The 116,571-nt window shown below is 35.0% G+C and overlaps 11 protein-coding genes, 3 long non-coding RNA genes and 6 pseudogenes across 24 annotated transcripts; 6 read left to right on the top strand and 14 right to left on the bottom strand.

The window, feature by feature from the left end:
• Positions 1–5,234: 5,234 nt before the first annotated feature.
• Positions 5,235–7,230, bottom strand: LOC110725537 (annotated as a pseudogene).
• Positions 7,231–7,430: 200 nt separating this feature from the next.
• LOC110725535 (codeine O-demethylase-like) lies at positions 7,431–9,809 on the bottom strand. 3 transcript variants are annotated; one of them, XR_002512178.1, is made up of 5 exons: positions 9,309–9,807; positions 8,952–9,193; positions 8,484–8,817; positions 8,052–8,262; positions 7,838–7,964 (listed from the first exon to the last, which is right to left on the bottom strand). XR_002512178.1 is itself a non-coding variant. In XM_021904997.1 (4 exons), exons 1-4 carry the CDS (start codon positions 9,684–9,686, stop codon positions 7,725–7,727), a joined length of 1,194 nt encoding a protein of 397 aa, XP_021760689.1. In that variant the 5' UTR covers positions 9,687–9,809; the 3' UTR covers positions 7,431–7,724. The 3 variants fall into 3 exon arrangements, 2 of the variants coding, with proteins under 2 accessions (XP_021760689.1, XP_021760690.1); XM_021904997.1 differs by lacking the exon at positions 8,052–8,262 and having other exon boundaries at positions 7,431–7,964; positions 9,309–9,809; XM_021904998.1 differs by having other exon boundaries at positions 7,846–8,262.
• Positions 9,810–9,952: 143 nt separating this feature from the next.
• Positions 9,953–13,848, bottom strand: LOC110725534 (probable 2-oxoglutarate-dependent dioxygenase ANS). Its single transcript, XM_021904996.1, has 4 exons — positions 12,059–13,848; positions 11,701–11,945; positions 11,133–11,466; positions 9,953–10,404 (listed from the first exon to the last, which is right to left on the bottom strand). The coding sequence occupies exons 1-4, from the start codon at positions 12,449–12,451 to the stop codon at positions 10,165–10,167; spliced, it is 1,212 nt and encodes a 403-aa protein (XP_021760688.1). The 5' UTR covers positions 12,452–13,848; the 3' UTR covers positions 9,953–10,164.
• A 653-nt stretch (positions 13,849–14,501) lies between these two features.
• On the bottom strand, positions 14,502–16,852 carry LOC110725539 (codeine O-demethylase-like). Its single transcript, XM_021905000.1, has 4 exons — positions 16,527–16,852; positions 16,029–16,303; positions 15,294–15,615; positions 14,502–14,979 (listed from the first exon to the last, which is right to left on the bottom strand). Exons 1-4 carry the CDS (start codon positions 16,746–16,748, stop codon positions 14,737–14,739), a joined length of 1,062 nt encoding a protein of 353 aa, XP_021760692.1. The 5' UTR covers positions 16,749–16,852; the 3' UTR covers positions 14,502–14,736.
• Positions 16,853–25,218: 8,366 nt separating this feature from the next.
• On the top strand, positions 25,219–26,589 carry LOC110725549. The gene is made up of 4 exons (XR_002512188.1): positions 25,219–25,650; positions 25,736–25,837; positions 25,926–25,997; positions 26,126–26,589. It is a non-coding gene; the product is annotated as an uncharacterized LOC110725549 (long non-coding RNA).
• Positions 26,590–30,033: 3,444 nt separating this feature from the next.
• Positions 30,034–55,428, top strand: LOC110725547. Of its 9 annotated transcripts, XR_002512184.1 has the most exons (12): positions 30,034–30,162; positions 31,425–31,598; positions 33,719–33,891; positions 36,744–36,912; positions 40,133–40,333; positions 44,034–44,213; positions 46,795–46,995; positions 48,040–48,101; positions 49,139–49,331; positions 51,875–52,075; positions 54,690–54,949; positions 55,134–55,428. It is a non-coding gene; the product is annotated as an uncharacterized LOC110725547 (long non-coding RNA). The 9 variants fall into 9 exon arrangements; XR_002512186.1 differs by lacking the exon at positions 55,134–55,428 and having other exon boundaries at positions 33,731–33,891; XR_002512183.1 differs by lacking the exon at positions 55,134–55,428 and having other exon boundaries at positions 44,158–44,213; positions 46,799–46,995.
• Positions 32,054–34,148, bottom strand: LOC110725540 (protein SRG1-like). Its single transcript, XM_021905001.1, has 4 exons — positions 33,748–34,148; positions 33,061–33,308; positions 32,619–32,946; positions 32,054–32,485 (listed from the first exon to the last, which is right to left on the bottom strand). Exons 1-4 carry the CDS (start codon positions 33,982–33,984, stop codon positions 32,243–32,245), a joined length of 1,056 nt encoding a protein of 351 aa, XP_021760693.1. The 5' UTR covers positions 33,985–34,148; the 3' UTR covers positions 32,054–32,242.
• Positions 38,512–40,496, bottom strand: LOC110725536 (probable 2-oxoglutarate-dependent dioxygenase ANS). The gene is made up of 4 exons (XM_021904999.1): positions 40,176–40,496; positions 39,654–39,901; positions 39,259–39,574; positions 38,512–39,137 (listed from the first exon to the last, which is right to left on the bottom strand). The coding sequence occupies exons 1-4, from the start codon at positions 40,473–40,475 to the stop codon at positions 38,898–38,900; spliced, it is 1,104 nt and encodes a 367-aa protein (XP_021760691.1). The 5' UTR covers positions 40,476–40,496; the 3' UTR covers positions 38,512–38,897.
• LOC110725541 (probable 2-oxoglutarate-dependent dioxygenase ANS) lies at positions 44,122–47,655 on the bottom strand. The gene is made up of 4 exons (XM_021905002.1): positions 46,838–47,655; positions 46,289–46,536; positions 45,896–46,211; positions 44,122–45,773 (listed from the first exon to the last, which is right to left on the bottom strand). Exons 1-4 carry the CDS (start codon positions 47,081–47,083, stop codon positions 45,534–45,536), a joined length of 1,050 nt encoding a protein of 349 aa, XP_021760694.1. The 5' UTR covers positions 47,084–47,655; the 3' UTR covers positions 44,122–45,533.
• LOC110725542 lies at positions 50,438–53,616 on the bottom strand (annotated as a pseudogene).
• On the bottom strand, positions 53,733–56,219 carry LOC110725546 (annotated as a pseudogene).
• A 7,206-nt stretch (positions 56,220–63,425) lies between these two features.
• LOC110725544 lies at positions 63,426–66,448 on the top strand (annotated as a pseudogene).
• Positions 66,449–66,514: 66 nt separating this feature from the next.
• Positions 66,515–68,495, top strand: LOC110725543 (annotated as a pseudogene).
• A 104-nt stretch (positions 68,496–68,599) lies between these two features.
• Positions 68,600–71,104, top strand: LOC110725545 (annotated as a pseudogene).
• A 270-nt stretch (positions 71,105–71,374) lies between these two features.
• Positions 71,375–72,583, bottom strand: LOC110725373 (uncharacterized mitochondrial protein AtMg00810-like). Its single transcript, XM_021904860.1, has one exon. It carries the CDS (start codon positions 72,581–72,583, stop codon positions 71,375–71,377), a length of 1,209 nt encoding a protein of 402 aa, XP_021760552.1.
• Positions 72,584–73,974: 1,391 nt separating this feature from the next.
• On the bottom strand, positions 73,975–75,285 carry LOC110725371. Its single transcript, XM_021904859.1, has one exon. The coding sequence runs from the start codon at positions 75,283–75,285 to the stop codon at positions 73,975–73,977; it is 1,311 nt and encodes a 436-aa protein (XP_021760551.1).
• A 1,527-nt stretch (positions 75,286–76,812) lies between these two features.
• Positions 76,813–80,175, bottom strand: LOC110725370. Its single transcript, XM_021904858.1, has 5 exons — positions 79,370–80,175; positions 79,049–79,263; positions 78,928–79,006; positions 78,587–78,866; positions 76,813–78,450 (listed from the first exon to the last, which is right to left on the bottom strand). Exons 1-5 carry the CDS (start codon positions 80,173–80,175, stop codon positions 76,813–76,815), a joined length of 3,018 nt encoding a protein of 1,005 aa, XP_021760550.1.
• Positions 80,176–85,456: 5,281 nt separating this feature from the next.
• Positions 85,457–96,667, bottom strand: LOC110725533 (probable anion transporter 6, chloroplastic). Its single transcript, XM_021904995.1, has 15 exons — positions 96,036–96,667; positions 95,322–95,467; positions 92,938–93,037; positions 92,702–92,754; positions 91,881–91,955; positions 91,237–91,317; positions 90,435–90,496; positions 89,622–89,689; positions 88,305–88,420; positions 87,955–87,991; positions 87,381–87,476; positions 86,533–86,674; positions 86,371–86,423; positions 85,948–86,034; positions 85,457–85,861 (listed from the first exon to the last, which is right to left on the bottom strand). Exons 1-15 carry the CDS (start codon positions 96,426–96,428, stop codon positions 85,760–85,762), a joined length of 1,611 nt encoding a protein of 536 aa, XP_021760687.1. The 5' UTR covers positions 96,429–96,667; the 3' UTR covers positions 85,457–85,759.
• Positions 96,668–99,730: 3,063 nt separating this feature from the next.
• On the top strand, positions 99,731–100,948 carry LOC110725532. The gene is made up of 3 exons (XR_002512177.1): positions 99,731–99,770; positions 99,973–100,054; positions 100,128–100,948. It is a non-coding gene; the product is annotated as an uncharacterized LOC110725532 (long non-coding RNA).
• Positions 100,949–101,056: 108 nt separating this feature from the next.
• On the bottom strand, positions 101,057–104,524 carry LOC110725531 (heparanase-like protein 3). The gene is made up of 9 exons (XM_021904994.1): positions 103,915–104,524; positions 103,503–103,539; positions 103,040–103,223; positions 102,769–102,917; positions 102,432–102,662; positions 102,149–102,338; positions 101,927–102,052; positions 101,733–101,832; positions 101,057–101,628 (listed from the first exon to the last, which is right to left on the bottom strand). Exons 1-9 carry the CDS (start codon positions 104,158–104,160, stop codon positions 101,266–101,268), a joined length of 1,626 nt encoding a protein of 541 aa, XP_021760686.1. The 5' UTR covers positions 104,161–104,524; the 3' UTR covers positions 101,057–101,265.
• Positions 104,525–116,571: the final 12,047 nt, after the last annotated feature.

Genomic DNA, 116,571 nt, shown 5'->3' with positions numbered 1-116,571 from the left:
GGGATATATAATTAGATATGTGCTTCAAAATTTAGGAAATTTATTCTATTTTCTGGATTTTTTTGTCCTATTAAAAATAATCTTTTTATATTTTATTAGAATGATGATTATATTGTGTCATATTTTATTATACCATAATCCGTATAAATCAATCACATAATAAATCCTTATAAATTAATCACATAAATTCTTATATAGGTTTCGACTTAATTAACATGACATAAATTATATTAAAATTATTTATGTATTAACAAATTATTAACAAATCCGCAAATAATTTAATATCATGAGTGGATTAATTTATTAGCCATTCAACATCAACCGTATAATTATAGCGCTCTTCAATGTTAGAATATATTTGGTTAACTTTGTATATAATTAGTTTGGTAACTATGTATATCCTAGCATTATTTGTATCTAGTTAGTTTACTTAGATGACTCTTGTACATGTATATTTATACTCAAGATCAATGAATGCAAAGGCAACGATCAATATCTTTCATGGTATCAGATTAGGGTTCCGATCCTAGTTCATTTTCTCCCTAACAATTCACTCAAGTCCTATTCTTCCTCTCCTTCTTTTTCTGATCTTCTTCCGCTGCACCATAACCATGGCCGAATCCAAATATCACCCTGTCTTGACAATTACCAACGTCAAATCCCTTATTCCGATCACTTTAGATGCCAACCATGGAATGTACCACTCTTAACATCATTATCATCTTATAGAATTTGGGAACGAGTTTCAATACAGAGACAATAAGAGTAGTATGCGCATGTTCTTGAATAATTAATAAATAATCAGAAATTTTTTATGAAAATACATTCATATAGTTACAAACAAAAATAAAAAAGTAATTCCAATCTGTTTTCTTCCTTTAACTCCGATCATAACACCTTTGTACGGATGAACAACATATGAAAAATACAACTTCATTGACATGTTGGGGATTTCAATGTTTGATGAAGATGTCTCTGCCATTTTTCTGGAATAGTGAGAAATATTAAGAGAGCCTAAATATTGAATTTAACTATACGAAATAACAAAATGGTGACTTGGAATGAATAGATCTCGAGTAAGGGGATTGGACAGAGGTATGAGTCACGGTTAGGGATGGCAACGGGTCGGATCTGACCCGGTCCAGATCCTTTTTGTAACTAGGATCCAGGTCCGACCGGATTCGTCGTGTCTGGGAAATGGAGACTCGAATCCAGATTCGATGGGTCCAACGGATCCAGATCCAAAATGGGTCCAATATATCTTGCCTAATTTTTTTGCAATAAATGTAATGTTTGGGTCAAAATTTGCATTTCAAACTTTCGTCAACCTAAATTAAAGTTATACAACTAATTTATAAACACAAAGTAAATAACCAACTAATAGACTTATATTTTAAAATAAAAATTATAAACAACGAAAAAAGTACGATGTTACTAATGAGCAAGTGAAAAAAACAACGATGATGTATCCGATATAAGCATCCAAAATTCATCTCTTAAAGGGCTAATTTTTATCACTACTAACATCATCAACATTTTTAATAAAGAAACAAACAATTTTAGTTTTTTTAAATAGGAAAATTAAAAGGTAAACGAATCTGGGTCTGGGTCTAGGGGCTAGACCCGGATCCAGATCCTTTTTTTACAACAAGACCCGAATCCGACAGGTCTAAAATTTGAAGACCCAGATTCGTGCAAAACACATCAGATTTGAATCCACGGATCCGGGTCGGGTCTGGATCCACTACCATCCCTAGTCACAGCGAGTCGGCGACCATGGTGCTTCGGGTTGGTGGAGGACAGACTAGGGTACAGACCAATCAATCATATCGATCATATTCTTGAATTGGTTAACAATAAAGCTAGCCCCAAAAGTTAGGTGGATTTTCGGCAGCAGGTTGACACGAACCCCCGCTTCACTTCTTTCTTCGAGAATGCCAATTACTTTAAAAGAAGTTCAAGGGTTGGCAGCAGGTTGACAAGTTCAAGTGTTCAATTAAAAGAAGTAGCTTACGAAAGAAGATGAATGACAACTTGATTAGAAAGTTGGTGAAATGTTTTAGCTGGTTTTACCCTACATTTATCCCAATTACTTTTTACAAATTATCAAAAATAATATTATCTTTGGTCGGTTCTTTTTTAATAATACAACCTTTGAATTATTTTGTAATAATATAACCTTAGGGATATTTATTTTCAACAAGACAAAATCGCATTTCGGTGAATTTGAGGTTAGGAAAGAGGATGAGTTTTTGGTGGTGGGGATGGGGAAGGGGGGAATATCCTCTTCCCTTCTCCCACCACAAAACCAACCAAAAATTCGATTATGTCATGTTTAAAATGAACACCTCCTAAATGTTTTATTATTACAAAATAATCAAAAGATTGTATTATTAAAAAAGAATAGGTCAAAGGTTGTATTATTTTGACAATTTTTCCTTTACATCATTCATTTTTAAAAAACTAAACAATATATTTAGGGTTCTAAGGCCCCGTTCTTTAGAGCTGATTTGCTCTGCTCTGCTCTGCTGAAATCTGCTTTGCTGAAATCTGCTCTGCTCTGCTCTGCTCTGCCCTGCTCTGCTCTACTTAAAATTAATACTTAATATTAAATTATTATAATAATAATAATTAATATTTAATAATAATAAATACTTAATATTTAATATTCAATAATAATAATAATTAATATTTTATAATAATAATAATCATAAATAAATAATATTTAATAATAATAAATAATTAATATTTAATTATAATAATAATTAATACTTAATAATAATAATAACAATAATTAATTATTGATATTTAATAAAAAAAATAAAAAAAATAATAAATAATTATTAATATTTAATAATAATAATAATAATAAATTATTAATAATTATTAATAAAAATAATAATAGTAATAACAATAATAATTAATATTTAATAATAATAATAATAGTAATAATAGTAATTATACTAACAGTAATAATAATATTTGTAACTAATAATATTAATTATAATAACAATAATTGATTTTTATAATAGCAATTAATATTAAGATAATGACTAATATTTAAAGATATTACTAATTATTAATTTTTAATAATAATAATTAAATAATATTTAATAATAATTATAATTAATATAATAATAATAAATATTTAACTTTAAAAATTTAATGATTATAAGTAGCAGCAGCAGCAGGAGTAGTAGTAGTAGTAGTAGTAGTAGTAGTAGTAGTAGTAGTAATAGTAGTAATAATGATAATAATGATAATAATAATAAAATCTGCTCTCTGCTCTGCTGAAATCTGTTTTGCTTTGCTTTGCTCTGCTGAAATTTGCTCTGCTCTGTCCAGAAGCTCAAAAGAACAGGGCCTAAATGAGGTAATAGTATCTATATCCTATACTAAAGTGAGATTATTTTTTGAGGGTATTTTCCCTCCTAAACCCCCCCCCCCTTTTTTTTTTTTTTTTTTTTTTTTTGAAAATCATAAATTATCTACAAATCTATACCTATGATCTATCTATATTCTATACTAAAGTGAGATTTTTTTTTTGGGGGAATTTTCCATTATAAACTCTACATTTTTTATTTGAAAAATCATTATATTATCTACAAATCTATATATAATTTGTCTATCTTTATTTTAATTACTAATTTGTATTCATTTTAAAACCCGAGTATGGCTCAGGCATTATCTAGTTCAGTGGCGTAACCAAAGGGGTGGAGTGGGCCATGACCTTCCCCTTGGTTTTGTTCATCTATTAAATATTGTAAAAATTTATGTTAAATGTACAATAGTTAAGTTGGCCATGACCAATCAAAATGCATGGTCTCTCTTCATCATTTAAATATATATTTTGTTAACTTTTACTCCCTCCGTCCCAAATTACTTGCAACGGTTTGACTTTTTGCACTATTCACACATCTCCCTTTGACCATCTTTTTTATCTATTATATGAAAGTCAATGTCATCATGTAAGATGTTGTTGGGTCTATTTTAATGTATAGTTATTTAATATAAACTTTTTATAACTTATATAAATATATAATAAAAGATATCAACGGTCAAACATGTGCATCGGCAAGCGTGTCCAGTCAAAATGTTGCAAGTAAATTAGGATAGATGGAGTATATTGTTGTATTAAAAAAAAGTCCAAGAAGATTCCACTGTGGTCCTCGAAAAATATTCAGGGTCGCAGCAAGGGCAAGTCTGCTGAGGCAACCGCCCTGGCCCCCAACTTGAGAAGCCCAAATTCACTTAACGGAAGGCCCCACCCCCCCCCCCCAAAAAAAAAAAAAAAAAAAAAAAAAAAAAAAAAAAAAAAAAAAAAAACATATCAGGCGTAAAGTCAGAGAATATGAAAAGAATATAAAAACCCAATTTTGGTTCTTCCTCCCTGATTTTCCGTCTAAACACTTCACTTTCCAAAGTGAATAATTTGATTCACCCCTTAAACGAACAATCATTAAATTATAATCCCCTTCTCATGGTAGTTTAATTTTTCAAAAATTTATGTTTTTCCAATTTCTATTCAAATTTAAATTGAAGTTGAAAATTTTCAACAACGATCATTTCACTATATGATTTCAACTGGCATTAATCTAATTGTATATAATTCTCATTGTATATAATTCTCATTGCATGTCCTCCATCACTCATTAAATTCTCTTATTTCCATTAATTTTTCATTAATCTGTATAAATGATCTCGATAATTTCACAAATTTTACAGCTCGAATCTTCTTTTCGGATTCATTCAATGATGGGTAAATTAGGGTAATTTTAGCCAACTTCTTTGATGAATTCATCTTTAGTTCTTCTAATTGTACGCAACTTTTCAAGAAAAAGAAAGGGAAAAATATTAAGGCAAAAAGAATTGGAAGGAAATGACCTCAATAAATGATAAGCTTATATAAAAAATTAGTTCTTATATTTTAGGAAATTTAGGTCAAAATGATAGATGCTTGTTTGTTATGCAATATGTATTGTAATGGAATATGGGTGAGTCAAAGTTTAGGAATTTTATTCCTTTTTCTAGATATCTTTCCCCTAAGAAAATAATCTTTTCATTTTTTTATGGTGCCCCCCAACATATATTTATATCATAAACTTGTTCTTGCAATATTTGATTTGTGTGTATGTGTATATCCAAGTTAATATCAAACTTTATTTGAACTTACCTCAACATATTGCTATTTCGTGACAAAATGTGTGAATAAAGAACGAAATCAAAAGGTCTAATATCCATAAACTTAAGTCACTTATCTTATTATAAGTTTACCTTACATAAATTAAAGCTGAGAGACTTAACACGACTGCCCACAAGCATACAGATATTGCAAAGGAAACCATGTTTCCTTTAAAAACTACTTAGAGTACATGATTACATCAACAACAACCATCCATTATTTAGAGACGTTTGGATGTACACAACCTTGATGTTAACTACTCACTGGCCTGGTTTTTCGATAACAATTTAGCCACAGGTTCAGATTTTCATTGCAGGGATTGCTATTTCTCCTTTTGAGTAGTATTGGAAGAAAAAACTCACATAATTCTAGATCTTCTTGTACAATTGCGGCCTATTCTCATCAATTAGCTCGCTTAATGGTCCAATCTCTTTGTCGAAGTGTGGAGTACTAACTGTAGCCACAGAAATCCGTTCTTTCTCCTTATCTATCACAACCTTGTGCACTGTACTCTTCAGTATGCCACTGCTCATTATCTGCATACAACACATTTTCTTAATCAGTAATCATAATTGTCTTAACTTGCCAATAGGCTACAATTGTCTTTATATACTTGTATATCAGTATATGATAAATTTTATATACTTGTAAATCAGTATATGATAAAATAAATTCAAAACTTAATGGTTATCATTTGCTGAAAAAAATGGATACATATGTACTATTTGGTAGTGTACGTGTTTGTGCTTGCGCTTGTGCTCGTGGTTGTACACTTTGGCCTAGTACCGAGGCCTTCCCTATCCACCGTTCTGAGAGGGTTCAATCTTACCCTCTTTAAGTTCGATGCCCCTATAATTTGATCATGTATAGTCATGAATAGAGCTAAATAAAGTTAGCAATTTGTAACTTGGTCAAAAACAGAACAAAAGCACAAAAGGTCTATCTATTATTGCAGTAATAGAAGTAAACTTCTTGTCAAATTACCTCCAATTGGTCACCAATGTTGATAAAAGGGCATTCGGAATAATGGGAACTTTAAACCACTGATCATCTTTCTGAACTTGAAGGCCTTCGACTTGTTTGTCTTGCAGGAGAATGGTTATTAATGTACCATCAGAATGTGGCCTAAGGCCGACAACTTGTGCTGGTGTTGAACATGGCGGATAATAATTGAATCTTGTGAACATGTTTATGGCTTCCTCTCCTCCAGACTCCCTCATAAAGCTGTTTTTGTCTAACTTGAGTGATTTTTCAAATTGCGTTTAGGATGGTTTTTGTCACTCTCCTCACTTCCATGGCGTACTCCTCCAGTGTTACCCTGCAATATGCTCATATTTATCAACTTTCGTGTAAAATAAAACAGAATTATATTTTTGAGGTTCATCATATAGTATATGATTGTATGCAGAAAATTATAACCTGAAATTTGGTATATATTCAGGCCAAAACTTGAAATTTCTCTGATCAAGAGGATGAATTCTGAGATGCAGTCTCATTCCAGTTGTAATTCTGACCCTCAGAAACTGTATCACCTCCATAACCCTCAAACCATTCCAATGTTCTGCTATGCTTCTGTTTTTCTTCTAATGGCAGAGCAAAGAAATCCTTCCCGAGTTCACGGATATTATCAAGTAACGAGCTCGATAACCCATGATTAATAACCTGAAAAAACATCAGCAAAGTTGCAAAACTATCAGTCTAATGATATATCAGCAAGCACTTCAGAAATATATATTATGGCAAAAAGTGCTTAAAACAAACCTGTAAGCAACCCCAGGAATCAAGAACAGATCTTAGTTTTCGTAGTTCTTCTTCGTGTAGGCTTGATGATGCAGCTGAAAGTAGGCCAAGATCAATTACTGGACTGTCCATATATTGAATCTCAGAGTGATTATCATCTGATATGTTTGGAAGTTGGACTCTATATTTTTCCGGGACCTCTTTGACAGTAGATTTGATCAATTCTTGAACAGATTTTGATGGGAGTTCAAGATTCATAGCAGGAAAAGATAATACAGCCATTTACTTGATGATTCTTAGATGAAGATAGTGAAAAAAGACAGAATAGATAAGATGTAACTTAGATACAGTATGTTGTTTATATAGAAGCTTTCACATAAATGATACAGATGAAAGGCTAACAAGTAACAACCAACTAATGTACTCTGTAGTTAGTTACTGATACCTATCTCTCATTTATTAGTTGATCCCTCCTACTCAAATAACGTGTTACAAGAAAGACATAGTAGACATATAAGATCGACCAATACATAGATTTTTATTAAATCACGCAATCAAAAGGTATTTAAGGTTTAGTTATACCTTAAATTCTGCAAAAATGTTTGTGGCAATAAGTCCGAAACGTGTAGTCTATTTATTTTCGTAACTTCTACAAGTAACATGTAAATGTAGTAGTATCATTAATTACTACTATGACTCTACGAGTACTCGATGAGTAGGTTGTATCTAGGGATCAGAGTTAAGTCCCTGGCAGTAGGGCATAACACAATGATCAAATTGCAACTTATTGTAGTAGGATAGCTTAGATTTTCATTGCATTGATGCCTATTTCTCCTTTATTGATAATGCTGGAAGAACAAAGCTGGATATAATTCTTGACCCTTTTGTACACCTGCGGCATTTCCTCGTTGACAAGCTCACTAAGCGGTCCGATTTCTTTGTTTGGGTGTGGAGCACATATCATAACCACAGATGTCCGTTCTTTCTCCTTATCTACCACTGCCTTGTGCATTACACTCTTCAATATGCCATTACTCATTATCTGCATACATACATAATTTCCTTCATCAGTTCATGATCAACCCCTCTTTTTGTCACACAAAATCAAATATCTTATGAATTACTTAACTGCAGATTGCAGATAAACAGCACACCGTTGAATTGCAAGTACATTTGTGCATATCATCTGCATCTATATGGTCCAAATTCATATCCTGTATTCTGTAAAATCTCTCTTATTTGGTAGCATACGTGTGTGCACGTGTGTGTATATATACAAGGGTTTCACATAATGAATGAGGCCACTCCTTTCCACCCGTGAGAGGGTTCGATTTACATCTCTGCACATGAGATACCCCTAGATCAAATAGTAATATTTTTGCGAATTTATCTTTAATGATTTGAGTAACATATGGTCATCAGCCAGTACAGGAAGTCACAAAAATTGTGAGACAAAAAAAAAAAAAAAAAAAAAAAAAAAAAAAAAAAAAAAAAAAGAGGAAAAAAAGAGAGGAAAAAAGGCCTATAATTGCAATAATAGGAACTTTAAAAAGGGCATTACCTCCAATTGGTCACCAACATTGACAAAAAGGGCATTAGAAGCAATAGGAACTTTAAACCATTGGCCATCTTTCTCAACTTGAAGGCCTTCAACTTCTTTGTCTTGTAGAAGAATGGTAATTGCTGTAAGATCAGAATGTGGTTTAAAACCTAAAACTTCATCTGAGGATGAACATGGCTTATAATAGTTGAATCTTGTAAACATATCAATTGCTTCTGCTCCTCCACACTCTTTCAAGAAGATGTCTTCTTCTAAATTAAGCAATTTTGCAATCGCTTTCAAGATAATTTCTAGTACTCTTCTCACTTCCATAGTGTACTCCTCCAATGTTTCCCTACAATAATATGCTTCAATTCATCAACTCTGGTGTAATTTAGTTGACAAATAATGAAATAATGTAAAAGTGAGGTTTTGAGGAGTATTGTGTAATACATGATTCTCTTATTGTATTATGTACATAGTTATTACCTAAATTTTGGTAAAATTTCAGGCCAAAGCTTGAAATTTCGGTGATCAAGAGGATAAACTTTGAGGCGAAGTCTGTCATTCCAGTCATAGCCCTGACCCTCTGAAACTTGATCAACTCCATAACCTTCAAGCCAAACCAATGTCTTGTATTGCTGTTTTACGTCTAGAGGCAGAGCAAAGAATCCCTTGCTAGTTTCATGCACTTGGTCAAGCAACGAGCTCGATAAACCATGATTTACAAGCTGAAAACATGAATGAATTTGCAAAACAAACATCCTGATCTGATGATCTAAGACAACAAGTACTCTTGGGGGGGGAAAAAAACTGTTCAAAAGCTTAAAGGCTTCCAAAACAAACCTGTAAGCAACCCCAGGAACTGAGAACAGATTTAAGTTTTCGTAATTCTTCTTTGTGTTGACATGACAACAAAGCTGAAAGGAGGCTAAGATCAATCATTGGGCTGTCCATATATTCAATATCAGTCTGGTCAACTGGTTTGCTCGAAAGCTGGTATGTACATCTTTCTGGGACCTCTTCGCCAGTGGTTTTGATCAGTTCTTGAACTGGTTTGTAAGAAGATCCAAGCTTCATAGGAGGAATAAATGATACAGCCATCTTACTTGGTGATTCTAACCTGATAAGGATTAGAAAAGTAGAGAGATGCAAGTACAAATTATTAAATCTAACACTTGCCAAAACAATGAGATTACCTTCCTTAAATGACAAAATAGTCATAACTTCTGAACTGTCCTATATGATGTCATAAAATATAGATATACACTTTATATAGAAAGATTTAAGTAATCTCTCACCCACTTTGTTTCAAATTATCTACTGAGGTGATTAAGTGTAGCAACCCTTATTAAATTATGTATGCTGGTGTGTATGCGCGTTTGCTTAAACTGATCATTTGATTAAATGATACTATTATTTAATCAACCTTTCCAATTGCATAATTTCTTGAACACACTTGAGTAACACTTATTCGTTCAAATGTAATCTTGAGGTTTTAACACCAAAGCTTAAATTGCATATCTGAAGTACAAGATACAAAGCAGAGACAGACAACCCAAAAAACAATTACAGCTGCTCATCCTCATTAAGCAAAGCAAAGCCTAATGTACACTATCTTATTTTCGATGAATTATGTACGTTATTAAAATACACAATTACTTGTTTCTGACACAACATATAAACTTGGATCGTTCCATTTTTAGAGTTTCACAGTAGATATGGATCTTTCTCCTTTCGGATAGTACTGAAAGAATAAATCACCAAAATAATTTTTGACAGTATTGTATAATTGGGGTCTTTCCTTGTCAATAAGCTCACAGAGTGGTCCTATGTCTTTGTCTGGGTGTGGAGCACAAAACATAGCCACCGACGTCCTTCCTCTTTCCTTATCTATCACCACTTTGTGCACTACACTCTTTAATATACCATTACTCGTTATCTGTATACATCCAAATAGTTCTCCATCAGTTTTCAAAGCCCCATTTATAAGAAATAACTCTACCACGTTATATAACGAATCAACTCTTAAGTATAATTAATTAACTTCAAATATTGAATCAACAACACAATAATATACTTCCCAATATCAAATTAAATAAAGGCCAAATAAGCTAATTTTAACAGAGTTGAAGGCTAATAAGTTTAGTTCTTAAAGGTCAAAAGTTCAATATGTGGAATTTAGGAGAAGAGAAAGCTATATGTAAGTAACAACTATTCACAAATTTATGCAAACTATACATCAAATATTATGTACATCGGTAACATGACCTAATCTTATTTGTTGTCAAAATATCAACTTTTTTTTTCTTTGAGATCGCAAGCAATCAATTGTAGCAAATGAATATGGACCAAGAAAACATTAAATATTTGGCCTTTTAGAGTCAAATACTAACAAAGTAACAAGTTTGACCACTATATGAAAGTTATCTTTCGTATATTGAAAAGGAATAGCAAATTTTAATCAAGATATCAGTGAATATAGTTTGTCAAGTCGCAAACACTTGTACACAATAAATATAATGTCTTCGTATACAATGAGCTTAGTCACCCAAATCATGCAAAACCAAATTCGCAAAGATGACTTGTGGAATTTGGAGTGACAAAGCCCAATGAATACAGAGACACCCACTCAATTATCGAATACAGAGTCTGCTGACATCAAATTACCTCCAACTGATCACCAATATTGATGAAGAGGGCATCAGGAACAATGGGAACTTTGAACCATTGATTATCTTTCTCAACTTGAAGACCTTCGACTTCACTGTCTTGTAGAAGAATGGTAACTGCTGAACCATCAGAATGTGGTTTGATACCTAAAACATGTTCTGGGGAATGGCATGGAGGATAAAAGTTGAATCTTGTGAACATATGTATACCGTCTTTTCCTCCACATGCATTCAAGAAGCTGCTTTCCTCTAAATTTAGCGATTTTGCAGTAGCTTTCAGAATCACTTCTAATACTCTTGTTACCTCCATGGTGTACCCCTCCAATGTTTCCCTACATACATATCCACAAATTATCAGCATTAGCTTACACAAATATAAGATCAAAGACTACGACTGTCAAGAACTCGAGATGCCTTGAAACTTTGGGTTTTTTTACAGTCAACCCTTCTTATTATGAGCCTATACTACATGCTACTACTGCCAACGTATAACTATAACAGGTGAACCTTGAAAATATCACATCAAATTAGTACTCTATACATCGTTTTATGCATTAAAATATCACCTGAAAGTTGGTAAGAATTCAGGCCAAATTTTGTAATTACGCTGATGAAGAGGGTGAACCTTGAAACGCAGTCTATCATTCCAATTATACCTTTGATCCTCAGAAACTTTATCACCTCCATAGCCCTCATACCAATCCAGTGTTCTGCAATGTTTCTGCTTCACTTCAAGAGGAAGAGCAATAAATTCCTTCCAAATTTCACGGATTTGGTGTAGCAAGGAGCTTGATACACCATGATTTATAAGCTGAAACAAACATTAACAAATCACAAATCAGTCAACTACCTGATGATCTAAAAACAGAACAGCAAGTATGATCATGTCTAAACTCTGAACTCTGAAGGAGTGCCAAAAACAACCTGAAAACCTCCCCATGAAGCAAGAACGGATCGGAGTTTTTGCAATTCTAGTTCATGCAAGTTTGATGATGAATCATTAAGGAGGCTAAGATCAATTATGTTACTATCCATATATTGAATATCAGAATAATCATCAGCTTCTTTGTTTGGAAGCTGATAAATAAATCTTTCAGGAATTTCTTTGCTTGTAGCCGTAATTAGCTCTTGAACAGGTTTTGGTGGTAATTCTAGTTCCATACGAGGAACAGATGATACAACCATCTTATGTAGTAACCTAAGTTTAAAATTGTGAGATAAGGGATATTTGGTATGAAATGCATACATCTGCTGACTGCTGTATTTATAATAGATAAAATGAAAGGCTAACAAAAGTAACAACCAATCAAAATGCATGGTCTCTCTTCTTCATTTAAATATATATTTTGTTAACTTTTATATTGTTGTATTTAAAAAAGTCCAAGGTGGTCCTAGAAGAATATTTGGTGGTGGTTGTCAAGAATCAAACATATTCTCTCAAGAACATTCCAGCAGCTAATATTAAGGAATTGTAGATTAAATTCTTGATAGTTATGAGTTATGACAATCATGCTAAAATAGTAAATTTTATTTCAATTTTTCAAAGAATCTTGACTAACAAACCAAATTACAATTAATTGGTACAAATAACATGAGCAACAAACCAGATTAAATTTAATTGGTAAAATTGGAGTGAAGAGCATCAGCATAAACATGAGCATAATCAATCAGTTAAACTTGCGATTAAAAGAGACTTACTGTCACTTGATGACCTGGTAGCTTTCATCTCTAACAGATTCTGATGAAAGTCATGAAACACTAACCATTTTTTAATGTTGACTGAGAAGACTTATTAGACTTGAAAAATAAAATCATTCAGAAAAGCAATAAAACCAAGGTTAGGTGTTAATGATGTCTCATGTCCAAAAAAAAAAAAATAATGTACGCAAATAAGATACAACCAAACAATAGTAATATCAACACCTTGAAATTTTATTTTAATCTTTTGATCTCTTTACTGTATTTTGACTTGCTGTTTATATCAATATCAGCTGTTATGAACTCCCTCCCGCTCAGAGAAAAAGCAAGATAGTTGGCATTTAAACTCTTGAGTGAAAGTTAGATCCATTCGTTCCTAGAGGCGGAGCAAAGAAGGCCTAATATACTTCTTACAAAGCTCCTACGCATTAAAACGGTACTCTAGATTATTAAAGACATTGGACTTCAAACATTAGTTATCACTATATATAGCAAAAGTTATGTGAATCTCTACTCAAACAAGATACTCTAAGTCTCTAACCCAAGACTAATGCATCAATTCGCGGCAAATTTGCAGAAATCATCACCTTTCCTACTCTCTTCCAATGAATACAATGCATAGAGCCATTTACTAGATAATCGTAGCGATTGAAGCGAGAAAGGAGACCTTAGTCATCAGTTTAACTAAGCTTTCACCCCATAATTCCTACATAATGCTAACATTATAGGCTTCAAGCTTCACCCCAACTCAATGTTATTGAATTCAAACAAATCCCAGATTCTATATTTCCTCTTTATGAATATATAGGAATTTTAATTTAAATTCTTGATAGTTTATGGCAATCAAGCCAAAATTGTAGATTTCATTCCAATTTTTCAAAGAATCATAGACCAACAAACCAAATTACATCAAATTGAAATAATTGGTACGAATAACATGAACAACAAACAACATTAAATTGAATTGGTAAAATTACAATCAATTATAGTAGAAGAACATCAGCATAAACATGAACATAATCAATCAATTAAAAGGGACTTACTGAATAATTGAAACTTTTATAATTGAGAAATGCTACGATGGGACCCACTGCCGCCGAAGTAGTTCGTCGGCGCTGCTGGTGGACTTGTAAGCTGGACCGCCAGGGTTTAAGAGAAATTGGTGAATAAAATACTCCATATAATTAGAAAAAGTTGTTGATTTTCTCGTCAAAAAAATGTTGTTGATTTTTTTTTTTTTTTTTGGGTGAATGAGTAGGATGGGTGGATGAATAAAAAAATTATAAAAAGTAGTTGAGAGAATTGGAGGGGAGAGAATATAAATTTAATAAAATATGAATTAAGTTGGATCCGGACTTTAATTAAATATTATAAAAACTTTTTAAAAAAAAAGGAAATGGATCAAATATTTAAAAACGGCCGGAAATAAAAAGTAGAACAAATACAGTGTTTACTATTTGGATTAAATATAGTAAAATACTCCGTATTTGTTTGTGCCAAATGGAGAGATTTGATCCAAAATATTATTGAATAAATTGGATTTTTATTTTGATAAACATTTTAACCAAATAGATACACGATACATATTAATAAATATATAGGTATACATATAGATTACTTTATATAAATTTAGACTAATCGCAACAATTTGACTTAATAAACCCCTAAAATAGAGAGGGTCCATATTCTCTTTAAGCAAAAGCTCGAATTTTGCCGTAATTTTATAGTTGATAAATGATCCAATTCAACCATTTATCAAAACATTTATATGTGCATAATATAAACGTTTCTTTTATTTAAACACGGTCACAAGAACTACTTTTTATTTATGTGTCATTCAAAAAAAAAAATTTGCATGTTTAGAATTAAAATTAAGTTCATAATACAAGTACATAAGCAAAAAATTAAACTTTAAAATCATTGATTGGTCTCTTCCCTGATTGATAGTAATTCAAAAATGTATAGATATATTCTTTGAGTGAAACCCTTTGGTAAATTTGAGGACGATCTTCTGTAATAAGTTCATCTAACGGTCCAATTTCTTTATTTCTATCGCTGTCCCAAAATGCAACAACTGATAGTCTCTCTTTTTCTGTATTTGTCACCACTCTATGCACCGCACTCTTGAAGATACCATTGCTCATTATCTGCTTCAGCATACAAAAATTACATTATGTTCGTTACTAAACAACATTATAATAAATCGCTAAAAAAGTGTAAATCAAATTAAAAGGCAATTATGATTTTTTTCTAATACAATCATGACTTATTTTTTTCTAATTCGATCATGTTTGGTTTTGTTATAATTTTGAATTTTTTATATGGTAAGATACGGGGTGGATGTCGTGGGTCCCCCACCCTATTACAGGAATAAGAGGGTTGGGTGAGAAATCGAACCCTCAACCACTTGTGGGGGTGGGGGTGGGGGGATGGAGGGACTCATTAGGTTTCGAGTAATTACCTCGAGTGGATCACCAAGGTTAAGAAATAGAGCATTAGGAATGACGGGAACCATGAACCATTGTTCATCTTTTAGGACTTGAAGTCCTTCCTCATCTTGTAAGAGCAATGTCATTGTTGAGAAATCTGCGTGTGGCTTCAACCCAAGAACTTGTTTTAGGCCCTCACATTTTGGGTAGAAATTCAATCTTAAGTTTGTTTCTCTATTTTTATCATATTGTTTTGCAAATCTCTCTTCATCCACGTTCAACGATTGAACTACCAACTTGAAGAGGGCATCAAATATGGTTTCTAACCTTGCCGCGTATTCACGGAACACATCCCTAATTCAAATCACATTTGATCATTAGAATTTAAAGCATGTTAAAATTAAATGATAGATGATTAAATTCAACTATAGACACACATGTACATGTGATGAATAACACCAAACTTTAATTTTATAAGGGGTTTACTAATGTGACAACATATGAATTGAATCATGCATGACATTGTTTATAAGAGATTAGCACAAGTTTGCTAAGACACAACTTTTTCTTGATCAGTTTCAGTGAAAACCCCATTGAGCACGAGACCCACCACTATGGACCGTGCCTAGACTTAAATCTAAGTAAATAAATAGTTACCTTTATGCATAAGGCATACAAAAAACATGTGCCACTAACTAGAAGCTATGTACGGCAGTAGACAATAATACAAGTAAAACTAAAGAAGATTAGTTAGGTGAACAAATTACTTGAAATTAGGAGGAAAATCAGGCCAAAACTCCGGTTTACGTCGATGTTCCGGAAAAAGCGCGAGACTAAACCCTTCATTCCAATCAAGAACCTTGTTGGTAGCACTACTAGGACTAGTAACGTGACTAACGTTCCCAACTTGGTAGCCGTGCCCACTTGTATCATTTGGTAACATTGCATATTTCTGTTTCTCCTCCATTGGAAGACCAAAAAATTGCCTTGAAACTTTTTTTGTCTCATCAAGTAATTTTGTTGGTATTCCATGGTTTATGAGCTGATAGATTTCACAAAAAATAAGGTAAAAATAAAATCAATTAATTAGTGTTAATATATAATCGCTCAAATTAGTCGGTGAGGCTTAAACTCGTAACCTCATCAAAATCACTAGGTGAAGTCTCCGTCAACTCCAGGTATATGAGTTGTATATGCATAATAAAGGATGCCTGAATTGAATAAAAATATACACAAAGTATAAACATAGAAATAAGAAAGCTAACCTGAAAGCAACCCCAAGAAGAAAGAGCTGATTTGAACTTATGAAGCTCATCGTTAGCTTCTTGTGATGAAGTGAGGATAGAGTAATCAATAAGAGTTGGTTCCATATAAGTAACACACTTATCAACTGGTTGATAATAACTATCTTTACAAATTATATATTTTTCTCCCATCATTTCTTCACTCTTTTGTTCATCATCTTTAAGGAATTCTTCCTTAGCCATTATTGGAGAAATAGCAGCTTCAATTTTATTGTTTACACAAACTTTTGATTTTTAGACTATTTTCTATCTAGAACAAGAAAACATCAATTATTTATATTTTGTACTGACGTTAATAATTTACTAAAATGATATGACCCAAAACAAAATTGTGAATATATCGAACACGTATGCAAATTGCTATCCATTCAATTCCATAAAAAATGTGGGACGTCTAACCTTGTACGTGTCCCCAATCCAAGCTTATTAAGCTTCTATGTTGATGTTGATACTTTCATTAATTGCGGAGTATATACTTGTTAAATGACCAACTCAACCAAAAACTTAATCTGATGGTTGAGGCCCGGAAATATGTTATATAAACTATCACTCCCCCTTACATGAAAGGTTTTTTGGGCTTGAAATGTGAATGCAACACAAGCCCACCTATACTTGTGCGAATTAATTCCACTTTGAAGGAGAGGCGGATGAGATTCGAACCCATGACCTTTCTGTCACGCTGGCTCCGATACTATATTAAATACGGGTCTTGGCCGCACCCGTCACGGGAGAGTGCAAGTCCACCACTTCACAAGACCAAAGAGGTTCCACCTCAAAACCATATGGCAATGAGGGGAGAAGCCCCTTAGCCTTATATTGTGGTGGTAACTCTTGAATTCTTTTAATGTGAGATTTCATTACCACTATACTACCTCTTTTTATTGAATTAGTGTGGGACAAGAGAATGCTCACATGTGGGTTGTTCTTGGGCTAAACACTCCCCCTCACATGTGAGTTATCCATAATTTTTTGCCTTGTATAGTTTAGCCATTAAGGTCTCAATCATAGATCGTGGACCTGGCTCTGATACCATGTTAAATGACATACTTAACCAAAATCAAAAATTTAGCCATTAAGCTTTTGGTTGAGTTGATCCTTTAACAATACTTTTACATACACGTATATTTTATTATTGTCTTATCGATCTATCTCTACTCTGATTATTACGATAAATTGACAAATACAGCAGGAAGCCAAGTATAAAGTAATTCATAAATTAAACCTAACAACACGAGCATATATAAATTTAAACCTAATTTGAATTTGACTTGAAACTCGAAAAAGTAAACAATGACATAACCCTAAACGAATATGACCTAACTCAAACTTGAACTTGGCTTTAAGGCTAGTCTTGCTTACATAACATGACCTAACATAACTTGACTCGAATTTGACCCAAAAAGTCAAAATTTCACTTGATTTGAGAAATTTCGGATGTTTCGAGACCTGGTGTCGAAAAGTTTTGAGATCTTATGGGATACATATCAAGTCATATAATACCGTTTGGAACCATGTATGATCATTATATGTTGTCATAAATGTTCATAGTAGGCTTAAGTTAATTAAATCGGTGCAAGTTGTAAATCGGTAAATTGGCCGTTTAAAGGCAAATAGGATGGTTTCACCCACCCAATTGGACTCGCGGAGGGTATTAGGGACCATGGTAAACATTTCGGCAATTTTTATTTTCGGGCGAAAAAAAGTAAAAAAATTCCAAAATTGAAGTCTAATATCCACGCTTTTTGAGAAATTTTGGAGGATTTGGGGCCCGGTGTCGAAAAGCCTTTAGATTATAGAGGATACATCTCGGGTTCATATAATGTCGTTTGAAACATATATGATCATTATATACTGTCATAAATGTTTGTGGTAGACTTGAGTTAATGAAATCGGCACAAGTTGTAAACCGGTAAATTGATCGTTTGAATGCAAATTGGATGGTTCCACCCACCCATTTGGACTCCTGGAGGGTATTAGAGACCATGGTAAACATTTCGGCAATTTTTATTTTCGGGCAAAAAAAAAATTCATATATTGAAGGCTATATCCACGCTTTTTGAGAATTTTTGGAGTCTTTGGGGCCAGGTGTCCACTACAAGAAAATAACCTTTTCGTAGCGATTATTTTAACATTTAGTATCGATTGTAATTACAACAAAAAGCTTTCCCAACGAATGGTCATTCGATACAATATCCCCCGTTGCCTTAGCCTTTAGTAATGGTTTTCAATATCGCTGGGGTTGGCCTCACTAATTGATACGAAAAACTACATCCAATCGTGGTAATTATTTTAGCGATTACAATCGCTATAAATGTTTAACTCATTTTCTTCAAAAAAAAAAACATGCGTATGATCTTTACAAGATTCGAACATGCAACCTCAAACTCTTATACTACCTTCGTTAATTGTTATCTGCAACTTTGGAATATTTTATATCTCTCAAATAATACCCCAAAGTTGCAGATAACAATTAACGGAGGTAGTATTAAATATTTCACCAATTAATAAGCTATGACATATTTTATGTACTCTTTGTCAAACAATATTTATATATCTAGTGTTGAAAAGGCTTTTCGTATCGATTTTTGGGATTTAGTGGCGATTGTAAATGATACGATTTCTCAAAACTATATAAATGTGTAAAAATAGTGTGGATATGTGTTATTATGTTTTCCGTATCGATTTTATATGGGAAAACCATGACGATTGTAAAAATGATACGACATCCTTAGTTATTTCACAAACATACTTGCATATTGTAGCTAATGTACAATCGCTACGAAATAATAGCTACGAAAAGCGATTTTTCTTGTAGTGGTCGAAAAGTCTTGAAATTATAGGGAATACATCTTGGGGTCATATAATATCTTTTGGAACCATATATGATCATTATTTGTTGTCATAAATGTTCGTGGTAGGCTTGAATTAATGAAATCAATGCGAGTTGTAAACCGGTAAATTGGCCGTTTAAAGGCAAATAGGATGGTTCCACCCACCCAATTGGACTCCCAGAGGTTATTAGGGACCATGGTAAATATTTCGAAAACTTTTATTTTCGGGCGAAAAAAATTAAAAAAATACTCCAAAATTGAAGGCTAATATCCACGCTTTTAAGAAATTTTGGAGGTTTCGGAACTCGGTGCCGAAAAGCCTTTAGATTATAGGGGATATATCTCGGGATCATATAATGTCGTTTAGAACCATATATGTTGTCATAAATGTTTGTGGTAGACTTGAGTTAATGAAATCGGCGCAAGTTGTAAACTGGTAAATTGACTGTTTAAAGGCAAATTGGATGGTTCCACCTACCCATCCAATTGGACTCCCGGAGGGTATTAGAGACCATGGTAAACATTTCGGCAATTCTTATTTCCGGGCCAAAAAAGTCAATAAATTCATAAATTAAAGGCTATATCCACGCTTTTTGAGAATTTTTGGAGTCTTCGGGGCCCGATGTCGAAAAGTCTTGAAATTATTGGGAATACATCTCGAGGTCATATAATGTCGTTTGGAACCATATATGATCATTATTTGTTGTCAATAATGTTCATGGTAGGATTGAATTAATGAAATCGGTGCAAGTTGTAAACTGCCTAGTAAATTGGTCATTTAAAGGCAAGTTGGATGGTTCCACCCACCCAATTGGACTCCCGAAGGATATTAGGGACCATGGTTAAAATTTATGCAATTTTTATATCCACTCAAAAAAAGTCAAAAAATTTCAAAATTGAAGGCTAATATCCACGCTTTTTGAGAAATTTCGAATGTTTGGAGGCCCGGTGTTGAAAAGCATTGAGATTTTAGGGGATACATCTTGGGATCATATAATGCCGTTTGGAACCATATATGATCATTATATGTTGTCATAAATGTTCGTGGTAGGCTTGTGTTAATGAAATCGATGCAAGTTGTAAAACGGTGAATTGGTCGTTTAAAGGGAAAGTGGACAGTTTCACCCAACCAATTGGACTCCCGGAGGGTATTAAGGACCATGGTAAACATTTCGGCAATTTTTATTTCCGGGTGAAAAAAGTCAAAAAATTTCAAAATTGAAGACTAATATCCATGCTTTTTGATAAATTTTGGAGGTTTCGGGTAGAGCTGTCAATTCGAGAAACGGGTCTGGTTTTGGTTGGTAAGAGTGAGTCTGGTCAACTCGGGTCGGGTCAATTCAGATTAATTCCATAAACTATGCGGGTTGGGTCATGCTTTACTCGGGTCACGTCGGGTCATACTTCTTATTGGGTTTGGGTCGAGTTAATAACAGGTCGGGTTACATTCGGTTCGGGTGAACAATAGGTCAGGTTTAATTCGGGTTTTCATGGGTTAAAACGGGTTTGGGTAATTTTGGGGTTCTAGTCGGCTTCAGTTCAAGTCAATAATTTGTGGGTTATAATCAGGTCGGGTCATTCTCGGGTTTGAGTCGGGTTCGGTTCAAGTTTATAATTTGCAGGTTATAATCAGGTCGGGTCATTTTCAAGTCGGTTCATTCTCGGATTCAAGTCAGGTTCGGTTCAAGTCAATAATAATTTGCGGGTTATAATCAGGTTGGGTCATTTTCAAGTTGGGCCATTCTCGGATTCAAGTTGGGTTATGCTCAAGTCAATAATTTGCATGTTACAATCAGGTCGGGTCATTTCCAAGTGAGGTCATATTCGGATTCAACTAACTATAAATAGATAATTATTATTTGGAAAAATTGCAAATAATAATACAACCTTTGGCCGAATCTTTTTTAATAATTCAACCTTTTGATTATTTATTAATATTACAACCTTTGGGGGTGTTGAATTTTAACAGGCAAAATAACTCGTAACCGGTTGGATAAGTTACCATGACACGTGTTGTCATGTAATTGGTTTAAAATTAAAAAAAAAACAAATTTTTAATTTTTAATTTTTAATTAAAATTGTTTAATTAACTTTTAAGTTTTAATAAAATAATTTCAATTTAAAAAAAATCAACCCTCCAGCCACCACCACCCTTGCCCCTCCCCTGTTTTCTCCACCACCACCTCTCCACCTCCCCTGTTTTCTTCACTCCCCTGCCATCACCATGCGCCCAACCAACAACAGCAGCAACGACCACCCCTTATCACCCTTTGCTGCTCCCAAACGCACCACCACAACAGCCACAATCATCACCACACAGGATTTTCTTGATTTAATGGATTTTTAATAGTTTTAGGTGAGGGAATAGGGTTCATCGTGGCCGGAAAACAGGGGATGGGGTGGTTTCTGGGCTGCGATGGTCAGTTCGTGGTGGAATCGGGGCTGCAGTGGTGTTGGTTTTCGCGGGCGCGACGGGTAAGGGAGGTGGAGGTAACATGGAGTGGGTTGCCGGCGGTGTGAGAGCTAGACGCCGGTCGTCCGGTTTCTTGGCTGGGGAAAGTGGAGCTGCGTGAAGGCGGGGGGGGGGGGGGGGGAATGGTGGTGAAGGTGGTGGCAGGGGTGGTGGGGTTTTTTATTAAAAATAATAAAAGTAATTTTATTATTAATTTTTAAAAATTAAAACAAATTGACAAAGTCAATAAAACAACGACACGTGTCATGGTAACCTGTAAAAAAGGTTACCAACCGATTTTTGCCTGTTAAAATTCAACACCCCCAAAGGTTGTAATATTAAGAAATAATCGAAAGGTCGTATTATTAAAAAAGAACCGGCCAAAGGTTGTATTATTATTTACAATTTTTCCTTATTATTTTTATCAAGCTAATTGTTTCCTTTGACTATAATATATGTGGCAATATACTAGGGGTCTATAGTCTATAATTTAGGAAGATAGTTATCTCCTTTGACCATACAACAAATATATATTATATTTAACTCTTAAATTTGAGGATGATGTTCCTTTCTTTTGCTGGCCTGAACCGACTTGGTCTCCCTGGACAAAATGCTTTGTTCAACAATAATAAGGTGGTCTAAATTGCATTTAAGGTGATTTGAAATCGGGTCAGGAACAATTTGGGTGGAATTTAGGTCAAGTTAATAACAAAGTCATATTGATTTCGAGTCGGGTTAGTGACAGATTATGTTGAATTTTTGGGTCAAATTAGTAATAGGTTGGTAAAATTCGGGTCGATAACAAGTCGGGTTGAATTTGGGTCAGGTCAATAACAAGTCGAGTTGACTTCGGGTCGAGTTTGTAATAGGTTGGGTTAAATTCGGGTCGGGTTAGGAACGGGTCAGGTTAAATTCTGGTCAGGTTAGTAACAAGTCGTGTTAAATTCGGGTTTTGACGGGTTAAAACGGGTTTGGGTCAATTTCGGTTCAAGTCGGGTTTGGTTCAGGTCAATAATTTATGGGTTACATTCGGGTCGGGTCATCTCCAAGATAGTTTATGTTTGGGTTTGGATCTCACATACTCGGGTCTAGGGTTGGTTTCAGTTGGGTTTGAGTCACCATTTTTTCGGGTTTAGATGGATCGGTTAATAATCGGGTTTGAGTCGGTATTTCGGGTCGGGTCAACTTTTGATAGCTCTAGTCATTAATGTAATTAAGCCGTCACCCTATATTCCTATCCGTACGTGATAATGCATAAATGCATTGTTGAGAAGATTAGCCTAATCTAAATTTAAAGATCAGTTTTAGATGGTTAGGCTTTAATCTTCTCCCAATTGTTGGTATTGGAGGATCAAACACGTTATCCTCCATACCAACCCAATTACTATTATACCAACAGGATATAGTTATTATTATCTTCTTGATCTATCCCTACTTAATAATTGGTACGTGCTAATTAAAATATGTTGTGGGTGCATTAGGAACTCAAATGCCATGTACCTATACTTATAATTATCACAATTAAGAACTACAATATGAATGAACTATTTTTGCAATTGTGGCAGTTTTATTTGTTCTGTATGTTATTAAAAAGCATGGTGGGCAGGGTGTCGTGCCTCGATGGTGGTGGCTTGTGTCGGGCCATGTCGTGCCTACAATTTGGCGGTCCGTGTCGTGCTGGACTGCTAGCCATCATTTGGCACACCCAAGCCCACGACATGGCCCAAGTGCCTGGAGTGTCATGCCGGGCCGGGCAGCAGGCCGCTAAGAAGTTTTAACTTTTTAGTTTTATTGTTTTAAAAATCCATATTTTTTTTGAACAACTTTTAAAATGAGTGTTTAAATATACCTCTCGATTTTCGTGAAATACGCAAAACGAGGCATTTTTGATTCATTTTTTTTTGTCAATTCTGACCTCAAATTGGACCATAAAACCCACCATGCTTAAAAGGTCCTTAAACTATTTTTGTCAATTTTGCCAATTAAAAAGGTCCTTAATCAAACTATTTTTGTCAAGCCAGCCTTGAAGTCCCTAAACTATTCTCTTAATCAATTAATTTGATAAGTCCCTAACTATTGTAATAAAATAATAATTAAAATTTACCAAATAATTTAAAATGGTTCTTGGACTATTGATAACTAGGCAAGGTCCTAAACTATTTGACCATAAATAGTACTTCTTGGTGGCTAAGGGACTAAATAGTTAAGGGACTAAAATTCTACAAATACAACGATAATTTATGCACCGTATTTGACCTTAACTCAGCTTAGAGCAACTCATAATTTGCGGAATTTTGGTACATTTAGGTATTTTTGCTTAGCGGACATAGCCTCATAGCCCTCACCCCACTTAATGCATGGTTCGTGCAGGCGGATGCACGATCCGCATGGTGCATCCCTTAAAAAAAAAGTGGAAAGAACATTGTATAGAAATATAAGAACATTTAGTTTAAGTGAAAAGAACATATTATAGTATTGTAAAGAACATTCAATTAGAGTGAAAAGAACATGTTACTCGTATTAAATTGTAAAGAACATAACATGTTGTTAAATAATGTTCTTTATCTTCATGTTCTTTGATTGTCAGTGTAATGTACTTTTATTTGTAACATAATGTTAATTGTTTATTTTGAAATGACCTTTGAATTTTGCCTTTAGATTATGGTGGTTAAATATAATGTTCATTACATTAAATTATTATTAGAGGTGATAAAAAATTCGAGTCGGGCCGGACCTTAACATAATATCTCGTGTCCAACCCTTAACATAGTATCTTGTGCCCAAACCCGAAAAACATAGCGGGCTTTTCAGGCTTTTTCGGGCCGGATTTGGATTTTTAACTAAAAATATATTTTTAGGCTTGTCCAAACCCGCCCTATTTTTGGGCCGGGCCAAAAGAGATCACTTCTTATTATCATGTTCTTTAATAATATTACGGATGTTCTTTAGATATATATAAAGAACATAAAGTTGGATGTCTTTTTACAAAATAACTTTATGTTCTTTACAAAATAGCTATATGTTCATTACAATACATCTATATGTAATGTTCTTTATGAAATAGATATATGATTTCTTTATGAAATAGATATATGGTTTTTACAAAACAGCTGTATGTTCTTTACTGAACAACGAAATATTCATTCCGCCTTTTTTAAAAGAAAACGGATACATGGAGCTTCGTGTATCCGCCTCCATGTAAAAAATTTCACAGCCCACTTGGGTCACAAGTCAAAAAGACCAAATCAGGAAAGCCCATATATTGTTTTCATTTAAGGAAAACCCATACGTTTAAGGTTTTTTTTTTTTTTCGAAACACATACGTAAGGGTTTTTTTTAATCCCCTTTTTGTAAATTTATTTAGTTCTGATTGTTCAAAAAAAAAAAAAATTATTTAGTTCTGAAACCCAGAAAAAATAATCTTATGGAGAAAGCGGGGTCAGAACGGATGGAGAAGAAGGAAGAGGAGTTGAAGAGAGAGACAGAACCCCTGAGATGATTAACAAACAAGGGTTTGGTTTTATTTTTGTCATGATAAATTTACTCGGAATTGTTTTAATAATTCTGAATTTTAATATTTGTTCTATAACAGTTATACTAATACTACGTAAATTATTTTAATTTAATTGAATTGGGATTTTCCCAGTGCAATCATCGACTACGGCGGGGATTCTTCTTCTGATTATGATTCTGAGGATTATAAAGCTAATGCTTACAAATATGATGACGATTCTGACTTTTGTTGTGGTAAATTTGAAGAGTTTTCAGACGACGAGGAAATAGAGTATGATTGGATTGCAAAGTGCGTATTTTTCAAATAAATTTATGTGTTTTAATCTAATTTATCTTTACCATTTAGATCGTGAATTGAATTGAATATTTTGTAGCGGAAGGCTTCATAGTATTCTTACTTGGGGTGAACAGACTGATTCCGACGTAGTACTTCCTGCACTCTGTACGCCCAGTATCTGTGTTATTTTCTCGGACGGGTGCGTTTTTTTTTTTTCTTTATATAAAATTCTTATACTTGGTATAAAAATTAATTTATTATAGTTGGAAATCTTTTGTATTTTGCAGCACTACAGAATACATTCCTATTGATTCAGATAAACCCCTTCCAATGGAGCTGTATAATAAGGATCACATAATGTATGTTATCATTTTCAATTTTTCATACATATATTTGATCAAATCTAATTCATGTTGTAACATGCTTATTATATCAATTTCACATAATTAGTACTGTATTGATTATTTGTGGTGGATATCTTTTCCAGTCACGATTTCTTTCGAGAAACTAAAGATATGTATGAAATTACGACCAAAGATGGTTTCAAGGTCCAAATAGATTCATTAGTAAAGAAACCAAATCAGGATCTTGAGCGTCAGATTGCAGGGCTTGCTTTGTCATATTTCAAAAATACACAGGTCTGTTGTTCATGTCCATTGATTTCCTAGTTTGTATTTTGTTTCATATATTTTACTCTTTTTTTTTTTTTTTTTTTTATTTAACATCAATTTCCAATACTTTCTCTTTGCAATTGGAGGGAAGGGGTTGGAAAGGAATAGAATATCTCTAGATTGATATTGTTGGAGTTTTTTAACTCGAAATGCTAGAATCCCTTGATAAAGTTTTTGTTTCTCTTATTTGATATAATTGTCTAGGTTAGTGAGAAATGTGGAGAGAGCCCTAAATATTGATTTTTTTTTTAAATAAAAACAAAGTAAGCCTGAATTCATATCATATAACTAATATATAAAGCTAAACTTTTAGTCAGGCTACGAGATAGCGACACTTGGCGTTTTAACTTTTTGCCAAGTGTCACGCCACGTAGGATAGATTTATATAGAATTCAATTTGTAAAATAAAAAAGTTAATTTAGAATTCTATTTTCAATCAAATTTGGATAGAATTTTAAGATAAAATTGTTAATTTAGAGTTTTATTTTCGACAAAGTACCAATATTTCAAATGTACAAATTAAATTATAATTTTATTAAAAAAAAAATTATAACACTCATAAATTATCATATAAATTTATTTTTTGTATCATAATATTTTTTTGGAGCGAATGAATTAGCTCAAAATGCACCACATCCATTATTTATAATATATTCTAATCAATTAAAACAATATATTTTACAATCTAATATAGTTTTATTAATGTGTGTAGACCTGTCAATCGGTCGGGTCACGAGTCATTTCGAACAGGGACATTATATCAGGTTACGAGTCAAGAAATATTTTTCACCAATGTTATTATTATTAGTCATTACATGCCTACTATATAGTTTAAATCATCACAAAAACACATAAATTCCTAACTAATTTTGTATCAATGATATGTTTTAAAATTTGATATATAGATTAAAAATTTATCTTAAAATTCAATAAACAACCCGGGTATCGCACGGGCACAAAACTAGTATTAGTTATATATTAGTTATATCACCTTATATGATATGATGATTTGCCCCCCCCCCCCCTTTTTTTTTTTTTGATATGAATCCATTTTCCACTCCTAAGAATCATCCATATTCTCTACCACCTAATTTGCAATCAGACAATGATAAATTGCACTACGAATTTTTTTTAAGTATTTATATCATTACCATAGGTTTTTGTTTTCCTGAAAAATCTAATTTATTGATGAACAATTAACAAAACTAAAGTTCCAACTTGTAGTAGACACTTACATGACTTCCATTAATATCACCATGACTAGCTGTATAATTGCTAGAGTTTATTATCAATTTTTCATTGATTCATAAAAGGCCACCATGATACTTTTTCAGGGGCTAATACAGTTTATCGGATCATATTTTCTAGGCCTAATACAAGGTACTAGATCCAAATTTTGGGGCCTAGTGCAAGGTATCAATTTAGATTTCTAAGCCTTGATACAAGGTACTAGATTAGATTTGATTTTCGGGGCCTAAAACAAGGTATCGGATTAGATATTCAAACCTAACGCAAAGGTATCGATTCAAATTTCTAGGGCCTAATGCATGGTACCACGTCAGATTTTTGGGGCTTGACTATAGCTACGGGATTGAATTTTCGGAATTTGTATTTTTAGTGCTTAAATTATTTTGTTTAGCTTTAATTTTGGTACTCTTTTATAATTATCTTATTAGTAAGCATTTTTTTGAATAGTTTTCCTGAATTTCGTGGGAATGGGAGTGGTAGATTTGGAGGATTGTTGGGTTTGTTTTTGTTTTTGTTTTTGTTTTGTTTTGTTTTTGTTTTTTTTTTTTAAGGGGGTGGGTTTGATTTGTAGAAAATGTTGAAAGTGAATAGTATGAATTCTAGTATCATGGATTCATGGTATGTGAGTTGAAATGGAACATTGGAATTTTATAGTTATACTTCGTACTTGTATATGGGTATTTTGGTCTTTACTTTTTATTAGTTTTTGAAGCAGGTTTATTACATATACGTAATTTGTATTGCATTTAGTACTTATGTATTTTTTTTAATCTTAAGCATGATGGTTTGTACCAGATATTGGGTCATAGTTACTCCAAGTTATACAACTCTATCAAACTTCTTTGTTTTTTTTTTTGGTTAAACCATCAAACTTTGATTAATAAAAAATCTATATCTATACTATATATTAAAAAGCGTTCCTTTTAAAGAAACGGTGCCACGTGGCACTCATCAACGTATATCCTGCAACAAATAATGGTTATATCTATACTATATATTAAAAAGTGTTCCTTTTAAAGAAACGGTGCCACGTGACACTCATCAACGTATATCATGCAACAAATAATGGTTATACACTTACCATCTCAAGATTCTCAACCAACTTTTATTAGTGTTTTAAATTCTACATCATTAACATTATATATTCATTCAAATTTTATTTAATTTATTTATTCTACACAAAATTATAAAATGAATACATATGAGGTTAAAAAAACACACTAACATTTGGGGCAATACTCGGATCACGCACTAGCTATACAAACAATTGAACATAATTTGATGTATGTACTAAAATAACAACTGCTGTCATCACTGCCTATGTATCATTTTTTTATTTAATTTTTTTCCCTCCAAAATGCAAAGATGATGTCATATTTATTTCCTTTTTAAACTACCTTATTTAACATAGCTTTGAAAATATATTCCATTGAATTTTTAAAATTTGGGTTTTCTACACATATCATGCTATTTAGTTAATTACGAGTTAACAATAGTTAGTAATATAATTTAATTGAAATTTCCTAATTAAATATGAAAATTATGCACTTTAGGGAATTGTATATACATATTTAATTAGAAATTAACTAGTTTAGTACTCGTGCATTGCACAATGGTGATAAATAATAAATAATTCATAATTCTTTTATATCTTTTGTTGTTCATAAATTTTAACATGACTTGGCTCGCTTTTTTATAAATAAAAATAAAGTATGTTTTATGGAATATATATATAACATTTACATAATCCTTATTTTTTTTATAAAATTGTTATTATCTAATGCTACATCATAATATTTACTGTATCTTACTAAAAATATACTAAAATGATGGTTAGACAAATAATATTTAATGTTGCATTCTTATATGTTTAGAGTGAAAGTTAAAGAAACAATATCTATATGGACTATATCTACTAAATAATGTTTTATTGGGAATATCCAAAAGTAGTATGGAGCATACAACAGTATTGATGCCAAAATCAAATTTCGAATTTTTATTTTCATACCTACTTGGTCCTAGTTTATAGCAATAAAATGAAAGAACAAAATAATTAAAAATAATTAAAAAAAATGATTACATCATACGTGAATTTGTAGGGAAATTTTTTAATAAGAATTTAACACATAAGATACTTTAGAAATCAATGACATCAGCATTTCTGTTTTAGCAATAGTTACTTTCTCTGTTCTTTTTTACTTGACTTGTTTCTTTTATCACGCTTGCCAATGCAAAACTTTAACGATTAATAACTTAAATTCTCCATACGTAAAAATTATAAAAGTTATATATTATGATAGTACTTATTGAGACGGATCCAAAAAGATCATACATGAATATATTTTTCCTTACTTATTATTCACAAAAGAAGGTCAAAGGAGGGGTGATAAATAGTGTAAAAGTCAAAGCGGATCAAGTAATAAAGAACAGAGCAAATAATAGATTAGGAAAACTGCGGAAGTAGTAGTTGAAAATAGAAAGGCGTTAATATGTGATCTCTCTCTAAAATCGTCAGCTTTATTCCTTTTACAATTTACATGACAAGAATAGTATTGAAGATTTATATTGAAAATATTTCAATTTACCCCAACTTCAATTTCTACTGGTATGTAATGTTCCAATTTTATTTCTTCTTTCGTCAATTTTTTCTACTGTTATCTTTATCAACTTGATAACCAGTTCACCACAACTCCCCAGCAATAATTATATATAAAAATCCAAGCTTTTGTTCAATTGCTCCTCGTTGGCTGTTAAAATTTCAATTTATGTGCTTTATTATCTGATTCTTGGGATTATTTATCTATTAATTTTATTATTTGGGGTTAAATATGTTGGTAATATTTTAATTTGCACTTCTGCCAATGTTATGTTTTTTTTATATGGTTTTCCTTTGATCCGAATGAATCACAAGGGGCATTATAAATTACAATTGGCGGAGTGGGGATTCGAACCCGTGTACACGAGTCCTCAATCTTTGTCGCCGAGCCAAGACTTGGTTGGTTGCTATTGTTCAATGTGAATTCCCCACAAAACTGTTAAGATTATAATTTCAGACATTTGAAAAAATGGGTTAGCATTAATTAGAGTGGGATTTTGACTTGTAATGAAAATTGAGAGGATGGTAGTGTCTCTGGGACAATTCCTTGCCTTTTGTGGACGCCCTATAAAAGACCTAGGAATACATTTGTGTGTTAAATACACTTTATTGAATGTCATTTGTTAATTGGAACAACCTTTTTGTCATCGTAGGGATAAGGTTGCGTACATTTGGACCCATTTGACCCTGCGCAAGGCGGGATTCTTTGTATAGGTGTTGGGATGATGTTGATAGGTTTTTATTCTTAGGTGAGTTTGGTTGGGTTGGGCAGTGTTTGTGGTGTGTGTGTGCCGTGCACGTGCTTGTTACTTTTATGAATGTTCTAAGAGTTTACAATTCCATCAATTTCTTCTTTGGCTTACTTAATCTTGCTTTTCTTTCACCAAACAAGTATGCTCTATGGACTGGATGCATTAATTTGTTGTGATGGACTTGGTTTGGAATGTAATGAATATGTTTGTGATTTTGTTAGTCTAATTGACTATATATGTGCTGTTAAATGGCTTTCTAACACGAGCATAATATGATTTTTTTACTACCACGAAAGTGAATGATTGAACATTGGTTACTTAACCCATACTAGTGGCAAAGTGCTTAATTTCAAGTGAACACTGTCTATGTTTTGCTCTCTTGAAGGCTTAGGGTGGTCAATCGTTGGTGCACATGACTAGTTTATGTGTATCAATCAGATTGTAGTTTATCTGTGAATATTGTTTGAGTTGGAAGAAACTTGATGTTTGAAGACCATGGGTTCTTGTTGTGGCTTGCAGGTATCATTGTAATCCAAGGAAAAAGTGTTGTCTGCACGGTGAAAGCAACATCACTCTTTAATTAAGCTTGGATAAGCCCTTGAATTTGAAGAATTAAGAACTGTACAAAAAGCCATCTGTTGAACTGGTGTTATTTTCATGCCTGCCCAAGCTCTTGGTTTTATTCATCATCTGGTATGTTTACTACTTACTTAGCTCGCTGTATGTTTTATATGTCAAAATCTGTTCAGTTTTATCAGTTTTGAAGTCTTAAAAACTATTGTCAGGAGTGGCATCTGCACCCTTTGTTTAGTTTTCTCTATCTATGCTTTTGCTTTCTAATGTCTAATGACTCAATTTAGAGCTCAGTGACTAGATTAGAATGATTTGATATAGTATTTCTGTGATTATGTTTGAGTTTCACCTGAATCTTAATTGATAGCTAGGGTTAGTCTTGTGACTTGTGGCCATCATTGTAATATAGATTCTATATTACTCAGACAGTCTGACTTGGTTATTAGTGTTGGATTCTATTCCTGTCGTGTCCTTGTGTCAAACTTGACAAAGTTATGCAATTTTCGAATGTTTATTCTAAAGTGTCTAGTAATCACATCCATGTCAGAATATCAAGCATTTGACATGAGTTCTTGTGTCTGGTAATAGTCTTATATCCATCAATTTGTGTATCATAAAAGCAAACACACAGTTTTATAAAATACTGACAGAATTCGAATTCAACTTTAAAAAGTGTGATCATACAGAATTCAATAAATATCAATTCCAAAACTGAACTGAGTCAATATGAAATACGTTTTTACTCAGAAACACTTGTTTTGACACTAAAGCTTCAGCGCATCTATTGTTCTGCGCCCTTGTGCATAGCTCTCAAAGAACATCTGCCTAAACTCATGGATGTTGAACCTTTTATAGTTTTGTTGCTGATGAACACTGACCAATTCACTGACTGGTCCAATTTCCTTTTCATCTTCTGGAGTACAAAATGCGGCCACTGATATCCTGTCTTTTGCAGCGTTTGTTACCACCCTATGTATCACGCTCTTAAATTCCCCATTAGTCATCACCTGCGAAGAGAACATTCTTGGACATTATATAATTCTGACATATTTTATCTTTATCTTCTAGACTTATAAAATGATAAAATTTTCTGTTTTTGGTTTCATGGGACTATTGTCAATTTGCAAAAGCTAGAATTACCTCTCCTAAGTCACCAAAGTTGACAAACAAGGCTCCTGGAATGACTGGTACCCTATACCAGAGATCGTCTTTCAGGACTTGTAGACCTTCGACCTCTTTATCTGGTAAGAGAAATGTCATTGTTGCACCATCCGAATGTGGTTTGAGCCCAAGAACACGCTCAGGGCATGGGCAACGAGGATACAGAGTGATCCTTCCGGTTATTGGTCCTTGCTTCCCTTGATGTTTTAAGAAGCAGTCTTCTTCTAAGTTCAGTGACCTTGCCATTGCCTTATAAAAACCCTCAGTCATTGCTGCTAGCTTATTTGAGTACTCATCTATCATTCCCCTGCCAAATTCACAACCAAGGTCACAATCTATCAATGTTGATCCTTCAGACAACATTGCTCAGAATTCCTGTACATTTTGCACAAAAAAAGCACAAATTATCTTAAGAATTTACCCAAATTTCTCCGGCTTTGTTGGCCTGAATTGGAGCTTCCGCTTTTTCTCTGGGTAAAGTGTAAGAAATAGCCTGTCATTCCAATTGATAGTTTGAGCCCCTGCAAAAACTGAATCACTTCCATACCCTTGGAAGACGTCATCTGCTGCAGAACACTTGAGCTTCTCTTCTAGAGGAAGCGCGAAAAATTGTTTAGAAACTTCAATCAACTCTTCAAGGAATGAGTTGTCCATCCCATGATTTATGACCTATAAATACAAATTTCTAATTTGCATCAACTAATTTGTACCAACTCTTGCAATTTACATAATATTTAATCTTATGATTCAAATAATCATTTGTATACTACTGCATGGATCATGATCATCAGTTATATCTTTTTTTATTTTTATTTGTTTAAGAATGAAACTCCTACCAAGTTATTTTGGGTTGTACAAAAGAAATTCAAGTTACATAAAGGTCAACAACAGAAAGAGCCTATAAATTAATCCAGTTCAGATAGGGTCTAGAGGGCTTCAAATGTACTCAGTAAGTCAATATTGCTGTTAATTTCTCATGCTGCATGTAATGATAATTCACCCCCACCCCAACATATAAAAGAATGAAAAAGAGGTTGAAGACAATTTTTTGACTTTTGATTGCTCCTACTTGAATTTAGATCTTTCTCTAGTTGTGATCGTAGCGTACCTGAAAGCAACCCCATTCTGAAAGGGCTGACCGAAGCTTTGCAAGTTCCTGTGTTGAGGAAGAGAGGAGTGAAAAGTCAATGAGCAGATTATCTCTCCACAAATCAGGGGCATCAATGGCTTCAGGGAAACCATCTTTGTGGAGGTATATCTCTGGTATTTCATCACCTTTTTTCGTAATTTCTTGAACTAGCTTTGATGTTAATTCTTCTTTTGTTATGGAAGCTGGTTCTGGCATTGTAGCAGTAGTAGAATTAGTAGTATTACCAATTGAAAAGCGCTTATGGTTGTGGAACTTATTTTCTGGGCTACTCTGTGTTTTTGTGAAACTTGTTATGCAGTATCAGTTTAGTTGGGTAGTCTATTTATCAAGTTAATTAATATCAGCAGGTAAGACAATGACAAAGATGGGGTTATTTTTATATGAATATATAAGTGCCCCTTGCCATATCCTAGCAGTAGATGAAGCTGGCTTTCCCTTATTTAAAGCATTAGACTTTTGACTTTGGTTCTCCTTGTAAAGATGAAGTATAATAATATTAATGATTTTATTTTAGTGGTTTGCTAGTTTTTTAAAATTTTAAGTGAAATATTGCATTAAACATGCTTTCCCTTCTTTAGTCTGTGCATGGGTTCGGCTTTGAATACTTATTACCAAAAATTAATTTTATTAGTATTGTGATAATTGTTTAGTGGTTGTTTGATTGACATGTAAAAAATACAAAAGTTGTACTTTATAAGAAATTGAAAAATGGATTAGTTATGTTGACAATAAGAAGTACGATTCATGTATTTTCTGAAAGTGTAACATACATAAGACATAACTGTGCTTGTTAAATTAAACTTATTTACTGCCCATAAAAAACAATGTAAAACTTTACATAAGACTTTTTGATTAATTGAGCTTGACAATTAAGTTTGTGGTCCTTTCCTTTTTAACCAAATCTGGAGTGAACTTCAATTTTTCTCAATCAATTTAGAGTTCCATATTGGGTATACATTATTTAAAGAGAAACAAGGATAGTACTCCATTGTTCTTTTTTTGCCCAAATGAATTTGGCACATTTTTCTCTATGTTTCCTATAGGATAAGAGGTCTTACCTACCCAGAAGAATGATCCTACTGTTCAAGTAACTTAGAAAATACTATGAGTATTTTTTTTTGTCTGGATCTTTTATTTATCAAAGGATAAAAAAAGAAGTCAACGGGAACTTGTAGTGATTTTTTTGTTGATTGTGGCCATCTTTATAATTGTAACATAGTATTGAGTAGGCAAATGAGTCCTCCGAATCAAGTTGATTGAGCTCAATACAGTTCATGTCATGTTTGGGTGATGAGTATTTTGGCTTACTTTGGGTTGGTTTTAGTTATATTGATCCCATTCATCTTTTCATTGAGCCAACTTTGGTTATAAACAAAACCAGGTCATGTATTTAAGGTATTGTTTAGGTCCAGACCAAGTAATCAGGTACAAGTTATTTTTGTCAAGTGCTTAGGTACATTTTTTTTTTTGAAAAGTAAAATAATTGTTTTCTATACTAGCTTGAATAAGATTTATCATCACTGTTCACAGCTCACAAGTGACTCACACTCACAAATAACTAAATAAGTAATGCCAGTTTGCTCAAATAAGGAAGTGCCCTGTAGCCAACGAATCAACCATCTTGGTCTGCAAAGTTGCCACAATGTTTGATAAATTTACATGTGCATTAATTGTTGCACAAGCCAACACATGTATTTCCTTGCTTCTATCTTCTGTCACTGTTATTACTCCAATTTTTTAATATCTGCATTGAAGTTTGTTTTTGTTTAAAAATTATTTATGCATACACTGATTTTATGACTTAGTTTGCACATAATTATTAGTCTGTCAAGTTTGTTTTGGGTTGAATTTGAGGTAAATTCATTTTCATGTCAGAAAGTTATATCCAAGATCCTACCAATTTATTTCATAAATAAAGACCTTACATATATTGGTGGGTTCTTGTTTGGTTCATTTTAAATGGGCTGAGCATATTTTGAGAATGGGCCTCAATATATGGCCTCATCCTAGCTTCCCTGATATTCAAGAAGTGATGCAGGCCCAATTAGGTTGGTCACACTTTTGAAAAATAGCCCAAATGCATAAATATTGGATTCATTTTACTGTGGTTGATGTTACTTTGGTTTTTACTCTTGGTAGCAAGCTAAACATGGCGCTCTGTCTTAATATGTCATGTAGATATGTAGTACAATTATTCTTCCCTTATACTGTAATTTGTTTCCTAAACGTCATACAATAAAAATTTACCACTGTTTCCCTATATTATCATTTTAGTTAGTCGTATCCTTCCCTTCTCCCACTTCAATATAGTGAGGGTATTTGGAAATTTGACAACATTATATATTTAGAAAATGTGACAATTTTTCTAAACATCCAAAAATAATACAAGACTGATATTAGAGTATTACTTATACAGTTATACAAGTATTAAGTATGCTCCAGACTTCTAGTCTAGGATTTATTTGGAGATGAAAACTTTAATGCTATGCAACCTTAGAACCAATCTGACTCCCTCAATGAGAATTTCTATGAACAGGATATATCTCTCCTTAGAAAACTCATGAAGGTTTAGTTTGAGCTAGGTTGTAGTTGTAGTCAAAGATGAAATCATCAACATACTAAGCTTGAATGGATCAAGTGGCCTATGGCCTAGTGCATGGCTCTTGAAGAATGTCCGCTGAAACTCATAGATGTTAAACTTCTTGTATAGTTGAGGCTTATGGACACTGATTAGCTTGCTGACAGGTCCAATTTCCTGATCCTTATCTGGGTGGCAGAATGCAGCCACTGATATTCTCTCACTTAAAGAACTTGTGATCACCCTATGCATGTCACCCTTAAATACCCCATTAGCCATTACCTGCATACATCATAAGTATTATACTTTGTTATGATGATGATATATACTCATTTTTGGGTGACTTAGCTCTAACATACTTGACTTTGATTATCAGATTGCTTAATCATACCTGAAAACAACCCCATTGAAAGAGAGCTGATCAGATTTTTTCGAGTTCAGTTGCTGAGGAGGAAGAGAGAAGAGATAAGAGATAAATCAATAATCAATTTATCTCTCCACAAATCAGAGGCATCAATAGCTTCAGGGAAGCCATCTTTGTGGAGGTATTTTTCTGATATTTCATCACCTTTTTTGGCTATTTTTTGAACTAGCTTTGCTGCTACTTATTCCTTGGTTAGTGGAGTAAGTTCTGCCATTGTTGTTAATAGTATAGTTGTTGAATTTTTTGCTGACTAAAACATGTAATAGTAGTAGTAATACACACACACACACACACCAAAAGGTTGTCCTAACTTAAACTTGACTTTCCTGTTTATTTTATGTTCTACTTTGACATAAACATTTGCCAATGTGCAACTTTTACTATTATTATTACTCCTCCCATTCCATAATGTAGTTCCTACTCCTATCTTACTTTTTCAATGTCCCAAATAAAGGTCTTGTTTGAATCTTTCCTATTTCATTACGTGTTGTTTTTAACATCAATTTCCTTCATTTTACTACAGATATATATATGCGTACTTTTATTTCTTATTCCTTAAAAACAGTAATCTTATTTCTCGTTTCCTTATTCCTCGTGAAAAATGCAAAATACAAAATAGAAACTATATTATGGGACCTAGTTGATACAGTTATGTACAAGTATAAATATTAAATCTTATATGGTCAAAGTAAGACATTCAAATCCTACAAAAGTCAAAGGGGAACAATTACTGAAAAATAATAAAATATGCAAGGACTAATTATTCCTGGACACTTATGGAGTTATGGTAGCCCATGTTTGGACTTGTTACAACCATAACTGTTTAAGCTCTTTTCTTACAATGTCTAATTAATCATTAGTAGCCCACTAGCCCATGTTTGGTTGTTAGACTTGTGGGAAGGAAGGGAAATGAGAGGGAGGGATCTTTCCCTCTCTCTTTAATAAGCATAATCCCTCCAAATTTGGAGAGATTTGGAGGGAAAATGGAGCTTACCTCCCCCTCCCTTTCTTCTCTCTTCCCTTCCTCTTCTATCCCTCCCCTTCCTTTCCTTCCTTGTTTCCTATCCAAACAAAGCGTTTAATGTCTAATTAACCCCCTCTATTTTTCTAAGTGTTGCACTTTAACCAACACACAATTCTAAGAGATTGATATTAAATTTTTTATAATAAGATGCAAGTGGTGTACGTATGATAGTAAATTGTAAGATATAGCAGGGTTAATAGATTATTCAAATGGTAAGAGGTAGGAAAGGAGTGAAATTATATACAAAAGTAGGAGAGAGGACCATGCATGAAAAAAGAGACATATCCTTAGTGCTTTGTTTGGATAACAAAGAAGGAAGGTAAAGAAGGGGAGGGAAAGAGGAGGAAGGGGAGGGAAGGTAAGGTGAACTCAATTTCCCCTTCAAATCTCTCCTATTTTGGAGGGATTATGTTTATTAAAAAGAGAGGGAAACCTTCTGCTTCCTTTTCTACCATTTCCTTCAATCCAAACCATTGTAAATGTAGAATTTTATCATACATAGAAGTGTATCATTTTCAAAAAAACTGCTGATTCAAGGGAGTGTAACTTTTTTGTATCAATACTTCTGTACCAGTTTTATTTTCTTACAATATAACAATTCACAAATGAAGCTATAGGATAATATTATTAATATATTTGCACTGGACACAAACACAAGTGGTATATTAGACAAATACTTTTATTATATGCACAATAATATGTAAAATGTTTTCAAAATTTAAACAAAACATCTGTTTAAGGATGGAGAGAGCTGAGTATGCTTGCCTTGGCTAGTGTTTGGAGTGGACACATACAATTACAAACTATGTTACTTATACTTCATTTCACTTCAAGCGCCATGTTGTATCCTCACAAATAGCCACATAGGTATAAACATATGACATTTTTATTTGTACCAAGAACATGGAAAGTTTTCATACATAGCAACTGTCAATTATTGGAACACATTCACATTGAGTGGCCGAGTCCAAGTAATGTATATATAGTACTAATGAACAATTCTTATCAAACTCAGAAGAAAAGTTCTGTTGGATGGGCCACTCTTTTAAAAAGTAAAGCACGCATGAAATGAAGAGCAGATACTAAACTTGGAATGCATCAAGTGCTCTTATGCCTAGACGAAAACTATCGTAGATTTTGGGACTATATTCTTTCATGCTAAACTTCCTGTAAAGTTGTGGCTGATCAGCACTAATCAATTCTTTTAGAGGTTCAACTTCATCGTCATCTGGGTTGAAAAACATGACCGCAGATATCCGATCTTTTGTTGAATTCGCACTCACTCTGTGCACTGCACTCTTAAATACTCCATTAGTAAAAGCCTGCAAAGTGAAAACATAACAATCCTTTGGTTTCATTGTATTACCAGTAACTTTTAAGTGGGAAGAAATGGTTATTTTTAATTCTTATGGGTTGTTGTGAATGTGAAGAGATCACACTTACCTCTCCTAACTCACCGAAGTTGATAAAAAGTGCGCCTGGGATGAACGAGACCTTGTACCATTGACCATCATTCAAAATTTGGAGACCTTCTACCTCTGGCAAGAGATACGTGACCATTACGTTGTCCGTATGTGCTTTTGTTCCAAGAATACGTTCGGGACATGGGCAACGAGGATAAATATTGAACCTTGCTATTGCTGGTCCGTGTTTCCCGAACTCTAAGCAGTTTTCTTCTAAGCCAAGTGACCTTGACATTGCTTTGCAGAGAGCCTTATTGACCGATGATATCTTTTTCGAATACTCCTCTATCATTTCCCTGCCAATATCCGTGATCTTACTCTTAAGAGTCTCAGTATTGGTGTTGAAATGACTGTTAGGAATGTAAAGTTTGTTACCTGAATTTGTCTGGCTTCTGTGGCCAGCATTCAAGCCTGAGTTTTTCCTTAGGATGGAGAAAAAGAAATAGCCTATCATTCCAATTTCGTGTTTGAGAACCTGAATAAGCTGCATCTGTGCCATATCCTTGATATATGTCATCTGCTGCAGAGTACCCAAGCTTTTCCTCTAAGGGAAGTGCAAAGAATTGCTTGGAAATTTCAATCAACTCTTCGAGGAATGAGACTTCTATCCCATGATTTATGACCTTTTAGTTAACAGAAAATTTGGAGTGTTATATTTTTAATCAAAGTACCATACTCTTGAATTTCAATGCTTAAGTGATGTTCATTTAGTGTACTTCTATGATTGGTTTAAATATCCTTTTCTAACATGCCAAAGATCAATATAGTACTTAATTTTTCTCCTATGCTTGTCAAATTTAGGACGTTTGCGATGAAAACATGCAAAACAGTGTAATTCACTTCTTGGTTTGTAGATTGAAAGAATGAACAGGAGAAGTAGGAAGAAAGCAAGCTTACCTGAAAGCAACCCCATTTGGAGAGAGCTGATCGGAGCTTTGCAAGTTCAGGTTCAGAGTACGAAGAGAGAAGGGAAAAATCAATGAGCAAATCACCTCTCCATAAATCAGGGGCATCAATGGCTTCAGGGAAACCATCTTTGCGAAAAAAAACCTCTGGTATTTCATCTCCTTTTTTAGCTATCTCCTGAACTAATTTTGATGCTAGTTCTTGTTTGGTCAAGGGAGCAACTCCTGCCATTGCCTCTTTAGTAGTAGTACTACTTATTATGTAGTGATAGTAAAATGGTGATAGTTGCATTAGCTGCTGCCTTTATATATATATATATACATATACATATATATATATATATATATATATATATATATATATATATATATATATATATATATATATATATATATATATATATATATATATATAGGGGAAGACTCTTGTGAGAATTTTTCTTATGTGAGAATTTTTCATATGTGAGAACACTCTTTATGTTCTAAATTTTTACTCGTATGTTCTAAATTTTAAATCTGATGTTCTAAACTTTTCCTTAGGTGTTCTAAATTAAATCAAATGTTCTAATTTAGTACTCACATGTTCTAAACCATAAATTAGTTAAGTTTGATGTCATAAATTTTAAATAACTTGTTCCAAAATTTTAACTTATATGTTCTAAATTTTAAAACGTGTGTTCTAAGATTTTTAATTATATGTTCCAGATTTTAAAACGTATGTTCTATTTTTTTTTACACGTATGTTCTAAATTCTTTACTCACACTTTCTATATTCTATATCAGTTTGTTCTAAATTTTTATTCACATGTTCATAATCTTAAGTCAGATGTTCTAAATTTTACTCATATGTTTAAAATTTCATAAAGCAATTTTTTAAAATTTTTAATCACTTTCTAATTCTAAAATAAGATGTTCTAAACATATTACTCACACAAATGTTCTAATTTATTACTCATATGTTCAGAATTTTAATTTGAGTCACATGTTCTAAATTTTAACTCGCATGTTCTAAATTTTTACTCACATGTTCTAAAATTTTACTCACATGTTCTAAATTTTAAATCAGTTCTCATATAAGTATGAATTCTCACATATGGACCTATTCTCACCGGGTCCCTCCCCTACATATATATATATATATTCGGTGAGAATAGACCCATATGTGAGAAAATATACTTATATGAGAACTAATCTAAAATTTAGAACATGTGATTAAAAATTCAGAACACATTATTTAAACTTCAGAACACGTGATTTATAATTTGTAACACGTGAGTAATAATTAAGAACATCTAAGTGAGTAATAATTTAGAACATCTGATTTTGGATTTATATTAGAATTTAAAAAACCTGATTTAAATTTTAGAAAATTAAATAATAACATCTGATTTAAGATTTTGAATATATGAATAAAAATTAAGAACACCCGATTTTAAATTTAAAACAAAATGAGTAACATTTAGAACAAGTGAGTAAAAGTTTGGAACATACGAGTAATAGTTTAGAATATATAATTTAATATCATAGAACACAATTCAAAATTTAAAACACATAAGTTAAAATTTAGAACAAATAATTTAAGATTTAGAACATATGAGTAATAATTAAAAACATTTGATTTAGCTAATTTAAGATTTAGAACACATGATTTGAAATTTAGAACATGAGATTTAAAATTTAAAACATGAGAGTGTTCTCATATAGGAAAGAGTTCTCACATAAAGGAGAAATTCTCACGAGAGCCTTCCCCTATATATATATAAATCATGTGTTCTAAATATATACTGTATATAGAATTAGGTTCATATGATACGCTCGAAGAATGAATTTTCTAGGCTTTTGTAATTTATGTGATCAGTCTGATTACTCGTATCATTTGGATGCAGAATTTAAATAGTTGCCTGTTTCAAATTTTGATACTCTGTCCGTTTCATTAGTTGTTCGGATTTGACTTTTGGCACTATTTATTAATTTTGCTTTGACCATGTTATTGTTTTGTAGTCAAGGGAGTACTTCTGTTTCATATTTTTTGCAACTTTGAAGGCCGCACAGTCTCCTAGATAAAATTTGTTTGTGAGTGTAAGTAGAAAGAGAAATATGAATTCATGTGATGAGGAGATAGATAGAGAAACACGAAATAAATTATTTGTTGTAAACAATGTGTAGCATCTATTTTTGGCAAAAGTTGCAAATAATATGAAACAGAGGTAGTATTACACATATATTATGGTGTAAAATGTTGTAGGATTCATCTCAATTTATTTTTTAAATCAACCTATTATAAGGCGATCATAAAATATTATTGAAGACACTAATGGCCAAAAATGTATGTTGGCAAATTTGCTAGTTATAGTTGAACAACTAAAAATAAGAGAATAAATAATACTCAGTATCAGTAACTTATGTCCTAGCTGATAAAACAAATCAATTATTGATTACTTTTTAAAACTAGTTGACAAAGCAAATCAATTACCACTCGCTGATGCAGCTAATCAATTCTTGATTATTTTTAATATTGGTAGGTAATACAATCAATAGTTTTCTTTTGTCATTCACTTGCATGCCAAATGTAGACACTACTTTATATGGAAATTTAAACTAACTTGGTGTCTGTGACGGTGTTTTCGATGCATTTATAAATGGAATGATTATTTTTAAAAAATCAAGATGGTTGGAATTTTGTGGCCATTGGTGATTTTGTCTTCAGTTAGAAGGCTCTGGATCACACTCACCAATTTACCATGGATAGAGGATCGAAATCAATTATGCGTATGTTTTCTTGGCAGTTTCATAGCTTGAAGTTTCTTTTACAAAAACATTTATGTGTGATTTTTTTTCTTTATTATTATCGGTTGATTTCAAACGAGCATGTTTTTATGACTTTATTACAAGTATAAGAAATTTAAGTATTAAACTTTGTACTTTTTAAATTTGGGTGGTAATTGCATTAGGAAGGACATAAGGGAGGCCGAAGCTTATATTCAAGAGGCCTAAGTGTATTTTAAAGAGGCCTAATATTTTAATGCATTAGGGAGGCCTAAGTTTTGGTGCCTTTGCCAATAATTGTGCTCCAATTATAATGAATTCCCTACAAAATCTCATGCTTTTTTAGGGCATGCTTGGATTGAGGGTAATATATTAGGGGGTAATAAAAGTCAAACTTGAAAAAAATAAGTAATTAGAGGTGTTGTAGTAGGAGGTATGGTGTTACACACCCTCCCCCTAGTGTGATTATTACCCACAAAATGAGCCTCTTTCTTCACCTCATACCTCACCATCACTACATATTTTTTATGACAAGCACACTATCACTATCTCCTCCTTCCCTATATTCATTTTCATTCTCCTTAGTTTGGATTTTATTACCCTAGTAATACATTTCCCTCAATCCAAGCATGTCCTTAGAGATAATATTGTCTTTGGTGGTTGTAATCTTGTACTTTTTAAATTTGGGTGGTAATTGCATTAGGAAGGACATTAGGGAGGACGAAGTATATTTTGAAGAGGCCTAATATTTTACTGCAATAGGGAGGCCTAAGTATTGGAGCCTTGGCCAATAATTTAAAGAGGCCCATGTGATAAGATAAAGGTAGATAGAATTTATTGACTAAAAGGGAAAGTGATGCATCTAAATAGAAACTTCCCTTTATAGAAAGTAATGCATCTGTTTAAAAACGAAGGAAGTAGATTTGATCTACTGAGTTTGGGTTGCAATGTAGAGTGCAAGCTTTATTTATGGTTATGAATAACATAAATTTAAGTAGGTTATTATGAAATCACTGTTTTTTTTTTGTTTTTTTTTTGATGGGTTTTCTTCCTAGTTGTGATTGAGAGCATGTACACCTGTCAGTTAAATAGGGCTGATCAGAGCTATACGAGTTCAGCTCCAGCAGCAGGTGCTGTGGAAAAAAAAAAAAAAAAAAAACTAGCTTTCAAAGAGCTTACTATATAAACTGCTATTCATACAATCATAGGTTAAGGGCATGAACAATGGCTTCATCAAAACCACCTATGTGCAGGAATTCCTCTGGTATGTCATCACTCATTTTGCCTCCCTCTTGATCCAGTATTTCAACTTTGATTACAACTACCTCTTGCTTAGATATATTCCACTTTAATTATATGCTTGGATTCCATTTATAGGTTTTTGTTGTTGTTTTTGTTGTTGTTGTTGTTGTTGTTGTTGTTGTTGTTGTTGTTGTTGTTGTTGTTGTTGTTGTTTTATTTTTATTTTTATTATTTTTTTTATCCTGAAATCATGGTACTCTTTCAATTTCATGGGATATGCTACGCAAGCATTTCAAAAATGAGTTTTGGCATTAGTGTATGAAGTTAAGGACTTAAGGGTATTTGCGCCATTTGCGGTTGGAACTAAGAAGTAGGGAGGGAAGATAAGGAGATTGTCACCTCCTAGCAACCTTCACATGATAAGATACGAACACCAAACCTCTAGCCTCTAGGGTCTAAGGTAAAAGTCTTACCAAGTGAGACAAGCTTTTATTGGTATGAAGTCAAGGGATATGTGATACACTCAACTTTATACTTCCTTTACTTACCTGCGTGCCCATCTGTGGTTGTTAAATGCCCAATCTTTTAGTGCTTCTGCTCAAGTTTTGGGCTTAATTATCTACATTGTTAAAAGGTATCTGGTGGTCAATATTGCGAGTGGTATTTCATGCTGGCATAGAGTCATAGACTTGATGTTGAACTTCTTGTAAACTTGACAATGAGCACTAATCAGTTCACTTAGAGGTCCAATTTCATTATCCTCTTTCCGGGAGAAAAACATGGCCACAAATATCCTGCCTTCTGATTTCATAGCACCCTGTGACTTGCCCTCTTGAACACCCGATAAATTGCTACCTGCAAAGTGCAATCATCTCAATCTTATCTCCCCCAAGTTACCAGATTAAAGTTGATAAATAGTGCCCCTGGGATGACCGAGACCTTGTAACATTTTGAATTGATCATCTTTGATGATTTGTGACCATTGGCCTCTTTCTCTAGAAAAAGAGGTCATGGACATGACTTAGGAGGATAGTGGATAGACCTTGCTTTTGTTGGTTCTTCTTTTCTTCTGGTTTAGTAGCAATCTTCTCTAAATAATTTTATGTTACGTCAATCATTTCATGGGTAAAAAAGTGCACATATAGTGCTCCCTATATTACTCGAACTAATTAATTAACATCATTGACACTAACATATTGGAACATATACACACTAAGTGTACTAACGAACAATCTTATCAAGCTCAGAAGAAAAGTTCTGTTACCACTCTTTTAAAAAAGTAAAGCACCCATGAAATAGAATGGAAATGAGTCATACTCTAATGAAGAGTAGGTAGTAGGTACTAAACTTTGAATGCATCAAGTGGTCTTAAGCCTAAACTAAAATTCTCGTAGATTTTTGGCCTATATTCTTTCATGGTAAATTTTCTGTAGAGTTGTGGCTGATCAGCACAAATCAATTCATTTAGGGGTTCAACTTCATCATCATCTGGGTTGAAAAACATGGCTGCAGATATCCTATCTTTTGCAGAATTCGCGGTCACTCTGTGCACGGCACTCTTAAATAGTCCATTAGTACGAGCCTGCAAAGTAAAAACATAACAATCCTTTTCTTTCATTGTATTACAAGTAACTTATAAGTGTAAACAAAATGGTTAATTGTTATTATTATGGGTTGCTGTGAATGTGCAGAGAGCACACTTACCTCTCCTAAATCACCAAAGTTGATAAACAGTGCGCCTGGGATGACTGACGCTTTGTACCACTGACTATCTTTTAAGATTTGGAGACCTTCGACCTCTGGCAAGAGATACGTGATCATTGTGTGGTCTGAGTGAGGTTTTGTTCCTAGAATACGTTCAGGACATGGGCAACGAGGATAAAGGGTGAACCTTGCTATTGCTGGTCCATGTTTTCCGAACTCTAAGCAGTTTTCTTCTAAGCCAAGTGACCTTGACATTGCTTTGCAGAGGACCTTATTGACCGTTGATATCTTTTTTGAATATTCCTCTGTCATTTCCCTGCCAATATTCGTGATGTTACTCTCAGAGTCTCAGTACTGATGTTGATATGATGTTAGGAATCTTAAGTTTATTACCTGAGTTTCTCTGGCTTCTGTGGCCAGCATTCAAGCCTGACTCTTTCCTTAGGAAGGAGAAAAGGAAGTAGCCTATCATTCCAAGTTCGTATTTGAGAGCCTGAATAAGCTGAATCTGTGCCATACCCTTGATCGATGTCATCTGCTGCTGAGTACTTGAGCTTCTCCTCTAAGGGAAGTGCGAAGAATTGTTTGGAAACTTCAATAAATTCTTCAAGGAATGAGACTTCTATCCCATGATTTATGAGCTGTTTAATTAATAGAAAACTGGAAATGTTGAATAAAAAGTACAAGTTTTAAATTTTGAATCTAAGTATCGTACTCTTGAATTTTATCACTGAAGTGATTCTCATTGTTCATTTAGTGTACTTTTATGATTGGTTCAAATGCTCTTTTTACTATCCTGCCAATGGTTAATTTACTACTAGTATTTTCTCATATGCTTGTCAAAATTAGGTTGTTCAACTGTTTGCAAAAGAAACAGTGATTTACTTCATGTTTTGTAGAAAGATAGAATGAACGAGAGAGGCAGGAAGAAATTAAGCTTACCTGAAAGCAACCCCATTTGGAGAGAGCTGATCGGAGCTTTGCAAGTTCAGGTTCAGAGTACGAAGAGAGAAGGGAAAAGTCAATGAGCAAATCACCTCTCCACAAATCAGGGGCATCAATGGCTTCAGGAAAACCATCTTTGCGGAAAAAATCCTCTGGTATTTCATCTCCTTTTTTAGCTATCTCTTGAACTAATTTTGACGCTAGTTCTTGTTTGGTCAAGGGAGCAATTCCTGTCATTGCCATTTTAGTAGATTTATAGAACTACTTATTTAGTGATATAGTTGTATTAGCTGTTGTCTAAACATATATTTATAGAATCAGGTTCATGTGATATGCTTGAAGAATGAATTTTCTGGGCTTTTGTAATTTATGTGATCAGTCTGATTACTCGTATCATTTGGATGCAGAATTTAAATTGTTGTCTGTTTCAAAATTTGATACTCTGTCCATTTCATTAGTTGTTCGGATTTGACTTTTGACACTATTTATTAATTTTGCTTTGACCATGTTATTGTTTTGTAGTCAAGGGAGTATTTCCGTTTCATATTATTTGCAACTTTGGAGGCTGCACAGTTTCCTGGAAAAAATTTGTTTGTGAGTGTATAGTAAAGAGAGAAATATGAATTCATGTGATGAGGAGATAGATAGAGAGAAACGACAACTTAAAAAAGAAAGAAATTATTTGTTGCAAATAATATGAAACAGAGTTAAAATTACACATATTTAAAAATATTATGATGTTAAATGTTATTGGATTCATCTCGGCTTTATTTTAAAATCAACCTTTTATAAGCTGATCATAAAAGATTATTGAAGATAGTAATAGTCAAAAATGTATGTTGGCAAATTTGCTAGTTGCAGTTGAACAACTAAAAATAAGAGAATAAATAATACTCTGTATTAGCAATTGTGTCTTAGCTGATAAAACAAATCAATTATTGATTACTTTTAATACTAGCTGACAAAGCACAATTACCACTCGCCGATGCAGCAAATCAATTCCTTGTTATTTTTAATTTTGTTAGGTAATACAATCAATATTTTTCTTTTGTAATTTACTTGCATGCCAAATGTAGACACTACTTTATAAAGAAATTCAAACTAATTTGGTGTCTGTGACGGTGTTTTCCATGTGTTTATAAATTAAATGATAATTTTAAAAAGTTAAGATGGCTGACCATTGGTGATTTTGTCTTCAGTTAGAAGGCTCTGGATCACACTTACCAAATTACCATGGACAGAGGATTGAAATCAATTATGCGTATGTTTTCTTGGCAGTTTTATAGCTTGAAGTTTCTTTTGCAAAAACAGTTTTTATGTTTTTTTATTTATTTTATTTTTTTTATTGGTTGATTTCAATCGAGCATGTTATTATGAATTTGTTATAAGAAATTTAAGTATAAAACTTTGTACTTTTTAAATTTGGGTAGTAATTGCATTAGGAAGGACATTAGGGAGGCCGAAGTATATTTTGGAGAGGCCTAATATTTTACTGCATGAGGCCTAACTCGCCTAAGTACATGTTGAAGAGGCCTAATATTTTACTGCATTAGGGAGGCCTAATATTTTACTCGCCTAATTATTGTGATCCACTTATAATGATTTCCCAATAGTATCTCATGCTTTCTTAGAGATGATATTGTCTTTGGTCGTTTAATCTTGCTGATTTTTTATGCAATCATTTCATTTGTTCGAAACCATATAATAATACTCAAGTGATTCACGTTGTGATTTTTCCCTCTTGAGTCTTGGTAGTAGCTTAGACATTGCTAGTATTTTATGATTTGTAGGATTTAGCTTTTTAATAAGTGTAAAGGTATACAATGCTAACTGAACTCAGAAACAAATTGATTTACTCTATCTGAAGTTCTATTCTACAAGACTACAAACATGCTTGACAGTCAAATGCAAACTAGTTTTACCCTTAAAGATAGAAGATTCACCATTTTGAATGCATCAAGTACTCTGCAAGGTCTACACTCTTTTCAAAAAATATGAATGAATAGAGTCACACTGATCGCCTTATTGATCATTAAACAACTTTTGAGGGGCACCTTTAAAAAATAAACTGCAACGCTGCCTGGATTTCATTTTTAATCAGGGATTATTGATGTATTGCTTGGAGTTAGTTACATAACTTGTTAGGCAATCACGCTTTTTTAATTGGATATTCATTATAGATTTGATCTGCTGAGTTTGGGTTGCAATGTAGAGTGCAATCATTATTGATATAAATTTGAGTAGGGTAATATAAAACCACTGATTTCATTTAATTTTTTTGATGGGTTTTCTTCCTAGTTGTGATTGAGAGCATGTACATCTGTCAGTTAAAGAGGGCTGATCAGAGCTCGATGAGTTCAGCTCCGGCAGCAGGTACTGTGGAATAAATAGAGTAGAGTTCAAAGAGCTTACTATCTGCTATTCATGAAACCATAAGTTAAGGGCATGAACAATGGCTTCATCAAAACTACCTTTGTGCAGAATTTTTCTGGTATGTCATCACTCATTTTGCCTCCCTCTTGATCCAGTATTCCAAGTTTGATTACAGCTACCTCTTGCTTAGATATATTCTACTTTAATTATATGCTTGGATTCCCTTTGTAGGTTCCTTGGTTTTTGTGAAATTATGATACTCTTTCAATTTCATGGGATATGCTACCCAAGCAAATAAATGAGTTTTTCCATTAGTGTATGAAGTTAAGGACTTAAGGGTATTTGCAGGCCTGGAACATAGAAGTAGGGAGGGAAGATAAGGGGATTTCTACCTCCTAGCAACCTTCACATGATAAGATACGAACCCCAAACCTCTAGGATCTAAGGTATAAGTCTTATCAAGTCAGACAAGCTTTGATTGGTATGAAGTTAAGGGATATGTGATACACTCGACTTTATACTTCCTTTACTTACCTGAGTGCCCATCTGTGGTTATTAAATGCCCATTTTTTGAGTGCTTCTGCTCATGTTTTGGGCTTAATTATCTAAATTGTTATAAAGTATCTGGTGGTCAATATAACGAGTGGTATTTCATGCTGGCATAGAGTCATAGACTTGGTGTTGAACTTCTTGCAAACTTGACAATGAGCACTAATAATCAGTTCACTTGGAGTTTCAATTGCATAATCCTCTTTCCGGGAGAAAAACATGGCCATAAATATCCTGTCTTCTGATTTCTTATCCACCCTGTGCCTTGCCCTCTTGAACACCCGACAAGTTGCTACCTGCAAATTAAAGTGCAATCATTTCAATTGTATCTCCCCCAAGTTACCAAATTAAAGTTGATAAGTAGTGCCCCTGGAATGACCGAGACCTTGTAACATTTTGCATTGGTCATCATCTTTGATGATTTTAGACCATTGGCCTCTTTCTCTAGCAAAAGAGGTCATGGGCATGGGCATGAGCTAGGAGGATATTTGGTTAGACCTTGCTTTTGTCGGTTCTTATTTTCTTCTATTTAAGTAGCAATCATCTTTTAAGTTGATTGATTTTTTCATTGCCCTTCAAATAATTTTATGTTACTGTCAGTCATTTCATGGGTACAAAAGTGCACATGTAGTGCTCCCTATGTTACCCTCACTAATTAATTTACTTCAATTGCCAGATAATTGACGCTAACATATTGGAACACGTACACGCTGAGCACCCGAGTCCAAGTAACATAGTGTACTAATGAACAATTCTTATCAAGCTCAGAAGAAAAGTTCTGTTCGATGCCACTATTGAAAACGTAAAGTACAAATGAAATAGAATGGGTTATACTCTAATGAAGAGTAGGTATTAAACTCTGAATGCATCAAGTGGTCTTAAGCCTAGACTAAAAATCTCAAAGATTTTTGGCGTATACTCTTTCATGGTAATTTTCCTGTAGAGTTGTGGCTGATCAGCACTAATCAATTCATTTAGGGGTTCAACTTCATCATCATCAGGGTTGAAAAACATGACTGCAGATATCCTATCTTTTGCAGAATTTGTGATCACTCTGTGCACTGCACTCTTAAATACTCCATTAGTGCGAGCCTGCAAAGTAAAAACATGACAATCCTTTGGTTTCATTGTATTTCAAGTAACTTATAAGTGGGAAAAAAATGGTTAGTTTTCCTTCTTTTGGTTTGCTGTGAATGTGCAGAGAGCACACTTACCTCTCCTAAATCACCAAAGTTGATAAACAGTGCGCCTGGGATGACTGCGGCTTTGTACCACTGACCATCTTTTAAGATTTGGAGACCTTCAACTTCTGGCAAGAGATACGTGATCATTGTGTGGTCTGAGTGAGGTTTTGCTCCAAGAATATGTTCAGGACATGGGCAACGAGGATAAAGGTTGAACCTTGCTACTGCTGGTCCATGTTTTCCTAACCTAAACAGTTTTCTTCTAAGCCAAGTGACCTTGACATTGCTTTGCAGAGGACCTTATTGACCTTAGATATCTTTTTTGAATACTCCTCTATCATTTCCCTGCCAATACTCACGAAGTTACTCTCAGAGTCTCAGTACTGATGTTGACATGGTGTTAGGAATCTAAAGTTTATTACCTGAATTTCACTGGCTTCTGTGGCCAGCATTCAAGCCTGACTATTTCCTTAGGAAGGAGAAAAGGAAGTAGCCTATCATTCCAAGTTCGTATTTGAGAGCCTGAATAAGCTGAATCTGTGCCATACCCTTGATCGATGTCATCTGCTGCTGAGTACTTGAGCTTCTCCTCTAAGGGAAGTGCGAAGAATTGTTTGGAAACTTCAATAAATTCTTCAAGGAATGAGACTTCTATCCCATGATTTATGAGCTGTTTAATTAATAGAAAACTGGAAATGTTGAATAAAAAGTACAAGTTTTAAATTTTGAATCTAAGTATCGTACTCTTGAATTTTATCACTGAAGTGATTCTCATTGTTCATTTAGTGTACTTTTATGATTGGTTCAAATGCTCTTTTTACTATCCTGCCAATGGTTAATTTACTACTAGTATTTTCTCATATGCTTGTCAAAATTAGGTTGTTCAACTGTTTGCAAAAGAAACAGTGATTTACTTCATGTTTTGTAGAAAGATAGAATGAACGAGAGAGGCAGGAAGAAATTAAGCTTACCTGAAAGCAACCCCATTTGGAGAGAGCTGATCGGAGCTTTGCAAGTTCAGGTTCAGAGTACGAAGAGAGAAGGGAAAAGTCAATGAGCAAATCACCTCTCCACAAATCAGGGGCATCAATGGCTTCAGGGAAATCATCTTTGCGGAAAAAATCCTCTGGTATTTCATCTCCTTTTTTAGCTATCTCCTGAACTAATTTTGATGCTAGTTCTTGTTTGGTCAAGGGAGAAACTTGTGCCATTGCCATTTTAGTAGACTAATAGTACTACTTATTATGTAGTGATAGTAATATGGTTATAGACTTATAGTTGTATTAGCTGCTGCCTAGACATATATACTCCGATACATATATATAGTGAGAACCCCTCCTTTATGAGAGAACCCTTTCTCATGTGAGGCCTAATATTTGAGGAAATTCATGTTGATCTACTAGATTAACAAAAATTGTCAATCATAAGGGCATTTTAGGTTTTTCCTTCATTTAGTATTGGACAATTTCGTAAAAGCATAAGCATGATTAGATAAAATTGCCAACTCACAATCACCATCATCATTTTCCAGTGAAACGGTAAACCCAACCACCACCATAACCACTAAGCTTCATGGCCTAACGCAGTGACCATAACCACCACCACCACTGTGACGCCCTTGTTGTCGGCAATAGAGGTGGTTATTGGACAGGGTAGTCCAATGATAATAGGGTCAGGGCCAAGCTTATAGGGCTTTTAATGGACAGGGCTATTAATGGACAGGGCCCTTATTGGGTATGGTCAATATAGGGCCAACATGTTTTTCCAATTTAGTTGATAAAGAAAATACATAATGTAAAAATAATTGTATAGATTAATTTGTATTCATATGTATTTAATAATGGCTTTGTCCAATATTTATTTTAATTGATATTTTGTAGGCCCGCCCATTATCGACCCGCGACCCGCATTAGCCCAACCCTATATTGACCCTATAAAATGTGACCCTCTTTGACCTTGACCCGCAACCGACCCTGACCCGATCCACCCAATAACCAGGTCTAGTCGGCAACCACCAGCAAGATGGCGTCGGTGGTGGCCACAATATGAAGTCCTTTCTTTAATTTTTTAAATTAGCGAATTTCGAACTTGTCTGGCAGAAATTAAAGCTCCAAGGGTAGCATTAATAGAGGAGAGTAAACACCTTCCCTTTAGGGTTAACCATGCCCTTAATTTCACCTTTTTAACATAGGGATTTCGTTTCATTTGGCGGCGAAGCCGCTGTGATGTCGTCGGTAGAAAATTATTGTTTCTGTGAAAAGTGGAGATGATGCAGATGGTGTCGGTGGAAGGAGGTGATGCAGATGGTGTCGGCATGGTGGAATTGGTGGTGTCGGTGGAAGGAAGTGGGATGTGTCGGTGGAAGGAAGGTTGAAGCTTCAATGGAATATTAATTGTCTATTTTAATGACTAAGCAGTGACTAAATAGTGACTAAGCATAGCTTGACAAAATTTGTTGATCTAATTGATCAACTGGGGCTCCCCCTTCCTCTTGTAATTTATCTCCTTTTTAGCTATCTGTTCATCTGTTGAACTAGCATTGATTCTAATTCTTGTTTAAGGAAGAACTTCTGTCGTTGCTACTGTATTAATAGACTAGTACGGCTGTACGGAGTAGTATACAGTAAAACACATAAGATAATTTTGTGTCAACTTCTACGCTTCTGTATCTTTTGTGATTATTATATTGATGCAGAATATCATTAGTTGGTGGCCTGTTTGATTCCAAGTATAATAACAGTATAATCACTACTAGTTGAATAATTAGTTTCATATCTTGATGGAGGTTGAATTATTTTGGCCATTAGTATTTTGTCTTTGTAGAAAGGCAGATATCACGCTAGGGCATTCTAGTGCTTCTGTTCATGTTTTGACCTTTTGGGGCCTAGGCTAATATTATTGGTCCACTGCTTGTGAATCTGATTGCTAAATTTCTTATGAGTGGAAAGTGTTGTCCCGCATTGGAAAGTGGTAGATTGGGAGAGTATTAATCTAAACTTCCTAATTTTTGGATGATGAGATTGTATGTGCTTAGACTCTCCTCATTAATGGGTGCAGCCGTGCAACCCACGCCTATTTAGGACAAACTGTTATATTGTAAATGTTAAGAACAGTTTGAGCACCGATATGCAAGTATGTTGCTTGCAATCCTCTGGCCATACTACGGGTATAAACTATAAACACATGACACTTCAATTTATACCAAGAACATGAAAAATATTCATGAATTAGTAGCCAGTAAGCCAAATAATAAATTCACACATACAAGTGTCTTATATGAGTACCCGAGTTTGAGTAACATAAATTATCTTAATTACACCCAACAGTAAAGTTGTGTAGGATGCACCTCTTTCTAAACAGCACAAACACCCATGAAACTGGACTTGAACGAGTTTTATACTTATCAGTAGATATTAAACTTGGAATGCATCAATTGCTCTTGACCCTAGCCTAAAGCTTTCATTTAGTTTCTGCATGTACTCATTCATGTTAATATTCTTGTAGAGTTGAGGCTGGTCAGCACTAACCAGTCCGCTTAGGGGTTTGATTTCCTCGTCGTCTGGGGAGAAGAACATGGCCACTGACATCCTGTCCTTTACAGAGTTCGTGCTCACCTTGTGCACCACGCTCTTAAACACCCCATTAGTCATTGCCTGCAAAGTGCAAACATTACAATCGAAAAGAATAAGTTGGTTGTATTTAACTTTTTATTTTTATCTTATGAGTTTGCTGTGAATGTGCAGACAGCACACTTACCTCTCCTAATTCACCCAAGTTGATTAACAGCGCGCCTGGGACGACTGAGACCTTATACCATTGATCACCTTTCAAAATCTGGAGACCATCAACCTCATTATCTGGCAAGAGATATGTGATCGTTGAGCCATCCGAATGAGGTTTGACCCCAAGAACACGTTCCGGGCATGCATGGGTATCGAGAAACGAAGTTGAACCTTGCTATTTTTGGTCCTTGTTTCCCAGATTTGAAGCTGTTTTCTTCCAAGTTAAGTGACTTTGCCATTGCTTTACAAATGACTGTATTCACAGTTGCTATCTTCTTTGCATACTCTTCTATCATTGCACTGCCAAAATTCGGCAGCCATACTCACAATCTAGTACTGACGTCGAAAATAAACAAACTTTGATATGAAGTAGGAATTTTAAGGTTTATTACCTGAATTTCACAGGCTTCTGTGGCCAGCACTGACGCCTGACAATTTCCTTAGGATAGAAAAAAAGAAGCAGCCTATCATTCCAATTGCGAGTTTGAGTCCCAAAAGTAAGTGAATCACTGCCATAACCTTGAAAGATTTCATCTGCTGCAGAACACTTGAACTTCTCCTCTAAGGGAAGCGCGAAGAATTGCTTAGAAACTTCAATCAGGTCTTCCAGAAATGAGCTCTCTATTCCATGGTTTATGACCTATTGAATTGATTAAAAAATTTTAAGTGCAAAAAAAAAAAAAAAAAAAAAAAAAAAAAACTGAGTAAAATAATTTAAACTTCAATCAGCTTTTCAGTGAGTCTCATTTTATGTTTCGAGTTTTTTTGGGGGATCATTCAACGTAGTTGTGCTTTGTATAATCTAAAATCACACGTTTGAGCTAGGAGAAAAGCGTTCCTGAAGGCAACCCCATTGAGAAAGGGCTGATCGGAGCTTTTCGAGTTCTGGAGCTGAGGAAGAGGAGAGAAGAGAGAAATCAATGAGAAGATCATCTCTCCATAGATCATCAGGAGCGTCAATGGCATTAGGGTAGCCATCTTTGTAGAGGTACTCTTCTGGTATATCGCCGCCTTTAGTAGCTAGTTCTTGGACTATCTTTGATGCTCTTAAAGGAAAATTTTCCGCCATTGTTAAAGTACATGCTAAGCATGTAGTAATTAGTTTTTAGAGTAGCAAGCGAGTATAGCCAAGGCGCAAGAGTTGTGATTGTCATAACAATTACTGGTAGGATTGGATCAGATCGGATCAAATCAGATTGAAATGGTTCTAATCATTTAAGGGAGACACTAGAAATCAAATCAGATTGAAATGGTTCTTTGGATTTTTACTAGAAAAAGCTTATGGTATCAAATCAATTACTCTATGGTTTGATGGTTTCACGTGTTTTATTACTATTAGAAGTTGGTAGAAATTAGGGAAAGAATTGTCCCCTAAAGATGTACGAAGTAATAATGTCATTTGCACTAAAGTAAAAGTATTACTGTATGAATATGAATATATGATGCTTTAAAGATGTACTGTAATTCTGTAACAGAATTGAGCATAATCTATTGCCCAAAGATTCAAAGAATATTGTTTGCATAATTGCATACATTCTAAACTCATAATATCAAATATGGTAGATTGATAGGTATAATGCATCAATATATTTTCCGATATTTATTTCTTAATTCCTACTTAAGGAAAAAATTCGAGTCTAATCGAATCCAGGCCACAGGAGCTGAAGCAAGGTAAAAACATCATGTAAATAGATTAATTGTGAGTTAGCTCATGAATTTTGGTAGCTGGATGATGGATGAGTATTCGAAATATAAATTAGTATTACACATTTACACACTACTGCTTTTACTAACAATGACCAAGCTTAATAATAGAGAATGACGGATAGCTCAAGTAGTTTGAGCTTCCCTCTCGTTTTCAAAAAATCCTTGGGATCGATTTTCATTTCTGTCTTTGTGGCTCTCTAAACACCTTAAAATCAAGCTTGATAATACAATAAGACCTAAAAAATCAATACTAAAAAATAAACAGTGCAACAATTAAATTTAACTCTCAATTTGGATACAAAGTTTGATCACCCAATACTCGACGCAATATTAATTAATTAATGGAGCAATTTTGTTATCAAATCGCGTTATAATTCACCTAGACGATATGCCATGTTACATTGTATCATCCAAATGCAAATAATTATCTCTTTCAATTCTAATTTATGATGAGTTGATGAAATCTTAATTATACATACTAAGAAACTTAACACAAAATTATTTCATGTAATTATATGTAAATAGCTTAGTATGACTAAAATCATAATTAGACAAAATAAAAATGCATGCTCCATACTATCTAGGAGTTAAGCCAAGGGTGAACGTCTAGGATTACTCTTACGACGTCGTCTAGTAGGAACGACCTTAGGGACGGCATTGGTTGTCCTAGGCTTGCTGGTGACATCTCCAACAGCAATAACCACCTCACGGCCGCCAGCTCGGGAAGTGGACTCTTCAGCTTGAGTAGTATCAGTAACAAAAGCAGCAGCAGCATCTTGATCAATATCATCCAAAGTCCTAATCTTTTTATCTTCATCTATAATTACACCACTATTATTAATATTTTTCTTGCTCATAATTATTGAATTAAATTTCTTTGGTCTACCTCTCCTTCTTTGTAACTCACTATTGATATTTTTTTCTTGATCAGCTATTTGCTGTTCCATAATTTAATAAGATTATTGGACTATTTATTGTATGAACTTTCATTTTATATATCTTACAGTACTATATAGAATAATTTAATGAAGTTTATTTAAATTGAAATTTAAAAATAGCAAGTAAAAACTTGCAGTATACCCAACTATCATGTACTCAAAATGGTTAAAAAGAGGGTTTTTAGTGGTTAGATGATGACTATCTATATGTTTATGTTATTTTGGGTAACTTAAATTAAGCTTTTTTGACTTGGACTATAGAGATTGAATGATTATTGAGTTAAGGTAAGAATAACAAAGGAATAAAGTTATTACTATTATAAGAATATGTACCATTTTTAAGGTGTAAATACTTGACTATGTAAAACAAATTTAGATATGAAAGCACATGCATGAGTTTTATATTTTTATAGTGAGTAGTATTATTTAGGGTATGTAATACTTCAAATTGAAACATTAATGTGAATCAATTTGCTACACTCCGCTTATGTATTTGTTAAAGTCGAATTTTTTTTAGATGTCGTATGACATAATAATAATGAATTTCTTTTACTATTCAAAAACAAATTAAATGCACCAAGTATATTGCGTTTGTGTTTGTTCTAGTGTAAAAAGAATTAGCTTCTCATCTTTTTTCACCGCGAGGAAATTGTTTAAAAGTACGAGTTATCTGATTTAAGTTATGTTCATATTGACGATTATGCGCAGATAGAAGTCTTAATTTGTAAGACATTGTTTGTAATGGACAAAAGAACCTTGAGGGAAGTTGCAATGTTGCATATAGGTTTTGTCTTGGGCTCCATAATTGCTAAAAGAAATTTGAAACATGCATGATTCACTTTTGAATTAACATGCTTAATTAATTGCAATTAGGTGACTACTAAGATATTAATAGTAACCAAACTCCGATCCTGCTGAAGACCCAACTACTATATGCTATGAATGGATAACATGAATAACACTGGTTTAAATGATGTAGGTGAATAATAATGTGCTTGTATGTTATAATAATTGTTGTATTCCTAAATATCTCGATCTAATTCACTTTTCACATACTGTGTTAGACATCTCAAAGCTCACATGAATTCCAAACTCGAATAAGGATATGTATTATTAATACGAAAATAAAATAATAATTATCACTCACAATCGAAGGAAAATTTAAAAAACAGACAACAATAAACTGTGTTAAAAATAGGACTTTTTGTGAAAAACTACCTTATATACCTTAAATTTTGTGAAAAACTACCTTGTAAAAAAGTTGTTCTAAAAAAACTAAATGTTGTAATAAGTTACTACCATGTGCTTAATTTAACAATGAAAGTGAAGGAGAATTAGAGGTTATAATAAGGGGGCTTATGGAGAAATTGGGTGGAAAAGGGAGAAAAAATGATTGAAAATGAGGGTATGTTCTCATTTACTTAATTTCAGTTCAGTTCAGTTCAGCTCTAATCAGTTCAGTTCAGTCCAGCTCCATTCAGTTCAGTTCAGCTCAGCTCCTCTCCCATAAAATATTCATTTCAGCTCAATTCAGGTTCAGTTCAGCTCCAATTAGTTCAGTTCAGTTCAGTTCAACTCCAATCAGTTCAGTTCAGCTCAATAAATGTGAACAGGCAGAGTCATTAACATCTCTTATTCAATACAATAATTTGGCAAAAGGTAACTTTTTACAACATTAACTGTTTCATAAGGTAGTTTCTTACAACATCTATTGTTTAAAAGCTAGCTTCTTACAACATTTTTTTTATAAGGTTGTTTTTCAAAAAAATTGACTTGTATAAGGTAGTTTTTCACAAAAAGTCCTTAAAAATATGTCACAATTATATGGTAATACTTCTATTATTATTTTCACTAACCAGAATATATATATATATATATATATATATATATATATATATATATATATATATATATATATATATATATATATATATATATGATCAACAAACTAGCTTAATTGGTCAAAGTCTTTTTGGTGGTACTCATCATTTGCTCTCGTGAAAAAAAAAATAAAAATTCGATTAATCAAAAGGACTAATAAATCCTCATCGGACTCTCCATCTTCGAATTCATGAAAGGTTGTACTTGTCATGTTAGGCACATCTTCTTCATCATATTCATCGCTGTCTTCATTAATGTCCTCATTGTTAAGAGGATTAAAAATCGCTCCTAGGAAAAATATAATGTCTCGTACGTCTTCTTTTATCACAAACATGAAGGGATGATCAGCAATGAAGTTGATAACTGGCCGAGTATAAATACTAAAACTCAAATCGGAGTCTGAATCTTCAGTGCAACATATTACTTCTGTACCACTTTCATTGCATTCAATTTGTGTACGTTGAAGGATCTTTGAAACGTTTCTTCTAACACCCCCTTCAACTATACCACTGAAATCATCATTATTTTCGGTAAAAGGCAATTAGCCCTAATTCTTTCATTACTTCTGAAGGAGTAAAATTATACATGAATTTAAATTTTGGAATCCATAATCGACCTATTTCCTCTTGCTTTAAAACCAAATGTCTTCGCGATAAAAGATTAGGGTTATCTCGGAATTTTTGGGCTAAATTTGGTAGCCCTAATCTTTCTTTTGGAAGAATGATGATCATTGAGAATCTCCTCGAACTTTTATAATTAATATTTTTGTTAACCTTATACGGAACCTTAAGAACATCATATTTTTATCAAATGTACCATATGAACACGACCTTCCATAATCCTTCATAAAGGGCACTTTAACCACTTATTATCGTCGAGAAGGTAAAACATCGCTCTTTTCGTGTTGGATTCCAAAAATTCCTCTTCCCATTTTCCATTGAAATATAAGCCATTGGCATGGATAACCATACTTGATTCGTTCTTCTTATCAAAGGCTCCATCAAGAAAGAACTTTTCTATATAGTCGTTTGTCTGTTGTTTTATCCATTCATTCACCTCATCAATTTTTGTAAGATTTGTTTTTTTGGTGTTTAGAGAGCCACAAGGGCGGGGGTGAGAATCGATCCCAGGATCTCCTGGAATCGAGAGGGGAACTCTAACCACTTGAGCTATCCATCACTCTCTTTGTAAGATTTGTAGCTTTAGGTTTTGGTTCTTGTAAAGCGAAATTGGATCAATAATATGTACAATAGAGAACTAACGTGTTAAATTAGAATTTAACTAATACTTTTTATATTTTGTTATAACATCTTACATTACAGTTTTAGAGTATACTCCATCATAAAATAAATCAAAAACCTAAGGGCTGGTTTGGCACCGGTTTTTATTTTCAGTTTTCTGTTTTTTTTTTTTAAAAACCAAAAACTAAAAACAAGAAAAAAGGTGTTTCCACTTTTCTGTTGTCTGTTTTCAAAATTATCATGATTTTAATAAGTTAATCTAATTTTTTGATTCATTAGATAACATATATCATATGATTTTAAAAAACAAAAAACCAAAAAACTGAAACCACAGTGATCTCAAATAAACCCTAAATAAAAATAAAGAAATAAAAGTTTAGGTTAAATAATTACCTTACGAAGAAAATCCACGTACTTGAGTTTAACCTTGTATACGTTCTCAGGATAATCCTAAATCGTCAACACTTCGAAGCTTGAGAAATTGGAGAAGTTGTTGTAAGGTATCTCCCTTAGCCCCATTAGTAATTATGTTCAATATTACGCAGATTCCAAAAGGCGAAATCGCAATGTTTTCTTCATCAGAGGTTCTATCCTTATTATCGTATGATTTTGCTTTCTCTTGTAATTTGTGAAGACAAACATCTAAGGGCTTGTTTATATTTACTTATTTTCAGTTCAGTTCAGTTCAGCTCCAATCAGTTCAGTTCAATTCAGCTCCAATCAGTTCAGTTCAGTTCAACTCCAATCAGTTCATTTCAGTTCAGTTCAGTTCGGCTCTTAATTTCCCTCTCTCATAAAATATTCATTTCAGTTTAGTTTAGTTTAGTTCAGTTCCAATCAGTTCAGTTCAGCTCCAATCAGTTCAGTTCAGCTCAGTTCAGTAAATATGAACAAGCCCTAAGCAAAACTCCATTATTTTGTTTGATTTTGTATCTCTTTAGTGTAGGTACTAAGGGCCTGTTCCGATTGACTGAACTCAGCTGAACTTAACTTAACTTAACTTAACTGAGCTGAGCTGAACTGAACTGAACTGAACTTATTAATTAGTGATTTTTAACTACGGATTAGTGATCTTTGATTATTTATTGATTATTTATTACTATACATATGTGTATATACAAATGTACATATTATTAATATTATTATTATTATTATTATTATTATTATTGATTATTATTATTATTATTTATTGATTATTATTATTAGTATTATTATTTCAATTATTATTATTATTATTTATTGATGATTATTATTATTATTTATTACTTATTGATTATTATTATTATTATTATTATTATTATTATTATTATTATTATTATTATTGTTAATATTATTATTGTTGTTGTTGTTGTTGTTGTTGTTGTTGTTGTCGTTGTCGTCGTTGTAATAAGAGCTTAGAATGAAATTTGGCTTTATATCATTAGCAATATCATTAGACGTAAATTAAGAGCTGAACTGAACTGAGCTGAGCTGAACTGAATTGAATTTCAACGGAAGAGAACAAGTCCTAAATTATGACTTATGAATCGGAAATAATATCAAGTATATATATATATAAAAAAAAAGCTACTCTAGATGATTAGGGATTTAGGGGTATTACTTATATACTAGGAAACTTTAATGACTGTGTACTTGTGATTGATAGGTATAGGTTTGTTTTAAGAAACAAATATTTGGTGACTCGTGTAACATCAGATTCTTAACTTATCTTTTCGTCCAAAAAATAAAATAAAATAAAATAAAATAATAAGATAAAAGAATTTCACGTATCTATACGATTTTATTTTTGAAATTAAAAAAATATAAAAATTAATTTGTCGGTAGAAGAGTTATTATAGTGTTATACTATATACAATTAGTATATATCTATAATAAATGTCTCAAATATATATATATTGTAATTGTAATGAATTAGGTCAAATAATGCCTTTGAATGGTGTGAAAAAAAAATAATGGCTATAAGAAAAGAAAAGAAAAGAAAAAGGTCAAATAATATTCTTATAATTGGACAAAACAGGATTCAATATTACAAACCCTCTTTTACATCACTTTGTTTCAACACTCCATCCTTTCTAAAAAAATTAATCTGAATTTCAACTTCTACTAAGTATAAAAATAATAATTCACCATAATCTAACTCAAAATAAACCCAACCTACCCAATTTGATCCGACCCAACCTTAGGGTCTGTTCTCTTACGTTGAAATTCAGTTCAGTTCAGTTCAGCTCCTACGCCCTGTTCTCTTCACCTTAAAAAAATAATATTAAGTAAAAATAATTTCAGTTAAGTAAAAATAAGTTCAGTTCAGTAAAAGTAATTTCAGTTCAGTAAAAATAATTTTAATTTAGGTCCTGTTTGATTCACCTTAATTTTGCTGAACTGAAATTATTTTTACTTAAGTGAACTTATTTTTAATGAACTGAACTTAATGTTACTGAACTGAAATTATTTTCGCTGAACTTAAATTATTTTTATTGAACTGAAATTATTTTTACTGATTATCTATTATAATTATTCTTTAAGAAAACTGAATTTTACTGAACTGAAATTATTTTTACTGAACTGAAATTATTTTTACTGAACTGAAATTAATTTTACTGAACTGGACTTATTTTTACTGAATTGAAATTAATTTTACTTAATATTATTTTTTTAAGGTGAAAAGAACAGGGCCTTAGTAAAAATAAGTTCACTTCAGTAAAATTCAGTTATCTTAAAGAAGAATTATAATAGAAAATCAGTAAAAATAATTTCAGTTCAGTAAAAATAATTTAAATTCAGTAAAAATAATTTCAGTTCAGTAAAATTAAGTTCAGTTCAGGAAAAATAAGTTCAGTTCTGTAAAAATAATTTAAGTTCTGCAAAATTAAGGTGAATCAAACAAGACCCTAATTTCCTTTTCTTATAGAATATTTATTCCAGTTCAGTTCATTTCATTTCAATTCAGTTCAATTCAATTCAGTTCAGCTGAGTACATTCAATGAGAACTGACCCTTAGACCTTAGTACCTCACCGAATCTAAATCAATTGATACATCTCTAAAACCTTTTTTTTTTTTTTTTTTTATGTGAAACCCCTCTAAAACTTAACATAACATAGAATATTCATAAATCCCGTTCAAAAAAAAAATAAAAAAAAAAAATAAAATAAAATTAAAAAACGTAAAAAATAAAAATCAGAATCAGAGGGCTAGAAACCAAAAGGTCAAATGAATAAAAGCATAAAATATTCTCCTTGACTAATTTATATTTCCTTTGACTAATTGAACAAATAGGATTCATCTTCTCCATTTCAGAGCTTCAATCCAACAAAATCAAAAATCAAAATCAAAATCATACAGAAAATAATTGCAATCCAGAACAAAAATCATCATGTTCCAAGAAAAGCCAGTACAAGAAATTGCTCGAAGCTGTAACAATGGTCAAATCCCAGAAAAGTTTGTCCAAAAAAATGGATACCCACAATCAAAAATTGACTCTGTTTCATATATGGATGATTTTGTCATTGATTTCTCTCTCCTCTTTTCACATTCATCTTCTGAAGCTAAAGATGAACTGGGCAAGCTTCGATTAGCTCTCACTCAATGGGGTTGTTTTCAGGTTTGAATTTTATTTTTGGGTATTTTTTTTACTCGATTGAAGTATTGGGTGCTAATTTTATTGTTTCATAGTTGATATTTGGTATTATATTCGTTATTTCATTCGAAAGGATGATTGTTTAGTTGTAAAGACTTTGGCTTTTTATTTGATTTGATTAAGAGCAAAAAAAATGTGGGTTTAGTGTTGTATTTAGGTGTATGCTTTAATTTGTGAAGAACATTGATGTTGGGTTTGATTGATTTTCATACAGTTGAATATTGATTATCATGTCAACTTGTTCTGTTCTAGCTGAGAATTTAAAGTGACAAAATCTAAGGCCTAAGATCAATTAAGATTTTGATTTCAAATTATTGGTGTCACTAATTAGTGAATTGGAACAAAGTAAATGTAAATTTTATAATGTTTTCCTTTTCAATCAATAATATTGTGAATGTTTACTATCCCTTAATGTGTAGCTTGAGACAATTTGTGGGAAATGTGAGTAAAGAAAGCAATTGCATTACCTCCTCTTGTTCCTTATTTAATGGTGGTCTAACAAAAAAAGTCGAAAGTAGCTACAACTTTCAGGGATCGAGGGAGTATATACTGGTTCATTTAACGACCATGTAGGTGTTTTTCTATGTGTTTGTATGACGGTTTATAAGAAATTTAGAACAAAGTAATGTGAATTTTTTGCTGTAAAAAAAATGCTAAGAGTAATGTTTGAATGTTACATATGTTGTCTCAGGCCATAAATCATGGCATGACTAGCGAATTCCTGGACAAAGTACGCGAAGTTACCAAGAATTTTTTTGCATTACCTCTGGAAGAGAAACAGAAGTACTCTAGGGAGATCAATGACTGGGATGGATATGGAAATGACACGGTTGTATCAGAGAAGCAGACTCTTGATTGGACTGACCGGCTTTATCTTACTGTATACCCTGAAGATCAGCGCAAGCTGAAGTATTGGCCTGAGAAGCCGCTTTCCTTTAGGTACACCTCTAATCTTAACATCGAGATGATTTGATATCCTAGTATTTCTTAAGTTTCTGAGTTTCATGCATGTGAACTTTGGCAGGGAGGTTATACATGAATACATCTTGAAGCTTAGAGCAATATTTGAACTTCTCATGAAGGCAATGGCCCATTCCTTGAATTTGGAGGAAAATTCCTTCCTGAAAGAGCATGGAGATTTAGTAATATGGCCTCAAGATTCAATTTCTATCCACCTTGTCCAGATCCTGAAAGTGTTCTTGGTGTCAAACCACACGCGGATGGAACAGCAGTAACATTGCTTCTGCAAGACAAGGAAGTTGAAGTCCTTCAAGTGCTAAAAGATGATCAGTGGTTCAAAGTTCCCATTGTTCCAGATGCTTTATTTATCAATGTTGGTGATTTATTAGAGGTAATTACTTCCTTGAAGCTGTGATTGCCTTAAATATAATCCTGTTAGGCTGAAATTTTACAGGGGAGTTGCAGACTCGTATTGAATATGTCATTTAATACTTGAATTCTAAGGGGGATCATTATCTTTTATATAGAGTTTATTAACTTCTTCTCAAAAATTGATGATCTGCCTATATTTGTACTAAAAAAAGTAGATATAAGATTGCTGATTTTACACCAAATATTTTCAAGGTTGAATTCAACCCTATAAATACAGGCCTAATAATATTCTTATCAATCAATCTATTTGGAACAGATAATGAGTAATGGAATACTGAAAAGTCCCATGCATAGGGTGGTCACAAACTCGGAAAGTGAGAGAATCTCGGTGGCAGTGTTCAGTTTCTCAGACCCTGATAGGGAGGTTGGGCCGTTAGCAGGACTAGTCACAGATGACAGACCTCAGATGTACAAAAGAGTGAAGCATTATGAAAACATATTCTTCGAGAACTATCAGTTGGGGAAGAGACCGCTGCATGCTGTTAGAATCTAATACCGTGTAGCTAAATGTGTGTATCTTGGTTGATCTCTTGAGTCTTCAGATTTTACGTACTCTGTATGTTTTTGCTGAGAACCTTGCTTTGGGATTTCTATGCATGAATTTTTTTTTCCCTTCTTAATTGAGCCTTTGAGGAGACAGTTTAGTATTTGCTTGTCGATTTTTATTGTGATTGCAAACACTCTCACAAGGGTCGAAAGAGGGCCTCTAACCATTAAACAACCTCAATTCTAATTATACTTTGTATATAAAAATCCCTTCTTGAATATTCTTTCGTATTACATGAATATACTCTTAACAAAAGATAAATGGAGCAGAATAGGAGCCAATATTTTAAATAAGTGTTTTTCAACATATCAATCAATCAAGCCTTAATCAATAAGTGGGGTCGGCTATATGAACTTAAAGTGATTTTTCAATATATGAACTTTTGAAAAATCTTATTAATAAAATACTTGTATTAAAAATTTTAATGGTCAAAAATACATCTTAACGAGCATCATTATCCAAAAGATTGCTCTATGACAAAAAATAGACTCATTGCAATAATAAAATAATCTGCTACAATTGGAGTACTTTATTCATTTTGACTAACAAAGATCGGTTGATCTTATCCTCTATGAAAGTTTCTGCTAAAGATAATTCAAGCAGAAGATTGCAGATCATAGCATAAACATAACTATGGAGGAAGTGTTGCAATCAAAGCCGGTTCAAGAAATAGCTCTAAGCTGTAATGGTGAAATCCCAGAACAGTTTATTCATAAAGATGGATTCCCACAATCGAAAGTTGACTCTGTTTCATACATGGATGATTTTGTCATCGATTTTTCTCTCGTGTTTTCTCCTTCTTCTCCTGAATCTGATCATGAATTAGGAAAGCTTCGATCATCTCTCAGTCAATGGGGTTGTTTCCAGGTATGATTTTTCTTAATTAGTTTTGTCTGTTAAGCATGTTAGATTTATTTTGGTGCTTATTATTGAAGCTGATGTACTCAAGTTGATTTGGACATGTGAAGGGTATAAGTTTATATTTCTCACAATTATTTTGGTTTTTTTCTATTGTGAATAAAAAAAATTAATAGAATGATTTCAAAAAGAAAAAAAAATGCTTTGTTAAGAAGTGATAATTGTTTTCTCAGGCCGTAAATCATGGCATGACCAATGATTTCCTTGACAAAATCCGTGAAGTTGGCAAGCAATTTTTTGCACTCCCTCTTGAGGAGAAACAAAAGTATTCTAGAGGTATTGATGATTGGGATGGGTATGGAAATGATGCAGTTGTATCGAAGCAGCAGACTCTCGATTGGATGGATCGACTTTACCTTACAGTTAACCCTGAAAATCAAAGAAAGCTAAAATATTGGCCTGAGAAGCCGGTTGCATTTAGGTACGTCTTTAATATCTGTTTTTTACTCGTAATATTTTTCCTCTAGGTTAGGTGAATGATCTAAGTAGACTTGACCTCTACTCGTAAGTTGAATTTGTCTAGCCTTTGAGTTTCATTTGTGTGAACTTTGGCAGGGAGATTATACATGAATATACATTGAAGCTTAGAGTGATATTTGACCTTCTTATGAAGGCTATGGCACGATCCTTGAATTTGGATGACAACTGCTTCTTGAAAGAACATGGAGATATGGTGACAATGTTCGCAAGGTTCAATTTCTATCCACCATGTCCGACACCTGAAAGTGTTCTCGGTGTCAAACCACATGCTGATGGAGTAACTTTCACAGTTCTTTTGCAAGACAAGGAGGTGGAAGGCCTTCAAGTTCTGAAAGATGATCAGTGGTTCAAAGTTCCAATTGTTCCTGATGCTTTATTTATCAATGTTGGTGATATGTTAGAGGTAAAATGTTCTTCCTTAGACTTGAATATGTCATAGAAGAATCTTGTTTCAAGCCGGGAAGTTTAGATTGGAGGTAAATAGAAGTATATGATTAGTCGATTTTATAAAATGTGACTAGTATAGGACTGTGCAACGCGTGGACATGGACATGTTTATGTCATAAGTTTATTGTCTTGATTGATTATGTTAAAATGATGATATGTTATTTTTTGAATTGGCACAGATAATGAGTAATGGTATACTGAAAAGTCCAGTGCACCGGGTGGTCACGAACTCAGAAAAAGAAAAAAATATCAGTAATCGTGTTCTGCTTCTCAGACTTTGATAGGGAAATTGGACCGATTGCTGAACTAATTACACAGGACAGGCCCCAAATGTATAAGAGAGTGCGACATTATGAAAAGATCTTCTTTGAGAACTACCAAAATGGAAAGAGACCGCTACATGCTGTAAGAATGTAATATTGTACTACTAGAATGAGTGTTTCTAATCTGAATTGGATGATCATCTGAAACTCTCTTTTCGGTTTCTTTTTGTTCTTTTTAAATCTTTGTAATAATTGCCTCTATTTTTTAAGGTGAAATGATAAATTTGAGTTTGCTGAATCAATTTTGAAGGGAGATCATTATCTTTTAAATAGAATGTATTAACTTCTTCTCAAAAATTGATGATCTGCCTATACTTGTGCTAAAAAAAGTAGACATAAGATTGCTCATTTACACCAAATATTTTCAAGGTTGAATTCAACCCTATAAATAGAGGCCTTATAATATTCTTATCAATCAATCTATTCAGAACAGATAATGAGTAATGGAATACTGAAAAGTCCGGTGCATAGGGTGGTCATAAACTCGGAAAGAGAGAGAATCTCGGTGGCAGTGTTCAGTTTCTCAGACCCTGATAGGGTGGTTGGACAGTTAGCAGGACTAGTCACAGATGACAGACCTCAGATGTACTAAAGAGTGAAGCATTACGAAAACATATTCTTCGAGAACTATCAATTAGGGAAGAGACCACTTCATGCTGTTAGAATCTGATACTGTGTAGCTAAACGTGTGTATTTTGGTTGATCTCTTGAGATTTTTTTTTTTATTTTTTATTTTTTTTGATAACATCTCTTGAGATTTTATCACGTACTCTATATGATTTTTTGCAGAAAACCTCGCTTTGTGATTTCTATGCTTGAAAACTTTTCCTTTTTCTTCTTGATTGGGGCTTTGAGGAGACATTTTAGTATTTGCTTATCGATTTTTATTGTGACTTCAAACACTCTCACAAGGGTTGAAGGAGGGCCTTCAACCATTAACCAACCTTGATTCTAATTATATTGTGTATAGATTAATCCCTTGAATATTCTTCCTATTACATGATTATATCCTTAACAAAAAGATAAATGGAGCAGATAAGGCGCCAATATTTTGAATTAGTCTTTTTCAACATATCAACTTTTTAAAAATCTTATTAATAGAAAACTTGTATATCTTAATGATCATCATTATCGAAAATATTGATCTATGATAAGGAATACCAAAACAGCAGCACATCTGCTATTATTGGAGTACTTTTTTCATTTTGATTAACAATGATTGGTTGATCTTATCCTCTATGAAAGCTTCTGCAAAAGATTATTTAAGCAGAAGATTGCAGATCATAGCATAAACATAACTATGGAAGAAGTGTTGCAATCAAAGGTGGTTCAAGAAATAGCTCTAAGCTGTAATGGTGAAATCCCAGAACAGTTTATTCATAAAGAAGGATTCCCACAATCAAAAGTTGACTCTGTTTCATACATGGATGATTTTGTCATTGATCTTTCTCTCGTGTTTTCTCCTTCTTCTCCTGAATATGATCATGAATTAGGAAAGCTTCGATCAGCTCTCAGTCAATGGGGTTGTTTCCAGGTATGAATTTTCGTAATTAGTTTTATCTGTTTAGGAAATACTCCGTAGTATTCTAGAGAAGAGTAAACTTTTAGGTATTTATGTTGGTGCTATATTATTGAAGCTGATGTAGAGTGTAAAGAAGTGATAATTGTTCTCTCAGGCCATAAATCATGGCATGACAAAGTCCGTGAAGTTGGCAAGCAATTTTTTGCACTTCCTCTTGAGGAGAAGCAAAAGTACTCTAGAGATATCGATGATTGGAATGGGTATGGAAATGATGAAGTTGTATCGAAGCAGCAGACACTCGATTGGATGGATCGACTTTACCTTACAGTTAACCCTGAAGATCAACGTCGAATCTTAGGGTGATATTTGACCTTCTTATGAAGGCTATGGCACGATCCTTGAATTTGGATGACGACAACTGCTTCTTGAAAGAGCATGGAGACTCGGTGACAATGTTCACAAGGTTCAATTTCTATCCACCATGTCCGACACCTGAAAGTATTCTCGGTATCAAACCACATGCTGATGGAGTAACTTTCACAGTTGTTCGAGGTGGAAGGCCTTCAAGTTCTGAAAGATGATCAGTGGTTCAAAGTTCCAATTGTTCCTGATGCTTTATTTATCAATGTTGGTGATATATTAGAGGTAAAGTGTTCTTCCTTAGACTTGAATATGTTTATGTCATAAGTTTATTGCCTTAATTATGATTATGTTAAAATGATGATATGTTATCTTTTGAATTGGCACAGATAATAAAGGAATTAAAACAAAATGAAAATCATGGAGTGGAAGGCTAATTTGAATCCCATTTCCATACATTTCATCAGTTTAGCTGGGATTAAGGATGTACTAGATATTCCTGATGAAATTGCCGCGGGTGCCGTAATTCATTATGTATACTTTTTTTTTTAATTCATTGGGATAATTTCTTTATTTAAAATTTTATGATTTTATAATATTATTTATTGTATTTTTAATAGTCATTTGATTTGGTCGATTATTTGAATTATGACCCCATCGTCTGTTAACGAGTTAAAGAAGCCTATCAACTACCTCCGTAAATCTGGTCCAATTTTGGAGACATTTCACCCGACAGACGAATACATGCTTGCATCTTGAAGAGTATTCGCTGGAGAAGGGAAGATGCTTGAGAGATGGTGTGATAAGAAGAGACGTTATGTTCTTGCACGACATTGCGTTTGTATTGTTGGTACGATATATGTCGTACACAATGGAGTGCAAAAGGAGGCATTTGAGTAACTTGAATGTGATAATCCAGCTTTGAATTCGGCTAATGGAGATGATTCATGTTACATACTAACGGATGTAATTAAGTAGTTTCTATAGTGACTTAGGATATATATTTAGGTGTGTTAAATTTGTTAATACAAACTATCATAATTCTAATTTGTTGTTTTCAAACACTTATTATAGGAAATAATCCCTTGAGCTTCTCATTATTGGAAAGAGTATAAATATACAAATTACAAACTAATCTAGGGAAATGAGGAGTTAACCTCATAAATACAATAATGGTTAGGGGGAGTGAACATAGTTAGGTGAGAGAACCTAGGAAATGTACAAATATAAACATAGTCTAATACACCCCCGCAGTCTAAGCGGGAGGTTTGTGAACGCCAAGATTGTTTCTAAAGTCGTCGAAGAGGAGTTGCGGTAGACCCTTGGTGAAGATGTCCGCGATTTGATATCGCGAAGGAACATGAAGCACACGAACTTGACCAAGAGCGACCTTTTCTCGAACAAAGTGGATGTCCATTTCTATGTGCTTGGTTCGTTGATGTTGAACCGGGTTGCCGGAGAGGTAAACCGCACTAACATTGTCACAATATACAACCGTAGCCTTGTTGATGGGGCAATGAAGTTCGAGTAGTAAATTGCGTAGCCAACAAGATTCGGCTACAACATTGGCAACACCACGATACTCGGCCTCCGCACTTGATTTAGAGATGGTGGGTTGTCTTTTAGCGGACCATGAGATCAAGTTATCGCCGAGAAAAACACAATAGCCTGAAGTTGATCGGCGTGTATCGGGGCAGCCCCCCCAATCCACGTCAGAGTAGGAGATTAAACTCGATGTGGGAGAAGAGTAGAGGTGAAGGCCGTGAGATAAGGTACCTTGAAGGTACCGCAAAATCCTTCGAACAGCATGCATGTGTTCCTGCCGTGGGTCATGCATGTATAAACATATTTGTTGCACGGCGTACGAAATGTCCGGTCGGGTAAAAGTGAGGTATTGAAGTGCTCCGACAAGACTACGATATAAGGTGGGGTCTTCAATGGGCGGGCCGGAAGTGGAACTTAGCTTGGCCTTGGTGTCGACGGGAGTGGCCGAAGGTTTGCATGAGGACATGTTGGCACGAGCGATAATATCCTTAGCATATGACTGTTGGGACAAGAACATACCCCCTAGATGACGTGTCACTGAAATGCCAAGAAAAGATTGCAAAGGACCAAGATCAGTCATTGCAAATTCAGAACTAAGTTTACCCATGATGGAAAGCCGAAGAGCATCGGATGAAGCTGTGAGGACAATGCCATCGACATAGAGAAGAATGTAAGCCACATCCTTGCCACGAGAGTAGATGAAAAGAGAGTTATCTGATTTGCTGTGAGAAAAACCAATAGTGGCCACAAAAGTTGCAAACCGATGATACCAAGCCCATGGGGCTTGCTTAAGCCCATATAAAGCCCTCTTTAGGAGACATACATGTCCCGGTTTGTCTTTGTCACGGAAACCCGGAGGTTGGTGCATATAAACTGTCTCAGAAATATCACCATTCAAGAAAGCATTTTTGACATCCATTTGATGAATGGACCAAGACTTGGAGAGAACAATGCTAAGAACAGTCCGAATAGAAGCCGGTTTGACCACCGGACTAAATGTCTCTTCACAATTGATCCCAACCTATTGGTTCCTGCCATTAACAACAAGACGGGCTTTGTGCCTCTCAAAAACTCCATTAGCATCCTTTTTATGTTTAAAGAGCCACATACAAGGAATGACATTTACATGAGAAGGACGGGGCACCAACTCCCACGTCTTATTTTTAATTAGAGCATCAAATTCGTTCATCATGGCATTTTTCCAATTCGGGTCAGAAAGAGCGGCAATGGGATTTTTTGGAAGAGGTGAAGGAGTGGACTGACAATTTAGATCGAAAATTTGCTTGGGCTTGTGAATCCCATGAGAGCTACGAGTCCGAATAGTTAAGGGAGGAGGGGGGGTCTGTTTGGGCGTTGGCCCAAGGTGGGGGGAGGAGACGGCCTGCTGGACTGGGCCGTGGGAATTGGGGTCTGATGAGGGGAGTTGATGTTTGGTGTGCTGATGGGCCGTGGAGAGAGGGGGCCCAGTTGGTTGGTATGAGGGGATCGATTAGCTGAGGGAATTTGAGGGGAGTGGTTTGGTTGGGCCTGCTGTGTTTGGGCCGTGGGAGTGAGAGGTGGAGGAGGCGTGTGGGCCTGATGAGTGGGCTGTGAGTGAATTTGATGGAGTAAGGCAGGAGGGAGTCCATCATCAAGGAAATCGTAAGTGGTTGGAGTTGGGGTGTGAATGTTGGCAAATGGAAATTGTGTTTCATCAAAAATGACGTGGCGAGAGATGATGATTTTGCGGTTTGAGATGTCGTAACATTTGTAACCGCGATGATTGGGAGGATAGCCTAAGAAAACACAAGGAGTAGAACGGGCTTGGAGTTTATTAATTGTAGTGGAGGGAAGGAGGGGGTAGCATAGGCACCCAAAAACCCGAAGATGAGAGTAAGAGGGATCTTTGTGATAGAGAATTTTTGTGGGAGAATCATAGGCTAAGACTTTTGTGGGAAGGATGTTATGGAGATATGTCGCCATTTGGAGGGCATGATGCCAAAAGGAGGGGGGCATGGATGAGTGAGCAAGAAGAGTACGTATCATATTGTTGATAGTACGAATTTTTCTTTCGGCTTTTCCATTTTGAGGAGAGGTGTGGGGGCACGAGAAACGGAACACCATACCATTGGAGACACAAAAATTACGAAAAGAATCATTGTCATATTCTCCACCATTATCACATTGAAAACATTTAACATGGCGTTCAAATTGAGTATTAGCATAAGAATTGATTTGAAGGAATAGGGAGTACACTTGGGATTTTCTTGCAATTGGGAAGGTCCATAGAAAATTTGTAAAATCATCCAAAAATAACACATAATAACGATGTCATGCACTACTTAGTTTAGGAAATGTCCAAATCTCACTATGCAAAATGTCAAAAGGCAAAGAAGTACTAGTAGTGGACGAATAAAACGGAAGTTTTACATGCTTTCCCAAAACACAAGAAGAACAAACAGTAGAATTCACAACCCTATTACATTCAATAAAATTTTTCTTCTTAAGAGAACTCAAAATTGATGTCCCGGGATGGCCTAGGCGGGCGTGCCATAAGGTGGAGGGGAAGGCAGCGAGGGCGGTAGGATTTGAGGCAAGAGAGGCGGTGGAGGTGAAAGGATATAGCTCCCCCGAGCTATCACATCTCATACGGGTGGTCCCCGTCCGAAGGTCCTTCACAGAAAAACCAAACGGATCAAATTCAATTGACACAAAATTATCACTAGTTAATTTTCGGACAAAAATCAGATTTTTAATTAGGTTAGGAGCATGCAAGACATTATTTAGAGTGAATGGAGGGAGGGAGGCTTGACCATGACCATGAATTGGAATGCCACTACCATTACCAACGATAATATTATGATGATTGCTCAAATTAAAATAAGACGAGAGAGTACCTTGATTGGAGGTCATGTGAGAAGTCGCTCCGGTATCCATGTACCAATTATCGTCGGGTTGATGCAAAGAAAGAGTGTGAAGTGCGGATTCCACATCGGTTGGAGCATAACCCACGGAAGGAGGAGCATTGGCAGTGAAAGCGTGTTGAGTGTGTTGAGGTCTTGGCCCAAGAATCCCATTCTGATTAGCCCGCTGCCCAGTTGGAGGTCTAGCCCATGAATTGGTTGGATAGGGGCAAGGAGGGACGACCCACGGTGGAGGAGCCCAAGCAGCCCATGGAGCATACTGCCAATTTGCTTGAGCATTGTTCCACGGCGGGGAGGGAGAGAATTGTTGCTGGTGGTGTTGCTGACCGGACCCGCGACCACCACGGCCTTTGCCGTCGCGCCCGTCGCTGCCAGTACGGCCCTTCCCGTGGCCACCGCGACCACCGCCGCGGGTGGTGCCCTGTTTTTGAGGATTTCGATTTTCATGGTGAGAATGATGGTCATGATTTTGGGAGGAGTTTCCCGAAGCAATAAGAGTGGCGCCGGAGGCTTGTGCTTCGTTCGAGGCTTGAGTGGCTTGGCGGGATTCTTCTAGAGTGAGCATCGAGCGAGCTTTTTGGAAGGAGACGGGGGGGTCGGCTTGTTGAAGCAGAGTGGAAACATTATCATAGGCTTTAGGAAGCCCACGAACAAGAGTAATAACCATACGAGGGTCAGAGACTTTGGCACCAACGTTCGCGAGTTGATCCGCGAGCATTTTAACATGTTGACAATAGGCAGAAACATTGGGGAAATTGTTCAAATCGACTTGGGCAAATTCAGATTCGAGTTGAACGGCTCGATTAGTTTGATTGTCTTGAAAGACATCTTTCAATCTTTTCCACGCCTCCGCAGCGGAAGAGTCGGGTTCAAGGATAGTGTTGAGGAGGTCATTGGAGATTGTACTATATATCCATTAAAGAACAATGGCGTCGAGGCGGCTCCACAGCTCAGGGTCGGTGGTTGCAAGAGAAGGAGGATCGTCCGGGGAGGGAAGGATATGCTCGAGAACAAGGTGAGCACGGGCATTGATCTTGAAAAGTTCGACCCAAGATATGTATTGGGCACGATCCATCTGCAGAGTAATAGGGATAACACTCTTGATGTTATTAACGGTGAAAACGGGATGAAGAGGGGTAGTTTTTGGAGCTTGCGGTGAGTCTCCCATGGTGAGCAGTGGGCGGCTAGAGATAGAGAAGAGGAGAGAGAAGCTAGAGAGAGAAGAAACTAGCCTGATACCATATAGGAAATAATCCCTTGAGCTTCTCATTATTGGAAAGAGTATAAATATACAAATTACAAACTAGTCTAGGGAAATGAGGAGTTAACCTCATAAATACAATAATGGTTAGGGGGAGTGAACATAGTTAGGTGAGAGAACCTAGGAAATGTACAAATATAAACATAGTCTAATACTTATTAGTCAATCAAAATTAAGTATTGTACATATTAGTCATTTCAAGGATGAAAAAGGTAGGCTTTTTTTTAATCCCTCCGTGTATTAAATATTAATAAGTGTTGCAGTTACTAAATGTACACTTCCTTGTTGGCAAAAAAAAAAACTACATTTTAATATTACATCTCTCTCATCTCATGGTCTCCACTCAAATACATTACTACTTATTATTATTATTATTATTATTATTATTATTATTATTATTATTATTATTATTATTATTATTATTATTATGATTATTATTATTATTATTATTATTATTATTATATATTATTGAACCAAGCCCCTCAGCCGGGAAAATCATTCATTCATGGCAGAATCAGCATTCAAAAGAGTTACAATAGGACTTGGGAAGTTCGATTCCCAAACACGACACTCACTTGACCATGGAGGCAAATGAGCAAGCTCATGTGCCACCTTATTACATTCCCTACTAATGAAAGACCAAGAAATAAAATCAAAAGAATTAGCAACATGAAAAATATCATCAAGAACAATATGCAAAGAGCTACTTCCTCTCTCCTTTGCAAGAATTGCATTCACCAATCCGAGACAATCGTTTTCCACCTCCACCTCTCTAAAGCCATAGTCAGCAGCCACACGCATCCCCAACAGAATAGCTTTCGCCTCGGCAATGTTTGGTTGCCATGTCTCTCTCATCCCCCACGCAACAGCCAATTTTGCCTCCCCGTTCTCATCCCTCACCACCGCACCAACACACGAACCCACCCCTTCCAACGAGCCAGCATCAACATTAAGCTTAAACCTCCCTCTCCTAGGAGGTTTCCATCATTGCTTTGATGCTTTTCCACCCCTCACCGAAACAGCTTCCTCCCCCTGCAAATCCTTCATGAGCTTTGTGACATATTCTATCGACCCCTTCGCATTGCAAGCTTCCCTTTCAAACGCCCACCTATTCCTTGCTGTCCACACTACCCAACAGATGGTTATAAACCATCCATGCTCCTTACTTGGCAGCCCATCCAAACGTGACAAAGCCACCTCACCAAAGCTTTGAGCAGCTCCACCACCTCTCCAATCAAGTTCGCACTTCTCCCAAATCGACCTCGCAATAAAACAGTCCCTCAAGCAATGCATTTCAGTCTCCTCCTCCACGCCACAAATCGAGCATAAAGGAGAAATTCTAGGCACTCTCCGATGCAACCCCTTAGCTGTTGGTAATGCCCCAAGACAAGCCCTCCAAAAGAAAATTTTAACTCTAGGGAGAGTAGAAGCGTGCCATACCTTCTTCCAAATTGAAGTTGGACTTGAAGAAGAAGCAACCCCCTCCACCCCAACATCACCAAAAATAGCTCGATACGCGGACCTCACCGAGTACACCCCATCTCTTTCAAGATCCCAACACATTCTATCACGAGGGAGACGGAAACTCACCGGAATGCTCAAAATTCTATCTCTCTCAAAAGGGAGAAATAGCTTGTCAATTAAAGGGACATTCCATTGAGCCGCCGCAAGTTGCAACAAATCACAAACCCGCATATCCTCCGAAGCTTCACCCCGAGGTGATACTACTTTCCTAGAGCTTGTACCCGGAATCCAGGGACTTTTCCACACCAAAATGTCCAGCCCGTCACCAACTCTCCACCTAGCTCCACGATTAATTACCCATTTAGACCCCCAAATCCCACGCCAAGAGTAACTTGGTGTAGCACCAAGCTCTGACGACATGAAATCACCATTTGGGTAATATTTAGCCTTTAAAACCTTTGCCACCAAGCTGTCCGGAAACTGAATAAGGCGCCAAGCTTGCTTACCTAAGAGAGCCTCATTAAACAATTTGAAGTCACGAAATCCCAAGCCACCCGCCGCCTTCGGTTCACAGAGCCTCTTCCAAGCTATCCAATGAATCTTTCGCTCCCCATTTCGTTGTCCCCACCAAAAATTAGCCACCAAAGAACGCAATTCATCACAAAACGAGGAGGGGAATTTAAACACACTCATCGCGTAGGTCGGGATAGATTGGGCCACTGCCTTTATCAAGACCTCCCGACCCGCTTTAGATAAAATTCCCCCCTTCCACCCTTGTAGTCTCTTACATAATTTCTCACGAATCCCCTTAGTAAGGACTCTCTTCGATCTCCCAATAACTGTGGGTAAACCAAGATATTTATCGTGAATATCAACTACATTAACACCAAGGGCATCCGCTAAAGCACCCTTCCGATCCTCCGGCACCCCTTTGCTAAAAGACACCGTCGTTTTCCCAAGATTAACCATTTGACCCGACGCCTCTTCATACACCTTCAACACATTTTTTATCTTCTCAACCTCATCAACATTAGCTCTAGAGAAAATAATATTGTCATCCGCAAACAACAAATGAGAGATAGGAGGGGTCGTTGTCGCAATCTTGATACCATGAAGACTACCTTGTTCCACAGCTCTTCGAAGTAATCCGGATAATGCCTCCGCACACAAAATAAATAAATAAATATGGGGATAGAGGATCACCTTGTCGTAAGCCCCGTCCAGGAACAAACTCCCCCGAAGGTGCCCCATTAATAAGAACTGAAAAAGTGACAGAGGAGACACAATGCATTACCCGATCAACCCATACATCTGCAAAACCAAACCTACTCATCACCACTCTCAGAAAACCCCACTCCACTCTATCATAAGCCTTCGCCATATCCAATGTCAAAGCAAGATGACCACTATCACTCATCGAATTTTTCATATGGTGAAAAACCTCAAAAGCCACCAAAATATTATCAGTAATCAATCTACCCGTAGTGAAGGCACTTTGATTAATTGAGGTAATATCCGACAGAAAAGATTTCAGCCGATTAGCAAGCACCTTAGTAATCAACTTATACACCACACTGCAAAGGCTAATCGGTCTAATCAATCATTTTATCAGGTTCTTTTTTCTTCGGGATTAACACAATAAAGGTTTTATTAATAGTATCGGGAATAGCATTACCCTTTAACACCCCAATAACCAAATTAGTCACAGCAGGACCTACAATATGCCAATAAGTCTGGAAAAATAGGGGACACATACCATCAGGACCCGGAGCCTTCAATGGATGCATTTGTTTAAGAGCAATAAACACCTCATCCGCCGAAAAATCTGCCAAAAGAGTATCATTCATCCTGACTGAAACTCTCCTCTCAATCCCATCTAATGCATCCTCGTAATTGACCGGATTTGACGAGGTAAAAAGATTCTTAAAATAGCTCACAGCAACATTGCTTACCCCTTCATGATCTTCGAACCTGACCCCATCATCGTCCATCAAAGCTGAGATTGTATTCTTGGCCCTGCGTGCGTTGAGACGCCTTTCGGTGGAAAAATGTCGAATTTCGATCCCCCTGAGTCAACCAAAGCGCTCTAGGGCGCTGCCTCCAGTACATCTCCTCGAAATGCAGCAGCTCCGCAATGTCTTTCACCACCTTACGCCTCTCCTTCACACGAGCTTCAGACCTGCTGCCCCGATTTAAAGCACTCAGCCACTTTCTCTTCCTACAGATCTCTCTGAAAATTTGCTCATACTCCTTGTCACTCCATGAAGATAGTAATTCAGCACACAGCCCCAATTTATTCCCAACCGAGTCACCCCCATACAGCCACCCTTGTTCCACCACCTCCTCACACTTTTCACTTTCGGTCCATATATGTTCAAACCGAAACAACCTCTTCCCCTTAGCATTCGACTGACCATCCAACCCCAACAAAAGTTTGATAGGAGCGTGGTCCGACCACTCTCTCTCCAAATGAACAAGCTTGGCATTAGGAAAAACATCTAACCATTCTTGTAAAGCAAGAGCCCTATCCAATCGACATTGCACATTATCATCACCAAATTGACCATTGTCGAAAGTAAATTCATACCCCGTAAAAGGAATATCTTGCAAATTACATAAATCCACCACTTCACGAAAATGTTGCATTTGCCATAGAGCCCTATCCCGACCCCCTTTCTTCTCCGAATCTGCCAAAATCTCATTAAAATCACCCAAACAAACCCACTCCCTAATCCCCCCAGTATAGAGATCATTTAATAATTTCCATGACAAATGACGATTATGAACCTCCGGCCACCCATAAAAACCAGTGAGACGCCATGCCGTCGAGCCAAGCCCTTTCTTCACAGTAACATCAATATGATGGAGAGACATCGAATTCATCTCTACTTCAATACCCTTAAGCTAAAACAACGCAACACCCCCTAACCGGCCCCTACTATCAACCGCCAACCCATCATAATCTACAAGCTTCGAACGCATCTTCATCATTTCACCACTACTCAGTTTCGTCTCTGTTAGAAAAACCAAAGACGGGGCCTCCCTCCGTACTAAGTTCCGGAGGTTATTAACTGCAGAGATATTGCCCAACCCTCTACAGTTAATGCTTAAGATACTCATTGAGCTTGGCGGGGCTGTTCAACAACAGCCTCCGCCTCCCGCCATCCAGAAATAGAGTCCTTCACCGAAACTTTCTTACTCCTTCCCACATCTAGCTCATCACTCTCACGGCCCCTTTTTCCCATCATAAAATCGCTATCAACATCCATAGAAGTACCCTTTCCACGCCCCTCCCCTCTTGGCACCCTTTTCCACTTACGTTCATCTCCCACCCACCCCTTGCTGCCCCCACTAGCCTCTGCCTGGGAGGGCGGCAGCAGCTTCACACCCTCCCCATTAGTACTAGCAGCATTTGAAAGCCCCTCCCTCCCCTGCCTTCCACTCCCATCATGCAAATTAAACCCACCCCCCACAATAACCTCAATAGAAGTTTCTTTTATCCCTCTCAAACTCTTTTTCCCACTTTTCACTCCCAAATCCTTCCCACCATCATGAGCACCAATAACAAAATTAAGGGGAAAATTCGTGTCTCTTGACTGATCAGTCCTGTCACCAGCACACTCAAAACTCTCCCCTCCCTCAACACGTTGCACATTATCATCAAAAGTCAAAGAGTGAACCCCCTTAGCACCCTCACTCAAGCGCTTAGAAGCATTGTCACCCAAAATTTCAGCATCCGAGTAATATTCCTCAATCTTCTCTGTCTCACGAGTCACAAAGAGTTGCTTCCTCGAAGACACCACTGCCTCAAGCTCTTCTAATTCCTTCATTCTTCCCTTCCTCGGAGAAGCACGCAACCATCTCCCCCATCTGAGCTTATTCTTCTTGCTTTCTTCAGACACCATCACACATTCCCTCTCCGCGTGACCAATTCGACCACACGCAAAGCAAAAGAACGGCAATCTCTCATATGCAAATTCAACAAGAACTTCCCTTCCACTCTTATCGCGGATTTTCTGGCATCTACGCAGGGGCTTATTCACATTAATCATGACTTTAACCCTCCTAAACCGATCAAGCCCCAATAAGTCTTCCTCAATTTCCATTAATTCGCCTAGATTCGTAGCAATCTCAGTCACAGCAGCATCTGATCGACAATTGAAAGGTAGATATTTAATCCTAACCCAGAACGGTGAGTGGCACAGCGCAATGCGTTCCGGCTGCTCATCTCCTTCCACCTCCTTAAGGACAAGCAACATATTGTCAAAGCACCACGGTCTTCCTGATAAGATCTTCTCACGCCAATGGAATAGTTGAAACACATATAAATTAGGGCCAAGAACCCTAATCACAATCTTATTCGATAACGCCCATGATTTTGTCATAGTGGTCTTAAAAGCATCAACGTTATATGGTCTATCAGTCATAACTCTACCAATCAATAAAAGATTAAATTTTTCTTCTATAGGAGGAGCATCAGTCGCTCCTAAATCAACAACATTATTTTCCTCATCCTCAAGATTAAGGTTCGCATAACGTGAGATCAATTCATCTTCCATGCCCCTGATCGGAGAAATCAAGAGCCCTAAACACAGCCGTCAAATCCGGCAGAAACACCCTACCCTAGCAGAGAGAAAAACCCTTTCTTTCGAGGGAGTGTTATTATTATTATTATTATTATTATTATTATTATTATTATTAATTATTTATTTATTTATTTATTTATTTATTTATTATTATTATTATTATTACTATTATTATTATTTCTCTCCTCTCACATTCATTACTTTTTCATAAATTATTAACCCTACTGTCTTTCTTTTACAATATTTTAATACTCCTACTATTTCACTTACCTCTTATTTTATTTAAGTCAATTAAATTGTCTAAAATTATGTACCAGTTAAAGTGTAACACTTATTAAAACACGGAAGGAGTAAATAAAAATTTAAAGTGAAAAAATGAAATTACTTGGAAAATGGAAAGAGATCGACTATTCCTTAAGAAATTCAAAGTAGCTACTAGCTAGTCAATTGACATTAGAGTTTTGAGGAAAATGTACAAATAACGACATTCTTTCCTAAACTTTATTTTATTTTATTTTTTATTTATTTTTTTTATTTTTTTTTTTTATTTTTTTTTGGTGAGAAAGTGGGCCAAGCCCAGATCTTTCCTAACCTTTATAAAGAAAGGAAAAAGTTAAGACTATTAGAGAGAAATTTTGTTATGAGAAATCAACACATGAACTATAACGATGTCAGGGACAAGTAATCTAGGGCCTTGTTTGGTTGGATGTAGGAAGTAGAATTTCCCATGAAATCTCAATTCCTATGAAGTTATAATTCCTAGGAATTCCCAAAACTTGTTTGGTTGGATGTAGGAATTTCTACTTCTCATGGGAAGTTCCACTCTCCATTTTGTGGGGAGTTAAGTATAATGTTGGGTACTAACATTTTCATTTTTTCACCTTTTGGGTACTCCCGCTTTTTTTTTCACCTTTTGGGACCTCTAGTTAGGTTTCAGGCCAATTAACTCAACATAAACTCACCTTAGCAAAAGTGAGTCCCCTCTTTCAGTTTTTAGGCAAAAAAAGTTAGTCTCCTCCTTGGAAAACGTTAAAAATAAGTGAGTACCTTCATTAATTTAAGCATACATATTCAAATGCATATAAATATATTCCAAATATTTTTTTTAAAAAATAATAAATTTCCAAAAATTGAAAGTGTGTGATGCAAATATTCAACTAGCCGTTGAAATTCATCTCCCTCCACCTCCTACAAGTGTTTGAGGCAGCGGTTGTTAACACTGCGTCTAGTCTTGTGAAAACATGAAAACGGAGGACATCAAGGTGTAGCAAAGGGTGAGCATTCTCAAGTCCGTCCATTTAACTCCTACAATCACCAAACATAATTTTTTAAATTTCTAACACTAACACTCTGTTTCAACTAAACCCTAACCACAACTCATAATAGAGATTAAGGACAACCAACTGAAACAATCAACATACACATAACCTAAATGTACACAACTACCAACACATCCAACATCTAAATTCAACACAAATTTGCATAATTCAAAAAAAAAAAAATCAAAACCCTAAACCCTATTTCAACCCAGATCAAAATACATACATTTTCGAAGAAAAAAACTTGCATTGTAATGGAGTATGTTGCTTACCTCAGTATTCTTGCGAAATTCTTGGACAATTACCAGATTTGGGAGCCACCAAAGATGAAGAATATTCAGAAGAAGAAGAACAGAGAATTTGAGAATAAATGTGATAAAATGGCGCCTAAATGGACTAAATACCCAGTACATGATGTTTGGGTTATATATATATATATATATATATATATATATATATATATATATTATATATATATATATATATATATTATATATATATATATATATATATTATATATATATATATATAATTTCAGAAATACGAAAGGTTTAACTTTGGACCACTAATTTACGTAACTTGCAGCAGAATTTCTCTCTTCCCCGTAGACACGTGTATGTCCCCTAGAGGCCCCCATCCAATCATGGTCGGGTGCAGTTAATAGGGTACTGACATTTTTTGGGGAATAAATTCTTTAACCTAAGGTACTAACTTATTTAACCCAAGGTATTCAATTTATCACCGGATTGTACACTTGAGTACCCAAACGGTGAAAAAAAAGTGGGAGTACCCAAAAGGTGAAAAATTGTAAATGTTAGTACCCAAATTTGTACTTAACTCTTTTGTGGGAAGTAGAACTTCCTAGGAAGTTCCAATTCCTACATTATTGGCAACCAAACAAGTGTGCATATATTCATTTCCTAGGAATTCTAAATTCCCATGAATTTATTTGTCAACCAAATAAGTCCTAGTTATAATTATAAATATAAACTAGCTTAGTTTTGTGCCAGTGCAATGTCCGGGTTGTTTATTGAATTTTAAGATGAATTTTTAATCTATATGTCAAATTTTAAAATATATCATTGATACAAAATTATTTAGGAATTGATACGTTTTTGTGACGATTTAAACTATGTAGTAGGCATGTAATGACTAATAATAATATTGGGGAAAAACATTTATTGACCCGTGACCTGAAATAATGACTCTGTCCGAAAAGACTCATGACCCGACCCGTTTGACAGGTCTACACACAGTAATAAAATTATATCATATTGTGAAGTATGTTATTTAAATTGATTAGAATATATTACTATATAAATAATGGATGTGGTACATTTTGAACTAATTCCTTCACTTCTAAAAAAAATATTATGATACAAAAAAATAAATTTATATGATAATTTATGAGAGTTATAATCTAATTATTTTTGACTAAAATTATTATTCAATTTGTACATATAAAATATTAGTACTTTATCGAAAATAAAACTCTAAATTAACAATTTTATCCTAACATTCTATCCAAATTTGATTAAAAATCTATCTATAAACCTATACTAAAGGCGATACTTGGAATGACACTTGTCATTTCCTGGTTACAAAATTTCCCGCCTTTTTTCCTTTCTTTTTTTTTTATTTTTTTATTTATTTTTTTATTGCCATAATAGTTATTTCCATTTTAACAATATATTTAATCTGATTATACTAAAAAAATTTTACATATATTTTATAAACTAGGAAATTTTTAGCTACAAAAACATTAACATAGATTAAAATAAGGTATTGTAATATATTATTTTTCAAGATTATCATAATATTATCAACATCAATTTTTTTTCTCCAACTTTTATCATTTGATAATAAAATTTATTTTAATTAAAAAAGAAAAATCGTTTGGTAGCATACTTTGTATAATCTTGAAATTACATAACATTTATAAGAACAAAATCTCTGTTATATCATACATGTATATTTTTTATACAATCCAATCTTTACGTATTTGGTGTTGGTATAAACTAAAATTCAAGTTATTTTGTTACAAATAATTTTTTTAGATAAATTAATGTTGAATTTACACCATTATTTATAATTTATTTGTTGTAAAATTTTATTAAGACTGTGCATGGCACGGGACTTAACCTAGTAGAATACTAAACTAACTTTTTTATCCTACAAATTGAATTATATATTAGTTATATGATTGTAAAAAGAAAAATAATAAAAAATAATAATAATAATAATAAAAAGTACTCAATATACCCTTGAAATTTAAAGTTCTTCAGAAAAGACCATTAGTACAAAATTTACTCCCATGTTAATGGCAGTTTAAAAAACAATCAACTAGGAACACACATTCAAGGAAATGTAGTTAGTATTAATCAAAATTCTACTTTGTAATTATTAATGCTTTGGTACATTCAAACATTCAATACATTTCTGATTATCTCCTATGTGAAAGAATTCAGATACTATTCCTTCATATAATTACAGACAGGAAATATTATGTAGGCCATTTACAATGTGAAAATAGAGTAAGAAATGAATTTCGCTAAATGGTGTCTACTCTAATTTGGAAAAATTTTGAGGTTTGCTGCTCGCAAATGCCAACCAAACTACAGTGCCCGTCAAGTAGAAGAAGATCGAGGGTGCGAATAGTGCAATCTGCAAAATAGAATGACATAAAAACTAAGCAAAACATAGGTCATGGCACAATAACAACTGATGAAAGGTAATGATGACGGGCATACACTCCATGAATGAGTTGAATCGAGTAGATAACCCGTGAGAGCCACACCAACAATGCCCGGTACTGCCCCAACAGTATTCGTTATACCCTATATTAACATCAGTGATTAGAAGATAAGAGAACATTTAAATGACTCAGGAAAGTATTTCTTGCACAAACTAACGTCAACAAGCTAGGATCAAGAAGGGAAAGCATCATTTGAACTATAGACTTTAACATCCTCAGAAACAGCAAGAAAACATTCATCATTGCAGTAATCCTTTCTTAATATATATCCTGTGCAAGGTTTTTTTTTTTTTTTTTTTTTTTTTTTTTTAAATATAGTATTCTGACTGCATTATTAAAGCCCCTTCATGCATCCTCACTAATTTGATTCAGACTAATTCATGTCTATAAAAACGGGGTTGCTAACAATCATTCATACCAGAAGCACACTTGCATATTCACGTGAAATATCTTGATGCGTGCAATAGAGCCCTGCATCAAAATAGGGGCATAAGCGATTAAGCATGTGTTCTCCCAAGATAAACTTGCTCAAAATTCAACAAACAAAATTCAACAAAAAATCAAATTTTTAACAAATTACCGGACAAAGCAAAACTTGAGAGGGCTAAACCACCAGTTAGTAGCCCCACAACTTCCCAAGGTGGTAACCCTAAATCTAACGAGGAGAGAGTCATGCAGAAAGCAGGGGAGAGAAAGGATATAGCTTGGCAAATCTTTCTTACCTGCATGTACAAAAACAAGTCATTAGATAAAAAGACGACAATGTGAAAGCAAAGTATACATAGGTGAGCAACAGATCGAAACCAACGTAGAGCTGGTCAAAATTAAGGAGTTTATAAGTACAAAAGCTACATATTATGTTTGGCTGCTTGATATAGCGGATAGCCCAAGAAAACAACTATACGAAATTGCACTCCTGTACTAACAATTAGAAGATTTAAAGCTAACTGAGAGAGAAAGAAAAAAAAAAGAGAGAAAGAAAAAGGGATGGAAGGATTTAAGGGTTGATAGGATCGAGAGAAGATAGTCTTTAACTCAAAGATGTGACACGAGATTAAGGAACGGCAGAAAAAGGGACGGTGAAGAAATATCAGGACAGACAAAGTACTGTCAATGTACCTAATATTAGCTCAAGTATGATAGCTTTCAATGTTATACAGAGAGTGAGATAGAGCCTTATAGGTAAGGTTGGCAAAATGAGAGAGACATTGATGTTTGGGACTGGGACATCTAAAAAACTGAAAAAGTTTATAGGACGGGGGGAGCAATTTTTACTTCAAATAGTAATTACATTCTAGTTGAATTCATGATTTTAGATCATGTTTTTGCTCTTGTTACAATGAATGTTGAAGAGCTGCTTACTGCTCATATTAGAAGTTTAGATTGCAAGCAGGATGTAAGCATTTAGGCCATGTAAGAACTTCTTACTGTGGTTGTCTCAACTCCACGAGAAATCAAATTATCAGCAAATTGTGCGGCAAGGTTGGTGGTAATAACTGAAGCCAATGGAGGAAGTACAGCAACCTGAATCAGAAAGTATAAAAGACATAAGCTTTTGATTTAACATTCAGTATAGGATATTCAAGGGAGACATTTCCCAATTCAATACAGCAATGTTTAAGAACAGGACATGCATGTCTTTCAAACGTCCAATTCGAGGACATGAGGTTTAGCTAAATAAACGGTAAAAAATTATCCAACTTCAACCACCACAAGAAAAAGAATAACTTTGACTGCAGAGATGTTAAACAAGACATATTTGGGTTCCCTTGTAAGAAGCACAAAACTCCTTTTTTGGCTTTTATGAATAGAGTAACGGAATATATTATGAGTCAAATAGTTACGTTATCTTTTTCCTTTGTAATTGGTAGGACAGGTTCAGGCCAATTACATTGATGACACACCTGATCTGAATTTGGCCTTCTACTTTTGAAAACAGAGGGGGAAGGGGGGAGAGGGAAAGAGAAGGGGGTTGAGTGCAGCACCCGAATTTAAAGCTTACCCCTGCAGCTTCAGTCAAATTAAGATTTAGTTCCTCACTGCAAGAAACGAAAACTAATGTCAATGCTTTTATCACATTAAACATATGGAAAACAAAGATGACCAAAGCAGACACCAACTTGTCAAATGAATTGTCCCAGTCTCCTAGGCATCCATTTACATGATTTATACTTCTCTTAAGAAATTTCAAGAGTATCATTCTGTGAGGAACGTCAGATAAACGCAGTGTTTCTCCAAACTAGTCAAAATTTCAAGACTATAAGAGAAATAGTTTAAACAGAATATATATAGCGTGCAACTATAGATAACAGTTTTGTTCCCCTTGTAATCATATTACCACAATGTTCTTACCTAAAGTAAGTAGGCAGCCATGATAGGCAAGTATAGTGCCCCCAGCTTCCACAAAAATGAGCATAAATCATAGCCCAAATAGCTGGACTTCGGAAAAATGCTTTCCATGGAACATCCTGTAAATAAGGAGGAAATAACCAATCCTAAGAGTCCAAAGATTTAAAAGCAATCTCTTGACCTAATAAATTGAATAATGAAAAAGGAAGATCAGCATTTTGGCAACATTTTATCGTATACTCTGCCATGCACAAGACACGAGAAAATCATGCATTTTCCAGCCATACAGTAACAATATCTAGTAAAATGAAAGTTAAGAAATTAAAGAGAGTTATGTTTTGAAACTTGTATAACATTATAAGCTATTAAAGTGAATCAAACCATTAAAATATAATGAATTTCTGCATTTCACTCATCTTGTCGATTTCATAGAGTATAATTAATTATAGATAAGTTCGAGAAGATTTAACGGACATCTCACTTCTTAAAGCCTAGACATATTGACATAATCCTCGAGGGTGTGCTATAAGTTTCAGCAAATTCTGTACACGAGACACAGCTACCTTGAGCAGATAGTGCAGTTGCACTTACAAAAATTCCACTTTAGAAGAGATCACTATACACTACTAATCTAAAGCTATCAAATAAATTTCTAGCTGATATCCTCCCCATAACATATGTTCAACAATAAATAGGTTCCTGCACCGTAGGAAGAAGATTCTTTCATGAAAAAGATTCAATCAAGTTCTTCGAAAGATCATTTGAAACGTGGCTTTCTCCTTTCCATGAAGTGGAGCATCAAAATCAAGGGTCAGCAGAACAGGCAGTAAAATCTTTCTTCTTGCACTGTTTCACATTTATCTCAGTTTCTTTGGCACTACACTAGATACCAAAAGAGCTAATAATGTGTCAAGAAGAAAAGATGTAAGCTCTGAACAGCAGGATCTGATTGCGAAAATAGAATCATGCAAACCATGTTAATGGCTCTTGACATGTATAAACTGCTTATTTAAAACATAAAAGTCCTCAAGTTTAAGGTTGAACAGAAAAGCGGTAGACGACCGGTAGTCCTTCCACATGACGAATACTTAAACAAGAAAAAATGAAATGATTATTAAGGTAACTTATGTAATCGAATGGGAATCTTTACCCATGTGTCAGGACTCGGGAGAGGCAAAGAGAGACGGAATTGACCACGAAAAAGACCAAAGAAAAGTGTTTAAGTTACTGACAACCAGAGGGTGTATATGATGATAATTTTAAGAATGCACAATCAAAGTATTAATTACAATGTTACACAACAGAGTATGTTGTTCTTACCTTCAATGAGCTGTTTTGCTCCTCCAAGGAATCTAACCATGATTTCTTATTTGATGTAGACTCTACACCTATAATGAAAAGAAATACTATTAGAAAGAATAGCAATAATCAATTCAATATATAACATACGAATTTACATATCGATTAGTTTATATCCATGCCCTCAGGGTGTTATCCAGAATCAGTGTGGCACGTAGATTTGTTACAAAGACTTGGCTACAGGTGCCAGCACAATATAAATTTAAGGAATTTGACATTTTCATTTTCCAAAACCTTTGCATGATTTTTTTCAGAAAAAGGTCACCAAGGCTTATTTTTAGAGTCCGGCATGGAGGCTTAGGGTGAATAAGTAACACATTAATGTAGACAAAAACATACCAATATGTATGCATGACAGATGTAAGTCAATTTCAAAACAAGGAGAAAATTCATAGGCTTCCTAATTCTTCTTATACATGCGCTAGAGGCTTAGCACATATACAGTACTACACCTGGATTATTATTTTATTGGTAACATAACATGCATGATGCACCTTTAACTTGGCACTTACAGGCCTCAGGTTATCATCAGACCACTCCACAGAGTTTCAAGCCAGTTTCAGAAAAAAGTATCCCAGCACACAAGGATATTGTCAAGACGATATACAAATATAATTATTAACGTTCGCTACTGAAGGAGGATAAAGCAGAAAATAATAAGGAAAGAATTACTTGATGTTAGTTACCATTTGTAAGAAAATGCAGTTACATTTGAAAACAAAGGTTTTGAAAACAAACAGGGTGTGAAAAAGGGAGAGAATAATCGTAGCTTACTAGGAATAGTGGAAGCAGCTGACTTAGTCTCTCCTCCTTCAATATACTGAAATCCCAAAAACCTTCAAGTAATTTTTTTGGGTATAAAAGTTATACTTCAGTCAAGTTTGACATTGGCAAGTGAAATTGTACTGCTATGAAAATCCAAGCAAGAATCTTAAGAGTATGTGCAAAATAGAACAATCAAACTACTTTCACATGGAAAAAGAAGCCCATGTTGAATATCCAGCAAGCTAACAGGTAGTACATACAACTTGATTGTTTATTGTATCAAAATCATTTAAAAACCCATAACTCCATAAGTTACTGACTCCCATAAACATATCAAATAGCTGTACCAGTTAACTCTTCACAAGCCAGATATCTACATCTTTAACCAGAAAATAAAGATTACCGGATATTTCAAATGAAGTTGATAAGTGAGAAGTTTTTTCCCCTCTTTACATATAGGAGAATCAATATTAACGGTAAAAGCTGAGCAATGCACGTGCAATAGAGCAAACACTTGAATGTTTCAACAATAAGAACAAATCATGACATAAATCCCAACACAAGCAGGTCTGAACTCTGAACACATTAGATGTATGAACCTAGTAGATACTCTAGTAAGATGGTTTGACAACGGAAAAAATGATTATGCAACATGGAAAATTGGTATTCAAACACTTGAGTGATTCATAATTTTGCAGCGGATGTCACAGAATTTAATTAAAAGGAGCACAAAGTGTAGCATAAAATTACCGGAGCTAGAACTTATTTAAAAAGGAGCACACAGTGTAGCATAAAAATTACAAGAGCTCACCAAGTTACTCCTAATAGACCAAATAGGTAAAATACAGATTCCCAGCCAAAATTTTGAATAAGTGGAGGAGCCAAGAGAAGCCTGAAGAAAAATCAAACACAGAAAGTATTATTGGAAAACTATATTATAATACAGAGTCACACAGCCAATGTTGACACAAGTTTGTTGCCTTCTTTTGTTATATCTTTGACACTCATCACAGTACCATGCTTTCTTTCCTATGCAATAGCAGATGAAAAAAAAAAACAGTAATCTTGCACCATTTACATTTATCAATTTATGAATCAATTATCCTGCATTTACAGGTTTTCCTTTTTGATCAATTACTCTGAGAATAAGTAAAAGGAACAATTACACTCGTGAACTATGTTACTCGGACTCTTCATTTTACCTCAAGTACCCTTGTCGGACCCTCAAGCCTCATACATAGGTATGACACATGGACACTTCATTTTAGTTGAAAATCATCGAATTTTTTCACAAAATAGCCGAGTCGGACACTTGGACACGTACCCGTGTCGGACATGGGTACCCGAGTCCGAGTAACATAGATCGTAAAGCACAATGTAAGACAGAGTCATGAATCTTAAGTCTACCTACTCCAATTACAGAAAAACAATAAGAAAAAATATATAAGGCAATACCCGGCTACACTTCCTACACTTAGTCCACCGAAAACAAATGCAACAGCTCGTGATCTCTCCTCCACAGGTATGGATCTGCATAACCACCGAGGGAAAAATACCAGGAAGAAAGATATTAGCTAACATTGTTGGATTTGTTGCCTTCTAACAGAAATTAGACCTTGAGAAAATGCATACAGAGCTAATTATACATGTAGCAGCCACAGAAAATTTCTAATACACAATACATTGCATAGAGCATAATCCTGACAAACATCAAGCAAACAATTTCATAAAATTCAGATAGGGAGCAGCACAATTGGACTCAAATGATGTAATGACTAATGACCTAAGTTACCTATCTAATTTTGAAAGCAAACCAAGCATATCTAGCCAACCACACTGAATTTAAAGATGCATAGTCATGGACAAGGAATTACAAAGAATCTGCCAAAATATTTATGATACCACTTGGATTTACTTTAAGATATCACTAGCTCCATGAATTGAGTGTATTTCAACAAAAACTTTCACCCCCTTTTTTTTTTTTTCCTTAGAAGTAGTGTTGCGGGGCGCTTTGGATATGACATGTTATAGTTTAATATTGAGAAAATGACCAGCACAAAATCACATAGAAAATGAAAAACCTGCTAGCTATTGAACCACAATCAGTTGATGGCATATCACTAATTAAAAAACAAAAAACCAAAAATAAAAATAAAGTAGAAACCTTTACAAGACATGATTAACTAGAAAGGTTTCATGATTTTAAATTGATGTCAAATAACAACAGGATAATTTAATTCATACCATATTAAGCTACTTTCTTACAATAAATATACCTGGCAATCAGATCTGTGGCAGCCGATGGTGAAACACCTTCACCTATTCCAACCTGAATTACAATGCAATTACATGCTCAATAATTAACCACTTAATATTGAGTATAATACAAGTTGAACTCAATTGAAAATCAATGAGGTAGCTCAAAGATTATTAACAAAACAAATGAAAATGTTAAGAGTGACAATATGTATCCAGCTAGAACGGGAATGAGGAAATCAAGTAATTACCATACCAATATTCTAGACAAAACTAGTCCTGGCATGTATCCAGCTAGAACAGGAATGAATGCTGTAGCCAACGACCAAGTCAAGACTCCAAATGCAAGAACTTGCCTGTATTTAGACGTACATACATCATACATGAGAACAAAATGCCACATGGATCTCGATATTAGAGACCCCACATGTGTAGAAAGAGTGTAAAGAATCACAAGAATGAGAGAACAATAACTAGGAAACAATCACTGGATCAGTCAAATGTAAATAAAAAAAATGCTGTAACTCAGGTTTCATGGATACATTATGTAGAGGATGCAATAAACTGATATTTCCAGGATTCATGCATCAACTAAGACAGACAGCTTTTAGTTCTCTAATACCCCCCTCCCCTTCAAATTCTATATATTTCTACACTGTCAGGTTCGTTAGATGGGTATATAAGTATGTCTTCAGAAAACAACAAGAGGATATTGTGTTATAGACTAAGTATGGGTGCTGTAAATACTGTAATAAATTGTAAGATTAATAAGAAAGCTTGAGTTTTTTTTATTGAAAGTAGCAAAAGGTTACAAAGATATATATAGCTTTAGGCTATAACTCTCAATGGTAGGTTGAGGCTACTAATCTCACATTCAAAATATCACTTAATTTTCTGCCTAACTTCCTCTACTGCTACCCTACTTCTCTTATATACTCAAGCACTACCCTAACATTAATGTATTTTGGCCCCACTATGTTGGAGTATCTCAGGTCTGCTATTTCATGTTGCCTCCTCTCCTAGTGGAATGTTAATTGCAATTGTCCCCTCTTTTTTCTGAGTCTGCAAATTGTCTCTCATTGTTGGTTCATCACATACTGAACACATACAAGATAGCTTACTAATACATAAACCAATGACCTTGTTACCTATAAGCTTTTCATGCTCAAACTTCACAACCATTATGCATTATATAATTGTTCAAGCACAACAATAAATATGAAGGTGCGTCCAATTTATATTTATTAGAGATGCAGAGATTCTGTTATATCTCAATTCAAATAGGGTAAGGAAAGTTCTCATTTGCACAATGGTAGTTGATCCTTTACTTTAAGAAATGCCAGCTAGTTTATTGGTTACAATTACAAAGAGCTACTGGCCTACTGCAAGCAGTCATATACTCATATATTCATTTTTCCCAATGGCAAAATTGACATTGATAACCAAAATCTATTTTAAAATTCAGGGACAAGGTCGTAGTAAGTTAACCAAATATTAGATGCATAAGATAATAGTGTGGATAAAAACAATAAAACGATTAAAACCACAATTACACAGCAGGCTGCTCAATTGTTTGATAGTAGCAACAGTCACACAATGACTCATTAATCTTCACAACTTGATGCGTGAAAGACAAAAATGCTTACAAGAAGATCTTCTTTTCTATAGGGGATAATGAATGTTATTGGATACACAACCTATACCCTTTTCCAACATTTAGCAAGAAAAAGATACCATAAAAATCATCTGTGAGAGAAGATTCCACTATCTTATGCTAAGTTCCTCGAAAGCATTATGGTGTCTAATCATCAAGTAGTAAATATCTCTAGTACAATGAAAGTTTAGATCTAAACAGGTAGTTGCCTAGTTGGTGCAATAGAAACAATCAAATAGGCTCAAAATCTTTAATGTTCATTTTGAATAAGTGTACAAACTAATGGGAATGTTTACATAAAGGACTATACTCAACTTAGGGAGACTTACCCAGAGAATCATGGCGACACAAGTAGCATGTTTTAACCCTGGAAAGAGGGTGAAATAACCAGTAATTAAAAAGAATCGACGAAAAAAGATAGTCGTCTACGTGGATGCATAATCTTTGACAATTGAGAGAAAATTTTATACTATTAATTTATCATGCAATATGTACTTTTTTTTTTTGGGTTACACTACCACCAGATCAACCAAATCCCCCTCAGCATATGAAAATCCATCATGTAACTAGGGCTTGTTGTGCACATGTCCAACCTCTAACTCTTATGAGCTACTTTGTATTTAAAAAGTAAGCAACATCTTTTTTTTTTCAGAGTTCAAAGTGAATAAGGAATTAACCAGTAAAGCAAGAAGGCTCTCCCTTTGTTGTGCAAGAATAAAGTGAAACATAAATCTCAAGCGGACTAATAACCAAAGTACGCCGGAGAAATAAAAGATCAAATTTTCATATAAAAAGACTCTGATCTTCCCAGACTACCGTAGATTAAAGAATTAGCAAATCAGCTTTGTTGTACATGTGACTAAGGTTGCCAATTATCCGACCAATGAAAGCCAAAAATAATGCCACTATTTGTTATGCAAAGATCACATATTAATTGGCATTTTCAGCCTTCCATTTTCCATACTCCATAGTAAGCTATTACCAACCTGCCTCCATATATTTTTGCAAGCCATCCTCCTGGCAACTGACTCAGTGCGTAACCCCAAAAGAAAGATGATTGCACCAATCCAGCCACTGATGAATTCCACCCAAACTGGTGTGACATTGGAATTATAGCCACACTCAAGTTCACCTATTGACATCAGATTATTCTAAATGTAAGTATTCAGTCTGGTACAAAAAAACAGATGCACATCAGCACATATGACATAAAATGCTTTCAAAAACCAATTTCGCGATACTCATAAAACACACAATTCACTAAACTAGTATAATCAATTATACACAATCCCTTCCATCAAATGATTATTAACCACCATAACAACAGAATTTTTTGTATAAACTACTTAGTACTTACTGCCACATTGCCACTGATATCAGCAGGAACAATCTATGAATGAAGATGAGATTTTGGTTGATATGTTCTTTAACTTTGAATTGTATGTTCTTTAGGGAGTACATCATACAACCAGTACAGGTTTAATTGCTACCATTAAAATAAAAATTAAATGAAATGCAATGACAAATAACATTATGGCAAACCCAAAACCTCAAATTTCCAACAAAACCCACTTGCTACTAAGAATAATAACCTTAACACACACAAAAACAACCCTATATACCCAAATAACTTGAATTGCATAACAACAACAAAAACAAAATCAATCAATCAATAAAAAATTACCCAAAAATTTTAGTACCTTATCCATATTACAAATGACAAAAGCTAAGGAAGTGGTGCCAATGAGCTTATATCTTTGAGGCAATTTCTTCCAAGGTGGCCAATTCCATTCAACACCCTCCTCCTTCTCACTGCTATTGTGCTCAATTTCATCAACCAATGGTAGTGATTGATCAACATCATCCTCTACTCTTAATCTAGTGATAGTACTGCATACCCTTTTGCCCAAACATTCAATTTCTCTATTCTTAAAACTAGGAAACAATCTCAATTTCAAATGGGTTTTTGTGGGAAATTGGTGTAAGAAATTCTGAGGGTGTTGAACAAGAATTGGTATTTGGTAATTTTTGTTTCTTGGTTTTTGAGTAGTAAAGTTGCAAGCTTTATGAAGTTTAATGGTGAAATTCGCCATTATTACCCACGTTTAAAGCTTTCTTTCAGCTCTAAAATCAAATTCATAAGACAGTGAAGTTCAAAAATGGTCTAAAATTCCAAAGTTTGAGTAAAAAACTCGTTTATTTGCCCTTTTAGGAAGAGAGAAAATTCAGAGGATGTTAGATTACCACGCAAAATTTGATACAAGGTTGTGATATTTTAGAGACCCACACCCATGGAAGAAGTGACAAATTAAAGTGTTCTCAACTTGTTCAACCCCAAAAAATTCGATAAAGGATTAAAATGAGGAAAAAATTGTAAATAATCATCCATTAAAATACCTAAAATTAATTTGCCATTACCATCCCAAAAATTTTACTGTAGTATTGGTGTTAGGACTTCCTATTTGTTACAAAGTACTTTCTCAGTTTGACTTTTACACTATTTATGTGTTTATACTTAAGTAAAAATATAGTCATGTGTGATCTTGTTAGATTCGTCTCGGTTTATACAATTTTAATATCAAATTTTTATAATTTTAACATATTGATAATTAAAAATATTAACGATTGAAAACATGCATCGCCAAACGTGAAAAGAGAATTGTTACAACTAAAAAAAAACACAAAAGAAGTATAAATTATCATGTGTCATAGTCTCATAACAATATGCATGCTATTTAAACAAATTTCTTTTTTCACAAACAAATTTTCTCTAAACCTAACACTAAGTTTCATTAGAAAATCGCTTAGAGATCCTCTATTATACTTTACACATTAATAATTACTGTTAATAAAAAGGAAAAATTGGTCGTAACAGCACCAACTATGATAAAGTTGCGTGTAGCAACACAACCTTTCGAGGGTGCACTCAACATCACAAACTGTGTACTTGGGTGCACATAACAACACAAATGACATTGGCAAAATTTAGATTTCGTATGAAAGTGAAATCTTAAATACTTTTAATGTTTTTTTTTTGTTTAAAAATATTTTTGTTTAATTCCATGCTACTTAATTTTCCATCTCATGTAATTAAGTCACCATTAAATTGAATTATTTCAAAAAAAATTTGCCATTATTTTCTATCATTTGTTTCTTTAATTACTTTTTTTTACATCTCATGTGATAATTGACTTAGTTTCTTTTCCATTATAATTACTTTTTTCCCTTTGAATTATTCTACCTCAACCTCCACAATTTAAGTGTGTTGTACATCAAAAATACGAAAATCAATTTGGTATATCCAAAAATCCAATTCTAAAATTATTTTTTGAATTAAGTATTTTAAATCATTTTGTGGGGTTTGGTATTAGAAAGTTACCTATGTATCTTGAAATCTTATAGAATAAAGGTATTCAAATGTTTTTTTTTTAAAAAAATTTATCAATTTAGTATTTAATTAAGTGGAAAGGGAAAGGAAACTAAGTCAATCATGTGAGATCGATATTAAAAAAAAGTAATTGGAGAAGCGAACAAAGGAAAATAATAGCACAATTTTTTTCGAAGGAATCCGCTTAATAAAATGGTGGAGGTTAAGAAATGCTTAAATGAAAAAAATAAATAGAAGATAAGGCAAATTTAGTCACGCGTAATGGAAAATCATATAAGTTTAAATAATGTTTAAACAATTATATAAAATAATAAGATTTCACTTTTTTCTATGGAACCTTTCTTCATTAGTGTCATTTATGCTAATATGTGCACCCAATTATAAAGTTTATGATGTAGACTGCACCCTTAAAAGATTGTGCTGCTACACGCACCTTTATCATAGTTGGTGTTGTTGCGGCTAATTTTTCTACAACAATATTAAATTGATTTTAAATCCTCAAAACCTTTATATATTTGGAGAGTGCTTGATTAAAATTCACAAAACCTTTATATAAACCTTAGTAAGTTAAGCGCTTGGAAAATTTGTAATTATTAATCCCAACTTTGGGCGATTTCTTTTCATTAATCCCAACTTTCGATTATTTTTAAATAATCCCAACTTTGGAAGGCGTCTTCTTTTATCAGGTCAAATGACCGGTGACCTGTTTAACAGGTTATTTTTTTTTATTTTTTTCCTTAAATGCCACATGTCGCAATTTCATTGGTAAAAAAATAGAAATTTAAAACAAAAAAAAATTAAAAAAAAAAGAAAAAAAAAAAGAAAACCCAGCCAATACCCCTCAACCACCCACCACGGCCACCAGCCAATACCCCTCAACCACCCACCGGAATCACAACAACCACCCAAAACCACCACCCGCACCAATCGCGACCCCTACAACCACCATCTCGCGCGAACGTCGACCCCCATTACCACCAGCAGCGCGATTCCCCGACCCCCATTACAACCGACTCGCGCAAACCTCGACCCCCTTTCGCCGCGGATTCCCCCTCCCCCTCCCTCTGTTTCTCGTTTTCGCCGCTGATTCCCCCTCCCTCTGTTTCTCGTTTTCGGTGGCTGGGTTTTGGGGTTTCATGGGCTAAGAACTTGGGCTTTCAGTGGTTGCGTGGGGCTTTCAGTGGTTGTGTGGGGGCTTTCGATGGTTTTCGGTGGGGTTTGGTGGTTTTCGGCTGGGTTTCGGTGGTTTTCGGTGGGGTTCGGGAGAGAGATGGTGGTTTTGGGTGGCTGCTAGGGAGGAGGTGGTGGGGCTGCGTGGGAAGGGACAGTTTTTTTTTTTATTTTTTGATTTTTTTTTTAAACTTTGATTTTTTTTTTGACAAATTAAGTGTTGACACGTGTCCAATAACCTGGTATAACAGGTGATTGACTTTCGTTAACCGGTTTTGGCCTGATAAAAGAAGACGCCCCCAAAGTTGGGATTATTTAAAAATAATCAATAGTTCGCCCAAAATTGAGATTAATAATTACAAATTTTCCTAAGCTTTTTTATCACAAAATTCACAAATATAATGCTAATGATGGAGATTGTGAAAACCCCTCCTGCATTTGACGCCCTTGATGGACCGTAAATCTTCTACCTCTCTTCTTTCTCCTTTAAATTAATTTACTTTCAATTTTATTTTAGTTTTTTCCTCTCATATGATCATATCAAATTTTAATGTGGAAAATAAATTACCTAAATTTTATCGGTTAAATTAATCTTTTTTCAGAGATGCTCTAATGGATGCATGGTCTTCTTTAAAGGAAAGTGTCGTACACCCTTCAGCCTTCACAATAAGTTCGTATCTTGTGTTATTTTCTCGAGTGCATAATGTTAATCTTGGAATAATTTTTGCTAATCTTGGAATTATTCTAAATATTCAGTTTTAATTTATAATATAACATGGAAAAGTTGAAATTTTATATATGGAAAATTATCTTTAAATTTTCATTTGTGTATTTTCAGTGTCAATTTTATTCGTCCTGATAAACCAGAATCTAAAAGGTACGGAGTATGTTTTAGCTAACGATGTTTTAATAGATAGTTAAGTTCCCATAATCCCATGTTTATGTTTTAATCACAAACGATTAACTTTTATGCTCATTAATGCGTGCATACCTTTGACCATATACCATTGATTACATTACGTGTTGAAAAAAAAATAAAATTATTGATCGTTATTCGATGATACTTCGATGATTGGCAGGTATACAAAAGACATGGATTATAATGAAATTACTCGTGAAAGGGCTCAAGTGGCGCTGGACTATTATAATTCAAATCACAAGGTTTTATTTTCTTTATCTTTTCTCAGTTGTTTTTGCATATTTGTATTAGTGATATATATTCTTTTAATTTCAGATGTATTTAGGATGATGCTGATTATGAGTGTGTAAAGATTGTTTCCCAAAGTCCATATATGGCTAAGGCACAGCACTATGCTTTGGGTTTTCATATGAACTTCTTTGCTCGTAAAAAAGACGGTCATTCTTCTCCGGTGCTGTTTTATGCCGATCTTTTATCTTCTCCTTCATATGAAGAAGATGAGATTGAGTGTTGTATCCTGAATCCTAGTCCGATTACTTTTGGTAAGTTTCTAAGGGTATATATCCTCGGAACTTATTAAACCTTATTAAAACTTAGTTCAGCTGTAATCTAAACTTGGCTAACCCTTTCTCTTTGTTATTAGATTGTAACATGTCTTAAGGACTAAAATAGCTTTCTTGTGCATCTTTCTTCTGATGAATTTCGCCCCAATGGTGTTGGTATTGGTTCATCGGTTTACCATCCTTCATATGTAATAAGATGTGGGTATTGCGAGGATATGGATAAGATGATGGCTAAGTATGAATTTGACAGCGATGATAGTGATGATGGTATTGATATGTTCTGATCTAGGAGTATCATTTACATCTAAGTTTGCTGACCATATGTTAGTGTTGTGAGGATGTATTAAGTACTTGTTTAGCACTTGCTACTTGCTAGTACCTAGGAAATCTATCATTCATATATGTGATGCCCAAAACTTTTCTAGCATTTGTTTCTGAGTTTGCAAAGAGTGACTGACTGCTATGTTATATAGCGTCTAATGTTCATCTGTCATCCTCGAAAGATAACATCATGGTCATCATCTACATCTTCCCAATGGATTAGATACTTTGTTAAGAACTGAACTTAATACCATTCCTATTTATAGGTCAAAATTATACATGCCTCTGCATTAAGAGATAATCAATTTTTGCAGTAGTACTTGAAATTGCTTCAAAAGGGCATAACACAGGCATAGTTTTTGATAAAATTTTGATGCTATGATTTATTAAAATCTAAGCACAATCAATAGACCATAGGTCAAAGTTTTATGACCTATGCAAGAACAGAAGCAGATGAAATCCATTTCGATTTCACCACTAAGACTATTCCTAATACCTTAAAAAACTTGTTTATGAATTTTATGATAAACCAATTATTACAAGATGAACACCATTCTGGTTCCACCTTTTTATTTGCAAGCAGGAAGAATGATGTAAGGCATGTGAACGAATACAATCGAGAAAGGTCCTACAACTATTGGCTCTGATGAGTTAACATGTAAAGGAGTTAAGGAAGGTATTTCTCCTGATGAACTCACACCCAAAACCTCTCCATTAAGAAGCATTGTTTGGCTCTGCAAGTCGCCATCTTTTGCTGTCAAATGATACTCGGCTCTTACTCTTTCTGTTGCTTCTTTCTGATGCCACTTAATCGCTCTATTCTTGTGGATATGTGGATGCTTGTTTAGAAGACTCCAAGTTCCATTGAAGCCTACATTCGCTTCAACGGTTGTATTTCCATCTAGGTTGATAAACAGCAGCATTACGCCTTGCTGCAGATAAGAGAAAAACATCACTTAATCATCCATTTGTAAGGTAAATGGTGTTGAACTGTTGATCTTTCATGAAATTGATTTTTGTAAGAGTTTTAACTTACAGATACTTTTGAACAATGAGCATATGTTCGGATTTTCTTAGTCCCGGAAAAACTTGTTGATAGCACATTTCTTCCCATCAGTTTATGCCACAAAAGGGCACTGCAGAAAGAAAAAGAAAAAAAAAACAACCATCAAATTAGAGTTTTTACCTTATCTTGGAACTTTGTAATGTTCTGTTTTTAAACACACAAACCTGTAATAGTCGGGATTAGGAACAAAGGTAGTGGTGTTGAGCAAGCCGTAGTTTCCTCCAATCAGAGTTTGTCTACAATATGTTTTCGTATCAAAAGTTGATGACATTCCAAGCTGATCTAAATACCTGTTTTTAAACATCAAATCTATCAGGTTTTTCTGTAAGCATAGGAAAATCTCACAAACAAAGAACTGGTGTATGCAGTATTTAACGATTACATACCAGAAACTGAACACGAATGCATTAGTAACATGGTTATGACCGCTGTTATAAGCACCTCCTGCTTCCCCGACCCATGAAACTGCAGAAGTCCCAGAACTCCTGAGAATGTTCTGTAGCCTTCTAAATGTATCAGCCTCTCCATCGAGATATGATGGATCGAGGATCTTATCAATAAGGTGTGTATCAACTCCTACAAATTCATCAAAATGCAATGAATTCAGTTTCTGTCCTATGATCTTAGGAAACAATGATTGTATAAACAGATTGATGATATGTGAAATACCTGGCCCTAGGTTGTATATATGGTGTGTCATAACATCAAGGTTGTTGTGTGTTTTATTAATGAATTCTGTAAACCAGTTTTGATCAAAGAAACCTCCAGGTGCTATGACAAGAGGCTTAGAATTGTTCGCCTTGTAAACTTCTTCCAGCATGTTTTTCAGAGATATCAGATCAGATGCATACTGAGCTGCTGAAACTCGAGTTCCAACTCCGCTTCCACTTAGCTCATTTCCTGCCAGACAGAAGGATATTAAAACTCAAAGAACATAATACACAAATTCACTAACTTGCAATATTATAACATTTGGAATATATACAAGTTGAAATATGTGGATCACCTAGCTCCCAGCCATGAATATCATAGCCCTTTTCAACTGTATAACGAACAAGAGATTTGGCATTTGAAGGATCCCAAGCACCAGTAGCTGAGCCATCAGACTGAATAGTTCTTCCAGCAAGAGCATTTAAACCAAAAACAATCAATGCCCTGAAAACGAACGAAGAAAGTTCAATTAAGTGTGATAAAAAATGCTTAACTAACAATCAAAACTGTTAATCACGGTGCATTTACAAGTGAGCATATGAAACAGGATTTTTATTTTAATTTACCCTGCTTTTTCGAAGAAGGCGTTTAGTTCATCCCATCGCTTCATTGGTAAGCATCCAGGAGTAAAACCAAACATTTCTGTGCTTCTATTGCTAAACTGATTACATGGTAATTTAGAATCTTTGCTTTCATAAATCACTTTATCTTGCAAAGTACCACCAAGCCTAATCTTCAAAGGCGAAAAGGCTGCATTATTAACATTTTTAAGTAAGGAATTTCATCTATACAACTTTATATGTAAAAACACATGACACCATGCTAAACACTTGACCATCCAATACAAATCATATGAACACTTGACACCATTTTGAGCCAAAAACATGCTTATAAAATGCATCAAATAGCCGAGTCAAACACTTAAACATACACACACTCATGTCCCACCCTGATTGTCAAAGTCTGATTAACACAGTAATCGCAATTGTCGAAATTACTCAACATAAGTTAAGATAGTATATTACACACCTTGTATTGCTTTTAAAAATATTTGATTGCTGAGATCCTGCACATAAAATTCATAAACCAACATAAATTTCAAGAATGTGCATAATAAATGTAAAAACAGATCAAAAATAAAATATTCTAGCCAAAAAATTAGTACTGTAAGTTTTTTTACTCACTTGAAAACATAATTTTCAAACAAAAATTCAAGATAAATATACTAAAAACTCCACAATTTTCAATTTTTAATTTACAACCAGTTGTGCCTTGAACATGGTACAACCAAGGCTATTTCTTCACCCATATACTAACAGATTATATAGTAAAAATCCTGCTGAATCACAATGTAATACAAATAGAACAAAATTTTCAACAAAAAAACAAGCTCAAAGTTCATATATTGATATTCAACAAAAGAGTTGCAAAGAAAAATTACCAGATTAAGGAGAGAAGCATGATCCCAAGCACAAGTACCATAATCACATTTCTCAGGAGGCCACCAATCTAAAGTAGCACAAATAAAATCTTCATCAATATTACCAATGGCATTTCTTCCATCAATAAAAAATGTTCCTTTTTCACTCTTTCTTCCTAAAACTGAGCTTGAACTCACTAAAACTAAGTTTAAGCTCAGAAAATACACCAAAATACACATACCCATTACAAAAATCTGAGTACCCATTTCAGATTTTTATTTTCCCACCAAAAATATCCCAGATTTATGTGTTTTTCACCTATTAACAAGCATTATTTAAGCAGCTTTTTTTTTTCTTTTTTTTTTTGGAGTAAAATGGGGAAGAAAGTAAGGAGTGTGGGAAACAGGTGGGAGCTGAATTTTAAAGAGGGAGAGAGAGAGAGAGAGAGAGAAAGGGGGAAGAAGAGGATTAAAGAAGTGGGAATTTGGAGGTATTCAAGTTATGTCTATTCTCTTTATTTTTATAAGTTTTTACTTTCAAGTAAAAATAAGTTCTTAGATTACCAATCAAGTTTTAGTCTTTTTTAATATTTATTAAAATTAAAAATAAGGGATAAGTGTCATAAATCTAACGGGATTTGACATAACTATGTTTTGATCTATATTTTTTTAAAAGGACTTATAACTATAGAAATTATTACTAACTACAATTATATCAGATTTCGCAAGTCTATTGGTTATTATGGTATGGAATCCCTTGATATCTTGATTATTATAGTACAGAGTACCCTTTTATTAATATTGGGCGTGTGATATCATTAATGTGTATCTTAATATTTCTGATTTATATATCTTAGTGATTACGTGAGACTTTGATAGTCATTTTTAAGGCAATAATAATTGTATCAAGTCATTAATAGCTTTCTAACACGTTCTATTATCAGCAATATTATTTAATTCATTAATTTCTTTTTAATTGATACATACATGTATTTATTTTATAAAATATACCTAATTGAACATACATTTCTTTAGGTGCAATGCGTGAATTTTTTTCAAAATAATATCTCCAATTTCTATTAAGAAATTTATTTTAATACTTTTCAAGGTCAAAACATGTCATATAAGAAGAAATAAACAAAGAAATTACAAGTATATAATAGGCAATAAAAATAAATCATACTCTTTAAAGTCAATTCAACAATAATAGTACAAGAAGAAAATTTTAAAGCTTTATACTCATATGGATGTTATTGGCTATATGAACCAATAATCTAGCTAATCCATTGCTCTTGCAAATTGCAATAATGCTCACTTTTTCTTGTCAACTTTTACTCTTTCCATCAAAATTATTTTGGGTCTTCCTCAGTGCCTTTTATTTTCATTCTCTCAATCATCCACCTTCTACATTGATGCATACACAAGTTGAAGTCTCACGTTTTCAACCCAATGTACTCGTATCTTTTCATCACCAAATTTTATTTTAAGATAGTGAAATTCAATCGTCACTTATTAATTTACCAAAAGTTAAACTTATATACCATAAAATTCAAGTTACCAAAAGTTAAACTTATATACCATAAAATTCAAGTACAGAAAGCAATCCATAAAATAAAACTACATACTCAAATTTGCATGATCATATATCTATTTGTAACATTGAACTTTTTACCTGTTTTAACACACTTCTTTAAAAAAAAATTATATGATCATATACTTACAGATGTTACAATAAATAAATATTTACTTTGTATGTTCATTTGCTACTTTGTTTGATTCAACTCACTATAAACTTATAAACATCGTTTTTATACAGAGTATTATTGGATAAGTTGTAGCACTATTGGAATAAGTTGTGTTTGGTAATTGTAAAACTTTAAATAGTACAAAGTATTAAGAATTAAGAAAGTAATTCGTACAAAGTAATTTTTAAGTTTATGCTAGACTGCTGTGTTACTCCATGTTAGAAAGCAAGTTAGTTGAAAGTGGGCCTTTTGCATCTCTGGTTCCTTAAGAAAGTAGTAAATCAACTGTTTCCTTTATGCAACTCTGTTATTTCACAAAGGACCACAACTCTTCTTGGGCACGCACATATTTTGTTGTTTTACACTAGTACTAGTTTTGGCGGGAAGATCATGGTGGGACATGAATTTAATTTGAACGCTTTGTTTGATTGTCAATTTTAACTAGTGATAATGAAAATAAATTTATATGTAATTTGATAGTTAATTATAAATAATGGTTATAAGTATTTACACCCGCTAGAAAAAGAAAGGACATGACACGATAAATGTATCATAGACATTTTTTTCTATACCTACGTACTGATAAGCTACTAGCTTAGAAAAGTTCTTATTCCTCTACTTTTAAACTAATACTCCGTATCTCTATGACATTTATACATAGAGAAGACTTTATTTTTTCAAATTATGAGAATTTATGGATTAAGAAATACTATTACATCCAACATTTTTTACTAACCAAAATATAATTATACAAGGTTTTATATATAGTATTCTATACTTGACCACAATCCTTCAATAAGAAGTACTAGATTATACTATCTCCGTTTTTATTTAGTTGACACGTTTTGACTTTAGCACGGTTCACACACCTTCTTTTGACCGTGTTTTGTACTTTATACGTAATGAAAAAAATAGTCATGTGGGATCTTGTTAGATTCTTCACATTATATACTTTCAAAATATCAACTTTTCATAATTTTGTTTATCGAAAATTAAAAGATAGTAATGATTGAACAAGTGCATTGGCAAACGTGTCTAAAGAAACGTGTCAACTAAAAAGAAACGGAGAAAGTATGAGTGCATAGTTCTTACACTTAGGTAAGGTTTCCGCTACTATTTTATATTTTTATCAACCAAATAAGTTTAAGTATATATATATATATGGATAATTTGTCAATTACTACCGCAAGTTAATACCACTTTATAAATTACTACCGCAAATTAAAAAAGTTGTGAATTACTACCGCAAAAAATTTTAAGATATTGCGATTACTACCAAACCCCCATTAAATCCAATTATGACGTCATTATATCCCTTTAATCCATGTTGTTGACCATGGTTAAGGGCTTTAACCAGCCCCAAAAAAATAAAGAAAATGGGTTTGGGATATAACGACGTCATGGTTAAGGGCTTTAACCCATGTTTGACCATGGTTAAGAGCTTTAACCATGGGTTAAAGTGATATAATGACGTCATAGTTGGGTTTAATGGGTTTTGGTAGTAATCGCAACATTTTAAAAAAAAATTGCGGTAGTAATTCACGACTCTTTTAATTTGCGATAGTAATTTACAAAGTGGTATTAACTTACGGTAGTAATTGACAAATTTTCATATATATATATATTGAACGTATTAATAAAGGAGGTGGGGGCGGCCGGGCGGGTAGCAACTTGGCTCCACAACCCAAGATCCAAACAATATCCTGAAAAAAACGTATTAATATGATTTTTTTTTTTCATAAAAAAAAAAAAGTGAAGTATGAGTGTATGACCCAATAACAAAAAGTAGAACTTTCCTTCCACCCCATGAAATCTATAAAGTGAAATAGATCTTCTTAATCTGATAGGAGTATAAAATTCTAAATATAGATTTCGTTTCTAGCCTTTCTACTACGTATTCATAATTATTTTTTGTTAAAAAAAAAAAAAAAAAAAAAGAAAAGTAAAATTGATGGGTACATCACTTTTCATTTTTAATTTCTCCATTTTTTTTCTTTTGGTGTTCCATCCGGTTCACCCTTTGGGTTAGCCCGAATTCGGAGATCAGTTCTGGCTTGTTAGGTTTCAATCCCCTCCCAATTGTTACTGTGGGGGATCGAACACGAGTCCTTCCTATTAAATTTGTCATTGTAGTTTAAAATGTGGTATTATGAATATGGACTATGGTAGATGCTTGGATGAAAAATTATTCGTAATTAGTAATTAATTACCTTTTAATTTCGATTGCTTTTATATGCTATTCAGTATTGTTAAATACATATATACTCGTATTCTTTACATTTTTCTAAAACTAAATGTCAATTAAGTTGATACACTTAAAAAATGAAGGGAGTAAATTAAGCTGATACACTTAAAATACGAAGGAAGTAAAATGTAATGTAGTTTATCTACTTATACATGGGCCAAGGGAAATGGATATGTAATTAAAAATTAAGCTTTGAAGACAGTGTTTCTGACTTTGTTAAGGTCACCAATGCATGGTATGATCAACTGCTACATATCATTGATTGGAATAAAGAGTTGAATTAATGATTTAAAGTACTCCAAATCTGGCAATGGTCAAATGCCTTTAAGACCACAAATATTGGGCCCCAAAATAAAACCTAATTATATTACTATATGGTCTTATGAAGTGTATAAAATAATACTATTTACACATTTGGACTGTTGTTAGCAACTTCAAAGAGATTAGATTATAATGTTTATTCAAATCCTTAATTAATTGAGTTACGAGTACAATTAGGTACTCAATTCTTCCTTTTTTTATCTTTTAGGTACTTAATTTTTTTTGCTTTGCTTTTGGGTACTCAAAGTGATTTTCAGGTGAACTAACTCACCACTAACTCATCACTAACCATACCTAATTAAAAAATTAATATTTAAAAAAATCTTAACTTTGACTCATAAATTAGCCATTATTACTCTATTTAAAGGGGCATGAACTTGGCCAAAAAATGCCATGAAAACACCTGCAAAACACTAGCAGCACACCATGTTTTCTTAACAAAATTCATCCAAAACGATTTTCCCTGATTCAATTTCAATAATAAAAAAAAAAACAACAAAAACAGCAACGCAGAAGATGTAGCAGTACACCAGCAACAAATATCATCAAAACAGGTTCATTCACCATGTCTATTTAGGCACAAATTCTTCAACAAGGTTTTCCCAGATTTTTTAGAAATAAAAAAAAAAAAAAAACAGAAACAGAAGTTGCTGCTAGGTTCTTCCCCTTGTGCTGCTAGCTTAATTCAACAACAAACAACAACAAAGCAACAAATTTAACACAAAAAACACAAGAAATCGACATCATCAATTTGTTAAAAAAAAAAACCCCAAAAATCGAAAACCCTAGGTCGCAAATAACATCAAGAAATGGGCAAAAAATTCAAAATTTATATCAAAATATCAACATAATCCATGAGTAATTGAGCTTAGCTCAAAAAAATGGCGGCTTTTTGGTGTCATTTTCCCCAGAATCGAGTCCAAGCTTGCTCGTGTTCTTCGACAATGACGCAGCAGAATTTCCAGAAAAGGAAAGAATAAAAGGAGCAAAAAGGCGTAATAAAGAATAAGAAAGGGAAAAAAAATTAAGGGTGGCCCACGAATTTTTTTAATTGGATGGGGCCCACTTTCTTTTACCCAAGGTACTGAATTCTTTAACCAAAGGTACTGAATTCTTAGGCTGATTTATTTTTTTTGGCTGGAATTCTTAACTAAAAAAAATTAAGTACCTAAACGGTGAAAAAAGAAAGAATTGAGTACCTGAATTTGTGCTTAACTCTAATTAATTAGTTTAATTCCTCTAAATAAGCTAGTATTCTGTTTTGGGATAATAGATTGAATTATTCCCATGTTTAACAAAACCATATTGGGTTACCTAGTGTATAGTGACATATTATAAATGGAATATCAATGTCATTAAGCTAACCTACCAAAAAAAATACTTCATTATTGCTACTACCTTATATCTGGGAATTATTTGGTATTATTCAAATTAAATGTTAGATCTTGGAGTCTTTCATTTAATCATATTTTGGTGGGGGTGCTTGAGTTGTTAGATCTAATAGTTGAAATTACAATATAAGTTTCTTAGAAAATACGAAGTGTTTGGGTCCAATTTAGTCAAAATTGGGCCTGGGCACTAAATGATCCAATTAAAAGCCCAAGGTCAAGGTTCAACTCTCCAATTGCTCAAAAGTCAAAAGTCAGCCCACAAAGTAAGCCAATTGGGCTAAAGCCCAACCTCTCCAAATATGATGAGGTATAAAAGCCCTCATATTAACACATTCAAGGAGACATCTCATAACATCACATACGAGATCAGACACATTATCACTTGCATTATCTCATACACCGATTATGGCAATTCATATGCTCATTCTTGCATTGAGAAATACTCCACAAAAGCCTCAAGCTACAAACTCTCTTGCATAGTGTCTTCCTTTTTACACATTGTACTGACTTTAGCATCGGAGGGGCCTTCCTCGGAAACACCCCCGAGGCTAGTTTACGTGTGTTCACTGTGCAGGAAACCTTCGGCCCAACACAGCTTGGATCGAATCCAGTCTTCTCCATTTCAGTGGACCTTCGGCAAGGTCCCATTGTTTTCAACCGAAACAATTTGGCGCCGTCTGTGGGGAAGACTTTCAAAAATCTTTAAGCCAAATTCCTAACCAAGATCATCTTGCAATTATCTTAGCAGCCATGGCTAAGAACCGCAAGAGCAAAAGCCTCCGTCAAGGAGCGGGCGAAAAGCCTAAAACCCCTACACCATCGCCCTCGCCGGACCGGAACTCTCCCAAGGGTGCCGGCTTGGGGGGAGGATCACACAAGGAGGATTCCCTATCTCCTATAATGCATGACTCCCAATATAGGCCGGACCACTCTCGGTCTAGCAGGGGTCAGTCTGATCATAGGACATATTCGGTGTCCCGAAGCCAACCATCGGCTGCACGGCCTCATGCCCACACTCGGCCGGGGACCCCTTTGACGGGGCCCAGTTCGGAAGAGGTGGCAAGAGCGCTGGCAGTACTCATGGAGGCAATGAGGGCACAGAATATGCCACCGCCTCGTGATCGAACTCCTCCGCATACCCGGCATCAGCGGAGGAAGTTAGACCATGACGGTGGGAAGCTTCCTTCCTTCCGGGAACTGGAAGATTGGGAGGAGGATTCTTGGAAAAATGAAAAACAGAGGAAGAAGAACTCTCAATTATTTAAAGGATCCTCATCCTCAAGACCAGCAGCGCATAAGAGCAGCAGCTCAGCTTCTCGGCCAGAATCTACTCGCCGGGAACCTGAGACTGCTCGCAGAAGCGTCCTTGACCGACTCGGCGGCCAGGAACCGAGCGTGCGTAGTCGCCTCACGTTCCCAGCAGCCGAGGCCCAGACTTCCCAGCCAGGGACGAAAACCACTCCTACCTCTCTAAGAGGGCGGAGCGCGGTCCCTTCGGCCAGGAACAAGGGCAAGGCCATTATGCTTCCCGCTAGTTCACCATTCGAGCAATGGATACTGGAAGAGCGCGTACCCACGGTTAAAATACCGTCGCATATCACATATGACGGGACCACGGATCCGAAGGACCACGTGGCCTCGTATGAGACTCATATGCATCTTTGCCCCAGATCCGAGGCAACTTGGTGCAAATATTTCCCAACCACTCTCAAGGGGGTCGCGCAAGCGTGGATCTCCAAGGGAGTAAGGCAAGGCTCCATAACAGGTTGGGATGATCTGTCCTCCAAGTTCAGGAGCAAGTTTTCCACGGCAAACCGCCGAGAGAAGACTACCGCAGAGCTCATGGGTCTGCAACAGGGGGAAACTGAAAGCCTCCGAGACTACCTGACCCGTTTCAGTAACGAGTCATCAAGCGTCTCTCAGCTGGACCAGGGGCTAGCTGTTTTTGCAATGCAGAATGGCCTTCAGCCAGGAAAATTCCTAGACTTCATGGTCATGCATACCCCGCAGACCTTGGAGGAAGCTCTTAGTGCTTCGGATAAGTTCATCCGAGCCGAAGAATGGAATAAAGCAAAAACCCAACCTCAATCCGGGGGAGGGAAACAGAGGCAAATACCCTTGTCTGAAGGCCAAGGCCATAAGGCAAAGGGAAAATCAAAGGACTCGGAGCCATCTTCGGCCAGCGACCTAAAGAAGGACAGGTTTGCCTCATACACAGGCAGATACGAGTCCTACACTCCGCTCTCTCTTCCACGCGCCAAAATTTACAGTGTGACGAAGGAGGAGCAGAGTTACCGAAAGCCGAGACCACTCCCAGAGTGGTATCAGCGAAAAAATAAAAATCAGTGGTGTGAGTTCCACGAGTCTTCGGGCCACAACACTGAAGAGTGTATCCAGCTGAAGGACCAGATAGAAGACATGGTCCGGAAGGGATACTTGAAAAAATACATCGCGGATCACCGCGAGAAAAAAGAATCCGAAAGGTTAGCAAAGGACCCTCGGCAGGACCTTGATTTCCCTCGGAAAAACAGTAAAAAACCGGAGGGGAAATTCCCTCCGATCAATGTTATCTCGGGAGGAATATACTCTCGGAGGGAGCACAAGCGTCACCTTAGAGCTTTGACTCACCAGGTGAACAACGCTGACATTCAATCTCCCCAGTCGCCGGTGCCGAACATGACGTTCACAGCCGCCGACTGCCGGGGGATTACGTTCCCTCACGAGGATCCGTTGGTGATCATCGCCACGGTGGCCAACCACGACGTCAGTAAGGTCCTTGTTGACGGTGGCAGCGGAGCAAACATTCTGTTCCGAAAGGCCTACAACCAAATTAAGCTGAAGCCCAAGCACCTTACGCCGGTACCCTATCCGGTATCCGGGTTCAATGGGGCTTCAACTTATCCAGATGGGAAGGTGACACTTCCTGTCACCATCGGTTGCGATGAGGCAGCCCGGAACGTCATGATTGAGTTTTTGGTCATCGACGCTCCTTCAGTGTACAACGTGATTTTGGGGAGACCCATAATTCACGAGATCCAAGGGGTCGTCTCGACTTATCATCAGCTGATGATTTACGTCTCAGACGCCGGCTTCCCCGAAAGGATACAGGGCAACCAGAAGGACGCCCGAAGGTGCAACTACCTCAAGCCATCCAGTAGTCGCCCAGATAACGACAAGGATGAGGAGGAGAAAGAAAAAGAAAGAGAGCCAAGCACAAAAAAGCCGAAAGGCCTAAGTGCTTCGGCCCAAGGATCAGTGCCCAGAGAAAAAGGTCCCGAAAGGGAAAAGGTTGACTCTTCATCTGAGCCGAAAGACTCAGAGAGCCAGCCGAAGAACACAAAGACTGGGACACCTGCTGACATTGGCAGCAGACCAGATTCTGAAGAGTCCAGTCCATCAGCAATGGACATGGACCAACAGACTGAAACAGCAGAGTTGGCCGAAGGAGATGCTGAGAAATGTGTAACAATCGGGATGGACCTTGATCCTAACACCCGTTGTGAACTTATTCAGCTCCTGCGGGATAACAGAGATGTGTTTGCTTTCTCGGCAGCTGATATGCCCGGGATAAGTTCAGACCTCATCTCCCATAACCGAAGGGTCCATGCAAGGCCTCTCAAAATTGGGGATCTTGTCCTTCGGAATGCTGCTGCAGTTCAGAAAGGCCGAATCCATGGGAAGCTCTCAGCTACATGGGAGGGACCTTATGAAATTTATGATGAGCTTCAGCCAGGGACATACCGACTTCGGCAGTTGGATGGAACTGAGTTGAAGAATCACTGGAATGCTGATGTACTGAAAAAATACCATGTGTAAACCCTTCGGGGCAAAACAATCTTTGTAAGTACATTTTGAACTAATGACAGGCCTTGGAGCCGCCATTTATATAAAATTTACAACTGTTTATCCTTTCAAAATTTTCTTTGTTCTATCTACTCTTTGAGGGTTTTTTATTCAGCCTCGTCTGAAGCCTTCGCCTTCGGGTAACTGGGTTTCAGATTGCTGACAAAACCTGTCTTTTTAAAGAACACCGGTCTTTCAGCTGAAGTCAAACTTCAGTAAGACTTGTTCTCCAAAGACATGAGTCCATGGACAATTCTGGGATATTGCCTTAACTGAGCCTTGTATCCCAGAGAGCCATTATCCGAAACATTGCCTTAAGTTGGCCCTGTGTTTCGGGTATCCATTTTTCAAAGATAGCCAGAAAATCAAGGATAACAGCAACAGTTGAAAATTTTTAAATCAGCCTCGTCTGAAACCTTCGCCTTCGGGTAACTGGGTTTCAGATGGCTTACAAAACTCAGTCTTTTTAAAGAACACTGGTCTTTCAGCTGAAGTCAAACTTCAGTAAGACTCGTTCTCCAAAGACATGAGTCCATGGACAATTCTGGGATATTGCCTTAACTGAGCCTTGTATCCCAGAGAGCCATTATCCGAAACATTGCCTTAAGTTGGCCCTGTGTTTCGGGTATCCATTTTTCAAAGATAGCCAGAAAATCAAGGATAACAGCAACAGTTGAAAATTTTTAAATCAGCCTCGTCTGAAACCTTCGCCTTCGGGTAACTGGGTTTCAGATGGCTTACAAAACTCAGTCTTTTTAAAGAACACTGGTCTTTCAGCTGAAATCAAACATCAGTAAGACCTGTTCTCCAAAGACATGAGTCCATGGACAATCCTGGGATATTGCCTTAACTGAGCCTTGTATCCCAGAGAGCCATTATCCGAAACATTGCCTTAAGTTGGCCCTGTGTTTCGGATATGCGTCTTCTTTAAGAACGCTGGTCTTTCAGCTGAAGTCAAATTTCAGTAAGACTTGTTCTAAAGAGGTTAGTCCCAGAAAGCTAATATCCCAAGCATTGCCTTCAGTTGGCCCTGTGTTTCGGATATCCAACTTTCAGACAATCTTCAGTAAGACTTGTATCCCAGAAGCATTGCCTTCAGTTGGCCCTGTGTTTCGGATATCCAACTTTCAGACAGTCAATCTTCAGTAAGACTTGTATCCCAGAAGCATTGCCTTCAGTTGGCCCTGTGTTTCGGATATCAATTTTGAAGAAGTTCAGAAATTGCTTATTCAACTAAAGTCATACTTCAATTTCTGTGGGGGCAAGAAGCACGCAGTGCAGCTATGTTCGGCAGAGTTGAAGAAAAGAAACAGTAAAGCATTCAAAAATAAAGCAACTGAAGAAAAAAAAAAATTGAGCTACAAGTTCAATAATTCAGTATCGGCAGCCGCCCACAAGCGGAAAATAACAGCTGCCGAAATACGTACATAAGCAAAAAAATAAAACTGCTGTACGACAAGGCAAGCTGAAGCAAAAAACAAGGCAAAAAACTCAGAAAGCGGCAAGTCTAAAGTTAAGCACATGATGAACCGCAAGATTCTGAAGACGACTGCCCGAGTTCCTATGCTTCAGCCGGGGGATCAGACTGATCAGCGTTGAGTCCCATGGTGGCCTCAGCCCCAGCAGCAGAAGAGGCGGGCTTTGCACTTTGCCGAGCCTCCCTTTCCCTCTGCTCAGCTTCCAACTCCAGTCTTTCAGCTTCCTCTTCGGCTTCCTCAGCCTTAAGAATTTCAGCTTCAGCTGGAGTTGCATACTTCATGTGAGGGTCTTCGGGATTCTGGACCCACTCAGCACATTTAGACCAGTCCAGTTTCGGCTCAGCATGAAGGCAGACTCTTCGGCATACTCGGAATCCGTTTCTGAAACCCATCTCATATTCCTCTTGGGTATAGACACGGACCTTGAGTGAAGCCTCAGCATCAGCCAGCTTCTTCTGGGTCTCCTCCAAGTCTTCCTTGGATTTCTTCAGCTCATCAGCGACTTTGGAGGAGGAACCCTTCAGCTCATTCAGCTCTTGCTGAATTTGGAAAGCCTTTGTCTGAGCTTGGGCCACTTCAACTTTCTGGATCAGCAGTTGATCCTCAGCCTCTTGGAATTTAGCTCTTTGAGCTTCAGCAGCAGCAGCAGCCTCTGAGAGTTGGACGTCTTTGGCCAAGAGCAACTCTTCAGCAGCCATTCGGCTGGCTTCAAGAGCCTCTAGACGCTGCTGCACTTCAGCTTGTGCAGCAGTTCCTTCTTGAATTCGGCTCTCAATAGCAGCCTTGAATTTGGAGACGTCCACTCCCATATGCTCCTGGAGGAATTTTTCCCCTTCCATCAGTGGGGGAAAAACCTCCATCTCCATAGCATCGCAGAAGGTTTTCAGAGCTTCGGCAGCTTTTTTACCGTACTCCTCAACCTCCTGCTGCTTCTCTTCAGCTGCTGCTTGCTTCAGCTTAGCAAGCTTAACTTCCTCTTCAGCCACCTTCCTTTCGTGCACAGCAGCGTCTACCCTATCTTGTAGGGTATCAATCAGCTCTACAGTGAGAGTCTGATTGTGCACGAACTGAAAACAGGAAGACAAAAAAAAAAATAATAATAAATAAGTAATAAAAAAAATAGAGCTGAATTTCGGAGGAAATGAAGGAAAATTACCTGCATCATCAGCAGTTGGTTAGACCTGGCTGGGTCAGGAACTGATCTACTGGATTCGCCCATCCCAGCAGTGGCCTTCAGCGACCAGATCCTGGCCCTGTCTACTTCGGACATGCCAGCAAAATTGCCGAAGTAGGCTTCAGCTCCTTCTCGGTTTTGACCCCATATGAGGTCCCAGATGTGATCTGGGATTGGAATTCGGGGGGCCGAGAAACCCATTTCTCCAGAATGCAGAGTCTGGAAAGAAGGGAAGGACGACGATGGAGCTTGATTAGCTTTGGTTGTCTCAGCATCGTCCTTCTCAGAGGAGTCAAGTACTATGACCTCCTCTTCTTCAGGGGTGAGGACGAAAGCCTCAACCTCTCTTGCGATATCTGCCGTGAAGCCTTCAGCACTTGACATCACGGCATCTTTATTTTCGTGCTCAGCAGCACTCTCCTTGATTTCTTCTTGGACCCCTCCCTTAGGTTCGGGAGTTCTCTGATCCACCTCCATCTCA

The sequence above is a fragment of the Chenopodium quinoa genome, unplaced genomic scaffold (genome assembly GCF_001683475.1).
Source record: "Chenopodium quinoa cultivar QQ74 unplaced genomic scaffold, ASM168347v1, whole genome shotgun sequence".
Lineage (NCBI taxonomy): Eukaryota > Viridiplantae > Streptophyta > Magnoliopsida > Caryophyllales > Amaranthaceae > Chenopodium > Chenopodium quinoa.
The sequence above is the reverse complement of the archived record's forward strand: the minus strand, read 5'-3'. Positions and strand labels throughout refer to the sequence as shown.

Bases quoted from the DNA above. Each gene is read 5' to 3' on its own strand.
- LOC110725536 (XM_021904999.1), bottom strand. From the start codon at position 40,475: ATGCAACTATCACCATTTTACTATCACTACATAATAAGTAGTACTACT. The intron at 39,902-40,175 runs GTAAGCTTGCTT...GTTAACTAAAAG, and splicing joins CCAAATGGGGTTGCTTTCAG to GTCATAAATCATGGGATAGA. The intron at 39,138-39,258 runs GTAAGTGTGATC...TTCACTTTGCAG, and splicing joins ACTTCGGTGAGTTAGGAGAG to GCTTTTACTAATGGAGTATT.
- LOC110725531 (XM_021904994.1), bottom strand. From the start codon at position 104,160: ATGGGTACTCAGATTTTTGTAATGGGTATGTGTATTTTGGTGTATTTT. The intron at 103,224-103,502 runs GTGTGTAATATA...TTAATAATGCAG, and splicing joins ATTTTTAAAAGCAATACAAG to CCTTTTCGCCTTTGAAGATT. The intron at 102,918-103,039 runs GTAAATTAAAAT...GTTCGTTTTCAG, and splicing joins GCCTTCTTCGAAAAAGCAGG to GGCATTGATTGTTTTTGGTT.
- LOC110725373 (XM_021904860.1), bottom strand. From the start codon at position 72,583: ATGGATGTCAAAAATGCTTTCTTGAATGGTGATATTTCTGAGACAGTT.
- LOC110725371 (XM_021904859.1), bottom strand. From the start codon at position 75,285: ATGCTCGCGGATCAACTCGCGAACGTTGGTGCCAAAGTCTCTGACCCT.
- LOC110725539 (XM_021905000.1), bottom strand. From the start codon at position 16,748: ATGGCTAAGGAAGAATTCCTTAAAGATGATGAACAAAAGAGTGAAGAA. The intron at 16,304-16,526 runs GTTAGCTTTCTT...GAAATCTATCAG, and splicing joins CTTCTTGGGGTTGCTTTCAG to CTCATAAACCATGGAATACC. The intron at 14,980-15,293 runs GTAATTACTCGA...ATGCTGAAGCAG, and splicing joins ACCTTGGTGATCCACTCGAG to ATAATGAGCAATGGTATCTT.
- LOC110725541 (XM_021905002.1), bottom strand. From the start codon at position 47,083: ATGGCAATGACAGGAATTGCTCCCTTGACCAAACAAGAACTAGCGTCA. The intron at 46,537-46,837 runs GTAAGCTTAATT...TTAATTAAACAG, and splicing joins CCAAATGGGGTTGCTTTCAG to CTCATAAATCATGGGATAGA. The intron at 45,774-45,895 runs GTAAGTGTGCTC...TTTACTTTGCAG, and splicing joins ACTTTGGTGATTTAGGAGAG to GCTCGTACTAATGGACTATT.
- LOC110725370 (XM_021904858.1), bottom strand. From the start codon at position 80,175: ATGAATTCGATGTCTCTCCATCATATTGATGTTACTGTGAAGAAAGGG. The intron at 79,007-79,048 runs GTATGTGTCCCC...GGCATATTGTAG, and splicing joins GAAGGCTCCGGGTCCTGATG to GTCCTGCTGTGACTAATTTG. The intron at 78,451-78,586 runs GTAATGCATTGT...TTGTGTGCGGAG, and splicing joins CAGATGTATGGGTTGATCGG to GCATTATCCGGATTACTTCG.
- LOC110725540 (XM_021905001.1), bottom strand. From the start codon at position 33,984: ATGCCAGAACCAGCTTCCATAACAAAAGAAGAATTAACATCAAAGCTA. The intron at 33,309-33,747 runs GTACGCTACGAT...TTGTATTTATAG, and splicing joins CAGAATGGGGTTGCTTTCAG to GTCATAAATCATGGGATGGA. The intron at 32,947-33,060 runs GTAAATTCTTAA...TGAATTTGGCAG, and splicing joins ACAAAGCCGGAGAAATTTGG to GGGAATGATAGATGAGTACT.
- LOC110725535 (XM_021904997.1), bottom strand. From the start codon at position 9,686: ATGACTATTTTGTCATTTAAGGAAGGTAATCTCATTGTTTTGGCAAGT. The intron at 9,194-9,308 runs GTTTGTTTTGGA...TCATGTTTTCAG, and splicing joins GTTCCTGGGGTTGCTTACAG to CTTGTAAATCATGGTTTATC. The intron at 7,965-8,483 runs GTAATGCCCTTT...GTATGTATGCAG, and splicing joins ATGTTGGTGACCAATTGGAG to ATAATGAGTAATGGCATATT.
- LOC110725533 (XM_021904995.1), bottom strand. From the start codon at position 96,428: ATGGCGAATTTCACCATTAAACTTCATAAAGCTTGCAACTTTACTACT. The intron at 95,468-96,035 runs GTACTAAAATTT...TGATGTCAATAG, and splicing joins TCATTTGTAATATGGATAAG to GTGAACTTGAGTGTGGCTAT. The intron at 87,477-87,954 runs GTAAGCTTTAAA...TTTCTGATTCAG, and splicing joins ATTTGACTGAAGCTGCAGGG to GTTGCTGTACTTCCTCCATT.
- LOC110725534 (XM_021904996.1), bottom strand. From the start codon at position 12,451: ATGCATTTTGATTGGTTGTTACTTTTGTTAGCCTTTCATTTTATCTAT. The intron at 11,467-11,700 runs GTGATATTTTAA...ATATGTATGTAG, and splicing joins GAATTCTTACCAACTTTCAG to GGAAACATTGGAGGGGTACA. The intron at 10,405-11,132 runs GTAATTTGATGT...GGATGTATACAG, and splicing joins ATATTGGTGATCAGTTGGAG to ATAACGAGTAATGGTATATT.